Source organism: Bos javanicus, chromosome 1, assembly GCF_032452875.1.
Source record: "Bos javanicus breed banteng chromosome 1, ARS-OSU_banteng_1.0, whole genome shotgun sequence".
Taxonomy (NCBI): Eukaryota; Metazoa; Chordata; class Mammalia; order Artiodactyla; family Bovidae; genus Bos; species Bos javanicus.
Genome location: NC_083868.1, coordinates 3,142,348 through 3,257,210, shown reverse-complemented (window position 1 = coordinate 3,257,210; position 114,863 = coordinate 3,142,348). Strand labels below are relative to the sequence as shown.

At 41.1% G+C, this 114,863-nt stretch overlaps 2 protein-coding genes and 1 pseudogene across 18 annotated transcripts; 1 reads left to right on the top strand and 2 right to left on the bottom strand.

Annotated features, from left to right (window-relative positions):
• Positions 1-209: 209 nt before the first annotated feature.
• On the bottom strand, positions 210-12,567 carry CFAP298 (cilia and flagella associated protein 298). Of its 3 annotated transcripts, XM_061417997.1 has the most exons (7): positions 11,471-12,567; positions 9,028-9,195; positions 7,262-7,329; positions 3,861-4,019; positions 2,423-2,554; positions 805-900; positions 210-515 (listed from the first exon to the last, which is right to left on the bottom strand). In XM_061417997.1, the coding sequence occupies exons 1-7, from the start codon at positions 11,607-11,609 to the stop codon at positions 405-407; spliced, it is 873 nt and encodes a 290-aa protein (XP_061273981.1). In that variant the 5' UTR covers positions 11,610-12,567; the 3' UTR covers positions 210-404. The 3 variants fall into 3 exon arrangements, with proteins under 3 accessions (XP_061273981.1, XP_061274053.1, XP_061274144.1); XM_061418069.1 differs by lacking the exon at positions 2,423-2,554 and having other exon boundaries at positions 11,471-12,296; XM_061418160.1 differs by lacking the exons at positions 7,262-7,329; positions 11,471-12,567 and having other exon boundaries at positions 9,028-9,105.
• Positions 12,568-17,754: 5,187 nt separating this feature from the next.
• SYNJ1 (synaptojanin 1) lies at positions 17,755-108,832 on the bottom strand. Of its 15 annotated transcripts, none has more exons than XM_061416672.1 (33): positions 108,732-108,832; positions 107,510-107,655; positions 83,025-83,111; positions 80,892-81,159; positions 77,202-77,427; positions 76,412-76,495; positions 72,240-72,301; positions 69,847-69,943; positions 68,190-68,359; positions 67,378-67,459; positions 64,457-64,609; positions 61,790-61,955; positions 59,523-59,546; positions 55,269-55,460; positions 53,134-53,218; positions 49,852-49,992; positions 48,635-48,827; positions 48,239-48,397; positions 46,941-47,097; positions 46,235-46,352; positions 45,920-46,135; positions 42,880-42,958; positions 40,604-40,766; positions 36,648-36,857; positions 35,356-35,499; positions 34,744-34,782; positions 32,861-32,908; positions 31,583-31,621; positions 31,380-31,450; positions 28,076-28,184; positions 27,594-27,811; positions 23,495-23,518; positions 20,615-20,701 (listed from the first exon to the last, which is right to left on the bottom strand). In XM_061416672.1, exons 1-32 carry the CDS (start codon positions 108,815-108,817, stop codon positions 23,498-23,500), a joined length of 4,053 nt encoding a protein of 1,350 aa, XP_061272656.1. In that variant the 5' UTR covers positions 108,818-108,832; the 3' UTR covers positions 20,615-20,701; positions 23,495-23,497. The 15 variants fall into 15 exon arrangements, with proteins under 15 accessions (XP_061271741.1, XP_061271827.1, XP_061271914.1 ...); XM_061416764.1 differs by having other exon boundaries at positions 23,495-23,515; XM_061416853.1 differs by having other exon boundaries at positions 61,790-61,946.
• LOC133248309 (large ribosomal subunit protein eL34-like) lies at positions 93,177-93,601 on the top strand (annotated as a pseudogene).
• Positions 108,833-114,863: the final 6,031 nt, after the last annotated feature.

Sequence of the window (114,863 nt, the reverse complement as noted above, 5' to 3'; positions counted from 1 at the left end):
GAAACAAGACTCAGCATCGGGCGGCCTCTAGTGGCCACTGATGGCCAAGTATCACAGTGCACCCGACTCACTGTGGCGGAAAAGGTACCTTCAACATCCTGAGAATGTACAATCAAACAATCAGGGAAGAAAAAGGAAACTATACCTCCAGTATCTAGCCAAAGAAAAGCCTCAAATAGTGGACAGATTATAAAAATAATTTAGCCAGATTCTTTTGAGGATGTGTTTATTACGTTCCAAAACCTTGAATAACTCACTTTTAAAAATTCAAACTGAAAGGAAAACTAGAGATTTCAACAACGTTCACAAAGGGCGCAGCTGTCTTGTTTTAAGCTAGGGTTATTGTCATTTTACCTAAAGAACGGTGAGCTAGTATTTCGGAAGGCTTCGTCAACGGGCAAACTTCATCTGGGTCTCCACTTTATGTCTTTTACTCCATGAAAATGTCTTTTCAAAGCAGTGTTATCTGCCCACGGAGAATTTAAACAGGAGTCGTCATCATTTTCTTCCAGTTTCTAGAAACACATGGGTTTCGCTCAGGAGGGCATTCCAGGAAAGTGTTCTACAGAATCCACGACCAATCTCCCTGCTCCCCGCCTCCCCAGAGAAGCAGGACACCACCAGACTCTAACGCAGAGGGACACTGGCAGGGCCCCCACAGCCTTGGTGAGGCTGCAGCTCAGAAGGTCCCCCCGCCACGTCCTGCAGGACGCATGGCCCCCAGCTGCCCCAGGTGAGGCATCGGGGAGAGGAGTGAACACCCCAAGTGTCCGCTCTGGTGAAAACCCATTGGTCCCACGGTACCTTGAGCTCCTCCTGTCTTCGGTGATAGTACAGCATCAGCTGTTTCTGCTCCTCGCTGCTAATGATGGGCTCTCGAGCTGGAGCTCCCTGGCCCCTCTGAAAAGACGAGGGGACAGCGCGTTGTGGGTGAAGGCCTTCTGTGGCTGACCTGGGAGGCTACAGCTCACGTCTTAGAACTGCCTTTGCTGCTGCGGTTGTTGTTTTGTGCTCCACTGGATCCACTCTTTTTAAGCCTGTGAACTGTAGCCACCAGGCTCCTCTGTCCCTGGGATTCTCCAGGCAAGAATACTGGAGTGGGTTGCCATTTCCTACTCCAGGGATCTTCTTGACCCAGGGATGGAATCCCCTGTCTGTTGGGTCTCCTGCACTGGCAGGCAGACTGTTTACCACTCTGCCACCTGGGAAGCCCAAAGCCCGAACTGTTCTTTGTGGATGGCTAAACAAGGCCATGGTGAAGCAGAAACTCCAATACTTTGGGCACCTGATGCAAAGAGCTGACTCACTTGAAAAGACCCTGATGCTGGGAAAGATTGAAGGCGGGAGGAGAAGGGGACGACAGAGGATGAGATGGTTGGATGGCATCACCGACTCAACGGACATGAGCTTGAGTAAACTCCAGGAGTTGGTGATGGACAGGGAGGCCTGGCGTGCTGCCGTCCATGGGGTCACAGGGAGTCGGACACGACTGAGCGACTGAACTGAACTGATCTGAAACAGGTCATGTATCTCTCATCATCCAAAGCAAATCGTCAAGGGAGTCTCACTCTTGCTCTGGGCCCTCACAGTGGAGGCTGGGGAGTGCATGTTGGTTACAGCCATTCCCAAGCCAGCCACTGCAGGTCTAGTGGGGAAGGGGTAGTGATAATCGTGGAGGCCACCCTGTTTCCCCCGAACTTTAGAGAACAGTTTAGGAGAGAGCACAGGACACAGCAACCTGCAGGCACACAGCTCTACACCAGGCCTTTACAGGTCTCCAGCCTTCCGCCTCGTTCACAGACCATCAGCACTCTGAAAAGCTTGAGACCAGTGCTCGGGGCTATATTTTTCATCTCGAGAAACGTTTGAGTTACTTGTAAGCCCTATTTTTAAAGTTAAAATCATCTTGGTACACTCTCCTTTCCCCCCAATTAAAGGAACTCGAGGACTTCCCCGGTTGTCCAGAGGTTAAGAATCCGCCTGCCAGGGCAGGGGCACAGGTCAACGCCTTGTCTTGGAAGATTCCACACACTGACGAGCAGCTGAGCCCGTATACTGCAAATACCGAGCCTGAGCACCTAGAGCCCTGCTCTGCAACGAGAAGCCCACACAGCACACTGAGGGGCCCCTGCTCAGCCCACCTGGAGAAAGCCCTTGAGCAGCAATGAAGACACCGCCCCGCCAGAAGGAAATAATATATTTTTTAAACTGAGAAAAAACAAACTCCAGATACTGTCAACTGATCTCCCTTTCCTTCCAGTTTTCGTTGCTCCGTATAGAGGACAGTTTTAAGCTTGGACCAAACAGGATTAGAGTGCCTGCATCGGGAGTTTTAAATCTTTCAGGTTTACTGTAAATTTTTACCAGTGTGAAAGTAAGTTAAAAAAAACCAGCCGTGACACATTAAAGTCAAAGCGCTTACCTGCTGAATCTTGACGATGATTTTGGTTTTTTCATTCTTCCCCACGTAGTCTGAAAGCTTCTTGGTACGTCTCAGCTCCTTGGCTGCCCACCACAGCTGTGCCTCTGATTCTTTGATGACGTTGAGCCCTGCCTGGGGGCCACGGTTGAGAACGGGCTTTAAGGCTTCCTGGGCATTGGCATGGTCAGTGCCCCTCCCGGTGAGGGACAGGCTTCCAGCACCCTGCCCTCTCGCGCCCCAGGGAGCACCAGCTTCCCTGCCCACTCACCGCCCTCGCTCACCTGGGCACCTTCCCTGTCAGTCTCCACTCGCGCACTGACTCGGGTAACTTCCTGCTCTGGGAAGTGGGGGTATCCTATCTCATTGGCACCCTCATCCATGCATGATGTAAGGTCCCTCTGAGATGGATTTTTAGACTACGGCCAGGGAGGAAAACGGGGATCCTGCTGGGTGCTCGAATACAAAAGTCCTCGGCTCACGACAATTTCATCTGTGACTTATTGACCATGTGATGGTGTGAAAGGGATACACATTCAGTAGAAACCATACTTCAAATTTTGAATTTTCATCTCTTCTTGGCCTAGTGATAAGAGTGTGATATCTTCTTGGGATGCTGGGCCGTGGCGGTGAGCTTATGATCACCAGAGTAATCAACCATACACTGACAACCATTCTGTACCAGACAACAGTTCTGTTTTTCACTTTCGGCACAGTATTTAGTAAATCACATTATAAAATAGGCTCTGTGCTGGATGATTTTTTTCTAACTGTTGGCTAATTTAAGTATTCTGGAGCACATTTCAGGCAGGCGAGGCTAAACTATGATATTGAGGGCACTAAATGCATTTTCAATTTATTAATCTAATATTTCCAACTTACGTTAGGCTTGTTGGGACACAGCCCATCATAAGCTGAGGAGGACCTATGTGGGTATAACGGGGCTGTCAGTTTGCTTCTGCATCCCCCTCCTATGTAAGATGGCTCAGAGGAAAAGATACTGCCCCACAGGGTAAGGAATAAATGAGAAAAATGAGCGAAAGTGGATCATAAAGCTAAGAAAATATTCAGGAGCAAGAGGGAAGGCTAGAACACAAAACTCCATCAATGGGACCAAGACATCTGGCAGAAACAGGCAAAAATGAGGTTCCTGGCTTCCCAGTGCTTCCCATTTCCCAAAGCAAACGGGAAAAGTTCTCAGCTCCTCCCTCCTCTGCCGCTCCTGTGTGTGTGCGCCAAGCCCTCAACCAGGAGCAGATCTCTGCGGTCCTCCCCTGAATTCACAACCCTGCTCTGAAGCCGAGCCTAGCAAGATAGAAAGCTGTGTATGAAGCAAAAACTACATCAGGACAAATATGAGGTCAAATATGAGCGGCTTCTGCCCTGGGGCGGGGGTAGGCATGAACTCACATTATAGAGACCCCAAGAGCCACCCACATACCTGAGTCCCTGACAAATCTTCTTTATTTTCAAATTCCATCCGGATGGGATCGTATGGCGGCAGCCCCATGGGATAAACTATCATCACGGCACCTCGAAGCTGGTCCAAGGCGTCATTCACCATCTCCATGGTCATGCAGACATTGGCTTCTACTTGTTTCTGAAAGTGGTTGCGGGCACTGTTATCTATGATGTGGCCAATCAACTCAACAGGTGTCAATCAGGTTCTTGTACAAGACCCACGCCAGCAAACAGAATCAGGTGGTGTTGCTACCCAAGTGATTCTGATCTGTCTGTGGGGCTGAGCCACAGCCACCATAACCTCGGTGATAACGCAGAATATGAGCGGCATCGAGGGGGTGAAGTGCAGAGAACAGGGCAAGAATCCCAGGATCTTAGCTTCCCAACCAGGGATCGAACCCATGCCCCCTGCAGGGGAAGCGCAGAGTCTTTTTTTTTTGGTTTGTTTTTGGAAGCGCAGAGTCTTAACCACAGGACTGCCAGGGAAGTCTGGTCGGGGACCTCATGCTTTAGCATGGTGTCTGCGCGAGCGCTGGATAGTCAGTGTTAGAGCCGAACTGAACTGCAGGCCCCCTAAGCTGACGTCTGAACACAAAGACTATCAGGGGGACTGTAAATAAAGTGGTAACTGTGGAAACGAGGGGAGCAGTTGGGATTCAAGAGGCATCGTGGGAGTGGGTGGTATGGGACCAGACAAAGCATTCGGGTGACAGAGAGGCAGTGACGAAGGGAACCCTGATACACTGGCGGCTGTGTTAATAGAAATGAAAAGTCTGCAGGAAGGGCCAGCTCCCGGCTACAGAACACACGGCAGAGGAATCCATGAGTTTAGCCCTAGAAAACTTGAGTTTGAAGGGCTGGATGGACTTCCAGGTGAAAGAAACCCAGGTTGCAAGTAAACAAGGGTGCTGGGGTACAGGACAGAGACTGGAGAATTATCTGTAGAGAGTGGAAGCTGGTATTTGGCAGAGAAGATAAAATGACAAGGAAGAAAGAACAGAAAGAGAAGAGAGCTGATGCTAACACACTTGGTGAAACACTGGATTTAAGCAGCAAGATGAAGAGAAAACAGCAACCAGAAGCTGCGAGGGAGCCAGGACAGAGGAGACCCGTGGACGTGGTGCAAAGTCAGGCATGACTCAGGAGTCAGATGGGAGAGGCTTCTGGATTTGCAGCCTGGGGGCCACTGGGGGCACCAAGGTAGTCATGTCTGTTGGGGGAAAGAAAACAGCGGCCAGGTTCTCAGAAACCCGGGAGGATCGGGCCTGAGGTTCTGGGGGCCTCTCTTGCCTTACCTACTCCCAGGATGGCTTATGAAATTGTTTCCAAGTCAGAAACCCCCATCACATGTATCAGGCCTCCCCAGGAGGGGCCCAGGCCCACAGGCGGTGTGAGGGTCCACCAGCCCCGGGGTCACCCGAGGGCAGTGGTCCCGACCACAGGACGCCACCCCCCCACCAATATGCCCAGACAGGGGCACCAGGGGGTCACTTTCTACAAAAGCTCCACTGATACCAAGGGCAGTGGTCCTGACCAGGTGCCACGGCAGGGGACAGACAAAGTCAAGGTGCGGCCTCAGGATGACAGATTCCCTGCGGTCCTGGGCTCCCGCTCTTGGCTGAGGGTGGGTCCCGGGGAGGAGTGCACAGATGTCACTGCCCACCCTCAAGGGGCCCCAGCTTGGATGCCCCACCACCTTCCACATTCCCCCGGAGGAACCCAAGTGATGGAGGCAGAGGCTCGGGGCCCAGGGGCTGGACGGTGGGCCTGCTGGGATCTGAGCACCCACCTACCTGCCGCGTGTTCTGACCCACGGGGCTAGCTGCCCCCCACGTGGCAGGTCTGGGGAGGTGGGAGCCAGGCCGGCTACATGTGGGGGCAGCGCGGAAGGGCCCTGGGTGAGAATCGAGCCCTGGCCCCACAAGCTCTGCCACTTTGGGCAAACTGCTACAGAAAAGCGACTGGAAGACCTGTGAAAGCTGTCTCTAAACTATGAAATGACAACATAAAAATACACACAGGCAAAGGAAATAAGTGACATAAACGCATAGGAAGGATTTCCACAGAAGGAGGCATTGGGGAGTGGAGTGGGGGGCAGAGCAGGGCCCAGGCCACTGCTCTCCTCATCTGTTCTGGGATGGGCCAACTTGACTACATGTTACTAGTTATTATCTATCCTTCTGGGCTTCCCTGGTGGCTCAGACGGTAAACAGTCTGCCTGCAATGCGGGAGACCCAGGTTCGATCTCTGGGTTGGAAACATCCCTGGGAGAAGGAAATGGCAACCCACTTCAGCATTCTTGCCTGGAGAATCCCATGGATAGAGGAGCCTGTAGGCAAGCTACAGCTCAGGGGGTCACAAAGATTTGGACATGACTGAGCGACTTTCACATTCATCCTTTTAAAAAAAAAGTCTCTGCAGCCAAATGCATTTTGTAAACCCTGGGTCGAACCGAAGCCTTTCCTATATTGACAGGCAGAAAAGCATGCTCCCCTGAATCACTTGAAGGATTCGCTGGCTTAGGAATCACAATGATATCCAGAGCACTAGGCGGAACAGGAGAAGCAGCAGTTATCCAGGAAGAAGACCCTGGCTAACCCGGTGGAGGGAGGGTGGGGCAATGATCATCAGCAACACGTAAATAAAAGCCACTCAATTCCTGAAAAATCCTTAAATTACTGTCCTCCAGACTCACAGCCTATGCCTGTCAACAGTCTGACTTATGTTTCTCCTTCAGTGAAGTATTTTGTGTGTAAGTACTTCAGATAATTACAAAGAGCTAACTCATAATACACACGTGTTGTGTCAATCAGATCCTGCAGATCCAGTGAGCGGCCACAAGGTTCGCATCTGCCCTATTCGTCTTTCTTTAGTTCTTAACGGACTACGACCCATAAAATAGATAAGCAGCAAGGATTTACTGAATAGCACGTGGACTTATATTCGGTATCTTGTAATAACTTATAATAACTTATAATCGGGTGGTGTACCTGAGAGTAACACAACATGGTAAATCAACTACAGCTCAACAAGAAGGAAAAAAAAGCATATGAGCACCAATTCATGTTTGAACTACATTTACACAAGCCAATAACCATTTTTGTCTGACCTGAAGAAACTGAGAGGATTGCGGGAAAGAAAGGGAAAGAAAAAAACAAGCTAAGGCCCACTCTAAACATGTTTGTTTCCTTTGCCTCTGGAAGGAAGGGTCAGGGGGCGGGGGGCCGGTGCGGTAGGAGAGGAGGAGAGAGACAGACAGAAAGAGAAAGAGAGAGAAAAAGAAAGAATGAAAAAAAGCTGGCTGGCAGATAACTCTGGAAGCCATTAACTGGAATTTGTATTTCAAAAGACAAGTTTTAGAATATCATTTAAAAAGCTAACCTTAGATATTATTGCTTTGGCTTCTTCTATAGTCTTCTTTATAACTTGCTTCATTTTTTCATTTGGAGCTAAAAATAAAAAAAGGGAAGGGGGAGAGAAACAGCCATCTTTAGGATTCTTCGTAACCCCTTCTGTCTGAGTCGGGAGGAAGTGAGATGAGAGAAAGTACAAGAATGGATCCAGGCAAAGGACATAGGAAAGCTGGACGTCAGAAGTTAGTTATTAGTTAGATCTCTCAAACTTGATACCCTTAATAAATAACACTGGTACTTAGTCATTGAAAATACTAGAAATACAAAACTGTACTAAGACAAAGTGATTAACACAATCTTGATTTAAAGATGAATAATGAACTGGTAATGTTCTGTTAACTGTTTTTACAAGTACCATGATTTATTTCTTTGATGCAATTTCAGCTAAAAAGCCAAAAAAAAAAAAAATCTCTCCAAATTGAGAATGGATTTAGGTATGAAAAGATGTGGAAGACAACCATTATTATTTTCTAGGTTAAAGTTCAAAATAAATACCATTAATAGAAATTCCTATTATCCTCAGTATTATTTTTTTTTCTGAGTATGCAAAGGCTTTCTTTTGCATGGACACTTTCTTTCTTTTGCTTTTAAGAGTGTTTTAAGGGTATAATAGGTACTTAAGTGTTTGTTAACTGATCAATTATAATCTTTTAAAGGGAGCTTTTTATGCAGGTTAAAAGGGATATGGTATCAAAATAGGTTATCATCCCTTTTCCCCTCCAATCCCACATGAACAACCATATACTAAAAGGAGACTAATTTCTTCAGTTCTGCCTGTCCTAAACTGCTTTGTACGAGAGCGGCCTGTCCTCAATTCAAGTGGAGACCACTGGGCTGACATTTATTTCCTCTTTCCACACACAATCGCTAAATAAATTCTGATGTACAAACTGTAACAAAACATGCCCTGTGATATATTTTCAATGATTATCCCCTCAGACTATTAGATTGAACGATATGAAAATGCCAATTTTCAATTATTTGTTGCCTATAAAGTTGGTAATTTCTTGTGGTTCATCTACTACATTTAAAAGCTAGCTGAAACTTAGTAAGAGCAAGAAGACAGATGCCTTCTTTTCCATCTAATTCATCCTGGATTAGTGTTTTGCTGCTTCTGCTAAGTTGCTTCAGTCATGTCTGACTCTGTGCGACCCCATAGACGGCAGCCCACCAGGCTCCCCGTCCCTGGGATTCTCCAGGCAAGAACACTGGAGTGGGTTGCCACTTCCTTCTCCAATGCATGAAAGTGAAAAGTGAAAGTGAAGTCGCTGACTCTTTGCGACCCCATGGACTGCAGCCTACCAGGCTCCTCCATCCATGGGGTTTTCCAGGCAAGAGTACTTGAGTGGGGTGCCATCGCTTTCTCCGAGTGTTTTGCTATAAGGAGTTAATAAGGGCTTTCCTGGTGACTCAGACACTAACGAATCTGCCTGCAATGCAGGAAACCCAGGGTTCAATCCCTGGGTCAGGAAGATCCCCTGGAGAAGGAAATGGCAACCCACTCCAGTATTCTTGCCTGGAGAATCCCATGGACAGAGAAGCCTGGCAGGCTACAGTCCATGGGGTCCCAAAAGAGTTCAACACAACTTAGCAACTAAACAACAACAAGGAATTATATGGTACAGTTTTTGTAATTTTGAATAGAAATACTGAGGTCAGTTTTTTAACTTGAAGACTGTTTTCACACTGATTGTTATATTCAGGCATGTGCAGAGAAGAAAAATGCTGGATTACCTTGTCCATTCCTCCGTCCAATGTCATCTTTTTTAAATACTGAGCCTCCACTAGGGATACACTTTTCACCCCATTCATCCTTTAATTTCAATTCTTCAATCTGTTCATCAGTCAGTCCTTGCATATTAGGAGGCAGAAATACACCATGTTCTGCTAATTCTTCCATTTCTTAAAAACAAGAGGAAATTAGACAATATGCATCACAGTCATTATTATAACACCTTACACTTCACTGGAATGGAAACTTCCTAGAAGTCAGGGGCCCGTTGGCTATTTTATTTAGCAGACACTTAGATGTCACTTGCTATGGCATACCTGTCCCTGACCTCTGACAAATGCGCACCGATGCATCTTAGATCAACAGAAGCAGAGTCTGGGGGCTCACCCACCGGAAACAGGCTGCAGTTTCTGTGTGCCAATCCTCTGTGCTATGTTATACCTCCTGGCATTCAGGAGGCATAAATTGAAATTCACTGAGAAGTTGAATACATACCCAACCCAAGGACTGAACCCAGGTTTCCTGCATTGCAGGCGGATGGTTTACCATCTGAGCTACTAGGAAAAGAATCCGCCTGCCAGATGTGGGTTGGATCCCTGAGTTGGGAAGATTTCCCTGGAAGAAATGGCACCCGACTCCAGTATTCTTGCCTGGAAAATTCCATAGGCAGAGGAGCCTGGCGGGCTACAGTCCATGGGGATGCAAAGAGTCAGACACGACTGAACAGGTAGCACAGATTAAGTGAATGGGTTTCCCATTCACTAATGAGACTCTGAACAATCAGCACCACATTTCAATTGATAATTTCACAGAAAAAGAAGCTGAGGCCCTTTTCCCCCCAGATGCTTTGATTTTAAAATAACACTTAATTGAGCTCGGTCTGGAGTAGGTAAATTTTACTAAGAAACGATACATATGACCCACAAATGAGTTCTTAAGGAATGGATAGTTTATGATCCTTAAGGAGTACTCTATGGTACAAAAATCAAACAATCACATCGTGGATCACATCTGGACTAACACACTGTCAAGTACTGTGCTGCCTAAGGCAACAGTTAGGAGCTTCAGGAGGCTCTGAGTGCTAACTCCTTTCAGTCCTGTCCGACTCTTTGCGACCCCATGGACTGTAGCCCATCAGGCATCCTCTGTCCATGGGATTCTCCAGGGAAGATTACTGGAGTAGGTTGCCATGTCCTCCTCCAGGGCTCTTTTCAACTCAGGGACTGAACCCTGTGGCTTTTAAGTCTTCTGCACTGGCAGGCACATTACCGCTAGAATTTACATTTAAATGAATTGAAATAAAGAATGCAGTGTCTTGGCGGTGTTCAACAGCCACCTGTGATACCGGCCACCCACTCCAGTGTATTCTTGCCTGGAGAATCCCGTGGACAGACCACGGAGTCGCAAACAGTCGGACACGACTTACAGCAACTACCACTGCTAGACGGCACCGCCAGGGAACATCTCCGGGCGGTGGAAAGTTGCATTGGCCGTCACGGCTCCGGGGTTGGGGATGGGGGGGTGGGGGTTGGGCGGGGGGCAGTGACCAAAACACTGTAACATGAGGATCAGGCTGTTTCCGAGAGCAGGGAACACGGAGGGAGGCAAGAACGCCGAGTCTCTCTCGCCCTTGAAAACCATCCCAAAGCTGGGTGGCTCTCCCACCCGCCCCAAACCCCCCCGGAGACTGCTCTATCTTCAAAGTCTCAAAAGAGAACACTCTTAAAAATCGGCCCGGGGATCGTCCCACCTCTCACACTTGTGGAGATCCCCTACACGTGCTCTGGGGTCCAGGCTCTCGGCTCTCTCCTGTGCCACCTCCCGTCTCCCCCCTCCCCCCTCCTCAGTTTCGGGACTTAGGTCGGTTTGTTTTGCTTAGAGGCCCAATCCCGACTCCCCAGGCCGTGGAAGGGCCCGTCCCGTCTGCTCCGAGCACCCTTCCACGCGGTGCAGTCAGTTCAGTCGCTCAGTTGTGTCTAACTCTTTACGACCCCATGGACTGCAGCACGCTAGGCTTCCCTGTCCATCACCAACTCCCGGAGTTTACGCAAACTCATCTCCACTGAGTCGGTGATGCCATCCAACCATCTCATCCTCTGTCATCCCCTTCTCCTCCCGCCTTCAATCTTTCATCAGGGTCTTTTCCAGTGAGTCAGTTCTTTGTATCAGGTAGTAATGGAGTTTCAGCTTCAGCATCAGTCCTTCCACTGAATATTCAGGACTGATTTCCCACGCGGTGCAGTCGCTCCTGGAAGCATCCCTGGGGAAACCCGTGGTCCCCATCTCAAGCCCGGCAGCTGCGCGTCTTCGCAAAGTCTTCACTGGCCTGACCCTCGGTCGCCCCTAGCCGGCCCGAGTAGGCCTGGCGGGTCCCGCCCAACTTCACCCCGTCCCCGCGGGCCCGGTTCTCTCCTCCCGTCCCAGGCCCAAGCCGCCGGGCCGCACCTGACCAGATGCGCTGCGCCTTGAGCCGCGCGTTGTAGACCCGGGCCACCTGCGCCGTGAGTTCCTCCAGCTCCGAGCTCCCCGGCGCCTGCAGCAGGAACTGGCTCTCGTCGCCCCGCTTCACGTGCAGCAGAACCATGGTGGTTGCGGGAGCCCCGCCGGAAGGCCCGGGACAAGCGGCCTGAGGTCACCCACCCCCGCGGGCGGACAGCGAAGATCACCGACCAACGGTTGCCGGGAGGCCGGAACCCCGGGTTCGAGCGTTCGCGGTGCTGGGACTGGGCAGGGGAACTGGGGGAAACGGCTCCGCTCCCGGAAGTGGCTGTTGCCAGGAGCAACAGAGAAACACGATCTGGGAGCGGGGAGAGGGAGGGGACTAGGGGGAAACAGTACCCGCTCTCGGAAGTGCCTGCTGCCAGGAGCAACAGAGAAACGCGATCTGAGGGCGGGGGTTGGGGCCCACGGCTCAAGGGCAGACCCTGAGGCTGGGGAAGCTACGGTGCGCGGGGACCCGGGCCTCCCTCCACTACCGGGACAGTAGGTGCAGCCGAGCAAAGGCTCCCGGATCGGCCCCCGCACCGCCGGAGCTGACTTCGCCGAGACCCCGCTCCCGGAAGTGGCTGTTGCCGTGGCAACCCTCAAACCGACCAGCCGGCTGAGGGGAGTTCTGGCCGCTGGGTCGGCTCGCCGGGGGCCCGAGATTCCATCCAGGGAGTTGGGAGGGGAGGCGCAGGGAGGTTGCTCGACCGGGAATGGGAAGTGGTGGCGGGCACCCAGAGACGCCAAGCCCCCACAGCAGTGTTCCCACCGTCGCTCGAGGCCTCGCCAGCCTTTCCGCCTTCCGCAGTCTCCACTTCCGGAAACGCCTCCGGCTGCTTCCGGTCTGGAGCGCTGAGGAGAGAGGCCATGACGCACGGCTGAGGAGAGACCGTCGGCTGTTGGTTCTTTGGTCTTCAGGACTGAGGAATCGGGGAACGTGCCCGTACTTCTCCATGCGGGGTGATTCGGATGCCCAAGTCTAGTGTATCTGGCGCGGCTGACGCCGGAACGACGCTCCCCAAACTGTCGTCATTCACTGTCCAGCAAAATTCTTATTAAAGGCAGTCGTGGGGGGCGCTGTTTATTCCCAAACAGGGCGGCAGGTCCAGGGTCACTGCTCTCACGGAGCTTATAATCAATGTAAGTGACAACAAGAAAGCAAACATAAACGGATAAGGCAGATTTTAAAAAGTAAAAAAACAAACAGGGTGATTGACTTTTTAGATAGGATGGTCAAGGAATGTCTTAAAGGGATGGGTAACATTTGCACTGAGTCCTTGCTCACGCACGAGGCGCTTGCAAAGCTATCGAAGTAGTGCAAGGTCCTCACCCCTGGTTGTCTCCTTGGAAGGGCCGTTGCCGAATACGAATTGATTTGAATTTTACAAGCACCTGGCACTCCGTGTACCTGAAACTTTTGATTCCCTGCGTTGAAATCTGTATCCCTGAAGTTCCCCGGGCAGAGGGAAGAAAGTGGGAGACTGTAGGCCTGGGAGTGCGTCGAGGCAACCCAGAGCCTCATGTGAAGACTGCTAGAATGATACTGGATAGAAGGGGGATGGCGCCCAGCGGGGAGATAGGTGTGTTTTCGTCTCTAGTACTGTCAGGGCAGGGATCACTCAGACCCTGGAACATGCAGTACTGGTCAGACTGGCAAATGTCTTTTACCCAGAGGGAGAAAGGGGTCTACTGGGTTCACCTACCTCCTGACTGCTGGCTGTAGGATCCTCCTCCGATTTTCTCCTGAATCCAACTAAGTATCCATCAGGCCACTCCTGCTTAAAACTTGCTATATACAGCCTTCTAGGTAGTGAGAACCATTTATCCACACACTCATGTATTACAGACAGGGTCTCGGGGTATAATTTTTAATAAATGTAAAAGGAATGAAAAGAATAGAAAACCCATGTTTGTACTGGTCATCCAGTTCTGTACTTACCGACTTTACATTGTTGCTATTGTTTAGGTGCTAAGTTGTGTCCATAACCCCATGGACTGTACCCCACCAGCCTCTGGCCAAGGGATTCTCCAGGCAACAACACTGGAATGGGTTGCCATTTCCTTCTCCAAGGGATCTTCGTGCCCCGGGGATTGAACAGGGTCTCTGACTTGGCAGGCAGATTCTTTACCACTGGGCCACCATGGAAGCCCATTAACTACTCTGTCACAGGTCGAACACGTGCACCATCTTTAATCTTTGACAGCACTGCTATTTGCCTTTGTATTCTTCATTGCAGTCCCTTCTGTGCTTTCTTAAGGTCCTTTTCTTCTCACCCAGGCCGTGTCATACAAATTTTGTGTATAGCTTTTCCTCATTGTAGTTTAAGTGATCATACATCATGCCAAAGCCTATTGTATTGTCACCCAAGTGGGTTCTGAATTTGAAGACAAATATGACATCTGTGTGTTCCTATGTACTTTGGCTTATCTAAATATTTTAGGTACTGTTTCCTTTCTAGGGTAAAGGGCATCTTATAAGCATTTGTATCTGCTGAAGCAATCCATTAGTAGTGATAAACACTCCAATACAGATAATTAATGGGGCACTCATGTTGACTGCTAGATATCAGGCAACCAGAGAGGAAAAGAATTTTTACTGTACTGAAAAAAAATTGTTTTAATACCATTAACACACGTATGTGGGACTTCCCCCATGGCTCAGCAGGTAAAGAATCTGGCTGCAATGCAGGAGATCCAGGAGATGTGGATTCGATCCTGGGTCAGGAAGCTTCTCCTGGAAAAAGAAATGGCAACCCACTCTAGTACTCTTGCCTGGAAAATCCCATGGCTTGGTGGGCTACAGTCCATAGGGTCACAGAGTTGTAAACAACTGAGGGACTGAGCATACATACATAACACACATATGTATCCCTAACAAATAGAGAACATTGTTTGGTATGTTTTAAATTTGATATAACTGATGTCATACGAAGATGACATTAGTTGAAAACGAAAATCATGGCATCTGGTCCCATCACGTCATGGGAAATAGATGGGGAAACAGTGGAAACAGTGTCAGACTTCATTTTTTTGGGCTCCAAAATCACTGCAGATGATGACTGCAGCCATGAAATTAAGACGCTTGCTCCTTAGAAGCAAAGTTATGGCCAACCTAGATAGCATATTGAAAAGCAGAGAGATTACTTTGCCAACAAAGGTCCGTCTAGTCAAGGCTATGGTTTTTCCAGTGGTCATGTATGGGTGTGAGTTGGACTGTGAAGAAAGCTGAGCACTGAAGAATTGATGCTTTTGAACTGTGGTGTTGGAGAAGACTCTTGAGAATCCCTTGGACTGCAAGGAGACCCAACCAGTCCATTCTGAAGGAGATCAGCCCTGGGATTTCTTTGGAAGGAATGATGCTGAAGCTGAAACTCCAGTACTTTGGCCACCTCATGCGAAGAGTTGACTCATTGGAAAGGACTCTGATGCTGGGAGGGATTGGGGGCAGGAGGAGAAGGGGACGACAGAGGATGAGATGGCTGGATGGCATCACTGACTCGATGGACATGAGTCTGAATGAACTCCGGGAGTTGGTGATGGACAGAGAGGCCTGGCGTGCTGCGATTCATGGGGTCGCAAAGAGTCGGACACGATTGAGCGACTGAACGGAACTGAATGTCATACTGTACTATTTTGTACCTTGCTTTATGGTTCCATACTGAAATTTACTAGTATTTCACTCACTTATTTTCACTACTACATAGTATTCCACCAGAAATATGTCACTCCATCCCCTTCTTGAGGGTTAGTTTCTTTCCAGTTTTCACCATTACAAACAATGTGCATTCCTACTCCACTTGTCCTAGAATTTCTCTCCAAGTCAAATTTGTTGTGATAGAATATATGAACCTTACTGGACATTATTTATGTATTTTTTAAGTTAGTCATGTTTTGACTGTGCTGGGTCTTTGTTGCTCCCTGAAAGCGTTCTCTAGCTGTGGTGCACTGTCTTCTCATGGTGTGGCTTCTTTTGTTGCATGGCATGGGCTCTAACACTCAGGTTCAGCAGTTGGGGTGCATGGGCTTAGTTGCTCAGCAACATGTGGAATCTTCCTAGACCAGGGATTGAATCCATGTCCCCCTGCATTGGCAGGTGGATTCTTAACCACTGGACCACCAGGGAAGTCCTACTGGATGTTATGTAATTGTTCTCTAGAATTGCTGTGCCAATTTGCCCTCTCACCAACAATGTATGAGTTCCCATTTTTCCACGTTTGATATCTTGATGTGGTCAGACTTTTTTCCTAACATTAATAAAGTGGCATTTTGCTTTGTACATGAGTTTGGTTTTCCTGTGTCAATCACTCATGCTGGTAATTGTGGACCTGCAGGGCTTAGGATCTGGCTATAAATCATGTGGAGAGGCTGAAAGATAAGCTATAGACAGAGAAATATATTTACAAAGCACATATTCAATAGAGGTGGAGTCTCTAGAATATACAAAGAGCCCTCAAAACATGACAGTTAAAAAACAATCTATTTAGAAAATGGGCAAAAGACACATTTCACACACAAAAAGGCATCAGATGGCAAATAAGCACATGAAAACATGTTCACCATCATTAGCTCTTAGGGTGAAGACAAAGCCACGATGCAATTCAGGCAAAGATAAGAAAAAGTGGGTCATTCATAGATTGTTGATGGGAATGTAAAATGGTTCCATCATTCTAGCAGAAAATTTGGAAGCTTTTTAAAAATCCAAGCATGCTACCACTCTATGACCCAGCATGTACCCCTGGTCATTTATTCCAGAGAAATGAAAACTTACGTTCACATAAAAACCTGAGATGAGTGTTCAGAGCAGCTTCATTTATAATAGTCCCAAACTGGACACCCCAAATGTCCTTCAGTGGATGAATAAATGGTTAAACCAATTGTGATACATCCATACCATGGGATACTATATAACAATAAAAAGGAACACACTATTGAATCTCCAGAGAACTGTGCTGAGTAAAAAAGTCAAAAAAAAAAAGGTTATACACACATGATTCCATTTATGTAACATTCTTCAAGTAGCAAAATCATAGTGAATATGGACAACAGAATCTATTATGGAGAATAGATTAGTGGTTGCCAGAAGTTAAGGACACAGGAGAAGGGCATGGGATGGGAGAGAAGTGGGGAGAAGGCAACACGCAGGATCTTCAGGGAGATGGAATCATCTTTTATATCAATGTTAAAGTCCTGGCTGTGGTACTGCACTATAGTTTTGCAAATGTTACCACTGGATAAAGGATACCTGGGATCTTTCTGTATTATTTCTTACAACTGCACGTTGTTGTTTAGTTGCTATGCTGTGCCCATGCACTGTAGCCTGCCAGGCTCCTCTGTCCAGGGGATTCTCCAGGCAAGAATACTGGAGTGGGTAGCCATTTCCTTCTCCAGGGGATCTTCCCGACCCAGGGATCAAACCTGTTGTCTCCTGCATTGACAGGCAGGTTCTTTACTGTCTGAGCTACCATGGAAGCCCATACAAATCTACAGTTACCTTAAAATAAAAAGTTTTTACAAAGCCTATTATTCTGTATCTGTAACTTCTTAAACAGAGATTAATGAACATAATTGAATTATTTAAGAATCAAGGTTATTGTTTGAAATAGCAATCTGAAAAAAAGGCAATACTCACAGGAACACCAGCCTCAGTCTCTTACTTTAGGTCTTTTAAGGCAATCTCTTCTTTTGTCTGGCTATTCGTTAGCCTGTTTCCCCTCTGCTCCCCTCACCCGCCCCACCCCCACCCCCCAGCTGTTTCTTTTGCTGTGGGTCAGAAAATCATCATTCATGCCTCCTGTGTTATTTTCAAGCCAGCAAGATGTTGAATGAGGGCCTTTCTTACAGAATAAGCATATGACTTCTTAATGACAATTAGTAATTTGAGAATAGCTTCCTACTTTCAGCACAAGTATCACATAGAGACAGAGGCTGAGATGGTTGGATGGCATCACCGACTCAATGGACCCAAGTTTGAGCAAGCTCTAGGAGATGGTGAAGGACAGGAAAGCCTGGCGTGCTGCAGTGCATAGAGTCGCCAAGAGTTGGACATGACTGAGCGACTGAACAACAATCACACAGAGAAATACAATGGATGAGAATAACATCTTGAATTAAAATACCTGATTTGGAAAAAAAAAAACAACTGATTTGACAGTAAGAATTAATCTTCAAACATCGCCAAACTCATCTATGTAAAGTTAAAGGAAAATAGCTGAGAAAAGTTCTTCCCTTTTGAGCAAAGCAGTCAGTATGGTAAAGACAGGTATATTTATTTCATACGACAGCAAATTTCACAGGATATGTTCAGTGTTTATATGCCACTGACTTTAATACTGTACTCCTATAAAGTACATAGTTATAAATACTGTGTGCCACATAAGCAATAAAGTTCTTACCTATAAACAGCAATCTACTATAGAGAACAAAGAACTCACAGAGAGATCCTTAGTGTCTAGTTTCTGCTCTGCTTTTAACAGAACTGGTCCATATTGTAATAATATGTAGAATAATGGCTAGTTATTTGCAGTGTACCTTTAACTGTCTGTCATAACTTTGTGCACTTTTTCAGCAACTTGCCAAGTATCAGCAGAATTTCCTGATAAAGGCTGAGCTGCTGCTTGATATGTGTATTTTAGACAGTAGTTTCTATTCAATAGGAAACACTGCTCACAGAACTGCAGTCGCACTAAAGTTTATAAAGAGTTATTTTCCTAACGGAGAGCAAATACCATATACACTAATCACACAGATGTTAAAGCCACAGTTTCAACAAGTTAATTCACATTTTGAAGCACATTGCTTGTAGTAATACTGCTGTTTAAAATATACTACTGCTGAAATGATTAGACACCCCCCCACCCCCCGCAAAAGCACAATATAAAACTCACGAGAGTTATTTCTAACAGCAATTCCTGGCTGTTAATAGAGAGAGAATTACTTTTATAAATATAGTATTCTGATAACATTTGAGCATTTAGAAAAGTGCTTTTTCCTAATAGTTTTGCTTTATGTGGTTAAGTGCGATGCAGCTTGCTGTGCTTTTTTACATCTTATGTATTCTTAGTCGTGAACTCCATTTTCTGATATTCCCCCAATGCACATGTTTAAAGGTTAAATGTGGACAACGGAATTCAGGTGACATTTACAACTCTTTGTATAAAACGCTAATATAATGGGTAAAAGTGATTTCAAACTAACAACAAAACAACTATTGCTCCAGGAATTTTCTGACTGGGATTTCCTCAATGATATCAAAATACTACATTCTCTATAAGTCATGAACGTCTTCATAAAATTAATCAAAAGCAGGATCAGCTGCATACTGGCAGTGCAGGAGACAAAATCCACAGCTAATTTGAGGTGTAGCCTCTAAGAACATAAAGCAGCATCACAGATGGGGCGAGAGAACACGCAGCAGATTCCAGTTCAGCGCCCCCAGGGTCGGGGCTGCCCGGCTCACCAGCTAGAGAAGCGAGGAGGGCCATCCTCGGACACCTCCGTGGACCTTGAACTCCCATTTACTTCTCACTGAATTTGGTGGCACGTGCCTCCCTGCTATCTGTAGCCAGCGTGCTGTTTTGAAAGGACAGGAGGGTCGGTCCACACAATATGCTACTTCCGGCTGCAAGAAGCTCCTCCCCCAGAAAAGCAGGCAGAGGTGTGGGACCAGAGTGACAAGGGGGTGTGTGGTGTGTGTGTCAGAAGGGGTGGGTGTGCAACGGGGGCAAATTCTGGTTCCGTCGTGAGATTACTCTAGATTTGGAAAGAAAGATAATGGAAATGTCCAAATTTCATTTTCAACCATCCATTTGATTATATGGAAAAGAGAACTCTGTTACAACTTTTAGGTAAAAATTTGGTCTGACTTATACCCTAGAATTTAAGTGATGTATTTTACCAGTATGTAAGTGTATACATTTGTGTGTTTGTGTGTGTATACACTTTTTTTTTAAGCAATGTCTTTCTAAATTCTGTTCCAGTATACCTTTGACGGCTCTTTGGTAAATACTTATAGATACCAATTGTTGACAAGTAGGAAAGGGCTGGCAGCAATGTCGTCTAGAAGTTGTCTGGGCTTTGTGAGATGCTCTAAAGGAGACTGATGAAGAATTTCTAAATGAGGACTGTTTTCTAAAATAGCTTTGAGCACTTTTTATGGCTTCTACTCTCTCTTATTTATCCAAACAGAAACACACCAAAATTCCAGTTAATAATGAGAAAAAATTTTCCTTAATTCTGATATACACATATTCCAACTCTGTACACATTAAATAGTGGTATTTCATGACAACATCAGTGCACTTAACAATTACTTATTGCACATCATGAATAACGAATGCCCAAATCTTTTGGCTGTACCCTGCCAAAACTAAAGGGACTCTCTACTGTGTGACGTTATCTTTCTGTCAAGTCTAGCATGGGTGATGCCTTAGAGGCCAGGGCTGTGAAAGCGTCTGCGGGAGGGGTGGTGCCAGGTGGGAGCAGAGGGACAGGCGGTGGGGGTGGTGGTCTTGCTGGCAACACACAGAGAGACACATCGGTACTCCTACCCCAGTCATCACCAAGCATCACCTTGGAGCCAGGAGACGAGCTCAGCTGCTTACCCAGGAAAACATCTGGGCGAGTGGACCCTGACTTCCCTGTCACACCAAAGTCCTCTTCTTCCTCGAAGGTTACCCATCCTTTGGGGTTGCTGACTGTTAGTGCAGACAGGCCCTGTGGATCAAAACTGTCCTTAAACCCATCCAGGGAGGATGAAGGCTTGCTACTGTTCTGATCCAGAGGCCTCAGCGAAGAGAATGGACTCGGAGCAACAGGCTCTTCTTTGGAGAACCATGAAGTGGCCTCTGATTCTTGAGACTCAGCTCGAAAGGGGTTTCCAGGAGCGGCGGTCCTGTCGGTGAAAGGATTTGTGCTGCTCGAGCTTGGGATGAACGGGTTTGGGGAACATCGCGTGTTTTCCTGGGATTTACTCCGGGCTGGAATTGGAGGCATTGTCGGCATGCAGCTTACAGAACTCAGAGTGTTGGTGTTACTTGGGGCTGCAGAAGGCAACGGCGTCAACCCCCTTGGGTTTGGGGTGTGAACAGATGGCTGAGCCTTTGATACAGCAAGCAGGTTCAATGACAAGTCTTCAAATGGGTCACTCTTTAATGGCGAGTCCAGTCTGACGGCGGAGACTCCGTTTGTTTTCACCTGGGAAAGAGAGAGCCCACTGAATAATCAGAACAAACAAAAAGCAATACGGTTACTTTGAATGCCCCCCCTGTTTCCTGTCTCAATTATTCTTCATTCTGAAGGGGTCAAGTATACATACTCAAAAAATAAAAAAAGGAGCTTTGTGTAGTCTGTTACTCTGGTGGTTAAACAAGTACCATGAAATTTTTTTTTTTTTTAAACTCTCTGCTAAATAAGTTCTTTTATAAATACAACTTATTTCATCCATGCAAGTGTTGATATGTAAAATGGAGAACTGCACTGAATTAGCAGATGAGTTTGGTTCATGCCCAGTTCTATCAGATAATCAAATGGACTTAAAAAACTCACATTCAATACAAAGTTTATGCTAAATCGCTATGAATAAACTTCCAACACCCATCTGTGATGATGATGTGGTTTCATTGTTTTTTGAAATATATTTTCATTGAGAGTTAATGTTACTATGGAAATTCAACTTTATGGATAATAATTTTATTAGTATATCTGTATTCATAAGCTGAAGACAATGCATCATTTCCTTTTCCACTTGTAGAATAAAATTTTCAAAGCATTCTTTGCCTTTTAACGTCAGCTCTCCTTTGTAGAATAAATTCTGAATGTGAAAATATTTTTAAATTGACCTTCCTCATCTTTAGATAGGTTGTAACTAACTGCAATGATTCTTTAAACTGGATGGCGTGGTGGGGGGAGGAATCCTGTTTCTATTTGGGATAGTAATTCTTCAACCAAAATAAAGCTATGCATGGCAGAGCTGGCTGTGAACAGTTACTGGCAGGAGGAGGGGTCAGACTTACTTCACAGTTATGAAAAGTCTGCCCTGTGTGCCCAGTTCACAAAGAAGCCGGCTGGAGTGGAGCCTGGCTGTGGTACCGGGCACAGGCTACTTTCCTAAGGGAAACATTGAACTGAAGCCTGGCTGTACGAGAAAAGTAGCTAGCTTTATCAGGAACTCCATTTTAATTAAAAAAAAAAAAAAAAAACTCTATATAATTGTTAAAACTAGGTGGGTGACTTGGATATTTATGCCAAATTAAAGGTAAGAAAAGCACAGGAGAGGGAGAATTTTACTTAGCTAGAGACTTGGCAATGTACAAAATGCAGCATGACCCAAAATGAATTTAGGTCATTGTTAAAGCAAGTAACTAAACATTCATAAGATATGTTGAGAAAAAGAGCAGCAGTCTCAATAAAACATTGTTTTGCTGTTCTTATTTTAGTCTCTAAGTCATATCTGACTCTGTGACCCCACAAGACGACTACAAACTATACCCCACCAGGCTCCTCTGTCCATGGGATTTACCAGGTAAGAAAACTGGAGTGGGTTGCCATTCCCTTCTCCAGGGAATATTCCTGACCCAGGATTGAACCTGTGTCTTCTTCTTTAGCAGACAGATTCTTTATCACTGAGCTGCCTGGGAAACTCCAATAAAACATAATTGCATCTTCTTAAACAGTAACTTGGTGCTTAAGAATAGGGAAGGCTAATTCCCCTCCGATCCAGTGATTAGGGCTCTCTGCTTTCACTGCCAGGGCCTGGGTTCAACCCCTGGTCAGGGAACAGAGACCCCACAAGCCACATGGAGTGGCAAAAAAAAAAAAAAAAGAATAAGGAAGGCTGCTCATTTGCAAAAGGAAACAGTGTGGATAACTTCTTACGTGAATCACTCTCTAGGATCTATTTTATTCAACTAATCTATAGTATACTTTAAGTAAACAAGTTTTATTTTTCTTCAAACTTAATATGACAATAAATTTGAACAAAATTAAAAAGCAGACATGTCATAAATTCTAATATTATAGTACTTGAGAGACAAATTTACTATAGATGCTGTAAAATTACAATTAGCTACACATTACCAGTAATGACTGGGTTATTTACGATTCATATGACAAAACAGAAGTACTTGAGTGGGTCTGGGCCCCGATTCTCCCATGGTAGACAAAGAGTCCATGACACAGACATTATAGGTAGGAAGTTTATGCTTTGTACAGCTTAGAATAATAGGCTTTTGCCAAATAAATGTTGCACATTTAAATATCTTTATTTTCATATATTAACAAATTTTTCTTTCAAAATAAGTTAAAGGTAATTTAACAGAAACATGATCATTTTGCCCAATGAGATTTGAAATTATGAGAGCCACATCATCATTCATTACATTAGAATGAATTTCTATATATCTAAGCAGTATTTATGATGACTTGACATTAATGATGATGGTATTTTTTACAGAAAAGGGTGTTGGAAAGGCCCTTAAATAATCCTGCTATAATGTTCATTTTCATTTTTGTAAATCATCAATTCTTCTTTAACAAAAAAAAAATCTCCTAGTGCTACCAGTTATAATCTACATGCTACTAGTTTTTTGGGTTTTTTTAATTTCCCAAAAGAAATCTAGGAAAAAAATTGAATTTTATACTTACATAATTATGCCATTGTTAAAACCAAGAACTAATTTGGTTTTGCCAAATACACTTTCATATATCTAAAGCTTACCTTCTTAAAGTTATACTTTTTAGTCTTGTTAATTTTTGTAAAAAAAAAAAGCAAAATGGGAAAGCATTAGCAAGAATAACTAAAATGGTTCCTAAGAATTCAAAATACTAAGAAAAAAAGCAGGTTTTATGGTATGATAACAGAATTTATTAATGTGGACAGGTGGTTTTTAAAAATGGGTGAGAATTTAGATGTATGAAGCGAAAGATTCATACATCTACTGTGCTAAGACAGATGAGAAGCACATATAAGATTGAGAAATAATCCGATACCTGTTACCCTGATGGTTGCTCCTGCTTTGAGAAAACGAAACATAGACATCAAGGGAAAGAGTTAGGAGGACAATCTGAGACCAAGCAGCAACCCTAACAATTCAAAACACTTTCAGTTTTATATTATGTACAAAATCCAACAGCAGTGAGACCTGCAGGTCACAGTATAAGATCAAGAGACAATAAAATGTATTGCTGTAATAGGGCTCAGGATTTAATTTTATCTGAGGTTGATTACTAACTAGTTCAAAGTAGTCATTCCAAAAATAATATTCCAAATACATTACTGGAGCACTGAAGTATTTTCAGCAGGCTATGGGTGAAATGTTTGTGTCCCCTCAGATTCGTATGCTGAACCCCAACCTTCTTATGTGATGGTATTTGGAGACGTGGCCTCTGGGAGGTGACTGGGGTTAGATGAGGTCGTGAGAGTGGGCCCTCTTGATGGAACTAGCACCCTTTGTAGGAGACACACCAGAGGGCTTGCTCTTTCTTCCCTTGTGCAAGCACCAAGGAAAGGCCATGTGGGCACAGGAGAAGAGGCCCCAGCAGAACCCAACCATGCTGGCATCCTGATCTCGGGCTTCTAGCCTCCAGAACTTGAGAAGACAAATTTCTACTGCCTGAGTCACCCAGTTCATGGTATTTTGTTACGGCAGCCCAAGAAGGTTAGGACACAGCCTTAAGACAGCCTACGGGTTTATCATGATTAGAGAAATTGTTCAAAATGGCACCACTTTGCAGAAAAGTGAAAACTGGTATTTATTTTAACATGGTCAGGATCCAGGCTTGTTCTATTAATCTATCACTCAAATTTTCTGAAGGGTGATACTAAAGATGAAATCACAATCTTTCTATAACAGCAGTACTTTAAAAATTACAGTATTCTTAAGAAACAGTTTGAACAAATCTTCCCCAATATTTAAAGCTTACCTTATTTTAAAATACCATAACTCACTTAGATTCGAGAGACACCATTTTATAGTAAATTATTTTATAAATAATATATTTATTATATATTTATATTATATAAAATGTGTTACTACAAAACATGAGACTCCTGAATTTAACCTTTCCTGATGATCCTGATGATCCTGATGCATTAGTTTTGTAAGAGTTGGATAAAAACTGGGAATGGGTTTATACTAAGATGCAAGGGGATGGTATTAAATTGATCCAGAAAGCTGAGATTTTTTTTTCTTTTTTGGCTGTGCTGCGCAGCATGCTGGATCTTAGTTCCCTGACCAGGGATCAAAGGCATGCCCTCTGCATTGGGAGCACGGGGTCTTAACCACTGGACTGCCAGGGAAGTCCTGAGATTTTCTACTTGGCCTCTTCCCTCACTATCGGCTGTCACTCCAATAGTATAGCTGTGATGCTATTACTTTACTTCCCATTGGATTCCTGACTTCTGGTTTTCAGCTGATAATCAGATGCCTAAGACATTGAAAGTCAGATAAGTGGGGCATTTTTACATTTTCTAAAGGATATATAACATATAATCACTTGAATTAGAAGAATCTTTTCTATATAGAATTATAGAATCAAATAATTTAAATAGTAATAACAAGTAAAGCTGGGTCATGTGTGGGTCTATGTTTTAAACACCTTGTATATTTTTGGCAGAATTAATAAAGACTTGTAAAAACTATTAAGTTCAATTCTAAGACTGTTTCATATTATTACCAAAATATCAAAATGTGAGTTATTTTACTAACTCACCCTCTTCAAGTTATAGCCATTATAGAAGAATTTTTAAGACTTTAGATGTTCATTATTTTTTGAATAGGCATTATTTTTATGGTTCAAAATGAAAAAGGCAAAAAAGGTAAAATGCCTCCCTATCTTTCTGTAAGCTCCCAGGAGGAAACTAAGCTCTTTGTGATCTTGCACAAAGGCAGCCTACACGTGAACAAGACCTCCACTCTCCAGGAAAGTGTGTCTGTGTATGTAATGTGTAGAGGGATTTGATATCAATGACTGAGGCAAAGAAAGGCTTATAACAAACACCTTTCACAGTTTTGATGAGCAGAATGTAAGAGTCAAGAATACAATCTACTAAACCACACAGAAAGCACAGACTTGCTGTGCTTCGTCAGCAAATCACCATACCCATTCCAATGAAAATCAGAAAGCAAAACAGGGGAAAATGACCTAAGAAAATGATAGATGGCAGTCACGGAATATTCATCCTGTACTCTCTGTGTCACAAGATGACTTTCTACTGAGAACTGCAATCTTCTTTGACAGTGTGTTCTTCTGAAGTTGTTCAGAGTACCACACCTACTTTCAATACTGAGAACATTTTATAGAGTTTTAGGAATTAGGGTTCACCTTTACTGTGAAAATCATGATCACTTTCTGTCCTAAAACTGTAGTAATACAAAGCTTTAAGATGGCTTCTTTGAAAGTTTCTTGCCCTCCAATTACACTAAAAAACAATAATAATAAATACTACACCTTATAAGAAAATGAAAAAAAAAAATCATCATGCACTAAAAGTAGATTGGCAAAGAGAAAACAATGGACATTTATTGTTTGAAGGGCTTCTATAATTACTATATATCTTCAGCATCCTCAACTATATAATACTTTTTGGTGTTCATTAGCTTAAGAGAACATTATTCTCAATTATATATCCGTCTTAGCTTTTTAAAAAATGTGACCAATAGTCTAATAAGTAAGTGTTAATTGCTAACTATTCATATTGTTTCAAGATTCATATTTACTTTATAATTTTTTTTCACTATGAAGAAGCATAAGAAACTGCTAACTTCTGCCAATTAGCTGGACATATTCACATATCTGTAAAAATAAATGCAAACTATTATTATAAACATGCTTAAGGGACATCACCAGTGTAATATTTCTGTATTTTAGACTATTCCAAAATAAAAGCAGACTTAGACTTCAGTTCTTTGGCCTTGATGGCATTTTCAAGTTAAAACTTTTGGATAAAATTCAATGTGAGGCTAGACAACAGAAATATAAAGATAAACCTTATACTAAAGATAAACTTATACTAAAGATAAACCTTATTTTAATGATTTTACTGAGATGTATATAATAAAAACTAAGTAAAACAGCCTCCAAGTAAAACAATTCAACTCGCATGAATATTCTTGTGTTGAAACAGCTTTGTGTATACACACCAGAAGGCTTTCCAATGTGAGATCACTCTGGTATAACAAAAGTCCTTGTGATCCTGTGATTTCCACCCACCAAGGCAATGGTACTATTTTCTATGTGATACTCATGAGAACATTATTTTGATGGCTTTTACTTTGGTTAATAAGCCTGCTGCTGCATGCCTGAAACATCTAAATGGATCCAGTAGTGTCTGAAACTGTTAGAGATCCCCAAGGAAGCCCAGTGCCGACTCCATCACTGAAAAGAGCTAACTGCAGCATCAGGAGAGATAGGATTATTGGAAATTTACTGCCAATGGCCAGGGATTGACCTGACTGCCTTTCTGTCCAGGAGGTAAAGGACAAAACTAATCTAATAGCTGTGAACAAAAAGAAACTAAGTTATTACTGTCCACTCTAATTAAGTATCCAAAGTAAATTACACACAGAAAAACCAAAAAAATCACCTACTCTTTAAACAAAGTAAACAGCCTGGGGGCTGCTTGGAAGTTTTAGGGAAAAGAGCCTTTAGGGAAAGAGCCCTAATCTAGGGTCACTCTCTGAGAACCCGTGATCTAGACAACAGGTTGGACAAACAAACAAAAAACCCAAACCCTCAAACAGCCAAACGTGCTTTTGTTGTGTGATGAGTCTGAGTGGTCAAATGACATTCACTGGTTGAAGTCATATCTAAACATGTTATTACTAGCAAATGACAAAATTTTTAAAAAAATCAAATCTTAGGTGTTTTTTCTAAAGCTAATAATTAAAATAAGTATGTTCAAAGACTACAGCAAGAGCATCAAATATGCCTCAGTAAAAAAAAAAAAAAAGGGGGAAAACAAAACAAAATGTAAGCAAAGGCCCACACACACACTTACACACACACACACACACACACACCCCCCCACACACACACACCCACCCGCCCACCCACCCAGATAATCTTTCTCCTCGCTGGAAGGCCTTACCTGCGGCTGCGCCGGAGGCTCAGAAGGCAAGCTGTGGGACGACCTGCTCCGAGGGGGTGGCTGCGGGGGCGTTTCCAGGCTGGGCTGCAGGGCAGCCTGGGCCAGAGGTGCGGCCACCGGGATGAGAGGCTCCTGCATCTTCTGAACAGGTGGCGCAAGAGAAGGCGGCACAGGAAGGGCGGCCTGAGGCTTCAGGGGCTCGGGAAGAAGAGCTGGCCCTAAAGAAAGTAATTTCCAGATGTTAGGCATTCTCTGGAAAACTGAGTTTATCCTTCCTTTCAGGAAATGGTAGGAAATTCCAGTCCCTGTCTCAGCCCCCAGTAGCCTCCTTTATTATGGCATTCAGAAAGACAGGAAAAAAAAAAAAGAGAGAGAGAAAGAATTTGAGCAAGTTGTATAAAGTGAGAGATTGCGAAAGAAAAAAGAAAAGAAGTGGAAGGGAAGGATACAGAATGGCACTGCCGTTTTGACTACGGGTCTACCTTTCAGTACTTCTGAGGTTTTGCTTTGGCTTTCAGGAGTCAGTCTCCCAGCAGACACCCGTGCGTGGCTCTGGGGGGCGCTGATGACTCCAGCACGGGGCGGAATAATCTAAAGATGGGAAACGAAAACCACTGAGACATTTACCTTATCTGCAACGGATAAGATTTGATGAAAATATTTTGTCTGTGCATCTTGTATCATTTCCTCTGCCTCTTTGTCATTCTAATGGCTCTATTTATTGCCATATGATCATAAGTTTCATTTTTTTTTATTAAGGATTAACTTTTATTGGTGCATAGTTACTTTACAAAGTTGTGTTGGTCTCTACTCTTCAGCAAAATGAATCAGGCATACATATATATATATATATATATATATATATATATATATATATCTCCTCCCTTTTGGATTTCCCTCCCATTCAGGTCATCACAGTGCGTTAAGTAGAACTCTCTGTGCTATATACAGTAGTTTCTCATTAATTATCTATTTTATACATAGTATCAGTAATATATATATGTGTGTGTGTATACACACACAGACACACATATATGTGTCAACTCGAATCTCCCAATTCCTCCCCTGCCCCTTGGTATCCACACATTTGTTCTCTATGTCTGTGTCTCTATTACTGGTTTGCAAATAAGATCATCTATAGTATTTATCTACATTCCACATATATGGGTTAATACACAATACTGTTTCTCTCTTTCTGACTTACTTCATTCTGTATGATACTCTCTAGGTCCATCCACATCTCTACAAATGACCCAATTTTGTTCCTTAAGCTTCAAAAATCTTCCTTTATATTTTTCACTGTTTACTATGTGCCACGCACTGTGTTAACTAAGCACTGGGTATGAATTTACATTTCAATGTCCAAATGGCCCTGGGGGGTAAGGTATTATTTTATCATCTCTAATTTAAATGAAAATGAAGAAATGTATACAACTGTCCCAAAGCCACAGAGTTACAAAATAAAGCCAGGAGCCGAACTCAGGGCCCGTTTTCTTTATCCTGTATCATACTCCTTAGTGGGACGATTTTACAGGTCATGAGGAGGTGGAGCGGGACATACACTGTGGAACTAAGAGGCTTACCAAAAACTACACTGAGGCTGTTTTTCTTTATTAAACACAGAGGTTAAAAACTCTGGAATGGCTAACTCAATGTGCTGAAATACATAGGCTGGAAGATACACTAGGGAAATAACGTCCTTTTCTATCTTCACATGTTTGCTGAAGGCTTTAAGCACTCAGTACATTTTTCTTATTTTTGTATAAATTGGAGGATAATTGCTTTACAATATTTGTTGGCTTCTGCCATACATCAATATGAATCAGCCACATGGAGGTCCCCTCCCTCCTGAATCTCCTACAGGTACACACATGTCCCCTCCCTCTTGTACCCCCTCCCAGGCTTCTAAATTGTCACACAGCACAGAGTTGAGCTCCCCGATTCCCACTTGCTATCTGTTTTACATATGGTAATATACATTTCCATAGTATTCTCTTGGAGAAGGCGATGGCACCCCACTCCAGTACTCTTGCCTGCAAAATCCCATGGATGGAGGAGCCTGGTAGGCTGCAGTCCATGGGGTCGCTAAGAGTCTGAAACGACTGAGCGACTTCACTTTCACTTTTCACTTTCATGCACTGGAGAAGGAAATGGCAACCCACTCCAGTGTTCTTGCCTGGAGAATCCCAGGGACGGGGGAGCCGTCGGGTTGCACAGAGTCGGACACGACTGAAGCGACTTAGCAGCAGCAGCAGCATAGTATTCTCTCAGTTAGTCCCACCCTCTCCTGCCCCCGCTGCGTCCACAAGTCTGCTGTCTGTGTCTGCATCTCCACTGCTGCCCTGCAAACAGGTTCAGCAGTACCATCTTTCTAGATTCCATGCATAAGCAAAAGTTATAAATGTAATCACACAAAATCCTGACTTTCCTTCCCTATTCTTACAATATTCAGTAAGCAAAGTACTTTGTGGGAAGTGTGTAGTCAGTGAATAACAACTTCTTTTTTAAAAAAACAGGGGAGTGGATAATGGCTATTTTAGGTAAATTCCACAGACACTTTACTTTGGAGCATAATATTATATATAGAAAAAGTCCTTCAGGTTGGCTACAAGACAAAAAACAAAATATCTCTGTTTTAGAAATCTCATGAGAATTTCTTGGACTCTTGAAGTAGTTTCATTAGCAGAAGTCTCTTCATCTCCAGGTATAGTCACAGTTCCCAGGATTCAGCCAGTGGCCTCCCAATAAGCCCAGGCTCCACCTGACTGACACTGGTTTCTCTTTTTTTTTTTCTTTGAATTACTTGTTCTGTCTTAGAGAAAATGTTCATGTGGGTGAATAATAGAATAATTCTGTGTATAACAAAACACACATAAACACGCAGAAAACCAGACTTACAACGCAGGGTGAAACCCTGCAATGCCATCTGCTCTCCTGTGGTTAAACCTTTAGAACTAGTTTTAGTTGACAGACTATCATCATTGGGGTTCCTGAAATCTAATTTTAAAATCCTTCTGGACTTCCCTGGTGGTCCAGCAGTTAAGACTTGTGCTTCCACTGCAGGGAGTGCGGGTTCAATCCCTGTTTGGGGAACTAAGATCCCGCATGCCTCAAGGTGTGGCAAAGACAAATAAAAAGGAAATAAAAGTAAAATAAAACCTTTCTGATAGAAGAATGACTTTACTTCATTACTCAGATAATGTCATAAAAAATTGCCCTAGTACATCACTTCCCCATATATTTCAAGATTCTAAGATATTTATTTAGTGACTGTAATCACTTAACTATACCACTTTTATTCAAATAATGAAGGATGCTTTTACTTCTGAAGAGGATGTTAGAATACCATTTGAGTTGAAGGTGGGGCTGCCTGGTGGCTCAGTGGTAAAGAATCTGCCTCTCAATCCAGGAGAAGCGGGTTTGATCCCTAGGTTGGGGAGATCCCCTGGAGAAGGAAATGGCAACCCACTCCAGTAATCTTACCAGGGAAATTTCATAGACATAGGAGCCTGATGGGGTACAGTCCATGGGGTTGCAAAGAGTCGGACACAACTCAGCAAGTACACACACACACACACACACCTCAGAGAGTAAAACACACACACACACACACACACATACACACGAAGGTACCTTGAAGAGCATCAAGTCTAATTCCCCCAGTTTAGAATTGAGGAAATTGGAGTCTTAATGGGCCCGTGATTTCTTCAGGGTAACACATTTGATTAGTAGCAAGTTGGGACCCAGGACCTAGACCTCCTGGCTCGCAAGCGAGGCGCTGCCTACCGGTCTGGCTGCACTGTGTCCAGCAAGTCCCGGGCCTGGCAGTCCGGCTTGAGGTGGAAGCTGGCTGCGTCCTGGAACAAAGACATCACACCATGTAGCTCAGGTCTTTGTTTTTAAAGAAAGAAACAAGAAACATGCACTTATACCACACTGTCTATTCATGGTCCAGCTTTAAGGTTAAGTAGCTGAATTCGAATGTTTACCTAGATTATCTCTCCGTGTCGTTCCTGGGCTTTTGGGTGCTTTGAAGCAGGAAGGAAAAAAAAATTATCTATAAGTAAATAAGCCATATTATATAATATTAGCTAGCTGTTCTGTTTCATTACCAGCAGAAATGGGGGCACGAGGTGGAAAAAGAAAAACAAAACAAACTATTCTGCTTTAGAAATGCTGGAGGGTATTATCAGCCCTTTAGAAAATACCTCCAAAAGAGAAAAATTTAGACTATTGAGAGTAACATTTATGGGACAAGTTGGCAGTTGGTCTGCTACCTCATTTGGAAGGTAACTTTCCCAACAGAGCTCTTTCCTATGAACCCTGAAAACACATGGTCAGTTTGGGGGAACAGTCACAAGACGTGGCCCCACTACTTCCCAGAGCTTGGTGGGCTCACGGCTCCAGGACCAACAGACCCGCACTTTCCGAGTCACACAAGACACCAAACAGCACTGTTCAGGGCTTCATGCTGTGGACGTCAGTACGGACAGGGGCTCTTACAAGACCTTTCGGATTTCTACAGAAAGACCCTATCATTAAGGTAGAAGGTGGGCACTACTTATTACAATATCTGCCTTATGCAAGACAGTGTTAAAATACTGCTCAAACTCATTCGAAACGTAGGAGAAGACTGAAATGCAATAAACTACTTTTGGGGCCAAAAGGAGTAGGAGACCCTATTAAGGTCAGCATCTCAGATTTCTTCTTTTTGAAAGGAAATTCATGTGTAATTGTTATATGAAACCCATCAGACCTTTAATAACTGTAATCTTAATGAATGGCTTCCAGTTTTAATAGCCTTTTAAGCAAATTTACTCAGCATATTTATGTTATCTGAAGTTGATTAAAAAATACTATATCCTTGGACTGAATTAACAAGGTTTAATTATTAATTTTTAAAACTTCAGAGTTAGTACAGTACATTTCTAAACATTTGACTTATTCTGAAAAAATTTTTGAAGGCATTCCTCTTAAAATAATACTGCACATTAATTTCACATCTTAAGTGTATATGAAATATATATATACAGAACAGCTCAAAACAACATTAAGAATTGCAGAGAAAGTAAATGGACAACCACCAGAAACTACACAACACAGAATGAAAAGAGAAAAAATACGAAGTTACAAGATATACAGAAGGAGGGGGAGGGGGAGTTTACAGTTGGACCGAGAAAAGATTTTGTATGTCTTTAAACACTGGAGGGGCTGACATTTAGGAATAAAACGAGAGATCCATTTCTAGGATGCAAACGTCTTGTTACCTTCCATCTCTCGCCTAGCTACCCCCGGACTGGGAGGGGCTCCAACACCTTTTTAGAGAGAGAACAGAAGCTGTGTATTGTTCAGGGCCCATAGAACAGAGGGAAAGGCAGGCACACAAAACAGTTTCTGAGTTAAATGTCCTTTTGCAAAAAAAGTTCTTTCACTGCTTCAAATTTCTTCAAAGATATCTGTATAAACCAAAGTGCCTCTAGATGCCTGGCCCAAACCTGATCCTTGCCCTTTCTTCAGTTAGAATCGAAAGGAGAAAATAGTTTTCTTTTTATATCTGACATCATGGGAGGATTCCCTGGAGGAAGAAATGGCAACCCCCTCCAGCGTTCTTGCCTGGAGAATCCCATGGACAGAGGAGACTGGTGGGCTACGGACCATGGGGTTCCAAAGAGTCGGGATACAACTGAGTGACTTAACACTTTCACTTCTTCACTAGCGGTAGGGAATTTGAAAATAATGAAAGTCTTTGCTTTTTAATCATCTCATTCTTTATATTCAGAATTAAACCACTAATAAAAGCTCCAATATTTGCCAGTCATAAAGGAAAAAAAAAGTCTGGAAGTTCCAATTTCATTTTAAATCTCTATGAGTCCTGTGTTAGTCCCTTAGAAGGTAATTTTCAATGCATTATTAAAAAAAAAAAAGAACTCTAAAAGTACTAATAATTACTTTCAGATTATTGCCTTCAAGCAGTTACTGGTTTATAGGGTTAAAAAATATGCTGCTAAGACTGCCTACAAAAGAATTACGAAGAGAAGCAATTTTTAAAAAACATCAGATTTCTAAGTAAGTCACTGAGTAGCTAATATGTATAGCTTTTCACAAATTTCTTTAAATTTTTCTACAGATTGGTTTCCTAATTAAAGGGGAAGGTAAATAAAATCTTCCATGAAGCTATAAATCAAAGCACAAGTCTGAAATGGGAAAAAAATTAATGTCGTCTTTAAGTTAGTGGAAAAGTTATCCTCCAGTAGTATCTTACAGAAGCTTGGTGCTGAAAGAACTTTGCTACCCTAATTACCCAAAGTCGTTCAAGTCTGCACACGGTGCAGCCACTCTGTGACAGCGTGAGTCGGCCGGCGACGTGCTCAGGCAGCTGGAGCAGGGAGAGACCAGCTGCCTGTGCACGTGAGCCCTAAGGACACTAGAACTGGGTGAGGAACAGCTCTTCTGTGGGACTGAGACATTCTGCCTTAGCCTTTCTTGAGAACTAGATTAAATAAACTTGTCAAATGTACGCCTCTAGTTGAGCTTTGTAAGAGTCTTCCTGTAAAACAAGTAAACTACAAAAAGTGACCCATGTGTTAAGAAGAATTTCTTTATCGAAATATATAACAGAGACTTGTTCTTCTATTTTAAAAATGAGGCATGAATGTTATGACAAATTATGATAAAGCCATGCAAAATGAAAGCTATATTTCAGATAATTATGATAACTTTAAATTGCATTCCTAGGACATTTTGCTAATTCACAGGCTACTGGCAAGACGTACTAGAGTTCTAATATAATCCAATATAATCAAATCCTTGGGAAACCACCTATTTTCATTGTGTTTGACTCATTTAATCTTTATAACCGAATTGACTATATTTATTAATAAACAGTATATCAGGCCTTAAGTAATTCAACTCTGTGTATCAGGGAAATGGAAGGTCTTCTTAATTCTAATAATATTCACTAATAAAATCAAGCTCTAATCTTTTACCAGAAATATAATGAAAGTTTGGAGTTATTTTTAAGTTGGCATATAAATGTCATTCATTTTGGCTTTCATCAAAGCAACCTAAAATGTCACTAAGTTACAGGGCTCAAACTCCAAAAAAATTAATGAACCAAGATCCATATATTATAACAAATATAAATGGTTACCTCCAAACTCTTTTCTAGCAGGTGCAGGACTCCTAGCCCCTTATAGTTCATAAGAGAATATGCAGCAGAAAGGAAATGACATTAAATAAAGAATTGAAATGTCAAAGATTTACTATAGTTTCCAAGATGTCAAATATCATGTAGAGACTACATATTCATATCTTGGTGCTATAAAAAAGTTATTATGTAACGCAAATACCTCTAGCAGAAACAAGACTATACTTATTTTAAAAGAACATTTAAACAAATATATAAAACTGTAAACAGAAAGATGTATGTTCTTCAGTTCTAATCATGCATTAAAAATTTTCATTTTTAGATAATCATGCATTTTACAGAAATCAGTACAACCACATCAAATTAGCAAAAACAAAGCAAATGTTTCCTGCACGCTTGTAAGAGGCCAGCTCTGAAAACATGTTATAGGAATCTATATTGGAATCTATATGTTCTGTCACGCCTATGCCGTTTGTTAGAGAAAAGCTAACTAAGGAAGTAGCACCAGTGACAGAAAACTGATAAAATCTAAAAGCGAGTGTTTCAAAAACATGCAAAACATTTTTCAGCAGAGTGGTGAAATCCAGCAGAGATGGAAATACAAGGATTTGTCACCTGAAGGCGGAGGTGGTCGTTGTGGAGGAGCTGGACGTGCAGGAGGAGCAACCGGGCGGGGAGGGGGAGGCCGCTTGGGTTCCAGGGTCTGGGAAGAATCTTTCTGCTGCAGCTGTGTTGCCGGCAGAGTGTCAACAGGAGAACCTACCAGAAAAAAGTACCTTAGGTAAGAGGATCAGGTTCCAAGGGACGAGCACACAGGTACTTTCTATAGGCGTATGATAAATTATTTAGCAAAATAATTTGTACTACAGAGGAATGACATACATTTTTAGTATCAATAACACAAGCAGCTGTGCTATTACCTTACCCTTCGGTACTACGGGAGCAATCAGGTTACTCTCTGGACTTCTTACCCAGGCCCCGGGTACTGAAAGGGGATTTACTGAGCGGCCCTAACAAGATGGCATGAAGTACCGTGTGACTTAGGTCATTTGCAATTCAATCTGCTGGCCAGGAGAGAGAAGAAAAAGCAAAGAGAGCCTCTTCTCTCTATGCCTTGACTTATCCTGAATTTACTGAAGGAAGCCCATCCTCTGAGGGCTTCCCTCATGGCTCAGTGCTAAAGAATCCGCCTGCCAATGCAGGAGATGCGAGTTTGATCCCTGAATCAGGAAGATCTCCTGGAGAAGAAAATGGCAACCCACTCCCATATTCTTGCCTGGGAAATCCAATGGACAGAGGAGCCTGGCAGGCTATAATCCATGGGGTCGCAAAAGAGTCAGATACGACTCAGTGACTATTTAAAGACGGTCCTCTAAGAGTAGCATGGGGGAGCTTGAGAAATTGCTGAAATAAAAGGTATTTTTCAAGGGTACTGCTTAGTGTGGAACAGTGACTGAACTGTGTGATGTAACAACTTCCAGAGAAAAACCTGACTTTGGAGGAGTCATGACTATCAAGTTGAATTCAAAATACTTGTTTTGTCTCTTTCTGCTTCCTATTATAATGCAGGTAATGTACAGATAGTTAAGCCCAAACAGTTATGGGTTCTGACCATAATGCTTAAAAATCGTCAATGATAAGCCATGGACAAACCTGCCACATGGAAAAAGGATGAAGTAAAGTTCTCATCTAGTGATAGCAACGACCCTCCTCTTCACTTAGGGCGGAACCATCTACAAAGTTTCCTCTTTTGTACGCACAGAAAACATGCTACACTTTAGCCTATGGATGTGAAAGTTAAGCAAAAATAGTTCTCCAAAGGAGATCCGAAGGCATCGGAGGTTTAACCATCTAAATCAAACATATCAGCCTGGGAAGTCATACAGAACTTGAAATAAAACACATACTTTGTGAAGCAGGGGGCCCGGGCGTTCTGGACGGAGCTCGACTTGGTCTTACTGGGAGGGAAGGCACAGGCCCCTCCGATATGGTAGGTGACTGGCAGGGACTGGTCCGGGGTGAAGAACCGGGGGACGTGCCAAGGCCAGAACTGGAAGACGGTTGGAGATGCTGAGGAAGGATCTCCTCTACCTCAGCACTATAGTCATCCACATCACCTGAGAAAACGCAAGGTCGGCCACATTACCAGATGTTAACTTTCTCAGAGATTGCTGCCCCCCAAGTCCAGGCTTAAGGGGTTAAATATATAAAATGAACACCTTAACATGATGATACTGCAAACATATTAAGTTAAGCATGTGGGCATGTATAAAGAGTTTATATGTATACAAGTAGAATTAGTGCAAATGCTCTCGTACCGTAGAAAAAGTAATTAAAGATAGTCCCCTGGGCTTCCCGGGTGGTCCAGTGGTGAAGAATCTGTCTGCCAATGCAGATGGACATGGGTTCAATCCCTGGTCTGGGAAGATCCCACATGCCACAAATACTGAAGCCTGTGCACCACAGAGAGAGTAGCCCCTGTTCACCACAGCTAGAGAAAGCCTGTCTGCAGCAACCAAGACCCAGCACAGCCCACAGCCATTAATTAATTAAATTACTTAAAAAAAGACAGTCATAGGGGATACAGTAATATGTATGGCTGATTAATGCCGATATTGGCAGAAACCAGCACAATACTATCAAGCAATTATCTTTCAATTAAAAATAAACACGTTTAATAATAATAATTTAAAAAAAAAAGTCTCTTGTCTCAGAGCAACAGGAGGCCCAGTGGCGGCTAACATCTGGGGCTGGGCTGACTCCACAGCTGTCAATGCGCCCTGAGCAGCGCTCTCAGTGCTGGCTGAGTCGGATGCTCACTGCCCTCCCTCCAAACCTGCCTGCTAGGTCTATGGACCTGCCCCTCACGGCACACACAGTCACACACCCTTCCCCCTGGAAGTCTCCTCACTACTTGGTGCCCTGGGCGCCCCTACCTGACACGTAATCCTCTGTGCTTTAATTAAACAGGCAGGAGTTGGTTCTCCCCGAGGTCTCCTCACCTCCGTTTTCCACAGGGTTGGGAAGTGGCGTCAGGGAGCCCCATGCCACCTGATTCCAATTCCAAAACTTTAATCTTCCAACCCTGAACAAAAAGGCCTCTATTTCTGGAAGCTGTGCCTTCCAGAATTTATGTAACGCCCTCAACCCATGTTTGCCGCCATAACCTCCCACCTTCACCCTTTTGGTCACTTGAACCCATTCATCGAGGACCAAGGAGAGAGCAAGACAGTAAGCTGGGCCCCGCCATCTTTCTGGGTGACACTGAAGCCACTGTGGATAACACACCAACAACCTGACACTTTTCCCTGCTGATGCGCTCCTCTACTCCACACTCATGCCCCTTGGAACCGCAGTGCCTCTGAAACAATAAACTCAAACACTTCCCTCTGACCGCCTTCCAGGCTCAGTCTTGCCCTTGGCTACTCTTTCCCCTCTTCTGACTTCACCAGGACCCAAACCTTCGATCCCTCTTCTTTGGGCCCCTACTGGATTTTGCACCTGTCCCTGCAGCTGTCTTCACATCCTCTGGCTCCTTGCCGCAGCTGGTCCCCTCCTGCACTATTCTTCCGTTGCCCCTGCGTCAATTCTGCAGTCTAATGTCTCCATAACCGCAGACGGGCGGCTGGGTGCTGCAGACAGATAACCGTGTGGTCTTGAAGACTGCACATGTTAACTTGTGGTTTCAGCCTCATCTGGGCTCCCATGGCCTCCTGGCCAACCCACAGTTTCCTGGCTGGCTCCCCATCTGACTGCTTCTCAGGAGCTTTGTCTTGAACCTTCTCAACCTTCCTGAAACCGTGTGCTGCCCGCCTCCTTAAACTTCGCAGAGAAAAGGAAGTTCTAAGGTGGGAACCCCTTTCTTCAACAACCTGCCCCCCAGCTGTAGCCTAACCATATCTATGGGTGGAAAGGGTGGGGTTCTGCCCAGTGCAGGTTGCCCTGCCCCTCCCCAGCAGCATCAGCCCTTTCCATCAGGATTAAGCTCCTCAAGTGTCTCCACTTCAAAACAACACTTCAGGGAGCAACTGCCTTCATCTCTCTTTCTCCCGCCTCAGGCACACTTCTGTCGAGAGTTGTCTACAGACACTTTCTGCGCTTCCTCATCTTCCATCTACACCCCGATTTACCACCATCTGGCTTCTTCACTCCACTGAAATCACTCTCCTGAATGTCACCAACAGCTTCCTCCCCTGGTTCCAAGCCCAAAGGGCAAGCTGTGGCGCTCACTTCTTCTCGCCCTGCGACAGAGGACACTATAGATCATTTTTCCTTATCATCTTTTCTTCACTTGGTCTTTAAGCACTATATTCTCCTGGCTCTCTGACATTTCTAGTCGTTTCTTCTGCTTTTCCTTTTATGGGCGGCCTTCTGCCTGTCCTTCAAAGTCTGCATTTCAGTTCCATCCCAGGAAGTCCTCTCCCATCTCTATCAGGTTTCTGGCCAAGCAATCCAAATGCAGGGCCTTACCTATCATCAAAGCTCCGGGCTCTCTGCTGAGTGCCAGGCCCACATGCCCACAGCTTACTTCTGGACCCAATGCACCCCACAGATGCCACAACTTCAACACATTCAAAACCAAACTGAGGATTCCCTGCTGGTCCAGTGGCTAAGACTCCGTGCTCCCAATGCAGCGGGCCCAGGTTCGATTCCTGGTCAGGGAACCAGATCCCACATGTCACAACTAAGGGTCTGCATGCTAAAGATCCTGCATGCTGCAACTAAGACCCAGTGCAGCCAAATAAACAAACACTTCAAACAAAACAGAAAAGAAATTCACCTTCCATCCACACCCACTCCTCTTCTTGTTCTTTCTTCCCTTCCTCTTGCACAAGCACATCTGCATCATCTACTTAGATCCTTTTGTCCCCTTAGGTCTCTGCACATTCCTTCTTCCTGGTTATGTCTCTCTATCCTCTTTAATCTGATTCTCACTCAGTCTTCAGATTTTCAGTTTCAATTTCTCTGGGTACATTCTCCTAACTGTCCAACTCTAAGTTAGGCCCAAGAACTACAGCAGCACCGTTCACAAGTGTGTTGATGTCACCGTCTGCCTACTTGTAGGTAACACCCACTGAGCTGTGACTTCAGGGACGGCAAGGATGCCATCTGTTGAATTTCCAGCACTCAGCATGTAACTGGCACATAAAAGGTAAGTGCATAAACGTGTGGACCAAGCAAACAAATTAACAGAGAAATATGAAAACAAGCTGATCTTCTAAGGTGTTCAACTCTTAAATGTGTTACCTAGAGGTACAGGATATCACAATATGATATATTACCCTTTTATAAACTAAGGTATGCATTTTAGTGGAAAATATGTTAAAATAATATAGCAGATACAGCATTAAAAAGCAAATACATTTCTTAATCACATTTAAGGAAATTATTATATTAAGATAACCTGGCCCACTCTTAAACTTGAGATGATTACATCTACATGAGTGGGTTCAGTTTCAAATGTGTTCCCAGCCACTTTAAGAATTTTTAAAATGACTTTGAAATATATCCTCTTTGGTTGTAAATATTTTGAACTCATTTCTGCACAGAACTCCTACTCTTCTACTTTAACTACAATCAGTGGAACCAAACCACACACCAAAAATACCACTTCGTGCTTTTATCACACAAGGACATAAACTAACTATTGTAAAGGTCTTGACCTTTGTATAGCAGAAGGGCACACACATCTGAAGTCTGTGTAACAAGCAAAAAACACACAATACAATGTAAACCAAATCTGATTAATACTTCTCTGAGTGTTACAAGAAGAAACAGAAGGACAGATTTGGAGACTGAGACTTTGCTGATGGGAAGGAAACCTGTCTAGAAGGATAGAAGTCAATGTGCTCCATGAGCAGACCTTCCATATCGAAGTCGGCCGTGACCTCCGCGTCTTCACCTAGGAGGGTGGAGCTGGTTGATGATGGCAAGGGGACGTTGATTTTCTCTAAGCTCATTTCTTCTTCCAAAGTTTTGATCCAGTCTGGACTTTTTAAAGTAATTGTTATTGTCCTACCCAGTAACTGGTTGAGTAAAAGAGATACAAAATTAAAAATTCATTTGCATGAAAATTAAGTATCTTGGAATAAAGTGTCTGTTTAAGTTATAACAATAGTATAGGCTTAACTCAGATTCATTCAACACAATCATTTCACATATATTGTATTGTCACCTAGTTTCAAATGTCCCCAGTCCTCCCTTTAAAAACCTGTTAGGGAGTTTCCTGGTGGCCTAGTGGTTAGGACTCCAGGCTTTCACTGTCATTGCTGTTGTTCAGTTGCTAAGTCATATGCATCTCTTTGCGACCCTATAGACTGCAGCATGCCAGGCTCCTCTGTCCTTCACTGTCTCTCGGAGTTTGCTCAAACTCATGACCCTTGAGCTGGTGATGCCATCACTGCCATGGTCCAGGTTTAATCCTCGACCTCAGAACTGAGATTTGGCCACACAGTGTGGCCAAAACAAAACAGCCTACTGCTGCTAATCTCAGGTCTTCTTTTCTAGGATGCAAACAAATTTAAGTTTTCTTTGCTGCAGTAAATATCTTTCCCGGGCCAGATCTAAATTCACTGACAACTCTGCTACATAAATTTATACTTCCTTTAATTTTGATCCACAGATTAATTGTTTAATTAATTAATTAATCCACATGAGACAATCAAAGAAAGGACAGTATAAAATTCTTAAAATACTTTCCTGTTCATTTAGCCTTTTCAGCATTTCAAATGTCACAAGCATACTTAAGAGAATCTAAGATCATTTTAAATCAACAAAAATTAACCATTGTGAAAACACAAAGACTGGTATCTGTGAAACTGGCACACTGCTGTTCCTAAAAAGTTGAGGAGCTTTTAGACAAAAGTACAGTCTAAAATAATCAATGTATTATAATCAAGTTACATTGTCCTGTCATATTAAAAATACTTTCCTTAAATGCTACTGACATCAGAATTCTTTCATGGCACAGTCTGAAAGGCTGACAGCTGCCGGCCTGAACAGTACAGTCGTGTTTAATAGGAATTTAGCGTCCATGCTGAGGTTTGAAGTCAGAACTAGGATTCTGGACCATTTATTTTTTTAAGTCAATAGGCTTCATGGACCATTTATTTTTTTAAGTCAACAACCTTTGTTATGCATTCACCAAAGAATACTAACAAGTCTTCTTAAGCCTCAATCACTACAATGGCCACTTAAGATGTACTTCATCAAGAATATTCACTTGGCAGAGATCAGAACTGAATGAAAAGGAAGAAATTTAGATGCTGGAAAAAAAAATGCTCAAGCAGGTTATCCTTTAGGTTTGCTCTGCTTACACTGTACTTTTTCCAGATTCTCCCCTGAAATGGAAGAGTTCCTATCGATCTACTTGTATCTAGAAGATCTGGGCTGAAACAACTGTAATAACAAAGACAGAGGAGAGGTTTGGACACGTCTGACTTTCAAAATGTTCTCCAGAAACATTATTTTTTCAGAATTTTGAAAATCTTTTAAGGGACCTAAGGGTGGGCACTTTCTAAAAGTGTAACACAGACTTGAGGGTGAGGGACAGAGCTGAAAAAGAAGGGAGGAAAAAAACTAAACAAGGAAAATGACCAGGGGAAAGACAAAAGAAATATTCAAAAAAGGAGTAAGAGCTGACAAGGGATGCCAAATTGAGAGCTGCTCTTAAATATTAATGACATCATGGGAGGAGGAAAAGCTTAAGATATTAAAGGCAGAATTAAATTTAAAAATCAGTAATTTCTATACGGTGAAAACAACAAAGTCACAAGACGAACTGGGAAGAACATGTACAGCACATTATGAAAAGGAATTAACATCAGGGAAGCTTCAAAAGATGAATACCCCGGGGGGAACACAGGCTGAGGTCATAAACAGCTTGCCAGAGAAGTATGAAATGACCAGTTAATTGAAAAACTCTCCATTGAAATCTTAACACAGACGTGACATACTACTTCTAGTTTTTCAGATTGTCAAAGTTAAAAAATAATTAGGATGTTGGATGTTAGGTAATCCGAGGCATCATGCAACTAGATATTCGAAACACGTTTAGATAATTTGCTGCATGTATCTTAAAAATATAGTCCTCAGACACTAAATCACTGAATGGTTTAGATTCAACAAATGCTACTTTACCTCTTTCCCATTCAGGTTCAGAACATTCAAGGCAGAGCTTCCCTCTAAAAACGTAACCCACATTTTATCTTCCACAAATCTTTAAGGAAGAGAAAAACAAACAATAAAAAAACGTAATGAATACCTCAGATATAACCAGCCCAAAGACTCGTCCAATGATTACTGATCAGCAAGGACTTACAGAGGCTAGGAAGCAAAAATACAAGCCTGAGAGCGGCAGGGCCAGCGGTGACCTGGAGAGGGCTCTCTTTCCCTAAAAGCATTCAAATTCCTTTAGATACTGGGTTGGCCAAAAACTTCAGGTTCCCCCCCTTGGAAGGTATGGAGAAACCCAAACGATGTTTTTTGTCAACCCAATACAGTGTTACTAAAACTGTCTGTCAGAAGGAATGGGCCTGCGGAACTCCAAATTTGTGTTGTACTTTTTTCCTATTTTTACTCAATAGGATAGAAGCATTCTAGACTTTCCCCCCAATTAATATAAGTAGCCTGCCCCATCTACATTTCCAGGAAATCTCTTATTTACATATAATTTACATATGATGACTTCAGTCATTCCCTAACAGTTGGCTTATTCTAGAGCTGAAGGTGATGATCAGTTTAGCCTACAGGTGACAGGGGACAGTATTCCTGTCCTTCTTTACTTTCAGTGTCTCCCCTGTCTGTTCTACCTTGGTGGTCTTAAGGAGGAACAATCAGAATATTCTAGGTTAGGAGGTACCATATGGTTTTATAACGTCAGCATAACATTACCCTTGTTTTGTTACCAGTACTTGTTCTGTTACCAATACTTTTTCCAATAATAACAAGCATTTTGGGGAAAGCTTTTGGTTGCAATTTAATACTGTCAGGGGAGTGGGTAATTTTCCTCGGTTCTGTCTCGACACAACAAAAATTTGAGGTGATGGACGTTAAAGCCCTTGGCACATCACAGATCTCAGACAGTGTTACAGCTCCCACAGTTTTATTTAGAAAATAAAGGAAGATACAACCTCGAGGCATGAGGGCATGCCGACCCAAAAGACGGGATGAGAAAAGAGAGTGAGCAAGCACGGGAGACAGAGAGAGACAATGAGCGTGCACGCGTGGGAGAGACCCCCAGCCCTTTGGCTCCTCTTTTTATATGTTTTTTTCTCCCTCTGGGCCTGCCCTACATAAACGGGGCTAGCCAGGAGTGCTGTTTGTTCTACCTGAGGTCCTCACTCCGGTCCTCAGACCTTCTTCTGTCCTATTTTCAAGAGCTTTTCCCTTGTCTTTTAATCACCATCATTCTGGACTCCTTTTTCCTATTCTTAACTACCTAATAACACCAAGCTCTTTAGAGACTAGAAAAAAGGCAGGAAGGTCCTATCCCTGCGTCAGTCGTTCCTTCCTTATGTACACTATGGGTTCTCTCTCACCCAGAGAGAGCGCTCGCTTTCTCTTTTCTCGTCCTGTCTTTTGCGTTGGCATGCCCTCATGCCTCAAGGATGTATCTTCCTTTATTTTCTAAATAAAACCAAGGGAGCTGTAACACTATCCGAGAGCTGTGATGCGCCAAGGGCTTTAATATCCGTCGCCTCAAATTTTTGTTGTGTCGAAATAGAACCAAGGAAAATTACCCACTCCCCTGACAGTGTTAAATTGCAACCAAAAGCTTTCCCCAAAATGCTTGTTATCATTGGAAAAAGTATTGTAAACTCTGAGCAAGAGTTCACACTTGCTCGCAAGAACACTTAACTGCCCTGTGCTGCCCACTCACACAGTCCACATGATGCTCCCAGTGGCTCGGTGTTTCTGTACTTGGCAACGCTTACTGTCATCGGGAAATTTCACCATGTACTTGCTGGAGTCTTAAATCTCTAGAGATCTTTTGTTTCATTTTAAACCTGTAGGGTAGATCTTTGTCAAACAATTTGAGGTAAGTCTAAATATAATTTCTTCTCTATTTGCCCATTTACTCTCAGAAAGGAGAGGAGGCTTCTCAGGCAAGCTTCTCACCCTGCAAGAAACCAAGCCATCTTCATTCTGTGGGCTGTTCTGGTAAACACCTAAGGAAGCCATTACACACACGCTTATCTTTCTTAGATTCCGAATAGGAACTGAATCTTCAATTCCTCCCCTGTCTGCCAGAGCACCCAGTATAGAGACTTGCCCACTAAACAGCTATGAAACATCCCTCAATAAACACATGAAACAGCACAGAAAGGAATTTAATAGTACCTCTTCCCTATGAAATTCAAACACATGTTATTCAGTTTGTCAAAACTGCTGTACACTGGGAAGAGAACATTTATTTCAACAACGCAAGAGGCATCTGGTTCTGCAAAAGGCAGATGGTTAAGTCAGTGCCGGAAACCAAGGCAGGGAAGGATGACTCCTAACTGTGTGCCGGGCAGCGCCGCTCCTCCATCAGACGGAAATCAAATCACTTAAAATTACTGAGAACATCTAATGTCTTAAACGGAGGGCAGAAAAGTCATTCTGCTTTACTTCTATCACTCCTCAAAAAACTAAAATACTAATATCACACGTTCACTTTTCCACAGGGCTTCCATGTTATAGTGTACAGAAATCTGGAGAGAACATATCTAAATGTGCACGTATTTTTGTCATCAGATGTTCACGTGAAGTTTCACTACTCAACTTTAAATTTTCTAAGCAGAGAGTCCAGTTTCAAAACCCATGGGTTTTTTGAATAATATTTCTATAGCATGATTTTCTTTTAGTTTGAAGATACAAATATTCACGGTGGTTTACTTGCTAAATCGTGTCTGACTATTGCAATCCCATGGACTTAGCCCGTCAGGCTCCTCTGTCCATGGGATTTTCCAGGCAAGAATACTGGAGAGGGTTGCCATTTCCTTGTCCAGGGGATCTTCCCAACCCAGGGACTGAAGCCAGGTCTCTGGTGCTGCAAGCAGATTCTTTACTGACTGAGCTACCAGGGAATTTCCACAAATACTCACATACTAGTCAAATACTAAGAAAGGTAACTTTTAATACAGAAGATATTATTTGTGAATCATGAGTTGCTTTTTTTTTTTTTTACATTACTCACCTTATGAGTATAACTTCACCGAAATTTGTAAACTGCTGTAAAAGCTCATCAATCAAAGCATCGTTGAAAAAATTATTTTCTGGTAAAGAGCTTTTGATTGAGACCAACACCGTACCATCTGGTGGACCCTGAACTGCGATTACTTCTTTATAAATGTTTTGCCTCTCTTCAGCTTCAACTTCAAATATATCAATATCGATCAGGGCAACAACAGGCCTTCAGCATGAAGGAATGGAGACATGTTAGGAACATTACAGAAATGACGTATTTCAAATAAATTTCAAGCATGATTAGAAATACAGAGATTGCTTAAACCTATGGTCAGAAGTCTTCAGCTCAGCCCTTCCGTAGTGCAGCAAAGTGCCAGGAGTCCATGTGTAGAGGATTTTGCTTTCATCTTGAAAACTAGCATTTAGGAGATCTAAATCTTCAGCTGCAGTCAGAATAAAACAGAACACAGGCGAAGTCACCTGAGCATGACAGACCACAGGAGCTCCTTCATTTCACTAGCTTCAGTTGCCTGAGGCTGGGACATCAGACACACTTGCTGATGGGCATGAAGTCTAGACTCTGTTAAGTCAGGGTTTTTTGGTGAGGTCATCATATTATGCTTTACTTAGTTAAAACTACAATGAGCCTTTACTTCTGAGACTTCATGACCAGAGTTTTACAAATAACTGAACAGACAAGTAGCAGTTCAAAATATTTGCAAAACCACTTGAGTTATTCCAGTTAGAAATCTTACTTAGTATTCAGTTGTTAATTGCATAAAAATGTTTTTCCTTGCTTTTCTTTATATGACACTATTTCACTGAAAGAAAACAGATTGAAAAATCAAAGTGTTTATTATAAGCAGGTCTGAGAATTTTTTAAAGTTTTATATTTGAATTATATTTATTTTATTCTAGATAACCTATGCTGAGAAAAAAAAAACGTAGTCCTCTTGGCCTTATTTGGCATTTATATCATTCCCCTCTTCCTTGTAAAATTTGCACTGACTTATTTAAATGAAGATGTCCACCTGATCTATCAAAAGGCCACTTCCGTCTTCTCCAGAGGACACGGTCTGTCCATGCAGGGGTGCGGCACTTTTCACTAGTGTCGTAGTCATCAGAAAACAAGTCGTATTTATATGTTGGAGCAAAGGTCACTTTTCCTTCTAAAAATCCTCTAAAAATCTAAAATAAACATACATAAAGGAAGTTATTTCAAAAAGGCAAAAACATTCTGTTTTCATTCAGGCAGTCATGCACTAAACGTCTATTATGTGCTAGAGACTCGTGAAATCTATGTGCCTCTGAGGAACACTTCTAACTGAATGGAACAGAGCTTAAGGCAAAATGACCTAGGACGCGGGCTTTATCATCTCACTCACTTGATGTCTGAGTAAACAAAGTACAAAAACTCGAACGATGAGCTTCCACCAGACTTTTGAGCAGTATCAAACGTTTAGAACTGTATGGGATTTTGGAAATCACATTGTGTGATGTCTTATTCTCAGGAGGAACTGGGGCCTAAGAAGGTTACATGGTATCCATCAGAATTAAAGTCTGATGATCAGAAAGGTACTCTATCAAGTGGCCTCAATCACCTCTTCCTAAAAATTTTTTTAAAATAAATTCTTCCAAGGACTTCTCTGGTAGTCCAGTGGTTAAGAGCCTACGCTTCCAATGCAGGGCAAGGTGCAGGTTTGATCCCTGGTCAAGAAACTAAGATCCCACATATCACACAGCATGGCCATAAATAAGTAACAAAAAATGAAAGTAGATTACCATAGGATCTTATGAGCCAAACAGCAGTAGCCTTGATGAGTAAGATCTTAAATTTGCTACTGCTGAAAGAAAAAAAGTATCTTCTTCTACTTGAAGGTGAATTTTATAGAGACATGATATACTTTTCCTCCTGGAAATTATTATAAGTTTTCCTTTCCTTTTCCTTTTTTTAAAAACAGAAGGCAAACTATAGATATATATACTTAGTAAAGGCTTCCTGAGTAGTGCTAGTGTGAAGAACCCATCAGCCAATGCAGGAAACATAACAGACCCAGGTTTGACCTCTGGGTCTGGAAAATCCCCAGGAGAAGGGCATGACAATCCACTCGAGCATTCTTGCCTGGAGAATCCCATGGACAGAGGAGCCTGGTGGGCTACAGTCCATAGCGTCACAACAAGAAGGACGTGACTCAAGTGACTTAGCACATACTTATTAAGTGTAGACTCCAAGAGATTGTTAAAAAAAAAAAAAAACTTTAGGGAAAGCATGTTTTCATAATCAGACATCCCCTTCTTCCCAATGCAAGTATCTTAGGTATGTATATACCTGTCCAGCATTTTTCTGATTGATAAGCTGATCTCCTGCAATAAGAGAATCCCAGTTTTGCTGTCTGATAAGCTCTTTCACTTCCTCATTAGGGAGATCGATTCGGTAGTTGAAATCGCCACACCAAAACACATAGTCATGGGAGAAGAGCAGCCTTCCCTGGAAGAAGAGAAACAGAATTCCAAACAATCAATTCACAAAATGTTTTACAACTTTTTCTTTGCCTTACCCCTGCCAGGTTCGATTTATTTAACCCCACAGTAATAACACAAGGAGTTATCTATTTGCTGACATTTCTAGGAGTTATTCCAACTTTTCAAAAACTGATATAGAATATGGGGTGAACTGAAATATGTTCCAAAGCTTCCTTTTCGAAAACAAGTAGCAAGAGTTTACCATTGGAAAACTCAACTTCCGTGCTATTTCTACAAAATCATCATTTCGTTCTTTGACTTGGGATTGTCCCGCAGCGAAGTGGCTGCAGACAAAGCAGAGGCTTGTGGTGTGGAACAGCATTCGTATTGCAACTGCTCCCTTATTTCCAGTTGCGCCTCCCATTCCAGTTTTCACAGTATCAACTGCAACATCCCTTTAAAAGGAAGAATTTGAAATCCAAGATCAGAAATTTCAACAGTTCTGCGTGTGTAAGAAATGAAGAATGTCTATTACATAATTACAACACTATACATCATGGGCATTTTGTAGGGAAGCCTGTGAAATAGTGGAGAGAAACTACTAGCAATTCTTTAATCAAGAACATATTTAAACAAGAGTTACCACATGATACAGGGGTTCCACTCCTGGGGATATATCTGGAGAAAACTATAATTTGAAAAAACACATGCACCCCAATGTTCACTGCAGCACCATTCACAATATCAAGACATGGAAACAACTTAGATGTCTGCTGACAGATGAATGAATAAAGAAGATGTGGTACGTAAATACAATGGAATACTACTTAGCGATACAGACGAACTTATTTACAAGACAGAAACAGACCCACAGACACAGAAAACAAACTTACGGTTACCAAAGGGAAGGCGCAAGTGAGAGGGCATATAGAATGGATAACCAACAAAGACCTACTATATAGCACAGAGAACTATACTTATTTTTTTGTAATAACCTATAAGGGAAAATAATCTTAAAAAGATAGACACACACACACACACAAGTGTATAACTGATCACTTTGTTGTATACTTGAAACTAACACTATTTAAATCAACTATCACCCATCATGCATGTTCATGCACAGTCATGTCCGACTCTTTGCGACCCCATGGACTGTAGCCCGCCAGGCTCCTCTGTCCATGGAATTTCCCAAGAAAGAATACTGGAGTGGGTTATCATTTCCTTCTCCAGAGGATCTTCCTGACCCAGGGACTGAACCCCTGTCTCCTGTGTCTCCTGCATTAGCAGGTGGATTCTTTACCACTGAGCCACCTGGGAAGTCCATATAAATCAACTACACTTCAATTAAAAAAAAAAAAAAAGAACACTCAGAAACAAGAACCATGCGTCAGTGTTTCTCTGAAGCCAAAAATACGCCAGGCCTTTTGGTTATCTGGTGTTAGGAGGCAGCCTTCGGAGCGCCATCTGTCTACTCACCTGATGAAGGGAGCGTGCTGTGGTCTGATAAAAACAAACAGACAGACGCCCACCAACTGCTCAGAGGCCAGCAGCACATACTTGTTGTCTCTGGAGATGGTCTTCTGAAGTTCCGCAGCCCAGAGCTTCTGATTTGTTGTGCTACCAGAAAATATTAACAAGGGAATCTTCAAAAAGACGGTGACAGTAATACAGCCTATTTCTGTAGGACAATTATCAATTATACCTTTATGTGCCCAAATTTAATAAAATTAGTGACATCACGAAATCCACACCAACAGTGAAATCTTTATGCGGGCTGGGTGTTTTTGTCTCCTTTAAAAAAGGAAAACAGAAAACTGAGCCAAAAGAACATCACACGTCAAAAGCCTATCCTATGACTCCTTTACAAAGAAAATTTGAGCTTTCTTATTAAATAAGTGCTCACTGTGTAAGTAATCTCAAGCTTGTATGCTTTATTTTCTCCTTATTTATTCATTAGGATAACAGAGAAGAACATGCTTCCAGATGCAATTTTCCCCTTTTTCTTATTTCCATGGATTATAATATTTAAATATTATGATTTTTTATAATTATATTTATAATTATATTTATATTTATAATTATATTTATATATTTATTTATATTTATATTTATAATTAATATTAAATATTAAATAATATTTAAAAACTTATTATGGAAAATTTTAAACATATTCAAAAAAGATAAGCATAAAATAAACCACCATATACCCATTAACCAGCTTCAACAATTATCCACATTTTGCCAATCTTTCTTCTTCCATAACTCCCCACCACTTTCTCTAATCTTGGAATATTTTACAACAAATTTGAGAAAAAATTATCCATTTTACCCAAAAATGCTTTACTAAGCATCACTAATGCAACAGGATTTTTATTTTTCTGTAATCAAAAGGCCATTATCACACTTAGATATTAACAGTTCCTCAATATCATATAATACTGAGTTCATATTTACATTTTCCTGTTATCTAAAAAAAAAGTTTCTTATAGTAGGTTTCTTTAAAACAAGGTCCAAATAAGGTCTACACATTGCATGTGCTTGTTGCCTCCTCAAGTCTTTCTCAGTCTTTAACTGTCTCTCAGCTTGCCCCATCCTCTTTTTTAATGCTCTTTATGTTTTAAGAAGCTGGGTTATTTGTCTGCAGGACGTTTAACAGTCCAGATTTGCCTGATGTGTCTTCATGATACTTTGCACTTCTGTCAGCTTTGTTTTAAACTGGTAATTAAAGAAGCATGATTCAATTTTATTGATTTGTTTTGGCAAAAATAACCTCATGGTGGTATAATCAGCCTTGCATCACAGCAGGAAGCATGTAATCTCTGAGATATTATATCTAATAGGCTGTTCAGACTGTGACAATTAACTCATTATAAAGAAGTTCCTCCACTGATCCTTCTATAAGGTTTTAACATCAACTGATGATCATTGCCTAGATCCATTATCAACAGGGGTTCCAAGCTAAGTTGCTTCAACTGTGTCTGACTCTCTGCTATCCAATGGACCATAATCTGCCAGGCTCCTCTGTCCATGGGATTCTCCAGGCATGAATACTGGAGTGGGTTGCCATTTCCTTCTCCACCAACAGAGGTTACAACATGTTGATTTCATAAATTCAGCATTCCATGGGCATTTGTAATGAATTGGAATTCTTCTGTAAAGAACTTTTATCAACTATCCAGTTATTATGAAACATGTTTATACAAAGAAGGTAGGGAAAATGCTTGTCTTTCTCTTTATACATTTTCAGAGTAATAGGTTTGTGCCCAAGATGCGTCCTACTCTTTGTGACTCCATGGACTGCAGCCCTCCAGGCTCCTCTGTCCATGGAAATTCCCAGGCAAAAATACTGGAATGGGTTGCCATTCCCTTCTCCAAGGGATCTTCTCAAACCAGGGATCAAACCTGGGTCTCCTGCATTGCAGGCAGATTCTTTACCGTCTGAGCCAACAGGGAAATCCCAAGAACCTCCAACACCAAGCAAAAATAGCCATTTCACCTAAGAACATCCTGATGAAGCAGTAAACATTACTAATTTTGTCAAAGCTCAATCCTAGAAGCCCATCTTTTTATATTCTGTGTAATGAATGGAAAAATACAAACCAACCACTTTTGCTGCACACTGAACACATACATGATGGCTGTTTCAGAAAAAAGCACTCAAGTCTGAGGTAAGAGCTGAAATGCCACTTTTTTTATAGAATATAATTTTTACTTGGAAGAACTAGTGACAGACACACTATGATTATTCAAATTTAGACTATCTGGCAAACATGTTTTCAACCATGCCTGTGTTTTCAAAGGACATGACCTATGGTGTATATTTCTAATAATAAAATTTACATTTTGAAAGAAAAGGGGGAATTTTGATAAACCTGTATTTGCTACTATGATCTTGACAGCTTCCCAATAGTTGAAGAATTTGCTGAAGAGATTAAATTAATTTGGTGATGAAATTAACCAATATTATGTTTTGATATTATACAATGACATGTATCAAAATCTGAAAGATCTACATAATTCTGAAAGATCTACATAATTAGTTTACTACTACTATGTTCCAAATGCCTAATGAATGACGTGTCAAAATCACGCACGGGTAAAAGACAGACCGATGTTCTGGTATAACTGAGCACAAAAAGTTCATCACTATGGTTTCAGATTCCACACTATAACTAACCACCAAAAATGACTATTTGCTGAGTATTATCAGAGAAGAAAAAATCTAAAAAGGCTACTAAAATATTTTGGTTTCCAACTACGTATTTATGTGATTTTCTTCATATATTTCAATCAAAACAACACACTACACAGACTAATGCAGAGGTAGATGTGAGAACCCAGCCATCTTAAACCAGACTAAACAGATTTGCAAGCTATCAATTGATACCATCCTTCTTAGTAAATTTTTGTTTTGGAAAATAGTTACTTTTCAGGAAAAAAATGTGTTACTTATGTTAACATGTAATGAGTTATTATTTTTAAATGAACTGAATGCTTAAAAATTTTTGTCTCTAATTTCTAATGTGATACGTATCAAGAGATAAAACCACATAAATAAAAGTTCTTTAAGATCTTCAACATTTTTAAGAGTGTAGAAAGACCTGAAACCAAAAAGTTTGAGAACTATTATTTGAATTACAGTTTAAAAAGCACCTTCACATATATTATCTCTATCTATGCTTGTAGTAAGTACTTAGTTACCTGTCCCCCATGTTCATCAACTAGAAAGTTTCCCTGTGTGTTACCTGGCTGGCTTACCTTGCATTCACAATGTTTCCAGCATTCAGCTCTACCATTTCCTCAAAACCAATTGCAAATATATCCATTGGTTTACTTCTTTTATCTAAAATTAAGCATCCAAGAAAGCCTTTTAAAAGATGGCCTTAGTTAAACGGCAACTTCCCTACCCCAACAGAACTAAGACGAACATCAGATCTCATACAAGTCCATTTTTGTGTTCCAAGTTTAACCAAAAGCAAATTAAAGGCAAAAAACCATGAGGGGGACAAAATTACTTTCAATTTCTATTTAGGTGACCTAAGTTTGCTTTTCTTGAAGACTATTATTCTTGAAGATAAGTCCTTTCAGAAATCATTTTTGAAAGAACTGTTGTTATGGTTTGAACTATGGACAGCAGAGAAACAAGCCGCTTCTCAAAGGCTAAAAGATGAATCCAAATGGATAAGTAATTACTTAAAATTATTTTTAAATATTTATTTTTAATTGGAGGATAATTGCTTTACAATGTTGTATTGGTTTCTGCTGTACAACAACATGAATCAACCCTAAGTATACATAAATCCCCTCCTTTTTTAGCCACCAAGAAATATTTCAGAAAGAGCACAAACAATAAGGTGGGCGAGTAACCAACTCAAATTAGAGCAAACAGCTGAGAGGGAATTTTACACTTTAATTTGGAAATTCCTAGGTGGAAGCAATCTAGGAAAATGGGAAGTCAGGGCTTCAGACCCCTCTCTTCTAGCCATTAGCTCTCCCATGGCTTACCAAAAGAGAACAGAACTGCTTTAGATAAGCAAGCCCAGGGTAGCCTGGGTGGCCCAAGCATTCAGAAACGGGACAAATAGCTAAGAGAAAGAGCTTATATAAATACGATGAACAAATACTGAGGAATAAAAAATGTAAAGTATTCACTGACTGCTATTGTGTGCAAGGCTTACCTGTGAATCTTCTCTTTTACTACAGACACCTTACGAGACAGATTACATCTGCCTGTTATTTACAGACAGGAAACTGAGGCTCTGGAAAATCTAAGCAACTTGCCCAAGTTCACACACAAAGTGCAGTGCGGCACAACTCCAGAATCAAACTGCCAGATGTCCATCCCTAAATCCTGGCTCTGTCACTGCCAGCTGCATGACGTTGGGCGTGTCACTTCTCTTCCTGTGTCTCAGTTTCCTCATCTAAAAACTGAAATACTAAGAGTGGCTATGTATTAGGTCTGTTATAATGATTAAATGAATAGATGTCAAGTACTCATAATAGTAGTGTTAGCTGTTACTTTATTATTGTTATTACTATTAATACTACAGCTACAATTTCAAGTTAGGTTCAATGTAAAATGAAAAGCAGCATTTTAGTAAAAGTTTAGGGAAATTCCCAGGGTTTAAGGTGTGACTGATTAAAGGCAACTAAAAAAGAAAAATCTGTATCTCACAGTATTTCCTATACATATCTCCTTCATAAATAACACTTGGTAAATGTGTACCATTTTAAAAAGGAATTCAAGTTGAAGCAAACAGTCCTCAAATCCATGATTCTAGTTAAAAATCTTAATACAAGCATCCTCAGCTTAAGTACTGGCTATTAAGAGCTTGGTGGTAGAGTACCCAAACTCAGTGATGAGTTTTTACAAGGATGAATCAGTATTGTTCTGTTACAGGGACAATAAATGTCAAAATGAGTTTTGTAAACCTACTCATGACCTACCCTATTTCTTATCTTAGCAAATAAAGGACTCTATTTGAAAAACAAAATACATTAGGTTTGAAAAATTCTTAATCACAAAATAAATTTGCTATGCATCAGTTTAAAGAATAAAAACAGGAAAAAAAAAATCACATCTTAAAAAAATAAATACACAAACCCACACACAAAAGAGTTATCTACTCATGTATGGATTACATTTTCTGAGAATCAAATAACAAAGAGATTTCTCACTTTACCATAGGTTCCTATGAAGTAGTAGAGAAAAGTCTATGAATACAAAAGACCTAAGATTTGAAGAGATTTGATCTCTAAGAAGAATGCTGGGCTTCAAATGTATATATAGAAGTTTCTTTTATAAAGTACTGCATATTGTGAAGTGCCGCATTTGTTTTCTAGGTTAATACATCAGAGTCAGGGTTAATTAATCCATATTGTAAGAAGCCAACCTTGAAACTCCTGGATGCCAGCTAACTTGGGGGCATCAAGAAGCCAGTCCGTAAGGGTCTGATTCTTAAAAGCTATGCTGCGAAACTGCTTCCCGCCATTCACGTTCCATGTGCCCACACATACTCGAATTTTCTTGGGCTTTGAATACTTGTAGAAATTCTCACACATACTCTTTAGTACTTTAGAAGATGCTGGTAAAAACAAAATACAACAAAATTTTGGGTGCGTGAAAACATTTACAAAAATTGATCTTCATAACTGAGAGATGATGGCTAGAAAGTACAATTACCATCATTGGCACAAACAAGCATCAAATACATGCACAGGCACAAAAGAGATAAGCCTTGAACACAGAGCCCAACACAATGCAAGTAACCAACACACTTTGAAAATATCAACTACGTGAAGTACGACAGCCCAAGTAAAAAAAACTATTACAAAATTAATTCAGCAACATAAAACATGCAAAACAGTTCTGTTTCAGTGAAGTAGTACATCATTTTATGATACACAAAATCAGAGACTGCAAATTTTAAGGAATATAGCAACTGACTTACAGACAACTTTCATTCGGAAGCTAGTAAAAATAAGTTATTTTTCCCCAAAGAAAGATGTTCAAGAACCATGACATATAGGACTCTAACTACTCACAGGTAGCTTGATGAAAAACAGCTCCCTGACACAAACGCAAATCATGGACAATAATGAGATGCTGGAGAATGAAGCCATTACTAAAAGCCTCCCAGATCACAGGTGACACCGTCTTCACCAATGTTCTACAAGACCCCAGACAATCTGCCCTGCCTCTCTACCCTCAGCTGCCATCCCACCCTGTTCGCTCACTGCTCTGGCCCTGGACCCCCTCTGCACTGGCTGCTTCCACTGCTCGCAACACTCTTCCCTCACCGCTTGCAGGCATCAACTCTGCCGTGAGGCTTTTCCTGATCAGCTTATTAAAATGTGCATTCTGTCTCTTACTGTCCATATCACCTCCCTGCTTTACTTTTCTCTATGGTGTTTATTTATTACCATGTACAAACTATGCATTTTATTTATTTATCCTGTTAACTGTCACCCCTCACCGAAAATGGAAGTTCCACGAGGGCAGAAATGTTGGTTGATCTCATTTTCATTTTTTGTGCGGGGGAACCAGAATGAATGGAGCTTCCCTGGTAGCTCAGATGGTAAAAGAATCTGCCTGCAATGCAGGAGACCTGGGTTTGATCCCTGGATCAAGAAGATCCCCTGGAAAAGGGAATGGCTACCCACTTCAGTATGCAAATATATATCCAGAAGTAGATATGCTTGATAATATGATAGTTCTGTGGCTCAGACAGTAAAGAATCTGCCTGCAATGTAGGAGACCCGGGTACAATCCCTAGGTCATGAAAATCCCCTGGAGTAGGAAATGGCAACTCACTCTAGTATTCTTGCCTGGAGAATTCCACAGACAGAGGAGCCTGGAGGGCTACAGTCCATGGGGCACAAAGTAGAACATGACTGAGTGACTAACACATACAGAATGAATATCCTTTCATTTTATTTATTTATTGGGATGTGTGAGTGTATGTGCTCAGTCACGTCTGACTCTTTTCAACCATAGCCCACCAGGATCCTCTGCCCATGGAATTTTCCAGGCAGAATACTGGAGCGCATTGCCACTTACTCCTCCAGGGGATCTTCTCACCTAGGGATCGAACCCGTGTCTCTTGTGCCCCCTGCAATGGCAGGTGAATTCTTTACTGCTGCACCACACGGGAAGCCCCGATAGTCGCTTTATAATGTTGTGTCCGTTTCTGCTCTACAGCAAAGGGAATCGGCTACATGTATACATACATCCCCTCTTTTTTGGATTTCCTTCCCATTTGAGCCACCACAGATCATTAAGTCAAGTTCCCTGTGCTATATAGAAGTTTTGGTCTATTTTATTTGCTCCAATATCTCCAGACTAGAAGAGCACCTGGTACATACTGCTGCTGCTTGCTGCTAAGTCACTTCAGTCATGTCCGACTCTGTGACCCCATAGACGGCAGCCCACCAGGCCCCACCGTCCCTGGGATTCTCCAGGCAAGAACACTGGAGTGGGTTGCCATTTCCTCCTCCAATGCATGAAAGTGAAAAGTGAAAGGGAAGTCGCTCAGTTGTGTCCGACTCTTAGCGACCCCACGGACTGCAGCCTACCAGGCTCCTCTGTCCATGGGATTTTCCAGGCAAGAGTACTGGAGTGGGGTGCCATTGCCTTCTCCCGGTACATACTGAGCGTTCAGTAAACAATGGTTAAATGAATAAACATGAAATACATTTTGAATCCTCAATCTCTCTTCTCCACCTACTTTTTGGCTTCCACCTAACTTTCTGCCTTCTAAACCACATTTCACTTAGATTAAGTCAAATCCTGGCACTTAAAGTGAATAGAAACTTCCTAGGACTTCAATCCATTAATAATGATAAAGAATATGCCCTTAAAAGGGTGGTTAACTGCCAAGAGGAGATGGAAATCAAAATGATCTTCACCTCTCACCAGGTGATCTTATTTTATTATGATATTAATTATTATTTTTGGAATGGATACCAAGGTACAGCAAGCAAGCTTGTGAAAGAATGAGTGAAAAAGGCTGATAACATTTTTGGATTAGAATGAAAACAGTCTGACTTGTGAATCCTACAAAAGAACTGCAGGTTCAGGTGACAAGCACATCCTCACTGTTCCTAGGGCACATGTATACATCTCTGAGTCTGTTATCTGATTACTTGCACAGAGTCTGGGGGGAATGAAAGCAGATTGTTTTTCTGGCCTGTTGATATGGTTAACTGAATGTTGGCTGAACTTGGATAAAGAATCCTTCTCTATTACTACTGATCAACACTGGTCTTTCTAATCGAAGTCACTGACATTGTTACTACTATGAAAACAGCTTCTACAATCCTTTCTACATGAAAACACAAGCTCTATAATTATTTAATGGCTTAAAATATGCAGCAAGACATACAATGAATTGTGTGAAGAAAACCATGTACCACATTGAGTAAGCTACTAAAGTCAGTTTACAAATGGGAATAAAAAGTTTTAAAATTCCTAGTTTATTCTTTTTTAAAAAAACTGGTTGGCACCTTAATGTGCAGAAAGAAATGTGTCTCTGTTCAAACAGATGTCCATCCCTAAATATCATATCATTTCAGAAAACGGATTTCATGATGTTAATTCAAAAATAAATACAAGTGCTCTCTTCCTCCATCTTCTCAAAAACTCACCTACAGTGTCTTAAAACACTCAGAAAAATAACTAAGTGAAACAAAAATCTTAAGTGATACCAAATCTTAAGTGAAGGGAAGAAAAGATGTCTTTTCAGCAAAGTTTCTGGCAAGAGTTCCTTTTGCCACAGACTCAAGTTTAAAGACAAGATCATAAACCTTGTCCAGAGAATGAAGGTATGAGATTTTTAAGAATTGGAATGACAAGAAAAATAAGACCTTTAGGTCTTACACACTTGGCTCTTCTAACTTTGCTAGCAATCTTAATGCTTTTTAAAAGATTTCAGATCATATTTTAGTGCAGGTCTTCCAGTTTCAGAAAATATTTCACACACCATATGAGAAAATGAGTCAATGTCTTTTTTAAAATGTTATGTGTGTGACAAGTGCTATTGAGTAGTTGTAAACATCACAGGTAGTATTTCCCATTAATCTGTAAGAGTCACATCTAGGTTTTTTTCAGGACTTCCCTGGTGGCTCAGTGGTAAAGAATCCTCCTGACAACGCAGGATATGCAGGTTCAACCCCCGAGCTGGGAAATCCCCTGGAGGAGGACATGGCAACACACTCCAATATTCTTGCCTGAGAAATTCCATGGACAGAAGAACGTGGTGGGCTATGGTCCATGGGGTCGCAAAGGAGTCAGACATGACTTAGTGACTAAACAACAATAAAGGGTAAAATATAACACTAATAATGTTTGTTCACTGAAATGTAAAAGTAAAATTAAAACTAGATGACCCATATTTAATTGAAATTAAGCACTTGCTACAAGAAGACAAAGAGCTTGGCATAGCTCCTTCTAAATGAAGTAGTCTGTTTTCTCAAACTTAAAATTCTTTTTCTTAGATTAAAACAAAGCATCAATTTATCCTGTCAGAATCAGAGGGAAAAATAAAGTTTCCATTTATTTGTGGCTCTATTTATATACAACATCCGCTTTTTAAAAAAAATTTGAGAAAAAGTTGCATTTATTGACAGGTTGATTTTCTATACTGTACCTGACTGTAACGTCTGTTCAGAAACTATGGATGCATCAAGAAGAAAACAAAGAGTCATTAGTAACACAGTAAGTTACAGTTGAAGTCGAGTGTTATGACAAAACCTTCTCAGACAGCTTCATTTTTTTCTTTTAGTTTGATGACATTTTTTTCTGATGGCTGAAGGATACCAAAGATAAAATAAATGACAATAACTGATGTAAACCCACTGTAGCTAAGAAAAATCCTACGGGGACATAGTGATGTGCAGAGTTTCACAATCAGAAGGTTCTAGGCCTGCTTTCCAGGCCAGTCCCATATGTATGTCTGTTGAGTGTGCAAGTGCACATACTTCTGAGGGAGAATACGAACCCGAAAACCTAAGAGGCTGGAGGACACTGAAATATTGCAGATACTGCCCTAATGCACACCTTGGAGTATTTTTTGGGACTCACCAGCTGACAGGTACAATCAGTTCAGTTATTAAAAAAACACATACATTCCAACAGAATGACCAGCTATGCAAGATGGTATAAATTCCCACAGGCATGGGGTTTATGGCAAAAATATTTGGGTTTGGGCACAACATTCAAACACTTCAGCAATGATATGCCAAGATAGGAACCTGCTATAAAAACAGTAGCAGAACCCTACACATGTTAAACGGTTAAGGAATGGACAAATACGTCTAACATATGGTACTTTATCTTGAAAAAGACTTGAGGTTTGCTTATAAATGAGCAGGAAGATGCCTGTGCTTGTGAGCAATTGTGAATGCCGGAAGAAGGCTTCTCCGAAACTAGATAGTAAGCTGTGACACCAGATATGGGAGGATCTGGCTCATCACACAGTTGGTGAACAGAGGGAGGGAGAGGTCCATGCACATGTATGTGTGTTTTGTATATTTCTATCCACCTCAGTTCCGCTGAGTACAGCTTTCTGCATTTCTCTAGCACTACTACCACCAGTGAAATATGCATGAACTACTACAGAATTGGCGTTATACTCACAATTTTTCCTGACATAGCATCCCCTTTGGAATAAATTCTCATTCTTAAAATAAGAGCTATAGCAGAATTGACTGTACTGTTTTTTTAAGGGTACGTTCTTCACATAGTAAAATGTGCAGGAAACTAAAAAACTAATGATCAAGTCTGGGAATTATTCAGGTCCCTCACTTCTCTTTCCTTTAATAGCTTACTTTCAGTGGTTGCTGATTAATGCCTCCATATCAAAGAAGGCACGGGTAGAAAGAGGTGATAAGATGCAAATGAGTCAGTGTCTACTGCTGGAAGAAAGCCTGAAGTTAAAAGCAGTAGCTATGATCAGATTCTGGTGTTCAGAGCTTTAGTAGATTTCAGTCCCCCAGTCTACTCACAGATCCCTGAGGAGCTGACTGTAATTAACTACCTTCAGCACCACGCAGAATTCTGAAAGAATCCATGATAACAAGTGATAACCCATGAGGAGGTTATTTGAGGAACAATTTCTCCTAGTTGAACAGGGAAAACTGAAAGGGTTCTTTTGGGAGATAACAGAAGTAAAAAAAAATGTTCAGAGTGCTGGAAAGCTAAAATAGAAAAAAAAAAATTAAGGGAGTCTAATTTAATAAGTTATACAATGTATACTGAGTTTTCCCATGATCCTGCTTAATATGCTCACTGACATGAGCTCAAATTCTTTTGGTTTTAAAGAAACACAGTGAAAAATCAACAGCTATTCTGAAAGCCTGGCATATATTTTATGTCAAATATTAAAATTGGGGATGACAGTGTCCAATAATAAGCAACATTTTAAAATTATTAATATGATTTAAAGCTTATTCAAACAGCAGCACTTAAAAAGTAAGACCAAGTTATAGAAACATCTGGGGTTGTGATTAGTAAAATAACCAGAACAGGTATTGTTTTTTTTCAATAAAGCAATGCTTTCTACATAATTAGGTTACTGAATACTGAAAGTACTAGTTGAATATTTTATGAAATCTTGCCTTAAATAAAGTTAGCAATATTTAAATCATTTCCCCCCTCAATCATAATCTATAAAAGAAAACATGCATGGGCTTCAGTTTACAGCTTAATAATTCTGCTAATGCTATAAATATTTTAGGAGAATCAAACTTCCTTTGGAGAATGGAATTTTAGAAAATTACAATGATAGAAATTCTTTCAAAAAACTATTTTAATCAACTCAAACTAGAAAGTATATATGTAAATAAGTTTACATTCACCTCTTGGACTTTTAGAAGGAATACAGACAACATAAAGTAAAATATAAAGTACGCCTACCACGCAAACTTCCAGTAGTTAAAAGGGCTCGAGCTTTGTCAGCTAAATCACTATTTAGAGTATTTCCCAGGAGCAAAACATCAATTGCTTCTTGCTTGGAGCTGTCAAAGAAGTTATTCTGAATTGTTCTACTAACTGAACGAGCACCATCTTTTAACTTTCCAGCCTGTTGGGGAAAAAAGCATGGACTTTCATTCTACATTGTTTTCACTCAATAGGTATTCTGAAACTTTAGATAAGTTGTATACGACTTCACTGTAGTAAAAGGACCTCATCATTCCATTCTGAATATCAAACTGTCACATTAAAATGTCACATTAAGGTGTCACTGTTTCCTTTCCTCTTTTGGATAACAGCACTGCAGGGAGACAGAAGGGGCTCAGTGCCATAGCTGCATCCACTGATGACATCCAGAGCAGTAAACCTGTGTAACTGTTTACTGGAGAGGAAACAGACTGAAATGTGCTTACTCAAGGCAAGGAGATCACTTCTCCCATTGTGACTGTCAGGCCTGGGGTGGACGGGGCGGGTGGGGAGAAGCAGAGGAGATAGAGGAGGACACACTGCACGTCCGCACTCTCAGAAAAACTCCAAAGCACACGAACAGCAGAGAATAAAACTGAGATTGCTCCCAAGTAACTGATATTAGTTAGAAACAAAACTGAGCATGAGAGTGAAGGTCTAGCCTGTAACATAGAAACTACAGTTTTCTATTTTAGCTCATTTTGCCTATGTAAATATAAAAATATAAACTGCATGCCAATTCCTACAGTGAGAGAGCTGATTATAACTTCTAGTGAACGTTTACTTCACTCAGGTGTGTTAGTTACCATAAAGATATTTTAATCTTACAGATTTTGATGACTGTTTAAAAAAAAGTTAAAAAAAAAAACTTTAGTTTGCAATATGTAATTTTTATTCCTCAAAGAAATAACAAGGATTTGAGGCTTAAAAATGTTATTTCCTTCCATAAAACAAATGTAAATAACATTATTTTAAAAAGGGGACTCACCATTCACATTATCAGGCAATTAATCAAAAGGAACCCAGAGAAAGGAAAAGAAAGAGCAGTTCAGATGTTAGATTTCAGGTCAATTCAGACTAGTATATTTAATACATAAAATTTCATATCTAGTTTGTTAGAAAAGATCACTGAAAATATATGTAACCTCTGTACATAGACAGTCAACTGCAGAAACAAAGAGGCAGAACATAAAAGAATATTTTAAGCAACAGTTGTAGAGAATCAGGTTTAAAAGCAAGAATTATGTTGTTTATTTAAAAAAGAATACATGAAAGTTTAACAACATCAGGTTTTTCAAAACAGGGACCCTTTAAGAAGTAAATATTTGTAAATGTCAATACAAATTATTTCTGAGTTGAACAAAAGGAACTTTGCAGCTAAGGCCAATACTTCTGAACAGAGGCATGGCGTTTTATGAGACACAGAAGAGGAAGAAGTGGAAAACAGAAGACTTGAGATGATGAAATTCAGCTGCTATACTGAAGAGACTAAGTAAGAAACTATACAAGTAGTAAATGTCTCTGTTTCTATTCCTGGGGTAATTTGAGAAATTGTAGGGTTGTAGTACATTAATAAATTCAGCTGAATCCAGAAGCCATAAAAGGTCAATATTTAAGGATATAATGAAAAATATTTCAAGTATGTACCCAAAGTCCCTCAGTAAGGGACAAACACTAAAGCAGAAGCAGTCTGTAGATAATACCAACAAATTAAAGTAATGATGACATACAGATACATAATTACATCCATACCTCACACTTGCAAAGGCACATTTTGATAGCCTCCTTGTCAAGGTAAGATAAGAAAAAGAATAAAAACTTCAGCCCTGATAGCACTGGGTTCATAGGTGGTGTTGCATAAACTACCCATTGATTTATCTGTCCATCCGGCACTTGTCACCCATCTATCCAATTGTATGTGCTGCGGCAAGCACTGGGGACACAAAGGCAAGTAAGGTAAGACCCTTTCTTGGCAAGAGTAACATTTGGGGAGGCGGGAACTTTTGTTTTAATTATGGTTGTGCTGCGCAGCCTGTGGGATCTTAGTTCCCCAACTAAGGATCGAATCCACGCCCCCTGCACTAGAAGCGTGGAATCTTAAACCACTGGGCCACCACAGACGGCCCTAATTAAAAAAAAACAAACATATTTTGGGTAATTCCATAGCAGTCTGGTGGTTAAGACTCTGCACTTTCACTGCAGGGGCCTGGGTTTGATCCCTGATCCAAGGAACTAAGGTCCACATGCTGCCTTGTGTGACCAAAAAAAATAAATAAAAAAGGCAAAGCAAAGGCTTAAAAAAAAACATATTTCTGATTAAAATAAACAGTATAAAAATTAAAACACATATGCAAGTGAAAAATCATTAAAAAAATCGGAAGTAATACGTATGTAAGCCTAGTAGATTATCACTAAACAACTAAATATGTCATACATATATAATATACCTCTCAAACCTAGGGAAATAACTATCCATTCAGTCATTAGTATCCACTAGAGAAGGAGGTAATAAACAGGACATAAAAACATGATGAAACAGAATTCTAAAATAGATACCTTAAAAAAAAACTACTAACTTAAAAGAGTTCATTTAAAGCTTTATTAAAGAAGAAAAAAAGAGGATCTTTTATAATCTAGATCTACCTTAGCCTTTCCTTCAAGGGCTCCAGTTCCTGCATAAATCTTACTGATTGAATCACCATTCACAGACCACATTGATCGAAAAACTTCTTGAAAGCGAGTCACCAACTGAGGCTTTTCAGCTAAACCAAGAGCTTCCAACTGTTTAGTCAGCATCTAAAATAGCAGAAAAGAAACTTTTATAAGTATATAAATACATCCATTACGATGTGACCTTTTAAGAACTACCAGAATCAAACCAAAAATTTATAGTTACAGGATGTTGTGGGTCTGGATTCTGAAAATTCAAGTTTACTAGGCTTTGTTATTCCTCCCCATGCCAATTTCTAAAGTAACTATCACATCAATGCAACCTACAGTATTCAATCCTTGTAGTAACAAGAACTTTTTCTGGTTAAATGATATTAAGCTTTTTAAAATGTCCCAAACCTTTAGGGAATTCCCTGGCAGTCCAGTGGTTAGGACTCCCTGCTTTCACTGCCGAGGGCCTGAGTTTAATTCCTGGTTGGGGATCTAAGATCCCACAAGCTGTGGGGCCAAAATAAGAAAAAAAAAAAAAAAAGTTCCTATAAATCAGACTAGTTTATCTTGTTCACCTAAAAGAATAATTATGCAACAGCACCCACTGGAGCAGAGGAATATACGTACTTTATTTTAAAATATATAGAAATAACTAAGTTTCTTTAATTTTTGCATTTGGTTCTATATGTTTGGGTAATTAAGGTCAGGAGATTATGAAAAAAGCAGAGCTGCTCTTGAATTGATATCAAAATTTTAAATAAGTCATATTTCTGAATAAAGTCATGACAGCTCTGAATGTACTGAATTCGTATCAGTAAAGTACATAAGGGAGAACTAGGGGGAACACAGTATTCGAAGAATGAGAGGATCTTGGGGCTACCACAGTTCCTTCATCACAGTATATGTGTTTAGAAGTCTTTACTCTGAATGACTCTTAGCCTTAAAGTCTGGCAAAGTCAAAGTAATGTATAATCCTTACCCAGTCTATTTCTCTTATTTGGAATCCAGTCATAGTCTATGCCCCTGTAGTTTTACTTAACTCCTTCCCACTTGTGTTTCCTTTTATCTTATCTATAAGATAAAGATATTATGGAGATTATCCATAATTACACAGGGATCAAAAACTAAAATAATATTAAAAACTCTATACTGGGTCTAATCCTATTGCCTAGACGTACACCAGGGCTGTTCTTTTGCTGGCATGTAGAATAAAGCAAACAAGCCTCCAGGTTCTCCTTTATCATAATCTCCTCTTTCTTCAAAGAACTGGGCAAAACTGGTTTTCACTACAAGCAGTTTGCTTTTACTTACACTTGCAGTATATTTTGTAACCAGTCAAGCTACTAGGGGAGTAAGTACTCTCACACCTAATATTAATAACAAACAGTGGGTAGTCCACTAAGACAGATTCTGAAAACTAACACTTGTTCTATGTTCAGTGAAGATGTTCAAGTGTTTCACAAGCTTACTCTAACTAAATGTCTTTAGCCACTTAAGAGAACTCAACATAAACCCAAGATATCTCATAAAACTCAATCCACAGTAATCAAATGCCTGCTTTCACTTTTCTTCTGTCATATTTTCTAAATTATAATGATAATCCTCAACAACAGATTTCAAAAAAGGCAAAGCAGTAAAATCTAGTTACATCAAAAATACATTTTTCTAGTAGGAAATTCTATACACGGTACTTTCCTTTTGAGACTGAATGAATCTCAGCTGCAGAGTAACTAATTAACCAATATTCTAGCCAAATTTAAGATCATTTGCTAGAGGAAATAAGAACCTTTTACTTTCTATTCCTGGTTTTACAGTATTGGAGAACTATGCTAAGTTCCTACAGAACTAAATGAAGACCCACCATAGTCTTATGACCCTGACAGCTGCATAAGGGGCAAGATTGGGAAATCTAAGCATTGCTACACAGTCTGTCACATAGTTGAGATTATGCCTAAATTAGACTGAGTTTGATAGGTAAGTACTAAAGACAAAATTTTAAACAAAGAGTGTGTTAGAGAAGTTGGCTCTCATTCAGTTTTATTCTAACAATGACATTTTTCAACTGATCCTGGTTTTTGTAGCAATTTTTTTAAAAATGCTATGTAAACTGTACTGGTTTAGATTGTTAAAAATATAATTCTATAGGGTTGTACATGTGAAAATAGATCCTCCTTAATTTCAAAAGGTCTTAAAAAGACAGTATCAAGGGTTTCCCTGGTGGCTCAGTGCTAGAGAATCCACCTGCCAACGCAGGAAGCACGGGTTCAACCCCTGGTCTGGGAGGAGCCCACATGCTGCGGAGCAACTAAGCTGGTGGGCCACAACTATTGAGCCTGTGCTCTAGAGCCCGGGAGCTGCGACTGCTGATGCCCGAGCACGCTGGAACCCATGTTCCGCAACAAGAGGCCACTGCAATGAGAAGCCCAGCACCGCAACAGCAGAGTGGCCCCTGCTTGCCACAACTAGAAAAAGAGCCCACGCAGCAATGAAAACACAGCACAGCCAAAAATAGATAAATAAAATTATTTTTTAAAAATTACAATACTGAGAATAAAATATATATATATATATATTATATATATATTTTGCCTATCCAAAAGACAGGCAGGCGAGACAATTACTAAAACAGTATAAATAGCAGGCTTTTTTTTTTTGGAGGCAAAGTTAATGAACAATAAAAGGAAACAGAAGCTATCTAAAGAAAGTATTTAGAACAGATAAAGGAAACATTTAAATGAAAAGGGACACTACTTGAAAAAAAAAAACTAGAAGAGAAGTCAAACTTTATTTGTGAAAATGAAGCTTAACTTCATTTTGTGAAAAATAATTAATGCCAAACATAAATATCACAAAAGCACTGAAAAAGGAATTTGACGTTAAGTTACATACACATATTTTTTTACCTCTAAACCAAGGAATGCCTGCACACTATTTGTTCTGTCAAGACAATCCAAGCAGTTTGTTCGAACTGTACCACTCTGGCACCTGAAACAAATTCAGTGAAGCTAAATGGGCAATTTAAAACCAAAATAACAAAAGCTAAAACAAACTGAGAAAAATTAAGCTGATTAAAATGTAGCATCTACTTTCTCCCCACTTCAATTCTCTAGTATAATTCTCAAACACACAAAAAAGATGAAAGAATTTTACAGTGATCATCCATATACCCACCATCCAGATTCTATAAGCGCTAACATTTTGCCGTCCACTCTCTATTACTAGCTCTCCAGTCAACCACATCCACTTATTTTTAATGAGGCCAGTAGTCAGGAGCTAAACACACATTCAGATTTATAACCACACAGTTCTATAGCAGAACAGACAACAACCCATGTCTTTTATTTGCATTAAATAATCTTTACTGAGGCCAAGAAATATTATGACATTAATTTTACGAGAGAAATGGAACAGCCTCCGAAAGAGCAGCATGAGATTTGGAGCTAGATGAATTCGAGCTCTAACACTTTCTACTTACGTGACGTGGGGAAGATGACAGCTTTCAGCCCCCCACTTCCTCCAGTGTGACCCATCCCTACAGTTGTTATTAATAATTGTAAAGACTAAGTGCACTACCTGACCCACACATAGCACGTGCCCAGTAATGTAAGCTACTATTAGAAAGAAGAACAACAAGCTTAAAATCAAGTATAATAAAGAAATTAAATAACTACAGAAAAGTTCCAATTTAAAAAAAGGAAAAACAGAGAAGTCAAACCTTTGAACTTCACTTCCATCAAAATGAAAAATTCCATAATCCAGAAACTTCTGGACTTGAGGTTTAAGAACACTATGTAATTTTTCTGCCTTTCCTCCTTTAACCATTTGATGATAGTCAAAATTCACCATCTGGATATCAGCAGCATGTTCAGAAGCTTTCAGATGACTCTGAAAATAAAAATAAAATATTCATTTAATTCTTCTTCGGTTTTTTTTTTTGGCTGCAAATCACAGATCCGGCAGGCAGGATCCCCTATCTCCCCTATCCTCAATCAGGGATCAAACCCACGCCCCTTGCAGTGAAACTGCAGATTCTTAACCACTCACTGGACCGCCAAGGAAAATGAAAGTGTTAGTCACTCAGTTGTGTCTGACTCTTTGCGGCCCCATAGACTGTAGCCCGCCAGGCTCCCCTGTCTATGGAATTCTCCAGAAAAGAATACTGAAGTGGGTAGCCATTCCCTTCTCCAGGGGAACTTTCCGATCCAGGGATTGAACCAGGTCTCCTGCACTGCAGGTGAACTCTTTACCGTTTGAGCCACCATGAAAATATTCATTTAAATGTTAACCAAATATGATTGTATCAACACAATGTTATAAATGGAACTTTTATTTTAAATGAAAATCTAAGCAGGTCCTTGAAATCTTACTAATTTCACAAAGCTTTCTTTCATTGCCATTGGCAGTAAAATGAAAAATTACTTGCTAATATCTTACAGCATCCTTTTCCTAAAACCTCCTATACTATTAGGTCTTACATAATTAATATCAGGGAACTTCACATTCTTATTTGGTTTAGAAAATGAAAAGTTATTTCCAACAACCAGCATTTCATTTTTTACCATAAAAATATAATGACTATATCTATTATAGAATCTCAAAACAAAGTAATTGACTTCTAAGGAAAAGCTCATCAAAATTTGAAGAATTCATTTTTATACCTTCATTCAATATATACAAATGTTTTAAAAGCTTATAATAAAAACTCACTCTCCAAAGTATAACTTGTTTATTAATGATATTCAAACAAAATAGCCAAATAATTAATCCTGGACTTCATTAACGTGAGAAAATGTTTTCTAGCCATTTTGTTTAAGGTTATAACCTTATATAACACTATAATTTATATCAATTCATTATTGATCCAATAAATATTTATGAAAAGTATGTTTTCTTTAGAAGTCAGACATTTCTTTAGGTTCTTACTTATGTGAAATTCTCAAATTTTCTTTCATTGGTACAAGAAGTCCTGTGTGTATACAAATGCTTTATTCACAATTTCATAGATTTAAAACAGTGACTATGGTTTGTAGGAACTAGCCAAAGCAATGAAGAGATGAAGGGGGAAACTGCCTGGTATCTTTCTGCCAGTGACTGATGAACATTTTTTAGGAGGAGGGTATTCTTCTGCTTCTCCACTGCATAAATAAGCAGATTAGAAAACAGGGTCAATGCCTTAAAAGCTTTCTATAATGCCAATTTCAGCAAGATTACCCTAAATTGTTGCCTAACTGCCTTCAAAGAACTAATGGTTCCAACAAGTATTCAATCTTCTTCCAGGAAGAACTTATTCCTGGAAGAATTTGACTATTATTTTTAAAATACTATCCTAGGTGTCCATGGGCCAGAACAGAAGGAAAAAAATGATCACTTACCTGGAAAGCCTTACTTAGCATATGTTCACCTTCCTTAGATCCAAGCAGATTTACTATTATTTGTTTACCATACAAATTCTTAAGTGTCCTAAAATGCCTGTTAAAGGTAGAAAGGCAGTAAGCGTATGTCAAGTGATAAGTCAAAAACTTTTTTCAATAAACAGGAACCCACTTTTAACCAGGACCTACATGGCAGTATTTTAAACTCATAGGATTGGCAAAACTATATACAAATCCATTTCACGTGGAATCAAAACTCTGAATTTGTGAAAAGTCAGTTAATGCAATTTTCTCTCTGACTTATCAACTTATCATCTATTTGCCATCACTTCATGGCAAATAGATGGGAAAACAATGGAAACAGTGACAGACTTTGACTGCAGCCATGAAATTAAAAGATGCTTACTCCTTGGAAGAAAAGTTATGACCAACCTAGACAGTATATTAAAAAGCAGAGACATTACTTTGCCAACAAAAGTCCGTCTAGTCAAAGCTTTGGTTTTTCCATTAATCTCTTGAGAGTCCCTTGGACTGCAAGGAGATCCAACCAGTCCATCCTAAAGGAGATCAGTCCTGAATATTCATTGGAAGGACTGATGCTGAAGCTGAAACTCCTTGTACTTTGGCCACCTGATGCAAAGAACTGACTCACTGGAAAAGATCCTGATGTGGGGAATGATTGAAGGTAGGAGCAGAAGGGGACAACAGAAGATGAGATGGTTTGATGGCATTACCGACTCAACGGACATGAGTTTGAATAAGCTCCAGGAGTTAGTGATGAACAGGGAGGCCTGGCGTGCTGCAGTCCATGCAGTCGCAAAGAGTCGGACACGACTGAGCAACTGAACTGCACTGAGCTGATGCTAGGGCTTTCAGAGTCATCTGGCCCCCTCTCCACCCTGAGGCTAATGCTGGGTGGACATGGAAACCAGGAGCCATGCAGCTAGGTTGGCAAGGCAATGAGGGCAGAGGGCACTAGGCTGCACCTCACATGTGAGGACACTGCCTACTCCGTGTGGATTCAGAGCTCCTGAACAGCTCCAGCCTTAAGATAAATAGGCCCCACACAGGATCCTTTAGTCTCTCCAGCTTCTAATCAGTCCAGAGGCTAGAGAGCAATGTCATCCACAGGAAATATAACGTAAGTCACAGATATAATTTAAAATTTTCCAGAAGGCAACTTAAAAAGGTAAAAACCAAAAGGTCAAATTAATTTACATATATTTTATTTAATCCAATACAACTAAAGTATCATTTCTACATGTTCAGTTCAGTTCAGTCGCTCAGTCGTGTCCAACTCTTTGCGACCTCATGAATCACAGCACGCCAGGCCTCCCTGTTTATCACCAACTCCTGGAGTTCACTCAGACTCACGTCCATTGAGTCAGTAATGCCATCCAGCCATCTCATCCTCTGTCGTCCCCTTCTCCTCCTGCCCTCAATCCCTCCCAGCATCAGAGTCTTTTCCAATGAGTCAACTCTTCGCATGAGGGGGCCAAAGTACTGGAGTTTCAGCTTTAGCATCATTCCTTCCAAAGAAATCCCAGGGCTGATCTCCTTCAGAATGGACTGGTTGGATCTCCTTGCAGTCCAAGGGACTCTCAAGAGTCTTCTCCAACACCACAGTTCAAAAGCATCAATTCTTCAGCACTCAGCCTTCTTCACAGTCCAACTTTCACATCCATACATGACCAGAGAAAAAACCATAGCCTTGACTAGACAGACTTTTGTTAGCAAAGTAATGTCTCTGCTTTTCAATATGCTATCTAGGTTGGTCATAACTTTCCTTCCAAGGAGTAAGCGTCTTTTAATTTCATGGCTGCAGTCACCATCTGCAGTGATTTTGGAGCCCAAAAAATAAAGTCTGACACTGTTTCCACTGTTTCCCCATCTATTTCCCATGAAGTGATGAGACTGGATGCCATGATCTTTGTTTTCTGAATGTTGAGCTTTAAGCCAACTTTTTCACTCTCCACTTTCACTTTCATCAAGAGGCTTTTTAGTTCATGTAATTAATATATAAAACAAATATTGGCATTTTGCATTTTTTTTGCACTAGGTCTGAAATCCAGGACCTATTATATACCTACAACATATCTCAATCTGGACTAGTCAATTTCAAATGCCCAAGAGCTAGCTTCACGTAGCTAATAGCCACCATATTGGATAACACACCCATCAGAGGTAGTTTTAAGGCCAAGACATCAAGACCTACCCACTTACTGCCACCACTCCTAGAATTCCTAAGAGTGTCACTGTCTTCCACTTAAATCAGAGTCAAGAAGAAATTTTACTTAAGAGCCCAAAAGGTGAAATGAAGCAGTAAATACAACTAATCTCACTGCTTAGCAACATCAAAACTCACAGCAATATATAAAAGTCATCAGTCTTACCTGTCAAAAGCAGGTGCATTGGCTTCAAATCCCCTTGACATACGGACACGATGAGATCCCACCTAAGATAAGAAAAATATGCTTAATCGTACCAAAAGCCAACACGCAGACAAAAGAAATAGCATTGTTTACTCTATGTAATAATTCATTTGCTAAGCACACAGTAGTAAGCTCAGTAATTGTCATTTGTGATATTCTCTTAAAAAAATAAGTTCTAGGGGTTTCTCCTTTTTATCTTTTAAAATACAACCTCATTAAAAAAAAAAAACTAGAAGTTAGAGCATTATGCAACACTGGTAAACTGGTAAACTGTAAAAACAGGAATTTTTATTTATGTAAGATATTTTTAAGAGTGCTTTCATATACATTACCTTGTCTTACGTTCTAAATATGTGCCCTTTGTAAGTCAACAGATATTGTCATTCGTGCAACAAAAGAACAAACCCAGCCAAGTGAAGAAACCTGTCCTCTTACAGCAACATCATTCATTCCGAAAAATGATTCCCATGACAGTACAGGCCTCCCGACCAAAACATCTACTCTTTCAGACTGCCGACAAGTGCAATGGCTACATATTTTTTTTCTCTGTTATGCTAAATACCCTATTCACTCCACTCTCACCCAAAGATCCCATAGATTAAAAATAACCATTCCTGGAAAAAGACTTTCCAAGTCAATCTCTCAGGCACACAACTAAAACAACAGCATATTTTGAAATTTGGGTTATAAGAATTAAACAAGATGGAAAATAACTACCTACTGTGTGTTGCTACAGTTTTTCTTTTCTCATATAGGAAAAGTGGGAGAGAGATGAGGCAGAATCAAGAGATACAAAAGATGCCAAGAAGAAATACAACAGTGAGACCAGATTATTTCCCTGAGTTTCACTTGTAAATACCTCCCTGAGACTGTGGGCCCAAGGTTCCCCAGAATTCATCCTGGCTCATCTGTGAATAACGTGACTTTAAAGGTGGCATGGAGGAGAAGTGCCAGATCAGTCATGCAATTGGACAAATAAAACCAGAAAATAAGCTCTAAATGCTCATCCATGTCCCAAACTGAATTAACAGTATTATCATTCATTCAGCATTCCCTCTCCTGCCGAGATGACTGAATGACTGTCCTGAGAAATCAGTGGACTCTCTTTAGAGCTTTTCCTTCTTAGTAAGAAACTGATTAGCCAAATGTCACATCTTTATTTCATTTTACTTCTAGTACACAATAGACTGTATAAAATCTTAAGCTTTGAAAGGTGTGTGCTCCAAGACACATTTGTGCGTTTTAGGCGGCAGAAACGTCAGACAAAGTTCATACTTTTTCTCTGGAGTCATCTCAGGTAGTTGCCCTCTAACTCTCTAAAAGTCCAATACTTTGCATTTTGTTTATTCATTAACATTCATCTTGCACTAGTACTCTTAACTGTCAAGAAGGTGAAAAAAAATACAAGCTTTCTCATATTTGTTTTTTGGTAATGGCTGTAGTTGTTCCCTATTACTTGCTCCCCAACACATATATAAAACTACCTACAATTCACAATTCTTACAGCAATATGTTGGTTAGACAACAGAAAGATGGGAGGAGACCAGTTAGAAATCTGAGAATCTTTCAGGCAAGAAAAAACTATGAAGACCTTAACCAAGATGACAAAAGTGGGAATGAAAAGAAAAGTCCAAGACCTCAGACAGCACTGGGATTAAGCATCACAGGGCTGCCTTGCTTGGCTCAGGGTTGGCCGCTGGAGCAGGCAGTCTGGATGCGCTGCAAAAGCAGCTGAGCAGGATCCACTACCGCCAAGCTCTCTAATCTGAGTGGTGGGGTACCTGGTTGAAATGCAGATTCCTTGGCCCTACTCCAACAAATTCTACTTCAGTTGATGGGAAGTTGAGGCCATGAATCTGCATTTTAAAATCACTCTCAAAGATTCCTTTAAAATAACTCAAGAACCTGAGAAGAATGTATCATGGAGGAAAAGAGAGAGAACAAGGGACAACTGCCAAGGAAGGACTCACTGTCCGTGACCACTGAAGTGAAACAGCTCACTAAGTGACTAACTTGAAGGAGCCCTGAAAATAAATTCCAGCCCTAAGAACACTCAGGACACCCAACAACCGCTTGAAGTCAAAAATGAACTTAGGGCCTTGGTATTTTTATTTCAAAAAGTCAGTATCTATTATTTTCATTCCTCTATTAACTGCTCTTTTAGAGTGGTGGGGAAAATGATAAAAGATACTCATGAAACTAATCCATCTCTGGTCAAAGAAAGGTTGGCTTTAAAAACTACTAAGCTAAATACCTCAGAACCACTGACCCAACCCTCAACCCAACCCAAGATGACAGGCCAGCTCAGTGATGATTTGGCAGAACTGTTGGACTGTCTTGAGGTCTCAAAAATTACTATCTCTATCAAGAAAGGCACAATTTTCAAATCTACAGTTGTCGGCCCATAATCAAATGACATTATCCAGTCAGATTATCTGTGTGGACAGGCCACAGAACAAAGAAGGACGTCGAAAGGAAGTCCCATCCAAGGAGGATCCCTCCATGTAACTACTCAGGACCCAACATTACTGAATAATCAAACACTGTAATTCTGAACTTAAGAAAATAACACAGAAAGCAGTAAAACAGAGGGCCTATAAATAGACTAGAAGAATCTCTTACACTAGCCTGTCTCTAAACCAAAAGCGTTTACCTCCCATCAAAGCAGGGTTTTAGAAATTTCTTAGAGCAAATATTCCAAACACCCTTCTCTGGTCACAAAAATAGAAATGGGGTAGGGTTGGTATTCTTTCCTAAGGGAGACACAGGAAGAAATATATCTATGTAAGTTACGCTAAAATGCCAAAGATGAAACCCACATGACTCAAACTGGTGTTGACAAGAACTCAAGAATTTTAGCAAAGCAGCACCAGTGTTAATCCTTGTTAATTCTTAGCCTGTCTTGAATAAACTCCCTTATTGAAAAGATTCAAGTGGTGTGCAATTTTTCTCCACAATAACCATCCTAGAGTGTAAGAGAGACCCAGCTGTGAACTAAATGAAAGTAAATGAAGGCAAAATTTTCTTTTTCCTGTATATTTTTTTCATTACTATAGACTGAGGCACAGAATTTACTAGGCAGTATATATCAGAAGCCCAAAATGAATGTAACTTATACGTTAGGGACTAAACATGTTTGAATAAAAATAAAATGCAAAATCACACTCGTATGGGCAATCCAATATTATGAACTAACGTGAAAAAAACATCTTACATTTTAAAGATTAGACATTTACTAAACAAAAGGAAAGTTTGGGGGGGAAAGATCAGAAAGCAAAACAGAGAACAATGTTCAAGATGACAAGTCCCAAGTCATTACAAACTGCAAAGTAAAATTTCATCAGCAGATATGTTCCTCTTTTTTTTTTGGCCACACTGCATGGCTTGCAGAATCTTAGTTCCCCTACCAGGGATCTAGCCTGGGCCCTCAGTAGTGAAACTATGGAGTCCTAACCACTGACTGCCATGCCAGGAAATTCCTAGATATATTCTTAATAACAACAAACGTGCTCAGACATTCAGCTGTGTCCAACTCTTTGCAACCTCATGGACTGGGATTCTCCCCACAAGAATACTGGAGTGGGGTGCCACTTCAGCTAACCCTTACCTAGTTCTGGCGGTCAGAACTAGGTAAGGGTTGTAAGAAACTAAGAAGTAGGAACTACTAATATTACCATGTTACAGATAAGAAAATGGACACTAAGGGGTTAAATCACTTGCCTGAGATCACACAGCCTAGCAGTATAAGGATTCAAATTGAGAGGCTTAGTTTCAGAAGCTTTGTTTTAACTACTACATTTTTCTGCCTACAGACGCTAAATTGTTATATACGGAGATAGTAAATACAGAAACACTTTGAAAATCAACACGCCATGAAAACATTGAAATTTTAATATGAAATATGGGAGCTGCACTCCTATGGATATTTGAAAGAACACTGAAGGAAAGAATAACTAAGACAATTCCAGGATTTGTAAACAATTTCTGTATACTATTTATTTATAAATCCAGGTAACATTATTAGACTGAGTAATAAAATTATCCGAGGAACTAATAAGCTAACCTGAAAGTTTAAAAAAATATGAAAAGTTCTGAAGAGAAAAAGAAAGAAAACTAAATGTCAAAACACATACCTGCAATCCTGGCTGCTCCCAGAACAATGGGACAGATCCCCGGATTTGTATGAAGGAAGAAACAGAGTCATCTAAGTACACAACCTACAGAGAAAAATACTGGGTAAAATACTTCCACAAAGTTGTTACCTCTACATCAGAAGACAAATCTACTAACAGTTATATCTCTTGACCAGTCTCTCATAAACAAATTATCCTAACAAAATAGTCAAAATAGGCCATAAATAAGCCGAATTTTTTTCAACTAGTGATAGTTCTACAAACATTAACCGATAGTGAAAATATAAGCATAAGCATTACAACTTTTAAAAAAGAAATTCCTTTTGAATTCATTTTGTTATTTTTCTTTAGCTTTTTCTAATTTTTAAAAACTAATCTGAAGACTTGAACTGGATTGAGGGCAAGGCCTGAATTTATAATTACATAGTTATAGCCAAAAATAATGCAACTTCTCCTTTCAGATGGTACACAACCTACCTTTAAGAGTTGAGTTTGACTTAATTTCATTAAAACCCACTTTTCTTAAGTTGTCTAGCTCTGTAACTGAAGATTTTCAATTCAATACTAAAACATAGGGCACTGATGATGTCATGCTGATTAGTAACAAATTGTTACTTACTGGAAGAGCCATACCTAAATAAGCTTGTTTTTGAGGATCCTTTCTTAAGGCTCACAAGTAGCCAAGAGCAACCATAAAATGGCATTACAGATGTCAAAATGAGTTCTGAATCAAATAAAAATCTGCTTTGCAATTGTTCTTTGTGATTAAGCAAGATAAAACACTATATACCTGTTCTGTTTCTACAAAATTGGCGACGTGACCATCATCATTTGTTCCCCGGACGTTAAACCTGGTCCCAGCTCGTTCACAGCTTAGTCTGGAAATGAGGCAAGCCTTTGCCTGTTTATGAGCAGCATAAATTGTTCTGATTTCTACTCCCCCACACATGAGGCGTAATAACCAGTCGTCACAATTCACACCGTAGTGCTTGAGATGCAAGTGCAAAGACTGATTCCTAACAGAAAAAGAAAGAACTGCATTAGCGTGATGAGCACTCCCCAACACGCTCCAGTATTCTTGCCTGGAAAATTCCATGGACATAGGAGCTTGATGGACTGCAGTCCATTGGGTCACGAAGAGTTGGATGTGACTGAGCGATGAGCACATACAGGCAGCACACTGCACAACACAACATGCATTCTAAGACAGCGCCCCTGGGACTTCAGAGGCGCCAGAGGGAAATCAACCCACTTACATTCATTGTGCCAGGGACTGGAGGATAGGGCTAGACAGAGAGACCCTTGGACATGTGATCGGTGGGCCATGCAAAAGCAGCACATATTCTACGTTTTTAGAATTTGGGCCCCATTTGTTATGTCTTTCTTCATAATGTATTTACCACTTGTTCCAAAAGCGTTTCCACACCCAACTCCAGGGAATTCATATATATATGGATTTTCTTAAGGCTTGACTTTTATAAGGCTCCATTTTAATTAAATTTAAATAGTTACATGAGCTAGTAATTACCATATTAATGCCTGTCTAGGGTTTTCCCAGCGCTCCAAATACTTCTATACTCCAGGTAACAGAGAGGGCCTACTTTTCAATCCTTTTCAGGGCAGAGAGTTCTGTTTAAATGAACACACAGAAACCTGATGATCAGAAAACATATTAAAAGTGGAGTTGTCATGGCTAACGTTGGGATGGGGGCTGGGGACCTGCTACACTGGCCATCTTCACATCCCTCTGCTTGCCTCAGGGGCTCTGCTGGAACCACTGCTGCTGCTAAGTCGCTTCAGTCGTGTCCGACTCTGTGCGACCCCATAGACGGAAGCCCACCAGGCTCCCCCATCCCTGGGATTCTCTAGGCAAGAACACTGGAGTGGGTTGCCATTTCCTTCTCCAACGCATCAAAGTGAAAGGTGAAAGTGAAGTCGCTCAGTCGTGTCCGACTCTTCGCGACCCCATGGACTGAAGCCTACCAGGCTCCTCCGTCCATGGGATTTTCCAGGCAAGAGTACTGGAGTGGGTTGCCATTTCCTTCTCCAAAGGAAGGCTGGAGGTTGGAAACACAGGCCTCCAAAACGCCTCACCAAACCACCACCAAGTAAAATATGCTGTTGTGCAGAAAAACTTCCTCTCTGGGACTTGCAGATAATAAAGGCGCCTTACAAAAGGGAAGTTGCTAGAATATTGAAGCTTGGTTCTCTGAGTTTTCAAACTACCAGTTTAAGAGGAAATCTTAAGTGCTTTGCACTATCTTGTTTCTTAAAGAGGTATAAAAACAATGTGACAGCATTTTCTTGAAGGCTTAGAGTTGTTAAGAATCTACATCAATGCTGTTGGAGCAGTCTTTCCAGTCCCCACCACTTCAGGCTACGCTGCAGGGGGCAGTAAACAGGTAGTGGCCACTTGTAATCCTGATAAACCAGATATAACCCCAGCCTCTCTTATCCACTGAAGAAAGCAGACTGGAAAGTCAGTGAGTAGGCGGCTTACTCCTGGGATAACGTTAAATCCGATGAATATTACTAATTTAAAAACGTGACTTCAGTTTCCACACTTTACTTAATATCTACCTTGATCTGAACTGGCAAAGCTCAAACTGGCTGTGACCCAGTTCATCCAGATACCACCGCTGAGGCCCAGATCATAGCAGAGGTAGGACAGACTGATTGTCCCCCATTTAAATAGCAGTGGGAGCCGTGTATTTGTTCAGATAGAATTTCTCCCTCTGCTGTCAGTTTTCGTTTTTCTTCACAGTCAACGCCTTGCTGTTTTAATTCTATTTAAGTTTACACTTGACTCTCAACTGGCAGCAGCCTCAAATCCCCAATGGATTAAAACTACATGGGCTTTTGGGATAGGTGTTTGCCACTCTCTGGCTACAGAACTTACTTGGCTGTATCTTGGGAAATATTTCTACAAAGCTGCAAGGGTTGGCATAATGAATTCTAAAAGCTTTCCTTTTTCTATGCAAAGTGAAGCTCCAGACTCTAATCCTTAGCAAAGCTTTAAAGACTATAAAGTGAGCAAAACTCACCTTTAGCATTTCAGCCTCCTCTTTGCTCAGCCTGTTTCCAGCTCATAAACCTCCTCAATTTGTTATCTAAATTGGCCCCCACTTCTACCCATAACTGAATGAAAAGATAAAAGAATTATTCCCACGGATTAAACTTTGTGATATTCTTAACTGCTGGCCATTTAGCCAATGCATCTGCATTTGCCTGGACTTGATTACGGCAGAGAAACTTTTCTCTCTCAATCTAAGAAATGTGGGGTTAGAAAGAGCAGAGGGAAGAAAGGTAAGGAGAGCTGCCCTAAGACCAGCTGCAACGCCATCAGCTTCTTCAGAAACATCAGTGTCTCTTCCATCAGAGAAGTGCCGGGTTGACATGAGCAGATGGGACTGCCGACTTGTCTCTCCTACGCCCTCCCTTCCCCACCGCCATCCTTTCGCCCTCCGCTAGGCTCCAAGTCTCCAGATACAGCGCTCCAAAGCCCCTTTTCCCTCTGCCTTCTTGGCTCCCCCATGCCACTCTGGGCCAAGACACTTCTATGGGAGCTACAAGCTACCAAGTTATTGCTCTAAATGTAGTTTCCAGTCCTAGCATTGCTGACTTTGAGCCCTCTGATCCCCAGGGCCTTTCTCCAGGACCATTCAGGCAGATAGTGGAAGTGGGAGAGAGAGAAAGTATACAGTGGGGAACCCCCGAGTCTGAATTACTGAGGGAAGCTGTGAGCATAGTCCTGGACTTTGGCCTTATAACGTAAGTAAACAACTGAAATACAATTTGTCCATTGTGTTAAGGAAAAAAGTCAACAGCAATGCTGACTGTGGACAAGAGAACGACTATACTGGAAATCTGGTCTGTTCCAAAAAAGCGATACCAATTACAGTCATGTGGGTCCTGCTGCCCCATTAACGCATACTTACCATACAGCACCTTCATGCATAATCCCGAAATATGTCGCAGTTACCTACTTAAGTCTCATTTTATTACAGTACTAAACTTGATTCCAGCATACTACTTCCCTGTAGTCGGCTGCTCTTGAATAAAAAAAATCATCTACTTACAACCTTCCAATTAAAAACAATAAGGGAATGTAGGCTTAGAAAGGCAAATGTGGCCAGAGATGAGATCTCAAACTAAGAACCATACATATGAATAACACAATTCTATTATGATTAATTCCTTCCTGATTTAAAAATAAATATTTTAAATATATGTCTGCAATGGAAGGTCTGTCTAGATCAGGAAGAGTAAATGGGTTTCACGTCACAGGACTACTTTAATAAAATGATGGCAGATATCTGCTATGCTCCACTGAGGATCCCGCAACAGTAAAGAGTGGTGTGCTCAACTGGCCGTGCCCACCGTTGCCCACTCTAGAAATAACTGTTATGCCTTCCATGTTCCAGCTCACCCAGTGGCTGCACTGCACGTGATCACAAGGGAAAACGTAATACAAACTCACCAGAAAAATCTATTGTCAGTTGTGTGTTCTTGCAAGCTACGGTGGGCATTAAGACTCAGATCCAAACTGACTCCGGATGCAGACCATGCAAAATAAAAGTTTCCTGAATTTAAAACTTTTCGCACTTCCGAAATGCGATCCTCGTCCGAAGAATCAACTCGCAGTGATATAAATTCAGTGGAAGTAACTCGGAAAACTTCAGATTCTTGAATTTTTCCAACAGACATACATCCAGTGACTAGGACCAGATAATGTAACATAATATCACCTGCAAAAACCAAAGACTTAATGGGATGGGAAGTGCCAATATTCTACAAGCTATTCAAAATTTCTTCCAACTTTCTTCTAGTGTCTCTGTCTTTTAAAATCTGACAGTGTGGTTATTTTAAATTTATCATAGACACATTTAAGTTCACAACAAGATTTTGGCAGAAGTTGGGAGAAAAAATCCTTGTTAAATACATTTAGTATGATGAAGCATTTAAACATTAACAGAATAATCTTACATTTATGAAATTATTCCTCTACTTAAAAGTATGTGAGATTTATCAAATTTTAAAAATGTAGGTGTTATCTTCCCTACCTTTCCTTTATGATTGTAAGAAGTTCAGACAAGACAATGAATTGAGAGTTTTTCATAAACAGTAAGGTTGAAAAAATGGCATTTAAATGTGAACTGTTGCTGCTGTTGCTGCTATGTGAAGAAAAAGTCTTTGGTAACAATTTATAAAGTGATTTGGCTGACAAAAACTTTCATAGCGATTTTTTTCATCTAATTTTGACAAAAATCCTGTGCAGTGAGTATGAAGGTGGAATTCAGCAGTGGTATACTTTGAGCATGTGGGGGCTTGACATAGGCAGAAGTGCCCTGCATCTTGGCTTCTCCACTACTTATTACATCAACCAACTTCATGTGTTAACATATGCAACATGAGATATCCTGCCTTTAGAAAATAAGATTAAGGGACTTCCCTGGCGGTCCAATGGTTAAGACTCTGCTTCCAATGCAGGGATCCAAGTTTGATCCTTGGTCAGGGAACTAAGATCCCACCTGCCATGAGGGGTGGCCAAAAAATAAATAAAAAAAGAAAATGAGATTAAAGCAAATCTCATTGGACTGTGAGGATGATCCAGGGCAATACTAGTTAAGTGCTCCCAGGTGGCACAGTGGTAAAGAATCTGCCTGCCAATGCAGGAGATGCAAGAGAATCAGGTTTGACCCTTGAGTCGGGAAGATACCCTGGAGGAGGAAATGGCAAGCCACTCCAGTGTTCTTGCCTGAAATCCTATGGACATTAGAGCCTGGTGGGCTACAGTCCACATGGTCACAAAGAGTCAGACATGACTGAGTGAGTGAGCACGCACGCACACACAGTGCTTTACGTGCGACAGACTCATAACGAATGGCATATCTCCATTTGACAAGACCAGCGCTCCTCAAAGTACTATCCATGGACTAGTTCAGTTACCAGTTTAGTGAGAACAGGTGCTTGCTCCAGAACAGAAAACTGCCTCACTAAGTTCTCTATTTGGTTTAGCTGACTTCTTTTTTTTTCTCCACAGTAAGACTTTATCAATGAAGGAAGCCATGTGTTGATTTGCATGACCGCACCAGCTTCTTTTCTCATCCAGACCACTAACAAAACAGTTCATGGAGTGTAACCTGTCCGTGGGCCACACTCTGAGTCACACTGTTGTAGAACTGGTGATCACAAATGTTACTTTGCAGCCCATGATGACACTGAATGGCAGACAGGCTCAAGCTGAGATGTTTTGAGTAGAAAACAGGTATCTTTTCCACCACAAACCAGGGGAAACAGTGTGTGGTTCTAAGACATCTTTCCTTAAGAGCACTGAAGCAAGAAAAAAAAAAAAAAAAGGGCAATGCCCTTATTTTTCTCTTCTAACAATGTTACTGATCTCTTAAAGTGTTCAGACAGGATGCTGTCTCTGGAATTTAGAATCATGAGAGCATGAGCATGTAGCATGGCTTTTCAGGCAACAATCATCTCAAGGTTAAGAGATGATTATACTCACAGATCAAATACAGAGTCTATGAAACAGTGTCTATCAAATCTTCAAAGTTACAAAAACAGAAATGAAAAAACAGATTGAATTATATTGAATACTTACCAAGATTTAATCGTAAAACACCTAAAAGTCCATAGGCATCTAGAACTTTGGAGTATGTACCCTTGATTGCCTCTTTTTCTGCTGATGCTACAAAAAAAAAAAAAAAAAAGCTTTAGTATAAGAAAAAGGACCTGAAACACCAGATTCGCTTTAGCTATAAAGCCAGAGTTTCAACCAAAAATCTAAAGTCTGAATCTAAGTCTGATATTCTTAACATAAATGTACTGCATAAAATCTTTTTTTGAACCAGTAACTTTAATAGTTTTTCCCAAAGAAGTGACAAGTTATTCCAGCACCATCAATTCATGAATCCATCCTCGCCTAATGATCCTGAAGTACTTACTACCTTTAATAATATTCCTATCTTTTGGAGGTTGCTTTTGAATTTTCTTCGCTGTCCCCCTGATCTGTTTAGCTAATCTTAATACCAGGAACACACTGCGTCCTGATATCCCTACGGGACAACACCCAACCCCTTAACAAAGACTCTTCCAGACTTTAGCCTCAACCCACCCTTTCTGCTTCAGTCCTCATTGCTCCCCTTCCCTCCACAGCCCATGCACCTTATGCCCCAGTCACATGAGACGCTCACTGTTGCCCAAACACACTTTCTACATCTCTGTGCCTTTGCACAGTGATCTGGCTTTCTGCCTGCAAGGCTTGACCCAACTTTTGCCTCTGGCCAAAACTGAACTCACCTTAGAAAAACAAAGACATAAAGTCACTTTCTTGAAACCTTTATTTATCTAAGCACAAGAATTTCACAGAGCTCCCTCTTCATGTTGCCAAAACATTTAAAATATATTCATCACTTGTCTTTCTCATTAGCCAACCTGTTCCCTGAAGGTGGAACTCTTGTCTTATTCATTCTTTAATCGTTGACACTTAGAACAGAGCTTGACGCATGGAAGACTACTAACGCTTAAATTATGAAAGTTAATGGTAATGCTTGACCACATGAGTCAAGCACAGGGACAGGGAAATTGTCAGTCTGGCCTTCGTCTGGATTTATTTCTTCTGCTATGAAGTTAATGTCATCCACTAATGAATACAACCTACAGAACAATTTCCCTAAGACAGGCTGTGATGGTCATTCTATTGAGAAAAAACAAAAACAAATCCTGAAGCTTTAAAGGAAAACCTTCCGAGTTCTTAGCAAACACACTTATTGAAAACTGGACACAGAACCAAAGAAACATAAACCACAGCTAGTATCTCAATGTACAATAGCAGATATGACCTTCTAAGGCCTACAAATCTGGAAAGACAGGAGCCTCTTTTTCATTCCATCCTTTCCTTTCCAGTTCTTTCCTTCTTCACTGCCCTCCCTAATCCACAGCCTACCCCACAGCTCCCAGTTCACCTCTTAGATGACTGGCTCACTCCTTATTTACCTCTTATCTCTTGTACTTTTCCCTTCTCTCATTTCTCAAAGATCTGCACATAAAATACAGTATATTACAAAGTCTAATAAATATTCTAATAAATTACATTCTGATACAGAATCACAGTATTGAATATGTTTTGACAATATGCATGTGTTCCACCTTACAAACGCTTGTAAGCAGATTCTTACAGTCTTCTCTGTTGATCTCTATTGCCAACAAAACGGCCATAGTCTCAGTCTACTGCTTTGCCTAATATCCCATAGTATTCTGCATTAAAGCTCTTTCCTTTGTCTCGAAGCTCGTCTCCAGGGTTCTCCAGACAGCTCATCTTCCCTGCCTGCCTCACCTCTTTTCAGACCACTGACTTTTAGACTTCTTCCTGATTATCCCACTTCTGCTGTCGAATGAGCTGTGCTCTGCTAGTTGGCAGCAGAGGCTAAGACTGAACGGTGGTCCAGTGGCTAAGACTCCTAAGCTCCCAATGCAGAGGGCCGGCATTCGATTCCTGGTCAGAGAACTAGATCCCACGTGGGGCAACCAGAAGTTCACGTGCCGCAACTAAAGATCTGGAATGCTGCAACTAAGACCCCATGCAGCCAAATAAATAAATAAATATTAAAAAAAGACTGAGTCACTCACTCAGCCACCTGATGATGTCACAGTTCTTTAGCATGCTCTTTACTGCGGTGGGCCTTTATTTTTATCAAACCACCTGTATGAAGTTAGGGAGTGAGGACGATTTCACCAAGCCATTAAAGTTATGGGGATATGAATTTCATTCTTCATTCCTAGAGTTCCTATCATTATTATTTGTTACACTATATATTTATAGAAGTTACTCCTAACATTCAACGACAAGGAACAGAGTTAGAAAATGCTGCTGCTGCTAAGTCACTTCAGTCGTGTCCGACTCTGTATGACCCCATAGACAGCAGCCCACCAGGCTCCCCCCTCCCTGGGATTCTCCAGGCAAGAACACTGGAGTGGGTTGCCATTTCCTTCTCCAATGCATGAAAGTGAAAAGTGAAAGGGAAGTCGCTCAGTCGTGTCCGACTCTTAGCGACCCAATGGACTACAGCCTACCAGGCTCCTCCGTCCATGGGATTTTCCAGGCAAGAGTACTGGAGTGGGGTGCCATCGCCTTCTCCAAGTTAGAAAATATCACAACACAATTTTTAATTTTAAAGTAACAGAGGAACCCCTTCTCCCACATCTTGCCTTGTAAGTACAAAATGTACAAAAGCAAACCTTAGAGAGGCTTGTTATCTCTCTGATGATAGAAGGCATGGTTTCCAGGGCAAATTCTATTCTAGAGTTTACACGTTATATGCATTTCAAACACTACCACTAGTACAGTAATATAGAAATTACCAGATATATCTATCAGTTTTAGCACCAACCATTTAGGTTCAAATACCAGTAATAGGGTTAAAAAGAAAATATATTTTTAGTGTTAAGTTGTCACTTTCCCTCTGGAGAAGGAAATGGCCACCCACTTCAGTATTTTTGCCTAGGAAGTCGCATGGACACAGGAGCCTGGTAGGCTATAGTTCATGGGGTCGCAAAGAGTCAGACATGCCTAAGCAACTAACATACACCTTCCCTTAGAAAAGACAAAGTCATTTTATAACTTAAATTACCATGCAACAAAATCTTCTCTCTTCTAATAATGCATAATAATTACCTTTTCAATAACTGTGCTCCAAATATATGAATCTACCATGTTTTTCAGGCCCAATGAAGACCCATCTATTAGACTGTCACCTGATTCAAACAGGTGAACAAATGTCATACTGTTTAGTTATTTGTGCTTTTGTATTATATTCTGAGACTCAGGGAACAGGACACACACACAAACATACACAATTTAAGTTAAAGTGTATATTCTTAACTAAAATAATGCTAAAGGAAAGAAAAATGATTCAAAGAATAGATGAGATGTCATTTTCCCTGCCAGGAATTTTTTGGTTTCTTCTCAAAATATTAAATGAAATTTTAAATTATTTTTTAGAGTGACAAATATTTGACAGGAGGGAACAGGCTTAGGGAGGTTACTAATTTACTACCCTGGCTACACTCCAACAGTCAGAGAAGGCAGCTTCTTGAGGGAAGGGGCTTTGTCTAATCCACTGGCCTGTCCCCGGTGGGCTAGCTCAGTGCCTGGCACCCAGGAGGAGTTCAGTAATTTATGTTCAGTGAACTGGTGAAGGCGATTTCAGAACCATATGAACATTTACCTCTAGATCCTTCCAATTTTATAAAAGAAAACCTAGTGTTTCCTTCTTAAATATCTTTACTCTAAAGGACAGTAGATGATTACCTGTTGTTTCATTTATGCTTCAAAGGTGTGGGGTAGAATCGAAGGAGGTCCTTCGCAGGCTGTGAGTCCAGGGAGAGAAAGAAGGTGTCCCTGCTCATGGAGTTGAAGCCACAGGTGGGGAAAGAAAGACTCCATTTGAGGGGAGGGGCAGCGGGCAGGAGGTGATGAAGTCTGAGCAGAGTAAGAAGGGTGGTGTCCACCCAGGAATGGTGGGAATGGCCTGCAAAAGGATGCTGGAGCTTGAAAGAGTAGAGAAGGCACGGTGTGTTGGACGGAGGCTCCAAGCAGGGTGCTAGAGCCCCAGTGGGGCAAGGAAGCCACCCATGGGGTGGATGAGGCTGTAGTGGCAACAGGAGAGTGGTTGGTTATACACAGGGGGACGACCAAGAACCACGGAGCACATTTCTCACTGTCGGAAAAGGGCAGTACAAACACAGAGAGAAAACCAGAAAAGATGCTGTGGTGCTGATCGGAACTGGAGTTACCACTGTGAACTCAGTTTTCTAGAGAGACAGACAAAGACAGAAATGGGTGGGCATAATTATACTTTCAAATACATAGACCCACTTGTGCTCAGTCGTGTCCGACTCTTTGCAACCCATGAACTATAGCCCACCAGGCTCCGTTGTCCACAGGATTTTCTGCTAAGAGTACTGGAGTGGGTTGACATTTCCTCCTCTAGGGGATTTTCCAGGGATCGAATCCTCACTTCCTGTGTCTCCTGCCCTGCAGGCGGATTATTCACCACTGAGCCAGGGGGAGACCCTTGCATATACATACACGCTTATACATTTTCCTTCCCTCTATCAATTGACAGGACCTGTGATCAGCAATGCTCAATAACAGACAACACAGCCAGCACTCAGATCTTGCTTTCTAATACATTCTCCACTAAAAGGAACTAGGACTCCACGGAGAAATGGCTGATTCCAGGAGAACAGCAGGGGCAAGACAAGGCTAGAACAAATTTTTGTGCCAGTAAGTAAACAAGTGTTCAAAGAACAATGAAGGCATGTCACAAAAATACAGAAGCCAGCCTTAAAGGGGCTTCTTCTTCTGGCAAAATTTGGGACAATTTTAAGACAAATTTTAAGAGTAAAAGATTATAAATCCCTGAATAAACCCATAAACTTAAAGTTCGAAGAGCAATGGGATCATACACAGTCTCAAAGTACCTCACCTTCAAACACTTATTAATTATAAAGGAAAAAAGAGCTGGCCAGTGACGCCTGGCAGATACCACATCAACACAAGTTATCAGAGTGAACACTAACAGTAAATGGGACAAGTCAACACTGTGTCAGCTGACAGGATACCATGAAAAGCACACTGCTCTGTAATATTCCTGCCAACACCACATGACTCTGAACAGGAAGAACCATCAGACAAATTCTGAGTGAGGGACATTTCTACCAAACAACTGGCCCTCGCCTTCAAAAGCCATAACACTTTACAGTCATAAATGTCAAAGACTGGGAAACTTCTCCACATCTAAGGATACTAAAGAGACATGATAACTAAATATAATATACACAATTCAACTCGATCTTTTTGCTATGAAAGATATTGTTCGGACAACTAATGAACTAAAATAGAGTCTGAGAATTGGACAGCTGGTACCATGTTCATTTTTTGACGGTTATCTGGTAGTTATGCAGAAGAATGCCTTTCTAGGAAATATTATAATAAAGCATTTAGGGGAAACAGATAAACCCTGTTTACCTCATGTTAGCAACTTAATAGTGTCAAATAGTTCAGAAAAAAAAAATTCTTTTGTGCTGAACTTCAACTTTTCCATACATGTAACATTATTTAATGTGTTTTTTTTTCATTTTAATGTAGCCAGCAAAAATAGCTGTTAGAAATACATGTGCATATTCCTAAATTAAGAAGTCTGTATCTCTAAATGGCATTAAGATAATTACTTATAATACAATTTTATTTCCTTCCCATATGTGTATTTTTTTAACTGAGGGGAAAAAAAAGACTCCCGTATTTTATGAAACTCCATGAAATACTGAGAAATATATAATTAGGAGGGACCTGACTAAATTATTGTTCCATTTCTCTGATAATTTAATTTCTAGAAAACAATTTGAGAATCTCTACTATAAAGAGATCACTTAAAATAGGAAAGCCATAACGCTTTAAAATAACGTGTATAACCTTTAGATAAAACGCAGCATTTGTCACGAATTTACTCAGTCCATCCCCATCTTTCTTGTCCCCTTAACACTCTACCCTCGCATCCCAGCTTCAGCCAAAACCAGAATGTGCTTGCCTCCTACAGGCTCCGTGTTCTTCACCCCCACCTCCCTTTCCTTGTTCACAGCGTTCTTTCCATCCTGAATATTTGTTAGTCATTGATCTATCTGGCTGTGCTGGGTCTTCGTTGCTGTGAAGGCTTTCCTCTAGTTGGGGCGAGTGGGGCCACTCTGCAGTTGCGGTGCGCAGGCTTCTATCGAGGTGACTTCTCTTGCTGTGGAGCACAGGCTCCAGGCGCACTGGCTCAGTAGCTGCGACCCGCAGGCTCCAAAGCACAGGCTCAGCAGACGTGACGCACAGGCTTAGCTGTTCCTCAGCATGTGCGATCTTCCCAGATCAGGGCTCAAAACCGGTCTCCCACGCTGGCAGGCAGTCTTTACCACTGAGCCACCAGGGAAGCCCATCACCTTTCAATACCTAACCAAAAATGCTGCTTTCTTCCTAAAGTTTTCCCTGAGTACTCTGGCTGGAAGGAAATCTCTTGTCTACTAATAGCAACAGAAACTAGGTTTTACTTACTTATATCTCAACACGATACCCACCTAACCCAAGCCTCTGAACACTGCAGCTGCTGACTAGATTTTCATCTAACAGAAAAAAAAATAATAAATTGAGAGGAACATTTCTTCTGAACTATATGAGGCACTGTGTCCTGGGCTGCAGTCCTTATTTTGAACCAAATAAAACTTAACTCCAAAAAAAAAAAAAAAAAGAGGTTTGGGCATAAAAGGGAATGGTTTGTTAGTTTTAAAAAAATATGCAAAGAAGATAAACATTACATCTTACCACTGATAGCATTTGAAAACCCTCATCGTTGAAGTTTAACAATTCCTCACAGTAAAGGAGGCAATTTTCGAATGTGATGTCTGTGGTGAGGGGTGAAGTAGAGATGGGGAAGATGGGCACCATTAGGTGACTGCAAACCAGGATCCACGCTATGGAGCACAGGAAATGGCAGCAGGGGCGGAGAGCTCGGAGGACACAGAGTGAGAGGAGGAGCAGAGCTCAAAGTCCAGGAAGCCTGGCTGTGCGGAAGCTCAGGCCGCTCATTCTCCCCTAAGTGCTGCCTTGCTGATAAAAAGGTTCTCCACTGTGCTTTCCATGAGGGGAACGGACTGATTTTTGTAACAGAGGTATTTTTTTCTCCCCTTTCCTCTTCATGTTGTTGCTATTTAACAAATGAAATGCTAGGAAAGTCAAGCCTTCCTTTTTACAAGTGACTGGTTTCTAATCACCAGTAGGTATGAATGAATGGCCAAGAAGCCCATTGTTTTCCAAGTCCTTCTGAGCCAGGATCTTGAGCAGTTCAGCTGAAGTAAGAAGGCCCCACCTCTTCAGCTCACACTTTAAGCACGGAAGTTAAGTCAGAGCCCGGCTTCTGAAGTTACTTACTGCTATTACACTTCAGACGTCAACAGTATGTAACTCCACTCTTATTTTCCTTATTTTAAAAGGAAAAACTTGGGACTTCCCTGGTGGTCCAGTGGTTAAGACTCTGTGCTTCCAATGCAGCGGGGCATGGGTTCAATCCCAGGTCAGGGAACTAAGATTCCACAAGCCATGTGGCCATAAATAAATAATTTTTTTTTTAAAGGCAAAACTTTTCTTCTCATGTTTGAAACTATCTTTCATTCATGCTTTAAATCTCAGTCTTCACTCTAAATACAAATGTGCATTTCCAGAGAACACTGAGCTACCTTCAGTGTAAATTTATAATTTTAGTTACATTTTTAAGTATAATCTCATATCATTAGGATTGATTATCTGAAGGCCCTAGGATTCTACTCCTACTGAATATATGAACAGGAATCAGGTCACAGAAAAGAATTTAAAGCAAAATAAAATATGTGCTATAAGCACATACTCTCCAAAAAATATTTAAGGATGAAATATATTGCTAGTATTCTGTCATAAATCTTTTGCTTATTTCTCATAGATAAAATAGTCCTTCTTATGCTGATGGGGCTTCCCAGGTGACTTAGTGGTTGTGGCCTCGTAGTTGTGGCACATGGACTTAGTTGTCCCACAGCATGTGGGATCTTCCTGGACCGGGGATGGAACTTGTGTCCCCTGCATTGGCAGGCAAATTCTTTATCACTGAGCTACCAGGGGAGCCCCCTGTCAAAGTTATAGTTGGAAGATCATAAGCTTGCCTTCACCTACCATCGGAGAAGTAGTTAATAAGTATTTAAAACTACCAAAGCCATGAGCTAGTGATATCCTACAATTTTAGTCATTATTTTAGCTCTGAGGGTGTTTCACAGTTTTTGAATTGAACAAATTAATGTCTGAAGGTAGGCCTAATCTACATTTCCTATTTAAGCTACAGGAAAATAATGAAAATAGAAGCTATAAACCTATATATAGCTTTATAAACTCTTTGATCTCTTTATAGACTACAGAAAACACTCAGTGTATAAATAGATCAATTGTTCTCTATCAAAATTTAACCTACCAATTGTTCTCTATCACAATATTCAACACCTTTTCTGTTCGACTGGCTTACTTTTATGGTACTATGTCATATGACCTGACTGGCATTACTCAGCATTGCTGGTGTTATACCTCTCTTTTCAAATGAGAATTTATGGCAAATAATGAAACATAGTATCAGGTACACAGAAAAACAAATATTGTATCAGTTCAGTTCAGTGGCTCAGTCGTGTCTGACTCTTTGTGACCCCATGAATCACAGCACACCAGGCCTCCCTGTCCATCACCAACTCCCGGAGTTCACTCAGACTCACGTCCATCGAGTCGGTGATGCCATCCAGCCATCTCATCCTCTGTCATCCCCTTCTCCTCCTGCCCCCAATCCCTCCCAGCATCAGGGTCTTTTCCAATGAGAAAACTCTTCACATGAGGTGGCCAAAGTACTGGAGTTTCAGCTTTAGCATCATTCCTTCCAAAGAAATCCCAGGGCTGATCTCCTTCAGAATGGACTGGTTGGATCTCCTTGCAGTCCAAGGGACTCTCAAGAGTCTTCTCCAACACCACAGTTCAAAAGCATCAATTCTTCAGCATTCAGCCTTCTTCACAGTCCAACTCTCACATCCATACATGACCACAGGAAAAACCATAGCCTTGCCTAGTCGGACCTTTGTTGGCAAAGTAATGTCTCTGCTTTTCAATATGCTATCTAGGTTGGACAAAACTTTCCTTCCAAGGAGTAAGCATCTTTTAATTTCATTGCTGCAGTCACCATCTGTAGTGATTTTGGAGCCCCCAAAAATAAAGTGACACTGTTTCCACTGTTTTCCCATCTATTTGCCATGAAGTGATGGGACTGGGTGCCATGATCTTCGTTTTCTGAATGCTGAGCTTTAAGCCAACTTTTTCACTCTCCTCTTTCACTTTCATCAAGAGACTTTTTAGTTCCTCTTCACTTTCTGCCATAAGGGTGGTGTCATCTGCATATCTGAGGTTATTGATATTTCTCCCGGCAATGTTGATTCCAGCTTGTGTTTCTGCCAGTCCAGCGTTTCTCATGATGTACTCTGCATATAAGTTAAATAAGCAGGGTGACAATATACAGCCTTGACGTACTCCTTTTCCTATTTGGAGATATTGTATACTAACACATATATATGGGATCTAGAAAGGTAGTACTGATGAACCTATTTGCAGAGCAGCAATGGAGACACAGACATTGAGAACAGACTGGTGGACATGGCTGTGGGGAGGAAGGAGAGGTTGAGATATATGGAGAGAGTAACATGGAACATATGTTACCATATGCAAAATAGAGAGCCAATGGGAATTTGCTGTATGACTCAGGAACTGAAACTGGGGCTCAGTACCAATCTAGAAGGTTGGCAGGGGGAGGGAGGTGGGAGAGATGCTCAAGTGGGAGGGGACACGGGTAAACCTATGGCTCATTCAGGCTGATGTTTGATAGAAACCAATATAATACTGTAAAGCAATTATCTGTCAATTGAAAATAAACAAATTTTAAAAAAAGATCAGGTACAGAAATTCAGATGAAAACAATCATATACCTATTTATTGACTTTCCTGAGTTATGAATCTAAATAGAGGCTTAATAAACAGGATAACTGTGACATGGTGGTCATACCCGCCTTGCTAACCCCACCATCTGAACCCAAAGAAGCAAAATTAGATCTTATGATCTAAGATCATCAGATAATTTAAAATGTCATTTCTTGAACCTGCAAGGACTTCCTTTTTCCTCTTGTGGGGATGGCAGCTACAGGCATTCAGGATGGTGCAACGTCTGACATACCATCGTAGGCTGTCCTACAATACAGCCTCTAACAAAACCAGGCTGTCCCGAACCCCTGGTAATACAGTTGTTTACCTTTATACCAAGGAGATTGGGAAAAAACCAAAATCTGCATGTGGTGTGTGCCCAGGCTGACTTAGAGGTGTTCGTGCTGTGAAACCTAAAGTTCTCATGAGATTGTCTAAAATGAAGAAACATGTCAGCCAAGCCTATGGTAGTTCCATGTGTGCTAAATGTGTCCGTGACAGGATCAAGCACGCTTTCCTTAAAGAGGAGCAGAAGATCGTTGTGAAAGTGTTGAAAGCACAAGCACAGAGTCAGAAAACTAAATAAAAAATGAAGCATTTTTGAGTAATAAAAAAAAAAAATGTCATTTCTTTAAAAACTTCCATGGTATTTCTGAATTAAATTTAAATGTAGATTCCTCTAACTTCTGATGAATTACAATACTTCAAGCTAAATAATTACATTACTCAGTTAAGATCCTGCCATCCAAGGTCAACCTTCTACTGTGGCTCAAGCCTTCCAGGTGGGAACAGACACCTTTCCTTAGCTGATTCAGAAGACCAAGCTGAAAAAAGCCGGTAAGAATATGAAAACAAGATGACAAATCGGCATACCCTGCCTAGAATCACAATTTGCCTGAGGTTGCATGCACCGCACTTTGTGGTTGGCTTATTTGCATGTAGAGAGCCTCAAGTCAGAGGATCCTCGAGGTCTACAGGCCAAGCTACTCATTTCCAGAAGAAAAAGACTAGAGGTTAAGTGATTCATTTAAGATCATGTAAGCAGCTGGCAAGAAAGCCTCTTTCAATTTTATCATACATAAAGAAAAAAATTATTTGAAAAGAAAATGGTTTTCTTTGTACTATTAAATAACTAAACTTTTAGCTGAAAGATAACCCACTGTCCAAATTAGTGTTCTATATAAATTATACACCCCAATCTTGGTAACATTTCAAAATAACCTTTCACTCATTGGTGCAATAAGTCTGTACTGAATGTCTATTCCAGGAATAAAAAAAGTCAGTGCCCTAATACCTTCCATTGGGAAGACAGGCATTATATAATCACACAAGTGCAAAATTATATTAAGCACAATGATGGAGTTCCAATAGACTGCAGCAAGAGAACCTAATTTAAAATTGTTTGTTGGAGGCAGGCCTGCCTGCCTGCCTGTGGAAGTGACCTTTTAGTTGGTATCTGAAGAGTAAAGGTTAAGAGTGTTCCAGGAACATCCATATACCCTAAAACCAGAAATTTCATTCCTAAGAATATCCAACAGAGAAATTAAAGTATGTGCACCGAAAGACATGTAGAAGGATGTTCATACTAGAGTCATCTGTAATAGAAAAAATTGAAAATAAAGCCAATGTCAACAGAACACCAGAACATTCATACAATGGAATACTACATAGCAATGAAAATGAATAAACTACTGCTATACGCTATCACAAGCAAGATCTCCCATATTTAACACTGAATGAAAGAAGCTGGGTGCAAGAGAATACTTACTGAATGATTTCATTTATGTTAAGTTGGAAACCAGACAGAACTAATCTATGATGCAAGCAATCGTGCAGTTATGATCTCTGCATATCATGATGGAGATAATAATTGGAAAGGAGAGCCAGCAATAATGTTCTAGTTCTCAACCTGGTAGTGGCAACATTAATATGTTCACTCTGTAATAAGTCATCAAGTTGAACATTTATGGTTTATGTACTTTTCCACATGTGTGAACAAGTTTATTTTTAAAAATAAAATCTTGAGCAGAAGCAACAGCATATGTGAAGACCCTGAGACCAGAAAGAATTTGAGACATTCATAACTTAAAAAAGGGCCAATGTGGCTGGAACACAGAAACCAAGAGACAGTACAGTGTAAGAGTGAAGAGGGAGGCAGGGCTCCATTTCACTGCAGGTCATTTTAAAGACTCTGCATTTTAAGTTCAGTGGCCAACCACTGAAGGGTATTGAGCAGGCGAATAAGATCTAAATTGTGTATTTAGGACTTTCCTGGTGGTCCAGTGGCTAAGAATCCACCTGCCAATGCAGGGGTCAAAAGTTCCCTGTGCTAGGAAGATTCCAAGTGCCACAGGACAGCTAAACCCATGCACCATGCCCACTGGGCCTGCACGCCTAGAGCCCGTGCCCCGCAACAAAATAGGCCCTGCTCGCTATAACTAGAGGAAACCCAGGCGCAGCAACAAAGACACAGCGCAGTCAAAATAAACAAACTTTTAAAACATTAAAAAAGTAAACTGCATATTTAAAAACACTGCAGAGTTGGGTGGGGAGAGTGGAAGCAGGGAGACCAGTTAAGGAGGCAATTACAATGGTCCATGAAAAAGAATGCAGTGGCATTACTGATGCAAAACCAGCTGAAATGGTAAACTGCATGGATTCTCAATGAAATTAGGAGGTTGAGTTGACTGGATTTGGTAATGGAGTGAATGTGTAAAACCAGAGTGAAGGAGGGGTAGAGGGTGATTCTTAAGTTCTGGTTTAAACAGCCAGGGGGATGGAGGGCAACTCCCCGAGTAAAGAAGACTGAAGGAAGAGCAGGTTTGAAGGAACGCAGTGGTCAAGGTGGCCATCAACCCTTCCTTACTATGTAGCACCCTGCTGGTGGCGGCTTTATGGGAACTCAGACAACTACAGAAAGTTGTCTCCTGTTGCCAATCATCTGTCCAACCCAAGCAGTCCTGCTGGCCCTACACACACAGCACGTGGTTCAGGAATGGACACAAAAATTAAACAAGGGGAAAGTGCATTTTTCATGTTTTAGGTTCTAATCCATTTTCTCAGTCTAAAAAAGTTGGATCTCAACTGTGCCATCCACAATCAGTAATTATTTTACCCAGCTCTGTGTCAGTCCCACACAGTGTTGTAACATCTACACATCTGGTAACTACATTTCTACCCCATTCTCCAACGTCACTTCCCTAGCGCTGACCAAGACAGACCACTAACGAGCACTAATGTACCAGCAGCTAGGAATTTACTTAATAGTATGATTCATCCTGCCTATGCTTAGAATATGAACCACAGGATATTAAAAGACTTTGTTTATCTACATTTCAGTAAGGTAGTCAACAGACTACAGTAATCCTATGGTCTGTTGCTGTTGTTTAGTTGCTAAGTTGTGTCCACAACCCTTTGGTGACCCCATGGACTGTAGCCCACCAGGCTTCTCTGTCCACAGGATTTTGCAGGCAAGAATACTGGAATGGGTTGCCATTTCCTTCTCAGGGTATCTTCCAGACCTAGGGATCGAACCCACGTCTGCTGCTTGGCAGGCGGATTCTTTACCACTGAGCCACCTGGGAACCCCATCCTATGGTCTTCAGCGCAGTTCAGTGGCTCAGTCGCGTCCGGCTCTGTGCAACCCCATGGCCTGCAGGGCGCCAGGCTGCTCTTGTTACGGTGCATGGGCTGGGCTCTAGAGTGGCTGGCTCTCCAGTCTCAGTGCACAGGCTTACTTGCCCTACTGCATGTGGGATTTTAGTTCCCTGACCAGGAATCAAACCCTCATCCCCTGCATTGGTAGACAAATTCTTAACCACTGGACTACCAGGGAAGTCCCTCTTTTTACTTTTAACTGACTTAAGTTATCTCAGAATCATCTAGGAGTGTAAAGGGCACATACATTCTTTCAACCTGAAATGTGGGAGTAATTAAATAGTGTCCAGTTGACGAGGGAGAGTTAATGCATCTCTCCAAATGCACTCACAGTAATTCTATTAGTTCAGTGGCTACGAAATGTATGCCAACATGAATGCTCTGCTCATACTGTAGAACATTACAGAGGGATAACAATGGCTTACATTATAGGCAAACAGGCAAAACCTATTTTAGTGGAAAAAGATAAAACACAAATTCTTATTAACAACTATTAAAAATCTCAAGCAACTGTGTCACCATCAAAACATGATACACAATTTTTTACAGATAAACCTCCTTCTGGCACTCTACTTACAAAGCTAACCCCAACTGCATAAGTCCATTCCACTCTTTCTGCATCTTTCAAGTTTAGAGTTTAAACATAACTAAGTAACAAAATGGGCTTCCCTGGAGGCTCAGGTGGCAAATAATCTGCCTGCAATTCAGGAGACCTGGGTTTGATCCCTGGGTCGGGAAGATTCCCACGTTGAAGGAAATGGCAACCCACTCCAGTATTCTTGCCTGGAAAATTTCAGACAGAGGAGCCTGGAGGGCTACAGTACATGGGGTCACAAAGAATCGGACACAACTAAGCAAATAACACACACACACATATACACAATTAACAAAACTGACTCAGTCTTTATAAACTCAGAATTTCTGAAAATACTGGCACTAGATATAAAGAAAAGCAATACTAATCTAAATCGCTATTCATATAATTAGCTCATTTTGTTTTGGCTTTTGAACATCTAAAAAGTCTTTACATTACCTTTCTTTGTGATGGAGTACAGAATTCTAGATGGACAGGTTTTGGGTTTTGTTTTGTTTTGTTTTTCATTATTCTTCTGTTTTTTTTCCATTTCAGCTCATTAAAGACCTAGCTCTTTCTCCTCTGGGTTGGACTGTTTCTTTTTTCTTTTTTTGAGTCATGCTGCACAGCATGTGGGATCTTAGCCGCTCATCCAGGGATCTAATCCACATTCCCGGCACTGGAAGTGTGGAGTCTTAACCACTGGACCACCAGGGAAGTCCCAGGTTAAATTGCTTCTAAAGAAATGTCTATCATGATTCGTGTCTTCATTCCTCTACACATATGTCTTTTTTCTTTCTTGGATTATTTTTAGAATTTTTCTGTCACTGGTTTTAAGCAATTTGACCATGTGTAGTTCTTTCTCTTCATGTTTCTTCTGCTTATGGTTCATTTAGCTTCTAGGATCTGTGGATTTATAGTTTTCATCAACTTTGGAAAATTATCAGCCACAATTTCTTCAAATATTTCCCGGCTCCACCCCTCTCTTTTAGGATTCCAACTATATATACATGTGTGTATGCTCAGTCACTTCATTCATATCCGATTCTTTGCGACCCCATGGACTGTAGCCTGCCATGCTCCTCTGTCCATGTGATTCTCCAGGCAAGAATACTGGAGTGGATTGCCAATCCTTCCTCCAGGGGATGTTCCCAACCCAGGGATCAAACCTGTACCTCTTGTGTCTCCTGCATTGGCAGGCAGGTTCTTAACCAGCTGAGCCATCAGGGAAGCCCATGTGTATATATCCGGCCACTTGAGATTTTCCCACAGCCCTCTGATGTTCTGTTTATCTATTTAAGTCTTTTTCCCCATGTTTCATTTGAGTTGTCTATTATTGCATCTTCAAATTTGTCATTCATTTATTCTGCAGTCTAATCTATTAATCCCTATCAGTGTATTTTTTTCATTTCAGACATTGCTGTTTTCATTTCTAGAAGTCTGATTTGGGTCTTTCACATTTTTTATACCTCTCCTTAACATGCTCATTCTTTCTTGTGTTCCTGAACATACGGAGTATATTTATAATAGCTGTTTTAATGTTCTTATTAATTTGAGCATCTGTTTCTACAGATTGACTTTTCTCGTTATGTGGCATATTTTCTTGCTTCTTTGCATGCATGGTAATTTTTAATTGAATGCCAGACACTGTGAAATTTACAGGGTTGAATGCTAGATATATGTATATACACTTTGTGTTCCTGTGAACAGTGCTAAACTGTGTTCTGTGATACAGTTGAGCTATTTGGAAACTATTTGCAAACAGTTTGATCCCTTTGGGTGTTGCTTTGAAGCCTGTTGGGCAGGACCAGAGTAGCATGTGGTTGAGAGCAACTTGGGCCCACTAATGAACCAATATATACCCTTCGCGGGGTGCTCAAACCAAACAGCTTTCTCAATTCTGGCTGTTTGGACCATGACCTATTCCCAGACCTGGGTGAGCACCAGGAATTTTTCTGCTGGCTCCTTTTGGGTGCTTCTTTCCCGGTCTTGGTAGCTTCCTCTCACACTGGTACCAAACAGAACTCAGCTGAGGGACCATGTGGAACCCACCATGCATCTCAGGAGCTCTGTGCAGATATCCTTATGCTGGTACTCAGTCCTGAGAACTCTAGATGCCCCAGTTTCCCCAAAGTCCCTACTCTGTCTCAATTCGGGGAGACTGCCAGGCTTTGTCTGGGTTCCTCCTGATGCTATTGTAGCCTGGAAACTCTCAAGGCAGCAACCCACAAACAAGAATCACCTCATTTGTTTCCCTTCTCTCAGGGATCAGTGTCTTGTGCTGCCTATGGTTCAAGAGCTGACAACTGTTTCACATTTTTTGTTTGTTTTGTTGTTATTATATAAAGTGGGAGGACAAATCCAGATCCTGTTATACCATTAAGCTATATTTTAAGGACAATTTAGAAAATCTGAGACATAGGATTTCTCTGGTAGTCCAGCGGCTAAAACTGAACTCCCAATGCAGGGGACCCAGGTTCAATCCCTGGTCGGGAAACTAGATTCCACATGCTATAACTAAGAACTGGTGCAGTCAAATAAATAAATAAATAAATAAATATTCTTTTAAAAGGTCACATAATTAGGCTTTACTATTCAGTGAGACAGAAATTTTGCCTTCACCCTTAATTTTCTTATAGCAAACTTAAGTGGCAAAAAATGAAAGCACTTAGGACCTACTATTGTTGTTTAGTTGCTCAGTGGTATCTGACTCTTTGCAAACCCATGTACTATAGCCCTCCAGGCCCCTAAGCCCATGGGATTTCCCATGCAAGAATACTGGAGTGGGCTGCCATTTCCTTCTCCAAGAGATTTTCCTGACCCAGCAATCAAGCATGAGTTTCCAGTACTGAGAGGCGGGTTCTTTACCACTGAGCCACCTGGGAAGCCCAGGAACTACTATGAGCCCTATGTTATAACAACAGGATAACCTAGGCTTCATCAGTATGTGGACCAAGAACTTCCAGATGTGCAAGTTGGATTTAGAAAAGGCAGAAGAACCAGAGTTCAAACTGCCAACATCCACTAGACCATAGGAAAGGTAAGAGAATTCCAGAAAAACATCTACTTCTGCTTTATTGACTGCTAAAGTCTTTGCCTGTGTGGATCACAACAAACTGTGGAAAATTCTTAAAGAGAATGGAAAACCAGACCACCTCATCTGCCTCCTGAGAAATCTGTATAGAGGTCAAGAAGTAACAGTTAGAACCGGATATGGAACAACGGACTGGTTCCAACTTGGAAAAGGAGTATATCAGGGTTGTATATAGTCATCCTGCTTATTTAACTTATATGCAGAATACATCATGTGAAATGCTGCACTGAATGAAGTACAGCTGGAATCCAGATTGCAGGGAGAAATATCAATAATCTCAGACAGGCAGATGATACCACCCTTATGGCAGAAAGCAAAGAGGAACTAAAGGGCTTCTTGATGAAGGTAAAAAGATAGTGAAAAAGCTGGCTTAAAACTCAACATTTACAAAATTAAGATCATGGCATCTGGTCCCATCACTTCATGGCAAATAGATGGGGAAACAATGGAAATAGTGACAGACTTTATTTTCTTGGGTTCCAAAATCACTGCTGATGGTGACTGCAGCCGTGAAATTAAGATGCTTGCTCCCTGGAAGAAAAGCTATGACAAACCTAGACAGCACTTTAAAAAGCAGAGACATTACTTTGCCAACAAAGGTCCATCTAGTCAAAGCTATGGTTTTTCCAGTAGTCATGTATGGATGTGAGAGTTGGACTATAAAGAAAGCTGAGCACCAAAGAACTGATGCTTTAAAAAAAAAAAAAAAAAGAACTGATGCTTTTGAACTGTGGTATTGGAGAAGACTCTTGAGAGTCCCTTGGACGGCAAGGAGACCAAAGCAGTCGCTAGTAAAGGAAATCAGTCTTGAATGTTCATTGAAAGGACTGATGCTGAAGCTACAGCTCCAATACTTTGGCCATCTGATGAGAAGAACTGAATCATTGGAAAAGTCTCTGACGATGGGAAAGACTGAAGGCAGGAAGAGAAGGGGACAACAGAGGACAAAACAGTTGGATGGCATCACTGACTTGATGAACACGAGTTTGAGCAAACTCCGGGAGTTGGTGAAGGACAGGGAGGCCTGGTGTGCTGCAGTCCATGGGGTCGCAAAGAGTCAGACACGACTGAGCCACTGAACAACCCTGCTGCCCAGGATGGAGGAGGAAGGGTAATTTTCTTTTTTTAAGCATTGATATTTAAAAGTTGCTATTTACTTTCTTTTTTTATTAAATATGAACATTCCAAAAATTATTTACAGAAAAAAAGTGAAATTTTGCAACCCTAACATAAAGTCGTATCTAACAAGTCTAAAATTCATTTTTCTGTGCAGCAAAAGTCAACTATAAAAAAGTCACTTCTTTCAGCTTGAAATTTTTTCTTAAAAAAAGATAAAGCACTGTAACTTATCTAAAGGGCAATCATGGTGACTGGTAGCATGTGGCAATTAAAAAAAAAGAAAAAACTATGGATACTGCTTTTTATCACCACCTACCACAGTTGTCATCCAAAATTCTAAAAGCTGACATTTAACTTGGCCTGGCAAAGAAACCTGGTTTTTTAATGACCTAATGCTAAATCAAACCATGTTTTTTCCCTTATATAGTAATAATTTGTAGGCAAAACACAGCAGGTTTAACACTTCCCTCGTTAGAAAATGCTGCCCATTTCACTCAACTTTAAAATTCTATAGGCATTCTTGTCTTTTTGCTATTCATTCCTCAACCCCCCAAACAATAACCACCACCCTAACAGCAGCCCAAATAATAATTACAGTGAAAAAGCAAATGCTAAGACTATGTCATTGGAGTAGTTATTTAATCTCTCCAAGCCTCAGTTTCCACTTTTTCGAAATGGGGATAAAAGTACAACCCACAGAATTTAATGAAATAAAGCAAGTCTAGTGCCACAGTCTAAACTCTATGCTGAGAAGGTCCAGGACACTTCAGCAAACTCCCAGGAGAGATGAAGGATATTTTAAATGGAAGGAAACACGGAAATACTCACTACATGCTAAGAACTGCCCAAACTATTACACTAGGGTGGTTTAGAGTTTTTAACATTTGATTGCAGTACATTCCTTTATGACATCATATCTTTGGGCAGCTGGGTTTTCAGTGGTTTCTCTGACTAAAAAACAAAACAAAACAAAACACTTCCACTCCAAAGTCAATGCGGAACAGGCAGTGAGGGTGGTGCTGTTCAGTTCAATCTGGTGCCAAGGTTTGAAAAGCTGTTCAGTGCTTAGCAGGCACCCCAAACTTTGAGTAAATAATTGTGGTTATTTACGAACAAAGTAAATTATTTTCAATTTCTTGGCATCATTTTTTCCAAACAGCTACTAAAGTTGTTGGGATGTAAATGTTTATTATTTGGACCTAACTACTTAATGAACATAACAGTGACTTAAGGGTGCTGTTAAAAACTTAATGAGACCCCAAGATGCCATGAGACAAGAGAGTTTAGGCACCTCTGGCTTAATGTTGGACTAGCAGAGTAACTTTCAGTAAATGGCAATTATGACTCCTTCACAGTATGCAGTTTCACTTCACGTTCTGTGACAGAGATCTGGAGAATACTGTCCTAAAGTTTTATGGCTCATGTTTCCATGATAAGACAAAAGAGAGGGAAAAAAAATGAGGTAGACAAAAAGCTTAGACTAACAGCCTGGGGTAAAACTATGTCCAGAGTTAAGGCCTGAAAATAATCTTGCCACTAGGCAGATAAAAGCAATTAATCCTTCCTACCACATCAGCATGTGATACCAAAGAACAGAAGCTCTCCTTTTAAGAGTCAGGAATTTATATCAACAATTTACATCCCCATCTTTTAAACAGGTGATTCATAAATTCTATTTTGAGCATCATCCTCCATTTCCTCTGGGCTGACCTTCTCTTTACTCCATCTTCTATTTAGGATACAATTATAAAGCAAATTATTTCCCTTTACAGAAACATGAGATGGGCTGAAAAACAACAAGATAGCCTGTGCATTTTATGCATCTGTCTGTCTGACTGGCTCCTTGTCCTTCCCTCGTGATGGTCTTTTCATGTGTCTAACCGTATAAAGAGGAGAAAAACTGAACTCCACACAAAACTGACAGATGTCTTCTTTTATCTCTTACTACATTACATTAGTTCCAAGAAGAAATATGTAGTGTTATAACTTGTTAACCATCACACTTGCTGCTTATGCTGTTTCAGCACAGTATACTAGTCACAGCTGATACCCTGGGTCACTGCTCCACAGACACCAAATTTTCAGTTCAACTGAATATTTTTCTGAACTGGTAATTTTAAAAAACGACTAACACTAAAAATGAGCATGCTACTAAAAAGCATATTAACTATTATCTAAGAATGTTTCAGAAGGTTGTTAAATACATGCAATGAAAGAAATAACAAAATGTTTTTCTACCTAAATAGAAAAGTAATTTTAAAACAAACTGTTAATCGTACTTATGAAGTTATAAACAACATTCATCACAGATTTTAACTGGCATTTCAGAAAAACCTTAATGATGTGGTTAATAGTTAATGCTAATAGTTAAAACTTCCAACAGAATTTTTCAGTAACAAATCCAAACAACATGTTAATATATGTGTTTTAAATCAGCAATTTGGTCAACCAGCAGTTCTTTAAAAGATACAGAATCAATTTTATACGAAAAGGTACAACACTTTCAACACAGAATACTATAATATAGTTTAGGTAAGTCTTCCCCCATGCCACTTATTTAATAATCATTTATTCTGCAATACAGGTAAGATACTGAACTAAACACTAGGGATACAAACATTACAATGAGATCTGGGCCTTTCCCTCAAGGAGTGCAGCATTGAGACACAGAAACTTCAAGTTTCCCATTCTGTGATGTTCCCGTAGACTGAAAGTGCTACGGGAACATCGGCACTTGGTTCAGGCTGAGTTCTAAGAAAATTCATTACTGACGCCATGTACGTGTGTGTGCTCAGTTGTGTCCAACTCTTTGCGACCCCATGGACTGTAGCCCACCATGGGATTTTCCAGGCAAGAGTACTGGAGTGGGGTGCCATTCTGACCCCACAGTAGACAACGACAGCGTTAAAATTCTGGAAACATGGTCATTTTTGGATAAAATCTGCAAGCCAGAAAAGTTATGCCATAATCTATCATAAGAAAGCCTACATAAACCATGCTCAGAAACAGTCATCGCAATCTAATTATATCAGAACCTCTGGCTGGAGCCCAGGCATCACTATTTGTAAATTGTAATGTGCATCCAGAGCTGAAAGACACTGGTTCACTGACTGATTAAGTCGTAGTATCAGGACTGATTTAACATTTTTATCAACATGAAGACAGGACTGGACTGATTAGTGGATACCCAGGCCCTAAGAGGATCCAGGAACTGATTTTCACTCGCACCCTATTTTTTAACGTATGCCAGTAATTGGAAAGACGACATTTCATGGTGGGTATCTCATGGCACTTCTGGCCTATGCCAAGAAAAGTAAGTGACTAATCTTTAACGATATGTATGGCCTAAGATGTCTAACTGTTTAAACTTTAGAGCTGGACAACTGGAGCCAATAGAAGTCATAAACTTTGGGTACCAGAAGGCTGAGTCCTGCTAGGATCACTTCCACCACTGTATACAAGCATACAGAGAGCAATGAAGGCAGCACAAAAAAAGCATTCACCTTGTGATAAAGACTAAAGTTCACAAGATTCAGGGAAGGAAGACACAAGAATAAGAAGGAGGGGGTGGGTGGGGCAGATTCTTCTGGAAGGAAGAAGACTCCTGAAGCTGGAACTGACTGGCTTTGACTGGAAAGATAGAAAAAAGCATTCCATCATTCCAGGAAGAAAGGATGACGAGGGCTGGAAAAAGAACAATACTTTGGGAGGGTGCTAAGGTAACACCAGTCTCCCTTAAAGGAGGTCAACAGTGAATTATGGGGTGGGGCCAAATGATGGAAGGCCTCAATTGACAGGCTGAGGAGTTTGAACTTACTCTTACTGAAAAATGGGGTAACATTTTGGTTAAATATCAAAAATGATTTTAGAAGATTCTTCTGGTAGATTAACATGCAAGATGCACTGAAATTCAAAGGGCTAAGAAAGATGAAGATAAATAGAACAAGTCAGTATTTTCCCAGCACAATTCCCTGGGTACATTTTTTTTTTTGTATTCAAAAAAAAGTGAAGGTTTTAAAAATGAACATTCTACAGCACAGTACACATCTTGGTAGCATTCAGACTAGAATGTCAATTTTACAAGTCAAATGATTTATAAAAAGGTCTGTTAGCTCTTAAATATTAATATTTTAAATATTAAATTTTACAATAGAAAAGCTAATGACATACTCAGAAAATTAAATATCCATTTATGTGAGCTCTATAGAGAGAGGCAACATTCAAAGTTTTCTTCTCCTGAAAACCATTACTTATATATACAGTCTAAAGCTAATGAAAATAGAGTTAATAAGTAGTAAAGACAATGTTTTTAATATTCTTTTTCTTAATATGAACGCTAACTTAAAAAATGGGCTTCCTGGATGACGCAGTGGTAAAGAATAAGCCTGCCAATGCAGGAGACACAAGACATGCAGGTTTAATTCCTGGGTGGGGAAGATCCCCTGGAGTAGAAAATGGCAACCCACTCTAGTATTTTTGCCTGGAGAATTACAAGGACAGAAGAGCCTGGGGTGCTCTAGTCCAAGGGGTCACAAAGAGTCATTCACAACTGAGCACACTGCCAGCAATGCCAAAATGGATAGCTGGGGAGTTAACTTTTTTTTTTAAACCATTATTTGGCATAAAAGAGGACTGCTGGAGGTTTGGAATTAAGATTATCCTTAGGCTTCCTGACCTATAGGTAATAAATACTTTGCAGCCAGAAATTCCACTTCCTAGTATTACTAACAATCACCATTAAAGAAACATTTAGAATTTAGACAAATTAGGAAACCACCAAAACACAAGCAGCTGAAAAGTGTTTCATATGCTAAGACAAACCTTTTCCCCATAGACAGTCTTTGATCTAGATAGAATTCATCAGTATGAGATTTGTAGTACAAAGAAACATACTTTGCAAATTAACACTGTAGCAAGCAACAGTTTGGTTGATTTAAGTATAAATAACAATGTAAACGAACTAAGTCCTGACTGATTGTAACACATGCTACTAATTGTTTCTTAGAAAACATATAACCTCTTCCTGTTCACTAAAACCATGTTACTGTATTTACCAAAAAATACGTATTTCTTATACTTTGTTCTTTGCTTAAGATTTTCCATTATGTCACTATGTCCACAATCAGGGTAAAATTTTATTATTTTTGAGTATTAAGATCAGGTTTAACTGATCATAATATTCTGCATGTTAATATTCTGTATATAAATATTACAGTCTTCAGCCTTTCCCTACCAAATCTGGAGAAACTTTAATGCTCATGGGTTTATAGTTGTAAGTATGACTTTCAAATGTTATTTTTAACTTTTAAAAATATGACCAATATCCAAATTGATCCTACATAGCAAAAACATAATATAGAACAAGTAGTTATCACAAGAAAGCCTCTAACAATAATCACATTTGAAATAATCCCAAACTGAAGTTACCTGTCAAAATCTTATACTAAAAAATGTAATATTCAAATTAATATTTATATTTTTAATCTCATCCATCTGCCCACAAAATAACCCAAACCTTACTAATCTATTATTTTTCCTGTGCTGCAGTAGTCCTTTTCTTTAAAATAAACTATCTTAACCAATATGAAATCAAGCACCTACCTTACATGAAAATTTAAAGGTTGTTTAAAATTTTCTTAATGAAAATATAAGAGCCTCATCATAATATATTCCAAAAATATTAAACAAATATCAGGTATAAGAAATTCTGTTCATTCTGCAAAAATGTCAAGCAAGCTGTTTTACAAGTTTACATGATATGCTATACATTGCAACTGTATTTTTTTGGAAAGAAAGATTTACTTTTAGAAGCAGCAGCAGAACCCAAGAAAGCAAAAATCTGTACCCAAACTGGCATCTCTCCCCACCCTCATCAAAAACCTGCAGCAGGCAAAGAAAACTTTGAAAAACAATAAGGTCTGGTTAAAAGGAAATAAAAGCATGACCTGTGAGGTGAAATACAATGAGGGGGTTATCAGAATCTTCTTTTGAAAAAAAGAAAAAAAAAAAAAAAAGGTTGAATCTGAATTATTGCAAGCAAACAGATCCTGATCAGCTGGGTTGAGAGAGAAGACTTACAGAGCACCGCTACAGCCCCAGACTCGAACATGAGACATTCTTCCTTATGCCTGGTTTCCACTATGAGGCTGAAAGGTGGGGGATCCAATTTGTGATAGATCCGAAATCCTTTGCTGAACGCCATTCTCCTTTCTTCGGAGGCAGCCCTGTGAAAATCAAGCAAAGCAAATAAAGCTAATGTTTCCTTCTGCAGCAAGGACTGCAAGCCATCCCGAAGTCCTCCCCTGCTAGGTTTTGATGGGGGGGGGGGTGGGGTGGAGCGGAGGGGGTGCGGAGAGAGCTCAGGGACAGAATGGTTTATTCCAAAAGATAAGTCGTCACTTAATTTTTTACCGAAAAGCAAGAGGGAAAGCGGTCTCACAGCAAGGCAAGACAGGGTTCTCATATCACTCCAAGTTCCAAGAACGGTTTGGTTAAGATGAGTTTCCCCTTTCTGTTTACCAAAAAGGAAAAAAAAATGAGTCTATTTTCGCTCGGGAGTGGTTTATCAGCTTTCTGCTTCGGGATTTCTCACTGCCGTTTGAAAGGGAAAACGATTCGGAAACTTCAAACCGATCCCCTGGGCTGGGGGGCGCGGGGGAGGAGACGAAGGTGGGGAGGAGACGAAGGTGGGAAGGAAGGTGAACAGGGCTGATTCAAAGCTCCTTAGGAGTGAGAGAAGGGAAAGGATTATCCGACACCACAGGAGCTCCCGGGGCGGGGAGCGGCGGTGAAGAGAAGCCGCACAAGCCCAAGCCCGGGGCACCGCCGCTGACGGGTCCGGGGGCCGGTAAATATCAATGGCCACCCGGGGTGGGGAGAAGAGTGACGACTCGGGACTGGACCGGGGCTCCTCGGGGGGTCCCGGGCCGTCGACAGCCCGGAAAGCGGCTCCTTCTCAGGCCAGGACGCAAGCGCCTGAGCAGCCCCATCCCTCCATTAAACGCCAGAAGAGACGACCCGGCGCTCAGACGGACTTGCTGCCTTTCCCGCGGGCAGGCGCGCTGACAGCCGCTGTCACCTCAGTCATCCCTCCGCCCGGCGCGGCGCCCCGCATAAACCCGGCGGTCCCCCACCCACCCTGCCTGCCCTCCCGTACCCGGGCTGCCGGCGGTGGCCGCTCACCGCTGCCGCTCGGGCTGCGGAGGCGGAGACTGCTCCGGGAAGCGCCGGCCCGCGAGCCCCGCAGCGGGTGGGTCTGGCCGCAGCCGCTCCCCGCCCCCCCACAGGCCGGCTGTCTCACCTCTTCCTCCGGCTCCTCCTCCTCCTTCCGCGGCCGCCGCCGCCGCAACCGTCACTTCCGCTCCGGCGCGTCCATCTCTTCCGCATTGCGCCGCGGCCGAGGGGCGGAAGGCCCGCCCCTTTAGCGGGGAAGGGGCGGGGTGTCGTGGGAGGTCCCGCCCCACTCCCTGACTGCCCCCGCGGGTCGCTTAGCCGTGAGCTGCCCGCCGCCTCCGCGCGCAGCGACCTTCGCTTCGGGCGGCGTGTTTCCCCAGGCGGCGGCTGCAGGTCCCACCGCTGAGGATGCCGGGAGAGCGAGGATGCGGCCTCCCCCGCCTGCCCTCGCTTGGTCTCCTCAGAGCTTACCGACCCTCCCCTGGGGTGCCGGGGAGGGACTCTGAGGAAAAACTTCGGGGGCTTGCCCCAGTAGGGTGTCAGGACCACCCCGCGCCTCCCGCACCGGCCTAACGGGCTCGGGGTTAGGCCTGGGGACGGCAGCACGCCGGCCAAGCGGGCAGCGCCTGAAGAGCTGTCCATGGTGTCTCACGGCGTCTGGGTAGGTAGCAGAAGAGCTGGTTGCCCGCTTTGGAACAGCTGTTTGCTGCAGTTTTCTTGTGTATTCTGGAGCTCTCAGGAGCACCGTAAAAGAGTTGTCTGCTGTCTGAAATCACAAGCCAGGATCTCGAGACTTCCACACGGCCGTACTGAGGCCCAGGCAGTAGCTCTGGGTCGTCACCCGATGGCGAATAGCTCTCGCCAACCGTGTAATTTCACAGCTCAGGGCATCTTATCATTTCACCCTATCCTCATTTTTCAACAAAGCATGCTTCCTGGATAACATCAGTTTGCCCTATGGACTTCTCAGTCCATTTCCACTTAATAGACCTAAACTTGGGAATGAAGTCAAAACCCACAGGGTCAAAAGGAATTGGAATAAACTCAAAAGAACTCCGCACCTCGGGAAATCATTTCCTCTTGCTTTCCTCTTTCTTTGCCCCTTCCCCTTCTTGTTTTTATTAACAACAAAAGCAGAATTTAAATTTAGTGTATTGCACAAGATCATTTTCTCCTCCAGGCCCTGTCATGTGACTTAACATTTTTTCATCCATTTTAAAGAAGCTGAAACCATCCAGGTTTCAGGATACCAAAGTAGCTATAAATCATAAGCAAAGAAACCACTTCTTTTATGGAAGGAAATATGCAAAGACACTTGGGTTTAGTTTGAGGACCGGAGGGGATTTCTCTCATTTAGTACCATCTCCTTAGAAAAACTGTTTTTGCTCTTTGTAGTGCTTTCTAACTGGAGAAGGCAATGGCACCCCACTCCAGTACTCTTGCCTGGAAAATCCCATGGACAGAGGAGCCTGGTAGGCTGCAGTCCATGGGGTCGCTAAGAGTCGGACACGACTGAGCGACTTCCCTTTCACTTTTCACTTTCATGCATTGGAGAAGGAAATGGCAACCCACTCCAGTGTTCTTGCCTGGAGAATCCCAGGGACGAGGGAGCCTGGTGGGCTGCTGTCTATGGGGTCATACAGAGTCGGACACGACTGAAGCGACTTAGCAGCAGCAGCAGCAGCAGCAGCAGTGCTTTCTAACAGTAGCCTCAGAACTAAACTCATTAAGACACTCTACTGGTCCATGGTTGCTTTTTTTTCCCTCTCCAGAAGAATCTATTTCTTTTATGGCCACACCCTGTGGCATGCAGGATCTTAGTTCCCTGAGATCAGGGAGTGAACTGAATGTGGCTGTTAAAACCGCAGCCAGTTTTAACCACTGAACCACGGGGGAAGTAACCAGAAGAATCCATTTCGATTGGAGGTTGCACTGGACAGAGAAAAATGAAATAGGAGTGAGTGAGAGTGGACTTTTTTCTTTTTTGCCTTTCTAGGTATATTACTCAGAGAAGGCAATGGCACCCCACTCCAGTACTCTTGCCTGGAAAATCCCTTGGATGGAGGAGCCTGGTAGGCTGCAATCCATGGGGTTGCTAAGAGTCAGACATGACTGAGTGACTTCACTTTCACTTTTCACTTTTATGCACTGGAGAAGGAAATGGCAACCCACTCCAGTGTTCTTGCCTGGAGAATCCCAGGGACGGGGGAGCCTGGTGGGCTGCTGTCTATGGGGTCGCACAGAGTCAGACATGACTGAAGCGACTTAGCAGCAGCAGCAGGTATATTACTTGTATAGCCCCAAAGGAATAGCAGATAGATAGGCACCAGAAAAACTTATGGAAGGTTATGCCTTCAGGAAATGTGTTGATGTAGTTGAGTATGATGCTGGCAAGTTGTTCTTTTTCTTTATGACAGCTGAGACCCAGAAAAGTTAACTTGTTAAAAATTACTCAGTGTGATGATAAAATTTTTTTAAAAAATTAAAAGAACAAACAAAAAAATTACTCACTTTGAAGTAGGGTTGGGACCACCAACCAAACTTGCCCACTCCATATCAGTGCTAGGTTCTTTTCAATGATCTGCCTATTCCTGATTCCTTTGGATTTCAACTAAGGACATTTAGGTCAACATTTCTTGGTTCTGGGTCTGATTTGCTGCTTTTTTCTTTAAATTAGACTGGACTCTTTTTCAAGAGTTGTCAGAAGGCCACAGCTTTACCAAATCCTTTCAAAACAGATCATTGTAGTCATGAAATAAGCACATGCTCAGGGTTTAAAAACATACTTATGTTAGTCGCTCAGTCATGTCTGACTCTGCAACTTCACGGTCTGTCCATAGAATTCTCCAGGCAAGAATACTGGAGTGGGTAGCCATTCTCCAGATCTTCCCAACCCAGGGATGGAACCCAGGTCTGCCTACATTGCAGGCAGATTCTTTAAAAACATAAGTGCCATTTTATCAGTGACTTTTAAAAACCGTCACTCCTTGTTTATCTTGTCTTTTATTTGTACTTCTGTATTACAACACTTGAAAGTAGCTGGCCAAATTGTCACCAAATTTGAAGTTTGGAATGGGCTGACTTTAAAATACAGGTTAAATGGCATATACAAACTTCTCAGTGAAGTCCTAAGGGCCTAGGGAGATGGGCTGACAAAATCTTGACCCTTGAAAATGAACAGCGAGGCCTGTGGTTGAATGAAAAATACTACCTCCTAAAGATATCCACATCCCCCAGAACATGTGAATATTAATTTATGGGGAAAACAAGTCTCTGTAGATATGTTTGTGTTAAGGATTTTGAAGTTACTTTGGATTATCTGGGTATTCCCTAAATGCAATCACAAATGTCCTTATAAGACAGCAGAGGGAGACTTGACACACATACATGCATACACTTACACACACAGAGACAGTATGAAGACAGAGGTAGCAACTGCAGCAATGTGGCCACTAGCCAAGGGATGTCAGCGGCCACCAGAAGGCAGGGAAGATTCTTCCCTGGAGTCTTAGAAGGGAGCACGGTTCTGCAAATATCTTCATTTCAAGCCTCTGGATGCCAGGACTGTGAGGAAATGAATTTCTGCTGTTTTAAACTACACTGTTTGTGGTAATTTGTTACAGCAGCCACAGACAGCTATATAAGACAATGTAACTTTCCATCAGGAGAGAAACTGAGATCAGTAAAACAACCCGATAGATGTTTAAGACAGCTCCCATAGCTTCGATGAATTGAAGGCAAACACTATGATTTTTAGGGATTTCCCTGGTGGTCCAGTGGTTAAGAATCTGCATTTCCAGTGCAGGGGGCATGGGTTCCATCCCTTGTCAGGGCACTAAGATCCCACATGCCAAAAAAAAAAAAAACAAAACCCAACGTGATTTTTAAATGTTGGGTTTTGACCAAATTATTCTCCCATGGACAATTCCCTATATCAGGTTGAAATATACATTTGTTGTTTCTTTAGAAATGATTGATTACCCCAATAACATAAAAAATATACCATATGCTACAAGCTATGAATTTTGACATATCTACCACGTATATTAATAGTAGCCTACTTTTCCTGGATTTCCTTATCAAAAATGCTAGAAAGCATTTGGTAAATTTGCGGAATGTTAACAACCCGATTCTGTTATCTTTAATAGCTTCTTTCAGGTTACAGAGACAGATACAGATCTTCATATCAAGATCTGCAAAGATCCATTAGAAAGGCATGGATGACTCCTTGTAAAAGAGAAAACAATGGTCTTGAAGAGCAACACAATGGTAAGTTACAAATAGCATTAGCTATTTGCTTTGAACAAGTTCATAGTAATCAGTGAAGGATAAGATTTTAAATTGGAAAAACAGAAATTTTGTCAGTTAAAAATATATAAGTTTGAGAGCAGAATCATTGAGAATAAAATCAAAAACATCAAAGACTGAAAAACTGTTCACACATACCAGAGTTAAGGATATTGCAACTGGAGCATACAGGGAACTTGTATGTGACAAACAGGCAACTTGTGACACTTGTTTTCATTCATAAAAAAGAGACCCACACAAGGGAGCTCAGTGGTTTGTGTTAATGATATACAAGGATTCTTGTGGAAATCAAAGGACCAGAGCCATAACAGGACTTGGCCTTCCCAAGATCAGAGTGGTAGGATGTTCATTGTTCAGTCTGGCTCTTGGTCCCTACACAGCAAGCACTGTGGAATTTCAACATCTAAAGGTACAGGTAAAAGGTAAGCTTTCATGGTCAAACTGCTTTTGTGAAGTAGCTTAAAATGGTTTCTACAGGATTTGTCAAATCTTTTATCCTTTATCATGTATTTTGAATTATCAAGCATGGGGAATAAGGTACATTTTCCTAAATATCTTTTTAAAATTTACTTTATTAAGTTGATCTACAATGTTGTATTAATTTCTGCTGTACAGCAAAGTGATTGTTATATGTACATTTTTTACATATTTTTTCCATTATGGTTTATCATATCATATTGAATATATTAATAGTTTCCTGTGCTATATAGTTGGAGAAGGCAATGCACCCCACTCCAGTACTCTTGCCTGGAAAATCCCATGGACGGAGGAGCCTGGTAGGCTGCAGTCCATGGGGTCTCGAAGAGTCGGACACGACTGAGCGACTTCACTTTCACTTTTCACTTTCATGCATTGGAGAAGGAAATGGCAACCCACTCCAGTGTTCTTGCCTGGAGAATCCCAGGGATGAGGGAGCCTGGTGGGCTGCCGTCTATGGGGTCGCACGGAGTCGGACACGACTAAAGCGACTTAGCAGCAGCAGTGCTATATAGTAGGACCTTTTCTTTATCCATTCTGTGTGTTAAGTTGCTTCAGTCATGTCCAACTCTTTGCAACCCCATGGACTATATGTAGCTCACCAGGCTGAGCTAGTCCATGGGATGGATTCTCCAGGCATGAGTACTGGAGTGGGTTGCCATGCCCTACTGCAGGGGAGCTTTCCTGACCCAGGAATTGAATCCACATCTCTCTAAGTCTCCTGCATTGGCAGGCAGGGTCTTTACCACTAGTGTCACCTGGGAAGCCAATATATATAGCAGGACCTTGTTCTTTATCCATTATAAAGAATGGATTTTTACAACTGCTAATCCTAAACTCTCAACCCAACCCCACCAAACCATGGGACCACAAGTCTGTTCTCTGTGACTCTGTTTCTGTTTCATAGCTAAGTTCATTTGTGCCATATTTCAGATTCCACATATAAGTGATATCATTTGGTCAGTATTTGTCTTTCTTTCTGACTTTGTTGTTGTTCAGTCACTAAGTCATGTCTGACTCTATGAACTACAGCACACCAGGCTGTCCTTCACTATCTCCTAGAGTTTGCTCAAACTTAAGTCCACTGAGTCAGTAATGCCATCCAACCATCTCATCCTCTGTTGCCCTCTTCTCCATTTGCCTTCAATTTTTCCCAGCATCAAGGTCTTTTCCAAAGAGTCTGCTCTTCACATCAGGTGGCCAAAGTATTGGAACTTCAGCTTCAGCATCAGTTCTTCCAATGAATATTCAGGGTTGATTTCCTTTAGGATTGACTAGTTTGATCTCCTTGCAGTCCAAGGGACTTTCTGACTTCACTGCTATGAATATTGGGGTGCATATCTTTTTGAATTTCAGTTTTGTCCCTATGTGCCCAGGAATGGGATTGCTGGATCAAATGACAACTCTCTTTTTAGTTTTTTAAGGAAACTCCATACTGTTCTCCACAGTGCTGCACCAATTTGCATTCCCACCA

Bases quoted from the DNA above. Each gene is read 5' to 3' on its own strand.
- CFAP298 (XM_061417997.1), bottom strand. From the start codon at position 11,609: ATGGTTCTGCTGCACGTGAAGCGGGGCGACGAGAGCCAGTTCCTGCTG. The intron at 7,330-9,027 runs GTAATCCAGCAT...TTTTATTTTTAG, and splicing joins TGGACGGAGGAATGGACAAG to CTCCAAATGAAAAAATGAAG. The intron at 4,020-7,261 runs GTTAGCTTTTTA...AACCACTTTCAG, and splicing joins CCAAAGCAATAATATCTAAG to AAACAAGTAGAAGCCAATGT.
- SYNJ1 (XM_061415757.1), bottom strand. From the start codon at position 108,817: ATGCGGAAGAGATGGACGCGCCGGAGCGGAAGTGACGGTTGCGGCGGC. The intron at 40,767-42,879 runs GTAAAGTAGCAT...TTACTCAACCAG, and splicing joins TGAACCTGAATGGGAAAGAG to TTACTGGGTAGGACAATAAC. The intron at 35,500-36,647 runs GTATGTGTTTTA...TTTTTCTGGTAG, and splicing joins CGGGCCCCCTGCTTCACAAA to GTTCTCCTGTTGACACTCTG.